The following is a 144,179-nucleotide window of genomic DNA, read 5'->3' as shown; positions in this document are numbered from 1 at the left end:
AAACACAAGTAGCCTTGGTTTTTTTGAGAGACTTAACTTACTTTGAAAATTGTTTAGACCTCTTATGGAAAGGGATGAGGAAAAAAGAGCAAGGAAATGGAAACATGGGCAAATTCAGCATAAAACTGGAATCTGAAAAGGAATAGAAAAAAGAGAAAAGGCAGTAGAAAGATGGACAGGAGAAGGTCACCTTTTACATTATAGATTTCTGCATTATTAATTTTATCACATGAATTACTTTTATCATTAGAAACAATACTAAAAAATTATCAACAATGTTCTTTTTTAAAGGGGGATTTTTTTACAAAGTAATAGAGAAGGATTGCCAGTGTAAGTTGAGTTTCTTTGGGACCTTCCCTTTTTTTTCCAACTATAATACCAATGCCCAACCAAACACTGTTGTTGACAGTGTTGGCAAAAGGAAGGTTTCTTGCAGGAATTTTACATTCCCACATTTGTTTCCCTGCACTACTCTTTCTCCCGGTCTTATGTTTCTAAGTTTCAGGTTGATTCCCTTTTCTACAGTGCCTGTTTCTCAGTGTGGGTAAGCCCCATCCAAGCAACCATAAAAGATAGGAAAAATGGATGAATGGATCTCAGTGACAAGAAAGTTTAATGAAAATCATCACAAATAATCTGACCTAACTTTCCTATGTACATGTATGAATACACCCAAGTGAATCTCATGATTGTGTGCTTCCACAAGGAATTAAACAAAAATAACTATGGGTAAATGGCAGAAAACTCAATTGAGGGAAAGGAATAGGGAGTCGGGGAGGGGAGGGAAAGGGGAAGTACTGGGGAATGAATTAGAACAAGATATATTCCATGCCTTTATAATGAGGTCAAAATGGATTCTACTGTCATGTATAACTAAAAAGAACCAATAAAAATAAATAAAAATGGGCTGAATCACACTAATTTTCCCAAGTGGTTTTGTAAGTTGATTCTGTAAAACCTTCGAAGAAGAACTTCTATCAATGCCTGAAAATGAAAGAGCAAACATGTTGATTTTATGGAGCTAATATAACTCTGATACAAAAAACACTAGAAAGACAGTACAAAAACAGCAAGAAAACTACTATATACTCCATTAATATAAGCCCAAAAGTCCTTAACAAAGTATTGTTAACAAGTGGAATTAAGCAATACATAAAAGAATCATATAGAATTATCATGTATGGTTTATTCTAGGGGCACACAACTAGTTCAACATTAAAAATTAAATGTAATTCACTACCTCAAGAGTCTGAAAGAGAAAAAACATTATCATATCAATTGACAGAGATAAGAAATTTGATAAAATCTAATACATATTCATAATGGAAAAAAAACTCTCATCAGTCTAGGAATACGGGAAGTACATCCATGACTTGATGAAGAGTATCAACTAAAGAGCTACAAATAATACCATATTAATGGTGAAAGAGTGAATTTTTTTTCCTCTAAAATCAGAAGCAAGGCAAGGAGTTTTGCATTCCCTACTCATTTCCAACTTATACAACTTATTGCTAAAAGCTCTATTCATTGCAAAAAAGTAAGAAAAGGAAATAAAAAGCATGCAGATCAGAAAGAAAGAAGTAAAACAGTCATTATTTGCAGATGACATGACTGTTTACATAAAAAATTCCAAGGAAATTACATTTTGCTCCTTCACCTTACACATGTTTGCTGAGAAGTGTGTTTCAGAAAAGAATATTCATGCCTATAATCCCAACAACTCAGGAGACTTAGGCAGGAGCATTCCAAGTTTGAGTCCAGCCTCAGCAACTTAGCAAGGCTCTAAGCAACTTGCAAGACCCTGACTGAAAATAAAAAATGAAAAGGTCTGGGGATGTGCCTTAGTGTCTAAGCACCCCATTTTTGATCCCTGATACCAAAATAAGAAGAAGGAGAAGGAAAAATAAAAGATTATGTGCTGACATAAAAAATTTTCTACTATATACTAGTGTATCTTTAGGTTACTTATGAAATGTTAAGAGACTTGATTATTTTAACTCTGGTACTGGGCTACAGCCTCAAAGGAGTTCATATTAAGTTAAAAGAATATTGAGGTAATACAGACAAATCATCTTGTCTCACCAAGTTGTACATCCAGGACCACAGAAAACCATGACATATTCTGCCCATGAGTGAACATCATAAAGGTTAAGAATACATGTGTTTGTGTGTGTGTGTGTGTGTGTGTGTGTGTGTGTGTGTGTGTGAGATACGGTCTGGGTTTGAGTCTCAGTCTTGCTACTTATAATAAGCTATTGCAACATACAAGCCCCTTCAGTCTCTATTCCCTCTTTGGTAAAAACTACATAACAGTGGTTCCTACACCACAGCCTTGTGGTAGGAATTAAATGATGCAAATAGAGCACTTAAAACAATCCCTGTCATATAGTAAAGGGTATTTACATTAGAGGGAATTTAAAATAAAATCTATACAAAATGAGAAACATTTATGTAATGGCAAAATAAACAACTAAAAACAGACAATTTTTTTGTATCTTTATGTTTTCAGCTCTTATGCCAAATGTCATGAAGATCCATGGTTCTGTGAGGTGATGGTAAGTGAGTACACAATCTTCTCTCTCTAAGTACATTCTTTTTTCTCATCTTCTGAACATTTCAGAAATTCACTGAGTTCAAGAACCTTTCATCTTAGAAAGACTGCATCTCAGGGAGTTAAGTTGTTCGAAGTTGTTTCCAAATTTAAAAGGTCATGCACGGCACTAATGTGATGAAGAATAGAAAAGAGGATTAGCTGCAACGTGAAATGAGATCTGACCAATAACCCACTGCGATGGATACATTTTTCTTTCATACAAGGGCCTCTCTTCCCTCTGCTAACAGCAGGGAGTTCATCAGTTTGAAGTCTTGGAAAAGGAGATTTCCCGCAGTCACAATTTCTCTAGTTTGTCATTTCCTTTATCACTAAGTCTAAATTCACAGTGATGGCTGATTTGGGCCAGAGATTTAAATGGAGTCTGGCCAGAGTAGTTCAATGTCTGTTGACCTGGTAACAGGGTGGCTTCATTATTATCTACCTCCAAAACCTGCATTATTACCTGAGTGTTCAGAATTGCTCATCAGACTTTTGACTTGTAGTTCAGTTCTGTGGGGAGAAGCTACCGCTAGTTTTCCTAGAACTCTTATTCATTTGAAATTTATTTGATGTTTCCAATTTTGTGCTGAAAAATGACTGTGATTTATTCCCGCCAACACATCAAAAGGATGAGAAATGCTGTAGCATTCATCAGAAGCAAACAACTACTGCTTTCCTACATGTGGTTATTTCCTTCATGGCCTCACCTTAAATCCTAACTGTTGATTTGGGCAGGTTGTGCTAGACATGGAGTTCTTCTTTCCCCAGGCCCTTAAGCAAGCACTTCATCCAAGGGTCCTCTTCCTATTATACTCTCCAATTACTCCCAGGGAACAGGGGTAGTTTCTCAGACGCCTCAGCCCTCAATAAAAACAGAATACCTCTCTTTGTCCCAAGGCTTTAGTTAATTATTTTAAAATGATCTACTCCGTGTACTACTATATTCTATGGTTAAATATCTCCCTGCCTATAACTGTGAGACCTGAACAGAACTTATGAGTTCCAAGCTTCTGCCCTTAAGCAGTGTTTTCCCAAAGGAGGATACTGCTACCTTCATGCTCCCCTGAACTGATCCACAGGCCTCAGAAAGACACTCATTGGAAGCTAGCCAGTGCCCAGGGAATGTGGGGAGCATACATTCACTGTCTGAGTTGAGGTCTTGTTCCTTTACCCTTCCAGTCTCAATATGAAGACAGGGACAGAGTAGTACGTTGGAAGGGAAAAAGAGGGACTTGCACTTCCTGAAGAAAGATCTGCCTAGAACCAGGAATCCACCAGGACTTCATCTTGCTAGTAGTATCCTGCTAGACAGGAGAGTCCAAACTACAACTGCAAATGCCTTGAGGGGGCATAATGATCTAGAGATCCTCTGGCAAAAACAAGGAAAATACTTTCATGTTTCTCTATTCACTGGAAGTCAATGTCATTTCTATGTGGTGTAATGAGTACCCTAATGGGGCTGAGAGAAGGGAAGGATGCAATTACATGATTTTTGTTCAATTGTACTTATAATTCACCCAATTTCTTCTGTTTTCTGCGCTCTTATCTAATCCCCTGTCCTATTTTACATGAGAGAAGCACTTTTTCTTTGAGTTCCTGTAGGGTGAGATCAAAACCCACATTACAAAATAGCCACTGCAAGAAAGGCAATCAATCCCAAACTTGAAACAAGACCCGGAAGAGGGGGTGGCACATGGAACAAAATCCAAGAATGTAAAATTGCAACAGGACAGCTTCCTCCTATGCTTATCAAGTTCTCCAGCATCTCACAAACAGGAGAGGCAGTATGCCAGTCACTTCTTGTGTATTTGGTTTCAAGAAGAATCCTCTCTACCTCTATCCTGTGACATTTTGAAGCTTAATGTATATGATGTGATCCAATTAAAAATTTGAAGAACTTAATTGAAAGTATAAAGAATAAATAGCAATTCATTAACTTCAGAGGATAAGATTGGGACTTCAGGAGATTTGATTTCTTTTAAGAGTATTTGAAATTATTTGTTAGAACAACAGAGAATTTACTGAATTTCTTTTATGCCAGTCCTTCATTGTTTGACATTTTAAAATCTGCAATAAAAGGATATTTCTCCCAAAAGGTGAAAATAGACCTAAAATTACAAAATGAAAGATACATCTTATCATTAAAATATAGGAGATTTTAATGCTTTTTATTTTATGTTGAATAATTATATTCAATTTTAACAAGATTTCCTTAGTAACTACTTGAAATAGTTTCTTTTAAAACATTTTGTTTAATTAAAAGCATAATGATTTTTGATGGCACACATTTTTATACAAAGCTATTTGAAATATTTTAAAAGACATTAAATTATACTAGCATATCAATAAAAATATGCTCAAATTCACCAAGTCAGAGATGCAAATTAAAACAATGGGTTCCACTTCTTGATTTCATAGGAAAAGTAAAAGGCAAAAAACGAATAAGGAAAGTATTTGAAACAAGTGAGAGAAAAGAGTAAATATCAAATAAGGGAAATAGTTAATATCTTTAGTATAACAAATAAACCTTACAGAAAGAAAATGAAAGTAACATCCTGTGGACAATGGGCAAGCAAATTACAGAAGTGGAAATCCACATAGCCAATAAAAGCAGGAAAAATGCTTAACTTCATTAACAATCAACAAAGTAATTCTTGTACCTACAGATTAACTAAGATGACAAAGAATATTATTCCATATTGATAAGAGTGGGAGAAACAAGTTCTCTTATTTTTCTGGTTAGAGTGTTAAAGCACACAACCCTTCTGGAGGTAATTTGACATTATGTATCAAAACTATGTTATATTATATGACAATATATCATATTATATTATATGACATAATAAAAAGGGAACTAAAAACTAACAATAATGTACACTGGTTTTTAATAGAAAAAATATCAGTATTACTAAATATGCACAGAAGAAACTTGAAAATTATATACCACACCGTTTATCTCTGTCTGTAAGATTATGGGACCCTTTTGCTTTATACTTATGTATTTAAAATATGCTTTGTATTAGCTGAAACAATTTCTAAACAGAAATAGTAAAGCTAATGCAATTGTGAAAAACAGGTAAATGTTAAAGTTTCTTTATTGTAATGGAATTTTAAATGATAAACAAACATGACCTAAAATACTACACAAATAGATTGGATTATTTCAACCAAATGTGTAATGTTGACAATATTTTGTACTTTTTAATTTATTTTTAATTGACAGATAGTAATTATGCATACCTACAGGGTGCAATGTGATGTTTTGGTAAATGTATACTGTATTAGTCAACTTTTCTTTGCTCTGTCAAAATACTTCAGAAAAACAACATAACGAGGAAAAGATTTATTTTGGCTCATAATTTCAGAGGTCTCAGTCCTTGGTTGGCCAGTTTTATTATTTTGGGCTTCAGAAAAGATGTAGAATATCATGGCAGAAGGACGTGGTGGAAGAAAATTGCTCAGCTCATGGCAGCAGGGAAGTAAAGAGAGGAAGGGGCCAGGGACAATAAATATCTCCAGTGACCCTTTTCCTCCAACTAGACCCTACCTGCTACAGTTTCCACCACCTCTCAATAATGCCATCAGCTGAGAACCCATCAATGAATGAAATAATTAATGAGGTGAGAGTTCTCCTATGTTCCAGTCACTTCTGCTAGGCTGTGGTGGTGCAAACCTGTAATCCAGTGGCTTGGAAGGCTGAGGCAGGAGGAGTGCAAGTTCAAAACCTGCCTCAGCAACTTGGCAAGGCCCTAAGCAGCTCAGCAAGACCCTGTTTGTAAACAAAATATAAAAAGGGACTGAGGATGAGTCTTCGGGGGACATTCCAGATCCAAACCATAACATATACGTTATAGAAAGACTCAATCAAGGTAACTATTCATCAGTTCACCAACTTTTCCTTTTGTTTGTTGACAATGTTAAAAATCTACACTTTGACAATTTTGAAATATACATTAACTGTGGTAACCATGCTGTGCAATGGATTATGAAAACTTATCCCTCAAGTCTAATTGAAAATGTGCCCTTTGATCAACATCTTCCCTTTCCTCATCACTTTCCCTGATCTCTAAGCCTCTGATAATCACCTTTTTATTCTGTTTCTTTTTTATTCTGTTTCTTCTTCTTTAGTGTCCATATTTAAGTGAGATCAAAGAGTATTTTGTCTTTCCCTGCCTGGTTTATTGCACTTATCATAATGTTCTCCCATTCCATTCAAGTTGCCTCAAATGATGGAATTTCCTTTTTGAAGGATGACTAGTATTCCATATTGTGTGTGTATGTGTGTATCACATTTTCTTTATTCATTTATTCATCAGTGGGCACCTAAGCTGATTCCGTATCTTAGCTATTGTGAATAGTATTGCAATAAGTGCAGATATCTCTTTGGCTTATCCATTTTATTTCCTTTGGATATACACCTAGGAGTGGGAGTGGTGGATCATATGGTAGGTCTTTTAATTTTTTGAGGAAACTCCATACTCTTCCAAAATGGCTATATTAATTTACATTCCCACCAACATGCAAGGGTTCTCTTTTCTCCACATCCTCATCCTCATCTGTCTTTTTTATAATAACCAATCTAACAAATGTGAAATTATATCTCATGTGGTTTCAATTTGCATTTCCTTGATGATGAGAAATGTTGATCATTTTTTCATTTATCTGTTAGCCATTTATATCTCTTCTTTTGAGAAATGTCTGTACATTTACTTGCCCATTTTTAAATCTATTTGTTTTCCTGCAATTGAGTTGTTACCCCTTATCAGATGTAAGTTTTGGAAATATTTTTCCCAATCTGTTGGTTGTCTCTTTACTCTCTTGATTATTTCTTTTCCTATGCAGAAACTTTTTAGCTTAATGCAATCTCATTTATCTACACAAGAATATTTTTGAAGTATATTATTGACAAGGTATTTTGTTTTTAAAAACCAAGCAAAATACTGTATTTTCAATATGATTTCAATTTGATGAAAACATATGTGGCCGTAGAATGAATTGAAATAGCAATTTATTACTTTGCATTTTGTTCACTATTTTTCTTCTCTTTCAACCCCCACTCCCAATTCCAAAAAGATAACCGGCCCATTGTACTCTTTACTCCTGGGGAAGTTGGTGCTATAGGACTGAAAATAGACTTAGTCTGCCAACAACCACCCTTCCTGGCTTTTGTTTTCTGAAAGCCTGAATTCCTAGGGAGGATTGTGCTTCAAGGGAAAGGGGTGAGGTGATTGAGAGGCAGAGGGAAAGTAACGATATAGAAAGGGTTTCCCAAGCCTGGGAAAAACTATAGAAATCTGCGGATCCTTTGTTAAGTGGAATTTACACTTGCAAGTAGTAACTAAGTTAGATAATAGGAACTCAGAAGGGAATATCTCTATGATAGAGTTAAAAGGGTTGAACCCCAAACATCCAAACTTCCAGTCTCAGCAGAGTCCTGGGACTAATCCTGGCACAAAATCAGTTCAGCTCCTAGCTTGCAAACAACCACAGAGACAACAGTATCTGATTTTCTAGGACATCTTGAATTCTGGTGAGGCCTTACTCAGGGAGAATATCACCTCAATTACAACAAAAAGTACTCAATTTATGATTATACTTTACATTTATATTTATATTTTATATTTATTCTATACATGCATATTTATATTAGTCCTATTTTCTGTATGATTTATAACAGGAAACCAGGCATATTAACTCAGAACATGGACCTAAAAGTGGCACAACCCTGAGTTTCACACGCAACTCCACAACTCACTATCTGTCTCAGATCTCATTTTCTAGAAGCAGATCTGAGATAAAGATTCATGTATGAGTGATGTATTAAGGAAATGTTCCCAGGAGAAACCAGTAATGGAGTGGGAAAAGCAGGACAGGAAAAGGAAAGAAGCTAATCAACATGAGATTTCAGACAAAGTGGAATCCTCAGCTTGATCTTGAAGGGAACTCATAAGTGTAAATTATGACTCAGATTTTGACTTGTCTTGAGCCAAGGAAATTGGACTTTTCTATTGCCAAACCTATGGTGCCATATTGGGAATATAAACTCCTAGGATTCCTAGCTTTCCGCACAGGTAAGTGAAGCAACCCCAATAGCCCAAGGGTAGAAGAGTGACAGGTGCCAGCATTTGGAAGCCAAGTGCGAAGAAATTGGGTGACGGATGCACAGAACCATCAGGGGACAAGGGGGTTATAAGATCGGGGTGTAGCAATGACAATGCCCTGTAAGCTACCTCAGTATTTACCCTGTGTATTGTTCTACCCAGAATTTTTCTTCACCCAATTATCTGCACAGCTCAATTCCGCTCTTCCTTTAAGTCTTTGAATAAGTGTTAACCTCTCAATGAAGTCTACTTACTCCTTCCTTTAAATTTGCAATCCTTTTCCTGAGCTTCCAATCCCTTTTAACATGTTCCATTTTTATTTCATAGTTCTTATTACCTTCTAACATATTCTGTAATACACTTATTCATTACATTTAGTATATAATAACTGCATTTCCCCACTAAAATGTAAACTCCATAAGGGCACAAATTTTTGTCTGTTTTGTTCTTTATGTATCCCAGTACCTATAACAGTGCTTAAAACATAGTAGGCACTCTGTATACATTTGTTGAAAGAATTAGTAGATGAATATTGATATTTTAAAGAAACAATTAACAATGTAAAGAAATCAAAGCACACAATGTATACCACAAGTCTACCACTGGATGACTATGGGTTGGTTGACATCTGTCAATATATGTTAACTCTCTATTTTCAATCACAGAATAATTATTTCATACAGAATAGTCAATGAGGGGGGATTTCATAAAATAAAGAAATGTTAAAGTCTTCTCTGTCTTTACTGATTACTTTTTTGGTTTTCTTGTACTCTCCATTACTAAAAAGTATATTACAAGTTCTATTACTATGGATTTATCTATTTTTATTTTACTTATATCAAGTTTTGCTCATACTCTTAAAAGTTATGTTATTAGGTGTGGAAAAATTTTAGATTGTTATTTAGCCCTAGTATACCAAATCTGTTGTCATTATGAATATCCTTTATCTTTAGTAACGAATTTTCCTTAAAGTCTACTTTGCTGACAGTGACACAAAGGTTTTCAGCTACCATGTGTTCGATACTTGAGTTGTGAATTTCATGAGAACACCCCTAGAGTCCTCACCATCCTAAAAACTCCCCATCTTTTCAGTGACTTTCCCGGGCCGGGGTTGCGGCTCAGTGGTAGAGTGCTTGCCTAGCATGTGTGAGGCACTGGGATTGATTCTCAGCACCACATATGAATAAATAAAATAAAGGTTCTTTGCCAATTAAAAAAAAGAAGAAGAAAAAACCTTTAAAAAAAAAAAAAGAAACTTTCCCTGGTGTAAAAGAATAAATACCCTAATAATTTTAGCATCACAGATTTATCAGGAGATATCTCCTTTAAGACTATTAAAGAGCTCACCATAAACAGAGAAATTCTAGACTTTGTCTTTTGCTCCTCAAACCTCATTAGCCCATGAAAATTTGGGATCAAGCTCACTAGTTTGGTAAATATTCTCAGGGTACAAAGAGTTTCTGTGCTTTTCTTGCCAATTGGGTTTTGCTTTTATTTAAATTTTGATTCGGCAATTTCTTAGAATCTTGTCAATTCTTTGATATTTTTAAGAAGCACTTTTCAAATATTTTATCCAGAATTTTTCATTGTTTTTGGCATAAGAGATAGTCTGAATGATAAGAAACAGAACTCCACCATTTATTGTCCTTTGACATAAGTTGACTTTACAGAATAGCAGAGAAACCACAAGTAGAATTGCAACAACGAATGCAGAAAGAAATGGAGGAACTTGTCTAAGCAATAATATCTTTTCCTGTCAGTTATAGTGCCTCCTCAATAATGATAATAAAATTTGATGAGGAATACATACAAATGTATGTTAAGTTTTCGCACTTGATGTCGAAGTCTTCAAAAAGCAAGGAGATGGTATACAGTATCTTAGAGATTAGGAAAGTGAATTTACTAGGGAAATGTAGTAGGATTGCCAGGCAAACTTCAGTGCAAACTTGTCAAAATTTAGAAGAGGAAACAACTAGCAGAACTGAGTGAGGTATAACTGGTCGAAAATTGAAGAATAAGGGGAAAGTGGAGTATAACCAACGTTCAAATTTTCCTTGATATGCAAGGATAGAGGTAAAAGAAAGGCAATGGAATTAAGAATGTGTACAAAATAGTGATTATGGAACTGAATCATAGATATAAGCTACATATGGAGGTACTATGATTTGACTATGTCCCTCAAAGTTCATGTGTTGGAAATTTAATCCCTATTACAACAATTTTGAGAGGTGGGACCTTATAGAAATGTTTAAGCCATGAGGGCTCCTTCTCATGAATTGATTAATGCTGATTATGAAAGGCATTTTAGTTAGCTTTTTTGCTGCTGTAACCAAAAGACATGACAAGAACAATTTTATAGGAGGAAAACTATATTTGGCACTCATGGTTTCAGAGGTCTCATTGCATGGCTCCATAGCTCTGGGCCCAAAATGTAGCAGAACATCATAGTGGAAAAGTGTGATAGAGGAAAGCAGCTCAGGACATGGCACCAGGAAGCAGAGAGAGAACACTATCAACAAGGACAAAATATACAATCCAAAGGCATGCCCCCAGGGACCCACCTCTCTAGCCACACCCTATCTACCTACAGTTGCCAACCAGTTAATCTCTAACAGGGATTAATGCACTGATTATGTTAAGGTTCTCATAACCCAATCATCATTTCACCTCTATACTCTCTTGCATTGTCTCACACATGAGCTTTAGGGGAACATCTCACATCTAAATCTTAACAAAAGATTTTAGGCTACAAGTTCAATCTGTGTGTGTGTGTGTGTGTGTGTGTGTGTGTGTGTGTTGCCTTTCATTAGGTTTTGACTCACCAGATTCAGCCCCTGAATCTTGGAATTCCCAGCCTCTACAACCATGATCTAAATAAACTTCTATTCATTATAATTTACTCAAAATGTGGTGTTCCATTATATCAGTTCAAATGGACTGGAAGGAAGGAAGAAAGAACAGGAGGGTCATGAACCATGAACCATGGTAGTAGGGTGAATGGATCAGAGAACCAGTGAAATTGAAGAATTGCTGGAGCAAGTACAGAGGAGAAAGTAACATAAAAGGTGATTCTTGAAATCTGCATTTCAGAGATAGTACAATTATTGGTGATGATAAGAGCTAGAGTATGACAAAGGGGAGTAGTTAGCTAATATAAGGTGAAGTTAAAACCATGGAGATGAGAAGTGTTTGGGAGATTCCTTACATGGTGCCAAAGTCACCAAGAGTGACAACAATATTAATAGAAAGGAGAAAAGTAGACTGTGGACCAGAAGCTAAAGTTTGCAGTGTATAAAGAAGTAAAAACTAGAAGGACTGCAGGTGTCTGCAACAAAGAGGAGTAGCAGTGGTTTGGTCTAATAGCTTAGGATTGAAAGAACTAGGATATGTGAAAGATGAGAAGAGAGATAGTCTGGAAATGGCAAGGAAAAGCACAAACATAGAAATGCCTCACTTCCATGCCCATTGATACCACGGGAGTATGAGAAAAACAGTGAGAGAAAAAAGTACCATAATTCATTCATTGTTTCATTTATTTAACAATGGACTGAGAAACTACTAGTGACAAGCAGTTTTCCAGACCATGGCGGGGCTAGTGAGACAAAGACACAGTGATAATTTGCTAGTTACTATGTCTAAAAGAATCTTAAATTGGTTCTCCTTTTGTGAAAAAGTAATTTGTCGTGGCCCACATGCTATCATGCCTGGTTAGTTTGTGCTTAGGACTGAAATGTTCCTGCCGAAGGATAAAAATTGGATTTGGCAACTTCACAATCATAAAAGAAAAAAGTCCGTTATGTTAATTAAGCACAGCTTAACCTGATTTTAAATTTTAACTATATATTTATAGTAATCAAAATAGTGTGATATTGGAAAAATCCATGCATGGTGGCATATGCCTGTAATCTAGCTACTCAAGAGGCTAAGGCAGGAGGATTGCAATTTTGAGGTCAGCCTCATCAACTTGGTGAGACCCTGTTTCAAAATAAAAAATTAAAAGAGCTGAAGATATAACTCAGTGGTAAAGCACCCCTGGGTTCAATCCCCAACACCAAAAAAAGGTGGGGAACTAAAGGTGGTATTGGGGTAAGTATGCACATAGAGCCTGATCAGTGGAAGAAAATCCAGAAGCAGACACAAACTTAAATGGCCAAGTGAATACTGAGAAAAAGATTAAAGTAAATCCTTTGGGGCAAGATACTCTTTTCCAAAAGTGGTATAAACTCCTACAATTCTTAGATAGAAAGAAGACAGAAAAATTTCTTTATTAGTTAGACAAAGCATAGTTAGACATGACATGAAAAGCATAATCTATTAAAAAATGATAGAAATTTATCTCATCAAAAGTTATACTTGATTCTCTGTGAGATAAACAGTAGTGTTATAAAAGGAAAGAAAATTCAGAGGCTGAAAGAAAATATTAAAAATTATATAACTGAGAGATAACATATATTCAGAATACATAAAGAATTCTCAAATGCTAAGATAATGAACAACCCAACACTGAATGAAAAAAAAGATCTGAATGAATGATTCACTAAATAAGATATACAAATAGCAGATTAAGTACATGAAAAGATACTCAACATCATTAGTCATTAGGAAAATGGAACGTGAGATCACACTTACCCCTATAGTGACTATAAATAAAAGACTACCAATACCAGGTGTTGGAGAGGATATGGAGTAACTTGAACATTCATGCATTGCTGTTGGGAATAAATATGGTGCAGTCACCATGGAAAAGAGTTTGACAGGTCTTCAACATATCAAACATGGAGTCACTTATGACTCAGCAATTCCACTCCAAGGGAAACAAAAATGTGTCTACACAAAAACCTATAGAAAAATTTTCATAGCAGCATTATTCACAATAGCAAAAAGTAGAAAAAACTCAAATGTTCATTAGGTGATGAATAGATAAATAAAATATAGTAAGTCCTTGCAATAGAATACCATTGGGCAATAACAAGAAGTGAAGTACTGATACACGACAAACGCAAATGAACTTTGTAAACACTATGTTAAGTGAAAGAAACCACATGCAACAGGCTACATATTTTAGGATTCATTTATATGAAATAAATAGAATAGGACAATCCATAGAGATGGAGGTAGAGTCCCTAAGACTGAAGGTTAGATGTATGGGGAAATGGGGAGTGACTGGTAATAGGAAATATCTTAATTGTGGTGGATTTTTTTCAAAGTTTGTCAACTGTACATTTAAGGAAAGTTAATTTTATTCTATGTAAATTATACCTCCAGAAAGCCAATTTTTTTAAAAGGTCCCAAGGTAACCAACATTGACAAACACCTCTCCATCCAACCTCTTAAGTCATGAATGTTGATGTCCCCCAAAATTCATGTGTTGGAACTCACACTCATTGTAATAGTAGTAAGAGGTGAGGCCTCTGGGAAGTGATTAAGTCCCCAGGGTTCCACCCACAGGAAGGGATAAGTGAGCTTCCTTGGCCCCTTCCACCATGTGATGACACAGCAACAAGCTGCCATCTAGGAAGCAGCCTCACCAGATGTCACATCTGCTGGAGCCTCCAAGCAAATTTCTGCTTCTCATGGATTATCCAGTCTACAGTGTTGTGTCAGAGGGGACTAAATGGACTAAGATACCATCCATCTACCTCCAAAATGCCTCTCCTGAGACCACTGCTCCTGGATGCCACTCTTGCCTCCCTTGCTCTGGACATGTCTCTCCTGGGTGACTGCAGCAGCCACCTCTGTTGCCAGTGGGTGGGAGTGGGAGCAGGAATGGCTCCAACTCACTGTACAGTCAGAGAGCTCTTGGTGAACTCTGAGTTCTTTCACATCTGACTGAAAACATCTCAATAGCTGGCTTCCCACTGCTCTGGCGATGGAGTCCAAACAACCTTCGTGTGGGAGGCAGGACCTTTCGCAGCCCTATTCCTGCTTACTTCTCCGCCTTTGCTGTTTGGGCCAGACTGAACCTTTCTAAGTCCTCTGAGTGTACCGTTCTCCCCCCACCACACACACACACACACACACACACACACACACACACACACCTCCTAGCTTTTGCACATTTTGGGCTTCTGCCTGGAGCATGCCCTTTCATCCTTTCATCCATCTGGACCCACTCAATCAAGACTGGCATGTTCAAGTGTGCATATTCTGCTATCATACCTGGACGGGCAGCCCTTTCACTGTGCCCTGCAGTGTACTCTTGAGTCCACTGTGTCTGGTTTTTACTCGTTTAGCTTTCAAGGGGAAACTATTTCCCCAAACCCCTGTGTGTGTGAGAGAGAAAGAGAGATTACCTCACTAAAGCTTCTACCTGCCAAAGTTATACCTCTCCTTTCAGTTCTAAAAAATTGACTATAGGTATATGACACATCCCATCAAACAGTAATAGAATGATTAAATTTTTTATTCTTAGAAGTAGATTTTAGGTCTTTGTCTTAGTACAAGCATTCCTTTAATTATCCAGTGCACATTCTTATTGATACCCAGGGACATGATATGATTTAATAAATTTGGCCTGCATTATATCTACATCATCAGTCTGAATGCCACTTTTTCCAGCCAATGTGACTTTATTCAAGACCCCATACTAGCTATTCTTTTGCAATTTTTACCTTTAAGTAGTTTTTTGCTTTACAATAGGCACTCAAGAAAGAGTGTCCCTCTCCTGTCTTTAATACCATGCTAAGTAGATGGAATTGGTTATGGATCTGGCTTTTTTATGCTGGGAATAGAACCCAGGGCCTTCTGCGTGCTATGTCATCAATCTACTATTGAGCTACACCCCCAGCATGTAGACATTAATCATCTGGACTCACAATTCTTCAAGATTTGTTGACTTTTAAAGAATTTATGTCTGAAGGAAAAAGGATTGCAAAATAATAGTGAGAATGTTCATGGAGCTTCTCAGATTCATCTATTTTCCTCCTTTTTTTTTTTTTTAGTTTGTAAAGAACAGTTTATTTGGCTAATGGTTCTGTGGGTGAGAAGACCCAGAGAACAGAAGTGTTTGTTCAGCATCTGGTGAGGACTTTGGCTGCTACATGGCATGGTGGAGGGTACCACATGGCAAGACAGACAAATGTGTTAGCTCATGTCCCCTTCCTCTACTCATCAAGCCACTAATTCTATCCCAGAGTTCCCCCTATGGCCTCATCTAATCTTTTTTTAAATTATTTTTTTATTTTTACAGACTGCATTTTGATTCATTGTACACAAATGGGCTACATCTTTTTGTTTCTATGGTTGTACACGATGTAGATTCACACCATTTGTGTAATCATATATATATATAGGGTAATGATGTCTGTCTCATTCCACCATTTTTCATACTCCCTCCCTCTCATTTCCCTCTATGTAATCTAAATTTCCTCCATTCTTCTCTCACCCCACACCCCACCACCCTCATTATATATCATCATCCACTTATCAGGGAAAACATTCAACCTTTGTTTTTTTGGGATTGGCTTATTTCACTTAGAATGATATTCTCCAATTCCATCCATTTATCTGCAAATGCCATAATATTATTCTTCTTTACAGCTGAATAATATTCCATTGTGTATATATACCACAGTGTCTTTATCCATTCATGTGTTGAATGACATCTAGGTTGGTTCCACAATCTGGCTATTGTGAAGTGACCTGCTATGAACATTGATGTGGCTGCGTATTTTTCTCTTTTTAAACATACATTTCTTTATTTTAAAAATATATATACACAGGAAAGAGCTTCTTACCTTTAAAGTTACAGTTCCTTTTCCACTTCCATGTTAGTCCCCTTTTAACTTATCTTTACTTCTTCTATTCATTTCCTTTTTTACTTATCTTTACTTCTGTCTCAATTCCTTTCTGAGTTTATATCCTCTCTTGTTTTAGATTGCACTAAATGAAATATTTTTTTCACAAGCTATTAAAACAACATCTCATATAACACAAAACTCTCTTTTTCTGATTAATGTGTTTTGTTTCTTTAGTGATTGCTTATTTTGAATCTTTAGTACCTATTTTCTGGATTTGTAGATGTGACATTGATTTTCATGTTGTCTTTTCCATATGAATAAATGCCTATCTCTTGTTTTCAAGTAAAGGTATAATGTATAAGCTCCTTTTTTCTGTCTCATCTGTTCAAGTGATTGTTTTCTGTTTTACAACGTATATGTTAGCACAATATTATATGCTTATTATTTATGAGGAGATAAATATCTGTACATTAGTATTCATGCTACTTTTTGACAATAAAGGCCCATAATAAAAAATTTTGGACACCACTGAGCTAGAGTATTAGCCAAAAGATTTGTATATTCTAAGATACAGCAATTTGAAGTATTCTCAGACACTACAGGCTACAAGATATTAGTTTCTCTGGATAGGAGGGTGCAATACCTTCGCTGAATATTCTAGTATACCTTTTGAAAATTCTGGAGTTGTCATAGTCCAAAGCATACCTTATCAAATATTGCATGATGAACTGCATACATAATTAATTCAGCAGTGCATGATTAGTATCACAACCCTACATTATTAATTAAATACATAATAAACCCTTTCATTAATATTGACTTTATAGGTCTAATATTAAAAATTTCAATTAAAGTTTGTCATTGCCTGAAGCAAATAATTATTCTAATTCACAAAATAAGACACTCAGCATATCAAAAAGTTCTTAATAATGAGTTAATTTTGAAAACCAAACTAATAGTACCTAGGTATACTCAAGCTAATGATTATCAGACATACTCAAACAGAAGTCTTAACCTATCTGCCTGCAGTTGTTCTCACATGGATAGGCTCCATGCCCTCCAAACAAATTTAGCCAATACTACTACCATTTGTAGATATTTAAATTTCAAAAGCACATTTCTCTAAATGTGAATTCTAATTTCTCTACATTCCAATTTGAATGGTATATTTCTAATCATGTTAGCATTCTACCATCACATCGAACCATATGTAATAAGCATTTATATAGGTCTAAATGATAATATCACACTTGTGAAAAGATAAGTCGTATTCAATTGGAATATGCCTGAATAGCATAGTTATATTCCATTGTGGGAGTAAAAATAATTCAAATCATCCAACTACTGCTTCTTGAATGATGAATATTTTGTTCCTAGAATGAAGCCAAATGGCAAAGGGAGTCTTTAGAGAACATTCCAGGGATGTAGAAAACAATGTCATAGACCAATTTGGTTTATTGTCCAAAGATGGTTTGTGATATGTGTAGTCAAATGTTGTCATGAGGAGGCTGGACTTGTAGCACATGCCCAGCCTATGTGTGGTCTTGTGTTAAATCCCAATGCACATGTGCACACACACACACACACACACACACACTCTCTCTCTCTCTCTCTCTCTCTCTCTCACACACACACACACACACACACACACACACAAACACACATTGTCATGCAAAAGTATGGATCTTTGTCTGCCAGAGCCTGCAAATGAGGATTTCTTGGACATGTACTTTAAGAGATACCATAATCTAGTCGTGAAGAGTGGATTTTGGAGACAGTTCAAACACACATTCATTAATTTCTAGCTGGACCCACGATGGCAAAGTTGCTTAATTCCTCATTCTCTCTTTTCTCACCTCTAAATTAGTATCTAACCCCAGTAAGATTTTGTAAAAATTGAAATTGATAACACTTAGAAAGCTTTCATCATATTCATTATTACTATCACTTTATTTTTATTATTCCTTCCCTAGGGCAAACTAGAGGCTGCAACCCTAGGGCTTTTAAGCCCAATCAAGAGGAAGGAAGAGTGCTTGAGAAGCATACTGTGTCCGTGATCAATAATCAATTTTTTGATTTCTAGATGAGGATGGTTAGTCTGATACTGACAGGGCAGTTCTGGGTGTTTATTCTAATGCTTAAGGTAAGGATTCCCTTTCTTAAGCTACCATCTGATCTACAGCAACATATAAAATGGGAATTCACACATTCCAGGAGATTTATTTGGAATCCCAAAATACTTGATGAGATTTTGATTCAGCCAGTGAACCCGTGCTAGACTCACCCTTTAAAATCAAACTAAAGTAGGTGAAAGATATTTTTTATGGATTTTTGGGTCCTTGGGGAGCCTTAGAACTAGATAACAGAAAGGCATTCCTCCACTTAGTAGTCAGGATTGTCATGGTTACCTAATGTTTCACATGACTCACTAATATACCCTGCTCTCCCATAAAGTAGTATTTGCATCTCAAAGAAACACTGTATTTAACAATTCCCTTGTAAAAACTCTTTTGTTTCAATGATGAAAAGAAATTAAGGTCTAGAAAAGTTGAAATTTGCAATAGCAAAGTTATATTTGCTGCAGGACTTTCATTAATAAAGGTTTTATTAGAGGTATAAGTACATACCTATAAAAGAGACTTCAGTGAACAAATTCAGGGTTTGATTACATGAAACACTTGTTCAGGAGTAATGACTTTTTTTTCCTTATCACAACCAGCTCTATCATTAGCACAAAGTTTCTTACACATTCTTATCAATTTTTATCACTTTTATCACCCACTGTTAGGATAAACAAAGCTTAAAGGCATTCCAACTATCTGGAGTGTCCTTGTTGTTTTTTTTGTTTTGTTTTGTTTTGTTTTTAATGCCGGTGGTAGTGGTTTCTGAATTTGATGGCATTATTACCAAACATATAATGCAAGTTAGGTTTGCTAATTGATCAATCATGTTACATCCAATTTGAATTATGAAAACATTGTGAGAGAAATTCTAACACCAAATAAAAATAGGCTATTAGCTAGGACATGGGAACCCTTGTTTTATAGGCTCTCACATTGTATCATATAATGTGCTATACTATTATTTCACAACATTAGAAAGTATAATTTTTAGGGCTGGGGATATAGCTCAGTTGGTAGAGTGCTTGCCTTGCAAGCACAGGTCCTGGGTTCAATCCCCAGCACCGCAAAAAAAAAAAAGAAAGAAAGTATAATTTTTAATTATAAATGAAACTGGAGGCAGGATGGGGACTTAATGGAATTACAGTACAATTTTTCAACATTTAATTATTTTAACTGTGCACATGCTTTTAAAATGAAAAAAGACTTATCTAGTAACCCATCATTTTTTGTAGGGTCTTGCTCAATTTACTTATCTTCTTCCTACCTCATCTGTGAAGTTAAGAAAGATAACCTGTGTTTAAAATGACAAGTATTTCTACCCAGTCAAAAACTTCCTCTGTTCTGGAAAAGGGTCAGTTAAGATGAAGAAATGGGGCTAGAGAACAAGGACACACCTGTGACTACTTCAACAAAGATATAGCAATCCCCAGACAGGAGACCCATGAGTTGTACCAGGGAGATTGAATCCTAAGTCCAGCAACTTTAGTTCTGGCAAAGATTGTTGTTCTGCTAGCCTACAGCAGAAGCATCAGAACAATTGAGCCTGAAATGCATTTTCAATCTGGGATAATAAGCATCTCAGCAATAACCCATATGGAAGGGCCCACCTTTCTGATATCCTGGCTCCTAAATTTTATTCAGTGAGTGAGGGAACCACAGAAAGAAATGAATTTGATTTTTCTCCCATATTAGCAATATAGGGGCTCAAAGTTTAATTTCCTCTCAAGACACCATATTTCCCAAGAGAGCAGGGGTACCACATGGATGTTGGATTATCACAGAATACATTTGTTAGTGTAGCAGGGTCCATCTCCGCTTGGTTTACCTTGGATTTTATAAGTGAGGAACACCTGCCCTTTCTTTAGCAACTTCTCCACTGGATTCCAAAAATTCAAAGTAGAGCTCTTAGCAGTCAGTTTTAAACATAACCCATTCAAAATGGATCAAAGTCACACATCATTTGTCTAAATTTTCTTCAAACTTTGTAATAGTCACTAATCTCATTATACACAGATCACACTTTCACTACATGCTAAATTGAGGGTACAGTCCACCTCTGAAATTCATACATTGGAGATTTTATTCTAGTTTATTAATAAGAAAACTAGCCTCTGAAAGGGAGTATTTCTGAGACAACTACTAGGAAATTAGTGAAGCAAAAACATTCTTCCATTTGCCTTTTGTTTATTGTGAAGTTGGCCATTTCCTGGTAAAAATGCACACATGAAGCACCTCCAAAGCTAGTAATGCTGAAATTAAGTCTTCCTGATAGGGCATGGAGGCATATGGAGAAGCACATTTTCATTGCAAGAGTAGAGTTTGCCTAGTTATATAATAGATATAGTATAATAGATATAGTACACATTTTTGATACCCAGTCCAGATTCCATTTACCAAGCCAGTGTGCATCAATAGTTGCTGTGAGTGTTGACTGCAACATTCATATTTGCACCCTTGTCAGCACTACTTTGTCTAAGATACCTGGGGAGTCAAAACCTCTCTCCCTTCACCCCACCCAAACTAGGCATCCTGGCTTGAAATCAGTGGCTATAAAATCCTGGTTCCCTTGTCTCAAAGTGAGTCAATTCCTTGGTGCCCCTCATGTTTTAGGGTTCCTCAGGCTGAGGTTAGACTTCAGCTAAACTATGTTTATGCATAGTTTCTTTCCTTATTCCAGGCTATTCCCCTCACTTCCATATATCTTTCATGTAAGAACACTTCCTCAACAAACCATTTTCACAAAAATCCCCATCTCAGGTTCTTCTTCTGGGAAACCCCACTTACAACACCAGTATACTAATGTACATTTCATCTCTGTGTTTGTGTTCTCCATTTTCCTTTCCTTAGTCAAACCAACTCTGTACTTCCTTTCCTCATAGAGTTTGTGGCAGGACTTCCCAGAATTTTTTTCCCCCAAGCCCCAAGTCCATTGTGAAAAACAGGATTTGGAGAGTGAGGGGTTTCCTTTACACTAAGAAAATATACTACCCCTCCCTACACACACACACACACACACATACACACACACACACACACATACACGAGGGGAAAGAAGAGAAATATCTGAAACCCCTGAGCAGATAGGATCTCTGACCTGCTTCCCAACAGTCCAAAGAGTAGGCACTCAATGCTGATGGCCATGTGATGCACCTGAGAGGCTGGATCTTAGCCTCTCCAATTTTTGTCCTCTCTATACCATTCATAGCACAGGAACTGCCTAACTGGTCCATCAAAAGGTTTATGGAAACTTGAGGGATGGGCATCACAGCTATAACTAATGTGAAAAGATATCTTTCCATATTTTGGTAATGTGTATCCCCAGAACCTTGGCACTACCCCCAAATCACTGTGACAGAATGTCCTGCCATCCTAGTAGGATGGAACTTACAGTCTACATAGAGTTATTTGTTTAGCAAACAGGTATCTAATATTTTTTTCACACCACAAGTCCTGAGAACTAGGTTTCATATATGCTACATAACAAGACATCAGAAATGGAAGGTTGGGGCTGGGGAGATAACTCAGTTGGTAGAGTGCTTGTTTTCCAAGCACAAGGCCCTGGGTTCAATCTCCAGCACTGCAAAAAAAAAAAGAAAAAGAAAAGAAAAGGAAGAAAAAGAAATGGAAGGTTATAATGATTATATTTTGTTATTATGAAATATTGTTAATAGAATGTTCATGAAGCATTTTCATTAACTAATAAGTGTGAAACCCTGCAATATCACCTGAAAAAATAATTCTAGGACAACATAAACAGTATGACCATAGTAAATTTAAACACACAAAACCATATTTTAACACAGAAAGACAAGAAACAGCAGTCATTACTGATAGCTTATTTTTATTTTTTCTCTTACAGCTTTCTGTATTTTCTAATCTTTTTGTGGGTAGGATTAATGTTTTTTCAATCAGTTGCTCTCTTGTTCGACTCTCCACCACAAGTTAATCAGTACATGTCGTACCAGGCACCAGCACCCACCACCAGTCCCACTACCACCAAACTCAGAGTCTGAGCATTAACTATGTTGCTGCACTGATGAGAAAATCTGAAAGAGCTGCCTTAGGCTAGTGAGTGTGCCTTGTGGGTGGGCAGGAGTTTGAAGTTGTAGTCAAGCTGGATCTAGGGAAGAAATGTTTGGGGGAGGGAAGGGAGGAAGGAAATGAGGCTTTGGGTTCCTCTTCCTACAGCCTCGCTAACCCAACCACTGGGGGACAGACTGGCAGGCACAGATCAAAGCTAGAACCAGACAGGAACAAACAGTAGTCAGTGGGTGGTTCAACTTCTCAATGTGGGTCTAAACCCTGACTTTTCCCTGTTCAGCATTCAGGTTGACAAGCCTGTGTCACTTCACAGTCTCCCATTGCTCAGTTCCCTGACACTGCTGGCTTCCCTCCTCCTTCTCAAGTCACCAATGCCAACCATTTCTGCTGCTAGCACTGTCCTGCCTTTTAGAAGACAAGAAATGAAAAAGAGTCTAGGTTTGGATATCCCATTAGAAAATCAGAAAAGCACCACCAAACTTGAAACTGTGCTTCCACCTTCACAGGGACCTAGAGATAAAGACAGGTTTCCTCTTCATCCTCTTCTTTTCATGGCCACAGTCTCACTGCCTCCAAGAAAATAGGGATCTGGTACCTGAACAAGAACTGCTGTCTGGACCATGACTTCAGCATCTCAGCTCCTGATGATATGAGGCCATGTCACTCGTGAATGTGGCCCCAGTTTTCCTCCCATTATTAGTAAAGTAGAGGACAACTTGCCTTCCCTGCCTTCCTTCCTTGTCTGCCTCCACTAACATGCTTTACCTCTTGTTCTTTTTAGTCTTTCTTCACTTGTACAAGAGTGTCCTCCTTCTCTGATTACTAGAAAAGACACCATCTCCCTGAGTTATAACCTTCCTTCTTCTCCTCGGGAATAGCCTCATCCTTCTCCTTGCTCTCTCCACCTCTTCTTTGAAATCACCAGTGTTCACCTCTGCAGTCCTGAAAATGAGGATGGGGGATGAGTGTCAAAAAAAAAAAAAAAAACCAGCAGAGAGTAAGAATGGATTCTGTTATTTGTTAGCATTTGTTTCTATATTTTTTAAACAAATGTGTATTCCTTTTATTATTAAAAAAGATAGAACTATTAACTTTTTTTAAAAAAGGCATGCACCATAAACAATAATTCTCAAGGCATAATGTGTTATGCATGTCACTCAAAGTAGTCTTAATAACTTCTATTTCTTGTTACCTGAAAACACCATGACTTACAAATCTGCTAATATGCTATAACCAACTACGCTTTATTTCTGGGATGCAAAGATAGTTCACTGTTAGGAAGTCATTCATTCAATTATTCATTTTTTCCACACATTTACTGAGCACCTACTATATTCCATGCACTGTTTTTGATGCTGTGGTTACAGCAGTGAATAAATTAGCCCTAAATCTCTAATCCCTAGCCCTTAATTCTGGTGAAAGAGACAAGAAATTAACAAAATATATAGCATATTGTTTGAGATAAGTACAAAAGAGAAAAAAAAGGCAAGGAAAAAGAGCATGAAATGAAGATAGGTTAAACTTTTAGGAATAACGACCAGGGAAAGACTCACTAGAAAGGTCACCTATGATGAAAACCTAAAGTCAGTGAGGGGTGTATGGTGATATCCAGAAGAACATCTCAGGCAGGGGGATAAGCAAACAAAAGGTTCTGTAAAAGGAGCATACCCAGGATGTTCCAGGAACATCAAGGAAGGCAGGATGACTAGAGAAAGAGAGAGAGCAATAGATGAGACAGAAATGTAACAATATTCAATAGAGTAGGACCCCATTAGTTGTAGTAAGTACTTTTGTATTTACTAAACAATACAGGGAAGAGGTGGGGAGTTTGACAGACATTGTCTCTGGACATGTTGAGAATAGACTACAGTGAGACAAGATTAATTGGGAGAGTGGTCTATCTCCATCTTTCATTACAACAGCAAACCGATAGAGAAAAGATACCTTACAATCAAAGCATCTGATAAAATTTCAGACATTCTTAACTTTTAAAAATACTATTACTAAAATAGGAATACAGCAATTTCATTTATGTAGTAAAAAAATCATATGTAATTTAATGATTCATTATTGGTTAAATTAAATTAGATTAAAAAATCTTTCCCCAATAAAGAATATATTGGAAGCTCTCTGACCTGGAAAATTCATCACTCCCTGTGAGCTACCAAGACCACATAACTTATGACTTGCCTTCACTCTCTGATACTACTTCCGTATACTACAGTTTTGTGATATCAGTAAACATAAGCGAAAATAACCTTGAAAAAAACAAAATATCAGAAATAGCAAAAGTTTCACTAAATTATGGAACAAAATATGCATTCTCATTGACTTCTAGAGCAAAGATCAAGAGGCTTGCAGGAAAGTCCTGGTCAAATGCAGAATAGGAAAAAGATGCATAAATATTGGAAAGAAGGAAATGAAAAATCATTTTTGGACAATTACACATAATATATACCTAAATGAATCAAAAGTATGACATAAAGTAATTGTAATTAGTAAGACAGATCCCAAAAACTTGCAAATACAAAATAAATATACAATAGAACATTTTCTCTTAAATAGAAAATTTCCTATCAGAAATTATAATTAAGAAAAGAAATAGTATTTCCACTTCAGAGACTGCATTAAATACCTAAGAAAAACCTAGCAAATAATATGAATTACTTAGCTACCTAAACTCATGAAATTTGATCTTACATAGTGAAACAAAATGAAGTTAACATACCTAGAGAGAAAGTCTCAATTTTAAGATGTTAATGTTCTTCAAATTAATCTGCTGATTTACTGCAATTACAATAAAGATTCCAATGCTTTTCTGTTTATTGTAGTTGCTTAATTTGGAACTTGATTAATAAGTGTAAATTCATCTGCTAATATGCGCATAAAAGAAAATTGGAAACTGTTAGTAGTGGCAAGGCGTGGAAAAGATAGAACAAGTTTCTTTCCAAGTATATTTTATTTCCTTAATTTTTGTGGTGCTGGGGATTGGACCAAGGGCCTTGACAATGCCTTATCAGTGTTCTACCACTGAGCTACATTCCTAGCCTGTTTTGAATATTATTACCAAAACAAAAAAACCAAGATGCCTAATCTGGACTATTATATGTAACACAGACCATTTAGGACATTGTCTTGGCTCTTAATATTTGGGGGAGGAGTCACTGACCCCTCGAGAAGCCCATGAGGTCAAGTACCTCTAATCCGACCCCCCAAAGTATACTTAATCACACATACAATCACAAAACAAACCTTGCTGGTGAATACAATTTCAGGTGATCCACAGAGTTGGCTAGGTGAGAATGCATATTCTAGGCTAATTAGTGTGGTCAGTGGGGATTGTTGCTTGGGTCTGGGCATACGTTTGGCTGAAAGGACCCCAAGGTGGATGTGGACTAGCAAGTAGTGACCTTCCAGCAAGGCTAGTCTCTTCCTGGTTGTCCTGGAGTTAAGGAAGACAGAGGTGAGAAGTCCTACAGGCTGCACCTCTCAGGCCATGCAGTGGTAGTAGCACGGAGTGTTAAAAGCAGTATTCATGAGGGCACTGTAAATAAAAACAGACAGTAGGCAGGCCTGGGAGTTAGCCCCAGCAATCAGGTGTTCAAGCAGCATGGAAATTCTCAGGTGCAGGGGCAGGTGGGAACAGCAATCTTTTCTATGCCCAACTAAGTTACCCCTAAAGGAATTCCTGAGGGATGGAGAGTAGGGGCCAAACACATTTACTCTGGTCACCACCTTGGCTACATATCCATGTCTATTTTTGGAATAAGTAACAGAGGAAGGTATCTGAATTCAGTGGATGAGAGGTTGTGAAATATGGGAGGGGGTAGTAGAATAGCCCTTCCACCCCTCTTGACAGGGCAAGGAGAATTTGACTACCATGCACCCTTCACACCCTTAATTTCCTTTTCTCCCCAGCTCTTCCTTTTGCCCTGAGTTGAATCACTAAACTGGAATATAATCCAAGGACAGGTGTAAAATACTGTCATAGTTATAACCATCAAGATTACAGAAGGTACACATAGCAGCCAGCAATGGTTTGTTAATATTAAATAAACGTGTTTCTCTAACCAAACAAGACAGGGTCATTTATTCATCCAACTTAAAAGTTATCCCAGAAGGAGGGAAAGTAGCATATTATTTGTCCAAAATAAATAAAACTGGACAACTGAACCCCTCTCCATGGATCAATTTACAGATCTTATGGAAATATGCTTATTTTGTTGAGAAAAACATCCATTTTTAGATGTTCAAATATTTTAGCATGTTCTAAAAACAATTTTCCATGTGGCCAATGTAATTCATTTTCTATGTGGTAAAAATCAACCAAAATTAATGATTCCTTCCAATGAAGTGGAAAATCTTGTTTTGTTTTATTTAACATATGCCGTCCCTTTTTTGTTGCTGTTTCCCACATTTATTTCTTGTTTTATTGTAATTTTTAGTATAAAAATAAAGTGTGGAAATAGTTTTAAAAATAAAACAAGAATATTCTGAAGTGCAGACCCCATTCCCATTTCTTTTCTCTTTTCTGATGCCCTGTTCTTTATCTACAGGGTAGCATGGAACTGCAAGGGAAATGGTGGGGACTAGGTAAAGGCTGGGGAATTGGCGATAGAGGGACAGTATCCATTGCCCAGAAAAAAATGAAAATATTCCCCAACAAAAAAGCCAAAAATAGAATATAAAGTCAATTGCAGCTCCTCCCCGGTAACCAGAGAATGGCAAATTCTTATATGGAGAAAGGGCTCCTTCTGGCCTCCGAAACTACAAAGGCAAAGAATGAGTGACAGGACCTGATGTGGTGGGGTGAGACGAGAGTGGGGATAAAGGAGGGGGCTCACACTCTTGGTGGGAGTGGAAAGCGGGGATCCAAGCTTACTGGAGATGCAGCCCTCACGTGACCAGGAGCTGACGTGGGCAAAGGTACTTAAAGCCCTGGCCGCCGACTCCCTGTCCTCCTCTGGGTACCAACTCTGTTACGCTGCGCACTGCCGGGCATTTAACCCAGGCAAGGAGGAGGAGGAGGAGGAGAAGAAGGAGAAGAAGGAGGAAGAGGAGGAGGAGAACGAGAACATTTCCCTGATCCCTGCAGGTGGGTGTGAGGGTGGGCATGTCCTAGGACCACTGAATAGGAGTAGCCTAGGGATGCGGGAATCCGAAGCCGAGGGTGCCTCAGCCTCACTGCTTCAGGCCTGCTTTTCAGAACAGATCCGTGGCGCCCAGATGCAGGCTCGTTTTGGTGGGTGGAGAGAAGAGAGGGTGGGAAAGAAAAAACTTTGATGGATTTTGCGATGAATCCGCTTGCTTCCTCCCCCAGCCAGTGCTTTGTTTTTGTTTTTTATTTTATTTTTTTGACACCCAGGCGCCGCACCCCACATCCTGCCCTGTTTTGAAAGGAGGAGGGAAGAGAAATAAACGTGGCAGCGCACAGAAGGCCAGAGGGGAGGTTGGGAACGGGTGACCGCAGGGGCATGAAATTTGGAAATAATCTGGACGGTTCACTCCCACCCTTATTTTGCAGACACTCCCCCACCATCACCCGCCTCCCTTCCCCTCCCCCAGCCAGCCCTCTGTCATTTGGGGGTACTGGGAAATGGGTGTGCCAGCCTCTGTAGGAGAGATGGCAGGTTTGGCGCTGTCTGAGCTTCACAGGAGGGGGGACCCTGAAAACCACCGTTCTAACTCCCAGACTGCTTTTCAGACACCTCTGGCTCACTCGGCTTTTCACCCTCATCTTTTCAGTCCTGGAAAAGGAATTCGGGTATGCAGGAGGGAGAAATGGCGGTTACCGGAGGACTGGTGTGGGGGGAGGGGGCGGGAGGTGGAGCCCAGAGCGGAGAAACCATGGAAAATCACGACCCTGAAAGCGAGAAGGCAGACGGTGGGGCTCCTGTTCTGCAGGATAATGCAGTCTAATGCTAGGCCTGGAGGTTAGGGAGTGAAAAAGGGTTGACCATAAGGAAGTGACACTAGATCGTCTGGCTGGAATCCCCCATGCTGCGACTCATCTAACATTCGTTGTACCCGCATCTCACCGCCCCCCTCCCCGCAGCCTCCCGCTTCGGTGCAGAAGAAGGGGTGTGGCGGTGTGTCCTGGAGAAATGGCGGCCTGGGGCGGGGCAAAGAGGAAGGAGGGGTTGAGTGCCTGGGGAGCCTGCGCAAGAGGGGGGATTGGGGGTGGGATGGGAAGAATAGAGGAAATGAGGGATTTGAGAGGTAGAATTGTTGGACGTTTTGGTGTGCGAATAATACTGAAAGGCAATTAATAGGAATCTTTTTCTGGGTGCTTATCCATCCACCAGGCTCTCAATTGATCCATCCACCAGATTCTCAGTCTCCAACGTCTGCAGTCTGTATTTCTGCCCTTTAATCTGTCGTTAGCATGAAGCTCTAACTGAACCGAAGGAAGAAGAAGCAACCCTGAATCTTCCCAGGTCAGTGTTGAGGGTGGCCACTCTGTGGGGACCCTGGTGTGGGTGTGGCAGAAATCAGAGCAGAGTAAGACCATAGCTCCTCCTGCTGCCTCTTCTCTCTCTTGAAAAGACATCCCTTGCTCAGGCCAGTCCTTTTTGGTGCAGGGGAAGGGGTGTGGCATTCACCTTCCTAGTTAATAGTTTGAGGAAAAAAGGCTAGGGAGGAAAAAGAGTAGCCCTGAGGGGGGAGGGGGAATTTTGATCCACAAGAATACAAATCATGAAGGGAACCAGGATATGTTCACCAAAGACTCAAAAACAACCTTTTTGTTATCTGTCTGCAGGTCCATTTGCTTCTTAGGCTCTCTGCAACTGCAGGTACAGTGGAAAAGGGCTAACTGTTCTCATCCTAGGAAGGTGGTATGTGCACCATCTAGGCACCTAATGGTTAGGGGTGGGGATATCAGAACCAAATCTGAGATTTCTCACTCTCCACCAGCCTTCATACTGCCTCTCATCTAGGGGCAAGGAAATCCTGTTGTCACTGAGAGGGCAAGCTAGAGTGAAGATAGGACCAGGTGTCTAACCAGCAAGCACAGATATTGGCACCTGTATTTGAGTGCTAGCACCACCCACAAGGCATTGTGCCCCTAAACTCTCTTGTAAGTAGACCTGGTTAGACAAAAAGTGAGCCAGAGCCCTAAACCTCATATCTAACATTTACCCCCAAGGTCCTTCTCAGCTCACAGCCTCAGCAAAACTTGCAAGCCTGAGCTGAAGACCTCACCTTGACGTGCACGCATCCCACTTGGGCAAGCCAATTCTACACCCTGGATCAGAGAATCATACCACCTGCACCATGAGCCGTGTTCGGGATGCTGGCTGCGTAGCTGCAGGGATAGTGATTGGGGCTGGTGCCTGGTACTGCGTCTACAAATACACCAGGGGAAGAGACCAGAAGAAGAAGAGACTGGCCAAGCCCAAGAACCGGGCTGCAGCTGGGACTGGAGCCAGGGCTAGAGCTGGGCTAAGGGCCGGATTCACTATCGACCTTGGGCCTGGATTCAGTCCCCCAGCCCCAGTCTATGCTGTGGCAGAGGACAAGGCCCAGGATGAAGCCTCTGCTCTTGATACTACAGGAGCTGAGGCAGTAATCCCAGCTGTATCTAGCCCTGAGGCTCAGAGTGGGGCAGGAAGTCAGATCCAGGAGGCAGATGGGGCTAGGATTGCGCCTACGACTGAATCAGTAGTCGTGGCTGCAGCAGCCTCTTCAGTGGCACCATCTCCCGTGGTGGCAGAGGCTTCCACAGCTGTAGAGGCTCCTGCAGTGGCAGAAGCTCCCAGTACAGCAGAGGCTTCAAGGGCCTCAGCACCTCCCAGGGCAGGAGTGACTCCTGGGGCAGCAGCACCTCCTGGGGCAGCAGCACCTCCCAGGGCAGCAGCACCTCCGGGGGCAGCAGCACCTCCGGGGGCAGCAGTACCTCATGGGGCAGTAGCAGCTCCAGGGGTGGCAGCACCTCCCAGGGCAGCAGCACCTCCTAGAGCAGCCGTGTCTCCTGGTGCAACAGCACCTCCCCGGGTAGCAGCACCTGCTGTGGTGGCAACAGCCTCAGAGGCTGTGGAGACTTCTGGAGTGGCAGTGCCAGCTGAGGCAGCCGAGGCTTCTGGAATGGCAGCACCTGCAGAGGTAGCTGAGGCTCCTGTGCCCACACTGCCTGCTGGGTCAGCAGCACCTACTGGGGCTGCAGAGGCTCCTGGAACTTCAGGGTCCCCTAGAACAGCAGTAGCTGCCAAGAAAGCAACCCCTGGGGCTCACACTGGAGCTATACCTAAGGCTGCCTCAGCCACTGGAGCTGTGCCCAAAGGTGGAGCCAAGGGTGGGACCCGGTCCCGGACTGGAGGCAAAGGCAAGAGCAAGAAAAGCAAGGTTGAAGTAGATGAATTGGGAATGGGATTCCGCCCTGGGGATGGGGCTGCAGCAGCTGCTGCCGCTTCTGCTAATGGAGGAGAGGCTTTCTTAGCAGAGGTCCCTGATTCTGAGGAAGGGGAATCTGGGTGGACCGACACAGAGTCAGATTCAGATTCTGAACCAGAAACCCAGCGCAGAGGGAGAGGGAAAAAACCTGTTCCCATGCAGAAGCGTCCCTTTCCTTATGAAATTGATGAGATTCTGGGTGTCCGAGATCTCAGGAAAGTACTTGCCTTGCTTCAGAAATCAGATGATCCTTTCATCCAACAGGTAGCTTTGCTCACCTTGAGCAACAATGCCAATTATTCATGTAACCAAGAGACAATTCGCAAATTGGGAGGCCTTCCAATTATTGCAAACATGATCAACAAAACTGATCCTCACATTAAGGAAAAAGCTTTAATGGCCATGAATAACCTGAGTGAAAATTATGAGAACCAGGGCCGTCTTCAGGTATACATGAACAAAGTAATGGATGATATCATGGCCTCTAACCTGAACTCAGCAGTGCAGGTAGTTGGACTAAAATTTCTAACAAACATGACTATTACCAATGACTACCAACACCTGCTTGTCAATTCCATTGCAAACTTTTTCCGCTTGTTATCTCAGGGAGGTGGGAAAATCAAGGTTGAGATTTTGAAAATACTTTCCAATTTTGCTGAAAATCCAGATATGCTAAAAAAACTTCTCAGTACCCAAGTGCCGTCATCATTTAGTTCCCTATATAATTCTTACGTGGAATCAGAAATTCTTATCAATGCCCTTACTCTGTTTGAGATTATCTATGACAATCTCAGAGCAGAAGTATTCAACTACAGAGAATTCAACAAAGGTTCCCTTTTTTACTTATGCACTACATCTGGAGTGTGCGTTAAGAAAATTCGAGCCTTAGCAAATCACCATGACCTCTTGGTAAAAGTGAAAGTTATAAAACTAGTGAACAAATTCTGATTGCTGTGTGCTCTCAAAAGACTTGAAATTTCTTGTTTTTGCAGTCTGGAAGCATTAAAAATTGAAAGTTACTGCTTTTCCACTTGCTTGTATAGTAAAGGGATCCTTTCAGCTGCCAGTTTTGAATAATGTATCATCCAGAGTGATGTTATCTGTGACAGTCCAGCTTTAAGCTGAACCATTTTATGAATACCAAATAGTCCTCTTGTACTGAAAACACATTTGTGATTTTAATCATGCTGCTTGGATGGAATATTTTTACTGGTTCCTCTATGTGACTTGACAGTGAAACTGTCCATCATGAATGGCCTACTCTGCTATTATTTGTTTTGACTTGAATTTATCCACCAAAGACTTCATTTGTGTATCATCAATAAAGTTGTATGTTTTAAATGGCAAGAAATTGTTTTCATGCTTTAATTTGAAATCTAGCTGAAGAGATAAGGGACATAAATACAAAAGGATTACTAATAGTACCTGGGTATGTGCTTAATATCAAATATATTCTCTCTGATTAAATGAAGCAGAACTTGCTGAGGAAAGCTTCCATGAGGAAGGATACATTTAAACTGGGCTAGAAGGGCAGTCCAGGAGGGGAAAATTGTTTGAAGAAAGGCATAAAGGTGGGAAATCCATTCCTGCAATAGGAAGTAAGCCAGTTTACCTGGAATGGAGGTGATGGGAAGAGGAACCATGAGAATTTAAGGTGAAGAAAATTTAAGGAAAATCTTGAACACTAAGCTGAGATATTGAAATATCCTGTCATATTCTGGGAGACACTGGTCATTGTTGACAAAAGAAGCAATCATGTGGCAGCAATGTGCAACATGAATTGGAGCTGGCATGGGGTTGAGGTAGACACTGGAAATAAGAATATTTGTTAGAAAGTTATGTTCCAAGCATAAGATGATGAAGGGTGAAATGGGATTATGACTAAAGGAAATGTTAAATATGTTAGTTATAAAAGAATTATAAAAATAAAAAAGGACCAAGATCTGCCATATGCCACCTAACTATGATCTGGTACTGGTCCTGACAACATAAGGCCCTCTTTCTTGGGCAACTGGGAAGACTACTTAATGACAAAAGTAGTTCCCATTTCGGATGAGAAAAAAGCAGTGTGGCAGAAAGAATGACACTTGGTGTAGACCAGTGGTTGATTTCCTAGGGTAGAGATCTAGGTCTGCCTTCCTTTGGAAAAGGGGTAGTGATAAGGTCTTTTAGGGAACCCCACCACCTCTCCTCAGTTCACCTAAGAACTAGTACATGTTCCTTCTTCCCACCCGCAGCCCACTGAAGAAATGAAAAAAGAAAATGATAAGGATCTCAAGAGATTTTTCCAAACCCAGCATGCTCTTCTCACACAACACATAAAATCATTTTTGTGCAAGCGTATGTATGGTAGGGTCAGAAACAGGGTTTCCTGGGATAGGGTCAGATTGGTATTATATATTGATACAACTTATCTGGAGAAAAATTTGGTAATATTCATAAAAAATGTAAAGATGTACCTGCTCTTCAGCAAAGCATTCCACTTTTTTTTTTTGTGCTGGGGACTGAACCCAGGGCCTTGTACTTGACAGGCAAGCACTGAGCTATATCCCCAACCCAAGCATTCCTCTTATAGAATTTATTTTCTTAAGGAAATAATCAAATAATTGTACACAGAGGAATATACAAAGCTCATTTCAGCACTGTGTCTAAGAGAGAAAAACTAGAAGCAACTTATATGCCTAACATTATGGAATTAGCCACATAGTACATGGTATGTTCATGCCAGAAAAAGTACAATGCAACTATTAACAACTATTGTACACCATGGTGACTGGTTAATAACAGCATATTATATGCTTGAATATTGCTCAGGAATCGATTCTAAGGGGCTGAGGAGATAGCTCAGTTGGTAGATTGCTTGTCTTGCAAGCACAAGGCCCTGGGTTCGATCCCCAGGACCACAAAAAAAAAAAAACAGGAATAGATTCTAACCACAAAATGATAACCATGTAAAGTAATGCATATAAATAGTCTGATTTAACCATTCCATAATGTATACATATATCAAAATATTGTGTTGTGCTCCCTAAAAATAAATTTTAAAAATTATTAAGTACTTCTGTATTGACAAGAAAACACATTCGCCATATATAAGGGCCTATGGTATCAGTCCAAAAGGCTCACAGAACTGTAACTGGGTGAAAATTCAGATGTTTATTAAGCACACCTCTGCATTTTTTACATACAATTCAGATTACCTTGTATATCAGTGGTTCTCAATGTGTAGCTCATGAACTACTGCAGGTCTCTAAAACCATAAGATCTAAACTACTTTCAAAACAATTAGATGTTCTCACAGGGTTTGCACTTGCACCACTGACAAAACAATGATGGGTAAAACTGTTGGTGCCTTAGCATGGATTGAGCCCGTGTCCCAAAACTCTACTAGAAGTGATTTTATTCTTTATCATCCCACACTCAATTTTTTTATTTGTTCTAATTTGTTATACAAGACAGCAGAATGCATTTTGACACATTGTACACAAATGGAGCACAACCTCTCTTTTCTCTGGCTGTACACAATGCAGAGTCACATCATTTGTGCAATCATACACATACATAGGGTAATAACGTCCATCTCATTCCACCATCCTTCCAATCTCCACACCCCCTCCCATCCCCTCACTCCACATTGTCCAATACAAAGTTCTCCGTTCTTCCCTAACCGCCCCCCATTATGGATCAGCATCCACATCTCAAAGAAAATATTTGCCCTTTGTTTTTTTGAAACTGGCTTATTTTGCTTAGCATAATATCCCCAACTCCATCCATTTACCTGAAAATGCCATAATTTCATTCTTCTTTAAGGCTGATTAATATTCCATTGCACACACTTAATTTTAAAGATCCAGTTTCGTTTTAAAATGTTTTTTAAAAATTCTTATTCATAATAAAATTATCATTACTGTGGTAATAAGATGAACCTAGATGAGGTTAAACTCAAAATTTTTTAAATTCTTAATAAGGAGAACCTAAAAATGTACTAGTCCTGGAACATTAACGTCTTCTTCTGGGTGGCATAGAGGTGGTATTTGAGCTTATATATTGAAAAAGGATGCATCAGCCTCTCTTGGCTTGATCCCAGATATTGAGATAATCCAGCCATCTTCCTTTGCCCTAAATAACAGTGGAAACTTACATCTCCTTTAGGTGAAGCCTATTCCTATACAGAGATGTGTAGATTGGTTTTATTAATGAGCAGAGAATCACATGGTAGATAAGTATTTCATTTCCTAAAGTTTGGGTTTCTGTGTCTTAAGTCACATCACATGTGATAAATCAACAACAGAGTCCAGCTGTGGCTCAAACTTAAAAGGATAGTTCTTTGAAATATTTAACTTGGTAAAATAATAACAACAGACACTAAGAATTTAGCATTAGCTGTATATATTTCTATTCCTGAAATGTGACTCTTGAAACATGTTTTAGACATTCTGTACTATAGTTTTTACCTTTTTACATTGTGTGTCCAGATCATGGGTGTTGTGGGACAGTTCTCACAACTGTGTTTACACTGAGTAGTCCTGCTCTCCCTGCTTTAATTTATTGTTCTGCATAAACAATTAGATCAAGAAGAAGTTAGAAATATAACCTCATAAATTCAAGGACTGAGAATACAGGGATATGATTTTAGTGGCAAAGCGCAAGGATGAAGTGATGCAAACTCCTGCTCTCAAGGTCCCAAGAGCTGCATTTGTTTCCACCTCCTATCATTCTAGGTTATTCAACTTTTCTCTAACTGTGAGATGTATCTCAATATCTTTCCATAAATTCCCTGTTTGCATTTAAGCAAAAGGCTACAAACTAAGAGTAAGACTAGAAATAGAAGAGTAAACAATAGATTCTCAAGAAAATGTGGAATATTTGGGATGAAGTGGTTAGAATGCAAATGAGATTTCCTTCCATAATCTGGGGTTGAAATCAATAACCTAGGTTGGTGTGGTGGCACACGCCTGTAATCCCAGCTACTCAGGAGGCTGAGGCATGAGAATTGAAAGTTTCACAAAAGCTTCTGCAACTTAGCAAGGCCCTATGCAACTTAGCAAGACCCTGTCTCAAATTAAGGGCTGGGGATGTGGCTCATGGATAAGCAGCCAGGGTCAATCCCTAGTACATAAATAAATAAATAAATAGTTTTCCCTCTGACAATATTTTCTAAGAAACAAGGCTGTTATTCCTTTAAAACAATTTCATGGAGAAGAGGCAGATATTTGCTTCTAAGGACACTGAACAACTTTCAGTGGAAAACATGAATTAGCTTGAATATGGAATTCAATGTAAAAGACAAAATAGAGCAATTAAGGAATCCTACTACATGAATCTCATTTCACTTAAAGCTGTCAGACAGACCTCTTGAAGAGTGATTTTAAAAATTAACACTGTCTATTGCTTCATTGTAATATTAGTTTAATTCACAACCTTATCATATTTCCTTAGTGAAATTAGGAACAATGATGACCACAATAGGTGATTCAGGAAATCCTGAGCCTCTTTGAGCTTTTTAAAAATAATATCCATTGTGCTTGATAAATAAAATAGCAAATTTTCTCACGAGTTTCATATTTTTAAAGATTAAAATATCTTAGGTTAGGGTGATATTGCAATATCAGAACAAAAAAGAGTAGAATTGCACATTTTGAATGTGTCTGACTTAAGAATATAAGTTTAAATCAGTCCAAATTGATCACAGTTGAAGGTCTCACCTATTTTCAATTTATTGATAACATATTGATTATCCCCAGACTTAAGTTAGACATGAAAGATAAAACTTCAAGAGTTATCACTAAAATAAAAATAGAGTGAATACATAATGTCTATAGAAATAAAGAAAAAATTCAATAAGAAAAAAATATTTTGTTTAATCCAAAAGATGAGAAATGAGAAAAGAGAAACCTCCTTGAAAAAGCAAGATAAATAGAAAACACAGAATTCAAATACATTAATAATCACAAGTGAATATGGGCTAAACTAACTAGCTAAAATATACCATCAATTTTATTTAAATCCAGCTAACATGCTAAAGATAAGTATGCAGAAACTTTGGAAGTAAAAGGATTGAAAAACTTACATCACACAAGCACTTCCAAAAACATTATTGAAGAATAGGTGAATGGTTAAACAACTGCATTACATCCACACCATGGAATACTATTAAGCAATGAAAAGGAATGAACTACTGATACAAACAACAGCTTGGACAGCTCTCAAGGGCCTTGTAATGAGTTGGGAAAAAATCTTGAAAATTCATATACTGTACAATTCCATTTTTATAATATTCTTAAAATGGAAAAATATGGAGATGGAGAATAGATTAATGATTACTAGGGGTTAGAAATGATGGAATGAGGAGTGTGTGTCTAGAAAGCTGTAGCACAAAGGAGATCATTGCAGTGATAGACTAGATATGTATCTTGATTGCAGTGGTGTGATAAAATGGCATAGAACTATACACACATTTTGGACTAATATCAGCTGCACATTTGGGACTAATGTCAATTTCCTAATTTTGAAATTATGGAAGTTATAGAAGAAGTAAACATTGGGAAAAACTGTGTAAAAGGTGCAGAAGACTTCTCTTTACTATCCTTGCAATTCCCTATAAATATATAAGTACTAAAAAAGAAAGTTTTTAAGATGATGATGAAAGTTACAATTCACCAAAATCTTGTAGAAGTGTGAGGATTTAATAAAATATCCTCAAAACTATAAAGAAAAAATCTTATGGTGCTATAAAAGAAAGGAATAAATCAGCAACCACATCAGACAATTCAACACTCTTCTCTAAAGTAAAAGACAAAGAGAACAAACTAGTCAAGATATCAATTAGTAAAAAATGCAATCAAAAAGCTGATTTAATGTACATATACAAAACCTTGCACCCAATAATAGTATTATATGCTTTTTCTCAACCATACAATGAACATTTATAATAATCATATCGTTGGCCCTTAAGCCAAAAAGTTAATGTTATTAACAAGTTTTAAAGAATCAATATCATTAAAATAACATTATTTGGTCAAAATAATGCAATTAGGACAGAAACAAATAACAAAGTAACATTTTAAAAATCCACGTTTGGAAATTTTTGAATAGGCTTTTTAATGATTCATGGGTTAAAAGGGAGAAGTAACAAATTTGAAATATTGAAAACTTAACAATTAAAATAACAAATATTGAAATATGTGGGATTCAGTAAAAAAACATATTTCAGGAGAAATTTAAAGCCTTAATTGTATATGTTATATGAAGTGTTCAGATTAGGCAACACTGACCCAGAAGTCATTGACATTACTTTTACTTATAGCACCTTGTCCAGATTGAGTCATAAGGTCCCAATCTAACTACAAGGGAGGCTGTGAAAGTGATTACAAAGATCATTTGTTGACTATTAGCTGTTCCTGCCATACCATAATAATTAAAATAATAGGGAAAGGATAAATAAATAGGCTTGGAGTCAGATTTACATAAATGTAGAAAATTAATACTATATAATTGGAACCAAAACTCAATGAAGAAATAATGGAGTGTTTAGCATATGATATTGGAAAGAGTATCTGAAGAAAAATAAAACTAGACCCCTCCCTAACACCAAGTATAAATTTGAACTCCAGAGAATTAAAGAACTTAATACGAAAACTAAAATTATGAAGTAAATAGAAAATACCATAGGAAAATATCTTTATAGCCTGGAATTACATAACAATTGCTTAAACAAAACCTCAGGAGTTGTAGAAGACTGGAATTATAACTCTGTGGTAGAGCACCTGCATAGCATGCACAAGGCCCTGGATGTGATCAATATCACCACAAAGAAAATTCAGATATAGATGCCATGAGTCAAAAGATTTGATTGCATAAAAATAAGAATTTCCATCCAATAAAGAATACCATGAACAAAGTTAACAGATGACAGAGAAAGGATATTTGCAATACCTTTAACAAAGGATTAAAAACTAACATGCAAAGTACTCTTGAAAATCCAAAAGAAAGGACAGAAATACACTGCCCCAAATTGATAAAATATATGAAAACTATATTTGAAGAAGAGAAAATCAAAATGCTTAGAAATACATGAAGAGGAGCCAAGTGTTATAGTGCAAGCCTGTAATCTCAGCAACTTGGGAAATTGAGGCAGAATGAGGATCACAAGTTCAAAGCCAGCCTCAGCAGCTTAGTGAGAGAGACCCTGTCTCAAAAAGTTAGAATGGCTGAAAGGGCTGGGGATGTAGCTTCGTAGTAGAGCACCCTGAGGTCCAATCCCAAGTCCCACGAATGCACAAATACACACACACACACACGCACACACGCACATACATGAAGAAATGTTCAAATTATTATTAATCAGATAATTGCTAGTAAAAATGTAATCCATTTATAAGTTATAAAGCTGGGTCAGATCACTAGTTACTGGTGGTTCAGAGTTAAAGGAATACAGCTGATGAGTTTAGACTAGATCTGCTATTCCAAAGAGCAATCTTGCAGTACTTAAATTAATTATACATATACCCTGTGGCCCATCAATCACATTTCTTATATATATGCATTCCAGAACACTTCACACATAGGCCCATAAGGAGATATGCATGAGGAAGTTCATTACAGTGTTTGCAGTAATAGGGAGTTGGAAACAGTCTAGATTCCATTTCCAGGAAAATTAAGAAGTAAATTAAGGTGGATGAACACTGTAGTATATTATTCAATAGTAGAAACTAGATGGCATGTACACAGAGTAACAGATGGATCTTTTAAAAAATACTACTCAGTAGGAAAATAACCAGAATGAGACACACAGCACTATATTACTACATAAATTCATGCACAGAAAATAAGGTAAGTTTTAAAATAACTCAAACAAAAAAGCATACAATAAATATATTAGAACTGTTGCCTCTGAGGAAGAGGATGGAAGTGAAGAATATATGTGAAAGGAAACAAAGTATTAAATGAATAAGTAGAGAAAAGAGGGAAAGTGTTTTGATTAGACCAATGAAGATAGTATAGTATGAAGGGGGAAATATGCTTAGTGTAATTCTCATCTCCTAAATTCCAAAAGCAAAGAAAGAAAGGAAGGAAGGAAGGAAATTCATTAATATTGTAACATAAAAATCTAAACTGTTATAACAAAAGACTCAAAAATAGTATGGCTATAAGAAAACTATTTCTCATTCACTGGAGTCTGAAGTTAATGTTCCAGGCCAGCAGGGAGGTTCATTTCACCTGTGGCTCCATCCTCTTTTAGGCACTCAAAGTTCTTTCCATGGATTGAAAAAGGGACAGAAGAGATCACAAATAGGGAAGTTAAATGAGTGAATCTCTAGAATACAGCATTTCTGGCACAGTCTACTGGCCATAATTCAGTCTCACGCATGCATCCAATCATAAGAGATATTGTGGACACTAATCTAGCTGGTTTCCCAGGAGAAAGCAAAGAACATGGATATTAGGGAGAAGTAACAGCCCGTGTCACAATGTACAAGAGCTTTGTGAAGGGAATTATAAAATGTTATGCAAAGATATCTTTCAGGATTTCAGTGCCCAGTATCCTGACTGGACAATAGTTTTCAAACTCATTTGCCTTTCTTGGGTGTCGCCTGATCACCCTCCATCCTCAATACCTTCCATTTCCCTGCAACCATGTAAATTCACCAAAATAAAAGGAAAGAGAAGCAGAAAGAGATGGGTGTTAGAGAACGGGCAAGATGTCAGCCATAGAAGCAGGGAATAAATATGAGATTTGTACATATTCTTCATATTTTAGGGTACTATTGTAGCCTTAAAAATAATCATCAACATGCAATCATATTTACAATTAGAAAAAAAGCAATGAAGCTATTTTCATTTCAAAAAATTGAGAAGGGATCAATTTTGGGGAAAACTCTATCATAAAAAATTTCCAACTTAAAGAGAGGTTTTACTTTATGCAAGTGCCTTAATCCAATAAATTTCACAGATACGTTGTTTTTCTACATAAGAAGTGTTTTGTAAGTGGGGTACTGTGGTGCAGGCGTGTTATCCTAGCAACTCAGAGCTGAAGCAGGAGGATCAGAAGTTTAAAGCAAGCCTCAGTAATTCTGTGAGGCCCTAAGCAAATTAGTGAGACTCTGTCTCAAAATTAAAAATAAAAAGGGCTGGGAAATGGCTCAATGATTGAGCGCTCCTGGGTTCAAATCCTCGTACCAAAAAAGAAAAGAAAAGAAATGTTTTTTATAAACATGCTCAGCTCAGGTATTTGCTGTTTTGAGACTGAATCCTTCTGAACAATGAGATTCAAGTCTGGGCAAAAGTAAGGACTTTCAGACCAAGGGAGTCAAGAGCAGAGGGAGGCAGAGATGATCAATCCTCCCCGTCCTGTCAAAGGGAGGGGAAGGTGTGCTGTTCCTCTACTCCCTCCTATGTTACAAATCTTCTCATTCACTACATTCAGGAATTTGTTGCTTACTCCAAAGATGTACATTAGTTCTTTCCTCTCTCTCTCCCAAATTCCCTCATAAGTTCTTAGCCCCAGGAGAGTGGGGAGTACTATTCCTGCCATGGAAACAAGAACAGGTCCCTGCATTAACTCTGGAGAATTGATGAGGATAGAGCTCCCTCAGATCTGCCTGCTATCTGCCTTTAATTTTTTTGCAGTGATTGAGTGGAAACTTCCTTGGACCCTGTCTGCTGCCTCCTACCAAGGCTAAGGTGTGCAGTCTGGAAGGCCTCCCACCAGAGGTCTAAATTCTAAATCTTCAAGGATCCCAGGAGGAACCTAGTCTTGCTGCAGGGTTGCTGCTGGCCAATGGCCTTTCTCCCTGGTCGCTCCTCAGTCAGGATTAGACCAGTGTCCAAGAAACTATCACCTACCTGCTCACCATACTGAATAACCTAGACCAGGTATTCTCAACTGCACAAGTCTATCACCCCCTGACAATTGTATAAATAATTGTGTATTGGGAGTGAGAGAAGGATGCATATGGGTTTTTCAGGAGAGAGAGAGAGTCTATAATTGCTGACAAGTTCTTAATGAAAAGTGTGACCCCAAAGTTATTAATAACCACTGGTCCAGAGTGTATATGTTTATTTTTTCTAAATAGCACAATCTTTATTTAATTTTAATAATGAGATTAATAGTCATTATAGAAATGTATTCATTAATTCATTTAATAAGTCTTTATTGAGCACCAATGCAACTCATACGGTAGTAGGAAAAACAGACTGCATGTTTGAATTCATGAAGTTCACCAATGACCGGATATGTACATTAATCAAAAAATCACACAAGTGTATAAACAATTATAATTCCACATGAGTACAAAGAAGTAATGGAACATAGGTATGTAGAAGTACATATTAGAAGATCAAGACACACTCTGAGGGGGAAGAGAGAGGACAGGGAAAACTTCCATAAGGAGATAAAATTTAAGCAGAAATAAGGAAAAGTACCATTAACTAGGCAAAAAGAGGATAATATAAATGCCTTGTAATCACACATTCTGTCTGGAAGCAATATAAAACTGCAATATCCCAGGTGATTTTTATGTGTGAGTGTGTATGTTTGTGTGTGTGTGTGTGTTTGTGTGTGATGCTGGAGATTGAACCCAGGGATTGTGCATGCTAAGCATGTGCTCTACCACTGAGCGACACCCTTGGCCCCTTTTCAGGTATCTAAGAGACATGACATGTCACCTACACAATCCAATTCAATAAACATATCTGAGGAACTGTCAATCAATAGCAGACTAAACTGACTTAGAAAGCTTCCCTCTTACCACTTAAAACTCACAGAAATGATAGAATATGTACCTTCTCTAGAAATAGCAATACAATCAAATTCATAATCATGAAATGGAAATCACCCAGAAATAAAGAAGATGCTAAACAACAATGAGCTGGAGATAAAGACATACAGGTTGATATTGTCTTTAAGGACATAATTTCACTTGGAGATAGGAGGCAATATTTCTAGGCTATGGAAAATGGGCAGCTAGTACTGAGCTCCTGTCTAAATTCAAATCCTACAGAAGTGTAATCAACATGGGAATAATAACAAGATAGTTTTTTCCCTTGCCAAAACTATATGGCAAGAAAGCTTCTTTTATGTTAAGTCAAAGGTAGATAGAGTTCTAGGGCTGGGGTTGTAGCTCAGTGGTAGAGTGCTTGCCTAGTACATGTGAGGCACTGGGTTCCATCCTCAGCACCACATGAAAATAAATAAATAAACAAAATGAAGATACTGTGTTCATCTACAACTAAAAATACTTTTTTTAAAAAAAGTTCTATGGGAGCAAATAGAACTCCCGCTTTGGCATGGAGTTGAAGTCACCAATCCTACATGTTAGAGAACCCAAAGGATACTAGCATAAAAATTAATCTGGAACTAGTGAAACATCTGGCCTTAGCAGAGGCAAACACAAACAAGGAGAAAATTAGGTCATTTAAATATAGTAAGAAATTACACAGAATGAAGTGCACAAAGATGAAAATGGTGCAAATATGAATGATAAATTGGAAGATATGGCAGAAAGAAAGTTTTAAAATACATCTGCAGGAATTCCATAAAGAAAGCCTATAGACAAGGAGGATGAGGCAACATTTGATGGGATTGTGTCAGAATTTCAACAACTGGAGCAAGGAAATAACATTTATATTGAACACAGTGAGTTTTGAGCAGGATAAAGAAAAATAAAACCGTAACTAGATAAATCTTTGTATATACCTGGCACAGCATTTTTATTTATTTAGGTCTTAGGAAATCTAAAATCTCTTCATAAACCTTTCCTGATGTAAGTAATGGGGAAAATGGAAAAGTAAGAGATATTCTGCAAGGGAAAAGAAAGAACAGAAGCTTTTATCTGAAACATAATATTCTATCATATACGCACACAAGTAAATGTGCATATATTTGCAACATCTAATGCAATATTAAATCTCTCTTTTAAGAGTCAATAGGAGGGCTGGGGTTGTGGCTCAGTGGTACGGTGCTTGCCTGGCATATGTGAGGCACTAGATTCAATTCTCAGCACTGATATACATAAATGAATAAAATAAAGATTCACCAACAACTAAAATCATATATATATATTTTAAAAGAGACAGTAAGAAACCATCTTCTAGAAGGTGCACTATTAGAGAAGAGGAAGAGGATCAGGGAAAGAGAGGAAAGTAGGGGAAGGGAGGATTATGGGTGTGTGAATATGATCAAAGTATCTTACATACATGAATGAATATACCACAATGAAACCTATGACTCTGTATAATTAAAATGCACTCATAGAAAAGAAACCATCTTTGAAAAAGGGAGGAAATGACATTCTCTTTTCAGGACTCCAGTCAGAAAGTACATGACAATGTTTAATGATTTTCTGTGTCACTCCATCCCTTAGTAAATCACTGTATATTCTCCTCATTCTTACTATTCAGAGTTTTCCCCTGGAAACATAAGCAGGATGAAATCATTGGGAAATGGAAACGGTATCAGTTGTTGATCAGGCCAGTCTCTACACAATTTTTTTGCTTGTACCCTGCTTTCTCCTGCTTTCTCGTACACAACAAATTCTGAGCTTAGTTCTTTTTTTAAATTTATTTTTATTGTAAACAAATGGGAACATCTTGTTTCTCTGTACATGAAGTAGAGGCATACCATTTGTGTAATCATACATTTACCTAGGATAATAGTTTTGATTCACTCTGTTATTTGTTTCCTTCCCCCCCACCCCTCCCACCCCTCTTTTCCCTCTATACAATCCCTCCTTCCTCCATTCTTGCCCCTCTCCTACTCCCCATTATGTGTTATCCACTTATCAGCGAGATCATCCATCCTTTGGTTTTTTGAGATTGGCTTATCTCACTTAGCATGATATTCTCCAATTTCATCCATTTGCCTGCAAATGCCATAATTTTATCATTCTTTATGGCTGAGTAATATTCCATTGTATATATATACCACATTTTCTTTATCCATTTATCTGTTGAAGGGCATCTAGATTGGTTCCATAGTTTAATTACTGTGAATTGAGCTGCTATAAACATTGATGTGGCTGTGTCACTGTAATATGCTGATTTTAAGTCCTTTGGGTATAAACTGAGGAGTAGGATAGCTGGGTCAAATAGTGGTTCCATTCAAGTTTTCTAAGGAATCTCCACACTGCTTTCCAGAGTGGTTGCACTAATTTGCAACCCCACCAGCAATGTATGAGTGTACCTTTTGCCCCACATTCTCACCAACACCTATTGATGCTTGTATTCTTGATAATCACCATTCTAATTGGGGTGAGATGGAATCTTAGGGTGGTTTTGATTTGCATTTCTCTTATTACTAGAGATGTTGAACATTTTTTCATATATCTGTTGATTGCTTGTAGATCTTCTTCTGTGAAGTGTCTGTTCATTTCCTTAGCCCATTTGTTGATTGGGTTATTTATATTCTTGGTGTAGAGTTTTTTGAGTTCTTTACATATTCTGGAAATTAGTACTCTATCTGAAGTATGAGTGGCAAAGATTTTCTCCCACTCTGTAGGCTCTCTCTTCACATTGATGATAGTTTCCTTTGCTGAGAGAAAGCTTTTTAGTTTGAATCTATCCCAGTTATTGATTCTTGCTTTTATTTCTTGTGCTATGGGAGTCCTGTTAAGGAAGTCTGATCCTAAGCTGACATGTTGAAGACTTGGACCTACTTTTTCTTCTATAAGATGAAGTGTTTTTGGTCGGATTCCAGGGTCCTTGATCCATTTTTTGTTGAGTTTTGGCAGGGGGAGAGATAGGGATTTAGTTTCATTCTGCTGCATATGGATTTCCAGTTTTCCCAGCACCATTTGTTGAAGAGGCTATCTTTTCTACATTGCATATTTTTGGCACCTTTGTCTAGTATGAGAAAATTGTATTTATTTGGGTTTGTGTCCATGTCCTCTATTCTCTACCATTGATCTACCTGTCTATTTTGGTACCAATACCATTCCGTTTGTTACTATTGCTTTGTAGTAGAGTTGAAGTTCTGGTATTGTGATACCCCCTGCTTCACTCTTCCTGCTAAGGATTGATTTAGCTATTCTTTGTTTCTTATTCTTCCAGATGAATTTCATGATTGCTTGCTCTATTTCTGTGAGGTACGTCACTGGGATTTTAATTGGAATTGCATTGAATCTGTATAGCACTTTAGGTAGTATGGTCATTTTGACAATGTTAATTCTGCCTATCCAAGAACATGGGAGATCTTTCCATCTTCTAAGGTTCTCTTTAATTTCTTTCTTTAGAGTTCTGTAGTTCTCATTGTAGAGGTCTTTCACCTCTTTTGTGAGATTGATTCCCAAGTACTTTATTTTTTTGAGGCTATTGTGAATGGGGTAGTTTTCCTAACTTCTCTTTCTGAAGATTCATCACTTATGTATAAAAATGCATTCGATTTATGAGCATTGATCTTATGTCCTGCTACTTTACTGAATTCATTTATGAGTTCTAAAAGTTTTCTGGTGGAATTTCCTGATTCCTCTAAGTATATAATCTTGTCATCAGCAAATAGGGATAGTTTGAGTTCTTCTTTTCCTATTTGTATTCCTTTAATTTCCTTGGTCTAATTGCTCTGGCTTGAGTTTCAAGGACAATGTTGAATAGAAGTGGTGAAAGAGGGCATCCCTGCCTTGTTCCAATTTTTCGGGGGAATGCTTTCAGTTTTTCACCATTTAGAATGATATTTGCCATGGGCTTAGCATAGATGGCTTTTACAATATTAAAGAATGTTCCCACTATCCCTATTTTTTCTAGTGTTGTGAGCATGAAGGGATGCTGTATTTTATCAAATGCTTTTTCTGCATTATCAAAATAATCATGTGATTCTTGACTTTAAGTCTATTGATATGGTGAATTACATTTATTGATTTCCAGATGTTGAACCAACCTTGCATCCCTGGAATAAAACCCACTTGATCGTGGTGCACTATCTTTTTAATTTATTTTTGTATGTGATTTGTTAAAATTTTGTTGAGAATTTTTGCATCAATGTTCATTAAGAATATTGGTCTGAAATTTTCTTTCCTTGATGTGTCTCTGTCTGGTTTAGGTATCAGGGTGATATTGGCCTCATAGAATGAGTTTGGGAGGGTTCCCTCCTCTTCTATTTCATGGAATAGTTTGAGGAGTATTGGAATGAGCTCTTCTTTAAAGGTTTTGTAGAACTCTGCTGAGAACCCATCTGGTCCTGGACTTTTCTTTGTTGGTAGGCTTGTGATGACTTCTTCTATTTCATTACTTGAAATTGATCTATTTAAATTGTGTCTGTCCTCCTGGTTCAGTTTAGGTAATTCATATGTCTCTAGAAACCTGTTGATATCTTCGAGATTTTCTATTTTGTTAGAGTATAGAATTTCAAAATAACTTCTAATTATGTTTTGTATTTCACTCGTGTCTGTTGTGATATTTCCTTGTTCATTGCGAATTTTAGTAATTTGAGTTTTCTCTCTCCTTCTCTTTGTTAGTGTGGCTAAGGGTTTATCAATTTTGTTTATTTTTTCAAAGAACCAACTATTTATTTTGTCAATTTTTTCAATTGTTTCTTTTGTTTCAATTTCATTGATTTCAGTTCTGATTTTAACTATTTCCTGCCTTCTACTACTTTTGGTGTTGCTCTGTTCTTCTTTTTCTAGGGCTTTGAACTGTAGTGTTAGGTCGTTTATTTGTTGATTTTTTTCTTCTTTCATTGAATGCGCTCCATGAAATAAATTTTCCTCTAAGTACTGCTTTCATAGTGTCCCAGTAATTTGGACATAATGTATTTTTGTTCTCGTTTACCTCTAAGAATATTTTTATTCCCCTCCTGATGTCTTCCATTATCCACTCGTCATACAATAGCGTATTATTTAATTTCCAGGTGTTGGAGTAGTTTCTGTTTTTTATTCTGTCATTGAGCTTTGTTCTTTTAAGTTATAAGTAAGATAATGTGCTTATGTGAAACACAGAGACTAGGGAGAGGTGGGGAAGTCAGATTAAGAGAACAGATAAATTATGGGTAACAGTTTAGATATACTTTCTGAAAATCTTTAATCTACCACTTAGTAGGGCTCTCTAGGTATGTCTAAAAAATAGTACATGAATCACAATGGTTGGTACAACTAAGAATAAACAAAAGCATGAAACTACTTTCAATGAAATCTCAGTTCTCTCTATTTTCCAGAAGACTTAGAGTTTTCCATTCTCCAAGTTTCTCTTACTTCTATATGTGACTATTCATTTGGTATCTGAGCATTTCAAAATTTATATTATTTATATTATCTCCAACTGAAATAGAACTTTTGGAAGATTGTTATTATCTTGAGCAACAAAAGTAATACTAACATAAAAAGAAACAATTCAAGCAAAACAATAATTTCTGGTATCAAAAAACATGATTTTCACACTTTAAATCACTGTCCAATTAAATGAAAGAGGGAATGTCACTGTTGAGAATTGAATAAGTAGTAAGAAGGATCATATGAAAATCTAAAGAATAAATGAAAATTATTGTAGAGACATATTTATAGCTGTTTGAGGAAGTAGCTCCAAGATGGCGGCTGGCATTGGGACAAGAGGTGGTGCATAATTAGTGTTAACATGGCGGGATCTCTTCTGACCTTTTGCCTGATTGGTTGATGTCTCCCCCGCTTGCGGTCAACACATGTTCCTCATTCTTAATTGGTACCATGGCGCGTGCTCCTATCGTGCTACTTAATCCTAAGCTGATTGGCTGCCTTAGTGGATATAAGACATTCTCTTCTCCTGAGAAGCGAGTCTCTCTGAAAAAGAAACAGCACCTCTGAGAAGAAGCACCTCTGAGCAAGCAAGCACCTCTGAGAAAAATAAAGAAGTTGGTCATTCCCAGTCCGCCTCCGATTCTTTCCCCTGGTCTCATTGCTGCAGGCAGCAACAAATTATGAAGGAAAAGATTTTAAAGTTGGAGGACTGCTCCAAATGACCCAACAAATAAATGAATTCCTAGAATGAGACAAAGCAATGGATGAAAGAGAAGTAATGGGTAAAGAAATAAAAATTTCCCCTAATCTAAATAAAGTCTTGTGGCTACTGAGTGAAAGGATACACCAAGTACCAGATAGGATTATGAAAAAAAGGTCAAAGTACTCTCATAAAACTAATAAATCCAATGATAGGGAATAGTACAAAAACATGCCTAGAAAGGAAAAATATACACAATGCTAAGATAAAAGTAGTAACACCCATAAAGTGTGCCCAGCCAAGTCATTCTTCACAAATCAAGGTGGATTAAGATACATTTGGAAATGCAAAGATTCAGAGAGCATATAATCCAATCTAAACTATCATGCAGCATTTATTGAGCACTTACTACTTGCCAGGTACTGCTCTAAGCACTCTATGAATCTTATTTAACTCCCCCATGTTACACATGAAGAAATTGAGATACACAGTGATTAATAACTTCCCCAAGAACATACAGCTTTTAAATAAATAACTTTTAACTCAATCACTAATTCCAACCCCAAAAATTTAACGGCTATATATTAAATGTTATTTGGATTTTGTATGAACATTTCTAAAGGTTTCCTGTTGCTCGAGTCACGAACAGTGAGAAAACAGGGTGCCTCTGTGGATTCTATAGTAGAGAAACACTGCTTGATTTTGAGTGTCAGCACTTATGGACTGAAATGTTCAGAAAAGCATAGTAGGTTTGCCAAATAAATGATATGAAAAATGTGTAAGAACACAAATTTGAATAAACTAAAAAATAGAAAGTAAAGAGGCTCACCAAAATAAAATTAATAGTAAACAAATAATAGAAAACATCAAATAAAATGGAAAGAATAAAGTTAACAGTATTAACTAAATGAAAAGGCACAGACCATTATACTACATTAAAAATAAAATTCAACTATATATTGTTTACAATAAACACTCCCACAATACAATGACAAAGAAAGGTTAAAAGAAGGCACTGGAAAACAAGATATCAGGCATATGTAAACATAAAGAAAACAGGATTGAAAATAGTCACATAAATCAAAGTGGAATCTAAATCTAAGTAGGAGAAAAGGACTCTAAAAACAATTAAATCATGGTATGAACCAGGCCGGGTGGCACATGCCTGTAGTCCCAGCTACTCCAGAGACTGAGGTAGAAGGATCACTTGAATCCAGGAGTTCAAGGCCAGCCTGGGCAACACGGTCAGACACTCAAAAAAAGTCATTGTATGTATAAATGACAAATGGCATAACTTAAGAAGAACTTATAACAGTTCTAATCCTCCATGTACCAAACTAAACATTAGTTTAGCATTACAACTAAACAATAAAGCAAAAACTCTTAAAATTATAAGGAGAACTTTAATATACTTCCATGAGAATTTGACCAATCCAGTAGATGAAAAAATAATCAAAGACAGAGGAACTAAATAATTAAAATTTATAACTCAAAAGATAGAAATTTGTTTTATATAAGGAGAGAAGTGCATTTTTTGGGAAACTTTAAAAAATTGATCATAACCTTCACAACATAAAAATACATTAATACATTCTAAAAAGAAGTGAAGGTATAGGCATACCCTTTTATCTTAACAAAAGAAAATTAGAAATAATAACAAAAGATGACCATGAAAGGTAACTGCCTGATGATACAACATGGTTCTCAAAAGTAACCCCTGGTCAAAGAGAAAATTTAAAATAAAACTTCAAGCTATATGGGAAACAAAGGAAAAGGAAAATACATCATATCAAAACCTATAAGACATGGCTAAAGCTGTACTCAACTAAAAATATGCAATCTTAAGGATCATTATTTTTCAAATATACCATAAATAAAGGAAATAAACACTCTTCTTGAAGAATTATAAAAGTAAAACGAACCCAGAGAGAGTAGAAATTAGTGACGTTTTAATTAAAAATAATGACTAAGAAAACAATTGCAGAAGTGATAAATAAAACAGGTAATTCTTTGAAAAGATCAGTAAAATTGATAGAAACTTTATAAGTATAACTAAATAAAACCAAGGGAAGAAAAAGGATATAAATTATCAATAATAAAGGGCAGAGCCATATAAATAGATGTGATTAAAATAATTATAATTTTTCATACAAATCTATGACATCAAATTTGAAAATCTAAAGGTAATGTATAATTTCCTAATAAACCAGAAATTACCAATATTAACCCAAGAAACAGAAAAATTGACTAGACCAATCATTATAAGTAAGATTGGAAATATGATAATAGATCTACCATTAATAAAGGAACCAAGAACACAAAATTTTAAATGTTAGTTCTGTCTAACCTTTAAAGAAGAAATAAGAATAACATTATTTAAACTCTGAAGGAAAAGAGGGGGGAAATTTGAACATTCACCAAAATGTCTTAATTCATAGTGTTCAAGGCTTCTAGATTTGCTAGTTCATTCCATACCTCAAAAAAGATCAGTTTCTTATCTGTGTTTCCAAGACACAATTGACAATATTCAAATAACCCTCCTGTTTGGAAGACTATATCAGCCAGCAGACATTTAGACTCTCAAATACACAAATTAGAGCATTCATTGTCACATGCCCCAGGACAATATGAAAATTGCTTTCAGTGATGTGTTGTCACATTTGCTTAAGCCACCCATTAAGCTACCTTTTATAAATTATGGTATTCTCATAGTCCAAGTGCATTTTATTTATCATTTTGGTGTTTTAATCACTTTGTAATCAATGCATAGCACAACAGATTATGAGGATTGCTACAAAGTGCTATTAATTCCATCTTTTATAAAACAGATTCTGTGAAACAGAACTTCACTAACAGTACTCAGTGCATTATATCTCAAAGATAACAAACAGAGCAATGTTTTCATTTACAAAGAAGAATAATATTTCATAAATAACCCATGGCTTATGGTGTATGAAAAGTCCTGCAGACAGTGAGGGCCCTCCCTCACTGACACATTCAGTGTTTGGGACCAGGAAAAAGAAATAACCGTTTATCTCTACTGGATGCTACATACAAAAGTATATAACAAAAGCATTACAAAGAAGTGCTCCTGTTTGCTTACACACACACAACACACACACACACACACACACACACTTTTTTAAAAGCTTGAAGAAAATATTTTAAAATACTTTTAAAATCTGAGGTGGGAAATGCTTGTCTAAACATTAAAAACCTAGGAACTATAAGGGAAAAGTCTGAGTGATAAGACTACCTAAAAATGTAGATAATATACACAGAAAGAAATTATGAACAAAGTTAAGTGAGTTAAGAAATACATGGATAGATATACATAATAAATTGTAAGTGGAAAAGTTGCAGAAAAGAACAATATATAAACTGTGAGTTCATGTTTTTTTTTTGAGTTCATGTTCTTTTAAGAATGCACATACAATAATTATTTGTGTTCATATACCCATAGAAAGCATCAGACTAGTAACAGTAGGTTACTAGTAAGATGTTTGAGAAGAAGCCAGTTTTTATATTTTACTCTATATATTTATCTTTTTAATTTTTAATAAGCAGGTATTACTTTAGAGTTTAAGAAAATACAATAAAGAAGATCACAATAGAAATCATTGTAAAATATAATCTCTGAGAGTGCTGGAAACTCCCAAAGCTGTCTCAGGGTAGAGTCAAATGCCTAATTTTATGTAAAATCCTGTCCCCCAATGTCCAGGAGTTATATCACCTTCTTTCCTCAATGCTAATTTTTCCCTATGTTGAAGTAAATACATCTGAAATGTCTATCAGCAGTTAAAAATAGCTGAAAAGCAATTCTGGGATCTTACTAATACTATATAATAACATAATAATACCCAACAAAACAAATATGATTACACAGGTTTGGCATATATTTATAAGCATTAACAAGTTATGACATTCATAATTAAAAGTTTTACCATTATATCAGAAGAAAAGCAACCAGAATTGCTTTGGATTTTCATAGCTGACATTGTGCAATTTAATGCTTCCATTTTTCACTATCCATCATACAGACTAACTTAAGAGGTGATGATTAATGATTATAAACCACAATTGATTATAAAAAATCATTTTCCAAGACATTTTGAATGGGTCAAAACTATATAAAATATTTTAAAATTCACTTCTTTGATTCAGTCTTTTGTATATTCCATCTTTTCTAATATCAAAAGACAATCCATTTGAATCATTTTAAATGATGGAAGAAAATTAAAATTTTTCTTTTATGGATTCATTTCATTAGGTCTGGGTTTTCATTATAGCTTATTGAAAGAAGGTCACAAAAAATGATCATGAACATAGTTAAAATTCCATTTTAACAAAGAGAAATGATACTTGGAAAAATTAAAAGGCAACAATTTTCTTTGGGTTTCAAAAAAATTATAGTAATATATTATTTATAATTTTTAAAAATACAGAAAATGGTGAGACACATAGGAGAGAAGGCATTGCAAATATTATGGTCTTTTGACCTAAGAGTATGTATCTCTCAGGAAACAAAGGGGGAAAGTTCCTCAACATTGGTCTGGGCAGATTTTTTAGAAAGGTCCCCAAAAGTACATGAAACAAAAGGAAAAACAGACAAAAGAAATTTTATCACACTAAAAGTTTTCTGCACAGCAAAGGAAACATGCAACAGACTAAAGACAAAAACTTATAGTAGGGGAGAAAATATTTGCAAACTATTCATCCAACAAGGGATTAATATGCAGACTATAAGAGGAACTCATAGAATTCAGCAGTAAAAAAATTAAATAATTGGATTCAACAAGCAGGCAAATAATCTAAATATACATTATTTCAAAAGACATAAAATGGCAAACAAGTATATGAAAAATACTCAATATCACTAATCAGCAGAGAAATGCAAATTAAAGCTATGAGATACTGCCTTATGCCTGTTATACCTATTGTCAAAAAGATGAAAGATAAAAAAGTGTTCATGAGGATGTGGAGAAAAGAGAATCCTTGTACACTGTGGTAATACAAGTTAGTACAAAATTTTGGAAGATCAAAAATAGAATCACTATATAATCCAGCAGTCACACTCCAGGGCAGATTACACATCTGAAAAAAATGCAATCAGTATTTCAAAAAGGTACATACACTCCCATATCTATTGCAACATTATTCAGAATAGTAAAGACATAGAAACAACATAAGTGCTCATCAACAGAAGAATGGATAGAGAAAATGTAGTGTGTGTACCCAGTGGAATACTATTCAGCCTTTAAAGAGAAGGAAATTCTGTCCATTGCAACAACATGAATGAATCTACAAAAATATTAAGCTCAGTGAAACAAGTCAGACACCAAAAACAATGACAGTATCTCACATATATAGTATAAAAATGTCAAATTTATAGAAGTAGAGTGTGGAATGGTGGTCTGAGAGGTAGGAAATGGACAGGGAAAGGGAGATATTAAGCAGAGTGCAAATGTTTGCTTAGAAAGAGTAGGTTCTACTATTCTATTGTACTGAATAGTAACTATCATTAATAATGTGTTGTATATTTTAATATTGCTAAAAGAGAAGATTCTAATTGTTCTCACCACAAAATGATCAGTATGTGAGTTGTATATGCAAATTAGCCTGTTTTAATCATTCCACAATGTATACCTGTATCATAATACCACATTGTATCCCATAAATATACATTTGTCGATTAAAAATAAAATTAATTTTAAAAAAAGAATAAATTGCATGGTTTAACAAAAATGAGTATATATCTCAAACTAATAGCCAAATTGATCATACCTATTAATATTCATAAAAGTACCACCCACTGATGCTCCACTTCTACTAAAGGAGCATCTAAGCAGACAAAAGATACAACTATGGCAGAGGAGAAGTACTGGATTTCAGCAACAGGTCAGTTCCAATAGCAGAGAAGGACACACCAGGATCTTTTACTTTGAAGGTACCAGCATCTACCTAAGGTGGATAAGTTCCCTGAGCACTAAATAAACAACCTGCTATGATAAATTTGGATTCTTTTTTTGGGGGGGAGGGGGTGCTGGGGATCGAACCCAGGGCCTTGTGCTTACAAGGCAAGCACTCTACCAACTGAGCTACTACCCAGCCCCCTAAATTTGGATTCTGATGTCAACTGATCTTAAGGAGAGAAAGTTCTGAGAAGCAAACACTAAGAATCCAATCAACTTGATAAATCTATTTTACATAAATCATCATCAAAAGGAAAACCCATTTCACTGATGGCATGTTATGTCCTCTGCAAGCTTACAAATGCTCAGGAATTGAGGTGGCTCTTGTGCCCAAACAAAGCCCCTCACGTAACAGCTCCTCTCACTTTTTAAGATGCTACGGTCAACAGGGTCAGAGAGTGATACTTAGCCCACTCTGAATGAGAAGTGGAATTACATTTGCATGAATCTGTCAGAAGAAAAGCATCTCTGCAATAGGTCTTCCTTCCCTCTCTTCCCCTCTACCTCCTATTCCTCTCCTCAAACACACACATTGTCCTGGCCCTTAACACAGGCCTGAGAGGACCCCAATGGAGAAGGTGAAGCAAGGAGGTACACTACTCTGAGAAGTCAATGTTCCTTATCCTGCTTATACCACAGCCCCAGGCAAAGCAGGCCAGGACCCCACAAAAGCCCAGAGACAGCTCTAGGTGAAAGCAAGGAGAATCACAGATTAAACACAGAAAACCTGCAGCCTGGGATGTGATGTAAACGTAATGTAAAAAGCCAGCAATGAAAATAGTCATAATCACTATTTTAAAAGTCATTCTCAAGGGAACCAAACAAAACCAAAGAGAGTCAGAAACATAAAATTTGCCCGAATCACATCAATTTGCCAAACCTACACTTGGAATCTCTTTTGAAACAAGACAGGTAAAACATGAACATTTAAAACAGTAAACCTGTTTCCTGAATCTTGAAATCTTATTTGGGTAACGATTTATAACTAACTGAAATCCATCATTGTAAAATTGCCTTTGGACACATTTGGACTGAAATAAACCCTAGAACTGCTAGATGAGAACGAACCCAAACAGCAGGAGATGCACTGACTTTCCAGTACTGTCTCTAAAGGGAGGGCCCTGCCTCCTCCCTGTCCCCATGAGCTGCCACAATCACAGCTGCAATCCCAGAACTCTGTCCTTCCCCAAATGATTGTGACAACCTTCTAAGTGAAACGTTAGGACATCTGTGTGTCCTGCCCTACATCTCTTTCACCCAGTGCTTTCCCAAACACAGCAGGTCACTTCGTCTAGATGACACCAGGTGTGGGACATCAAAACTACATGCAAACCACTTCGAGGGGCATCAACCTAAGACTAGCTCCTTCTCAGTCTCTGTTCTGTTCAACAAGGGTTCCAAAAGTCTTGGCATCCAGTCACGCCCAGGGCCACCTTAGGACCACAGAAATGGCAATTATTATCCTCTATTAAATGCCCACTGGCACATGGCATGGTTTCATGGAAATTAAGGGGTCATCCCCAGAGACACAGAAGCACAGAGAGACTACCAAGAGCTGTCTCCTAGAGAGAGGAAATGGGGACAAAGGCAAGAGACAGGGAGCACAGAAGAATGAAAAGGAACATGGAAGGAGGGAAAAGGAGTAGATGGACAAGCTCAGGCCTGTTCCTGTCACACTTGGTTTTCTGTTCTACTAATTAAACTCCTTTTGTAGCAAAGACTTGGTGTCTTAAGTTCAACAAGGGTTGATCTGCATATTTTTCAGATGTTCAAACTACATATTGGTTAGGAGACAAGTTTGCACTCATTGCCTCTACTTTCTCAATCATCTCCAAAGAATATTTATGATTGTTTTTTGGTAAGAAAAATTTTAAATCAGGACCTGGAATTTACCTGCAGTATGATCCAATTTTATGTAAGAATATATGTCTTTGGATAATAAAAGTATGTGAAAGGTTATACATAGTTTTAATTCTGTTTCTTTCTATAGTTGCCACAGTCCCTTACACAGTTCTTTTTGCAGCCGTCTGCTGATGATACCTTCTCTATGGCACATCCTAATATACTTAGGTTGCCAATTATCACCTATCTCTGATGGCTCTCAAATGCGAAATTGCAACCCAGTCTTCTTCTCTGAAAGCCAAATCAACACATTCGAATTAAAATATGCATCTTTATCTGAATGACATTCAGATAAACTCAATTTATCTTAGATGGTTTCTCTACCCCGCCACAATCTTTTCCTCCATATAATAATCAGAGCAAGAAGATGGCACACACCTATAATCTCAGTGTCTCAGAGGCTGAGGTAGGAGGATAACAAGTTCTAAGCTAGTCTTGGCAACTTAGGAAGGCCCTAAGCTAATTAGCAAGTCTCAGCCTCAAAACAAAAATGTTTTTTAAATTTAACTTTTTTAAAAAAAAAGGGCTGGGGATGTGGTTTGGTGGTTAAGTGCTCCTGGATTGAAAAACAAACAATAGGAATATGAAAAATGTTCATTCTCTTTTCCCTCATCCCGCCCTTAAAACTGGTATCAAATGTGCATGATTCGGAGGGGTCACCATATCCAACAACTTCAAGTCAATTAGTTCCTGGTCCTTTCATCTACTATGGATATTAGAGTACACATATGGAAACCTTGGGCTAAAACTGGGTTATAACCAAAGAATTTTACCCTTTCCTGGTGTCATATACAAAGCAGGCAAGTATTCCCAAGAAAACTAGGAAGGTATTATGGAGGCTGATGAAATCATGTCCAAGGAAACACTTTGAGTCCTTCAAAAAAAAGAGAAAACCTTGCTCCTTTGAGAAATTACTCTAAGAGTTGCCTTGCAGGAATGACAGAACTCTACACAGTAATCACTTAATAAATGTTAACCTTTATTGTTATTATTGTTTATTAAATGACACTGAAATATGGCAGAATGCCCCAGCAAAACAAAGGTCAACCAAAAAACTATTAGCCCTGCATTTTAGGTACTTAAGGGTACTCACTTTTCTTAACTACTATGTGCCAGAATAGTGTAGATACTTAGCATATATTACCTCGTTTAATCCTCATAATAAGCCTCATTTTCACCACTACGATTTTGGAGAGGAACGTCAACCAATCACATTTTTAACCTATATTATTTGCCCACTCAGTACACATTCAAAACAATGGCCTGCTTCATTACCAATACTTTCCTTTTTTCAAAAATCTCCTAAAAAATCAATATTCGTTTTATTTTAAAAAAGAATAGGTGAATAAAAAGTAAAAAAAGTAAAGATCATTCATTATCCTTCTACCCAAAGACAGCTATTGTTACTATTTGGAATTACATAATTCCAGAGATTTTAGTGTGTTTTTTAACATGATTTACTATCCCCCTCATCCCGGCAAAAAGGAATGAATACTGCTATCTAATTTACCTTTCTCACTTTACAATGCAAAATGAATATCTTTTTCTGGCAATATGGATTCCATCAGCATATTTATCATATCCTACTGTCTTGACCATTCCTTAATTTAGTCAACCAATCCACTGTGCTAGACATGTCATCTCCAAGTTTTACTACCTTAGACAGTATTGAGATGAACAGCCTTCTACATGCAAACTTTGGCCAATTATTCAATTACTTCCTTAGGACAAAGGGTTTACATATTTTAAGGCTTATGATATGAATTACCAAATGGCCACCACCAGGATTTGTAAGGGTCCATTTTGCCACACCTTCACTGACATAGCACAGAAGAGAGGGGGACATTTATATGGATTCCAATAATTTTTTACCCAAAAATATTTAGTGGCTCTCAGTGTCCAGTGAGATAATATTGAAACAGCTTTCCACAACTGGCTTCACCTAACTTTCCATATTTATTTACTCCTATTCCCCATGCTGTCCACTGTATGCAGGCTGCTCTCCTGACTGTCATAGGAAGAAGGTTCCTACCTCAATGCCTTTCTCACACCATTCTCTCCTGGATCCTGTATCATGGAATATCCTAACCATGCTACCACATTCAGGGCTCATTTACAAAGGACACCTCTTCCATGAAACTTTAGCTGACTGGCATATCCCACAGAATCCTTTGCCTCCTCTGTGCTCTGAGGGCACACATCCGACAATGAGTGTCTGCTCTGGATATCCTCAGTTATCTTTTGGTTTGTATGTTTCTTATCTCTCCAACTAGATTAGAAACCAAAGGACAAGAATGGTTCTTTCTTTCTTCTTTCTTTTTTTTTCTTTCCAGCATTAACACATAACTTTATTGACAATACACAAATGAAATCAATGCAAACGACAGAAGGGAGCTTACTTATGACGAATTGGTTCACTGTCACTTACGCAGAGGAAATAGTAAAAATACTTCAATCTAGGCAGCGAGATAAAAAGCAACAAACATGTTTTCAGAATAAGTAGTGATACTCATTTATCCAGCTTAAACCTGAAGACCAACTTGGTTAAATATCAGCGTTGATGATACAATATGATATTCATTATTCAAAATTGGCAGCTGAAAGGATTCCTTTACCATATAAACAAGGTGGAGAAAAGGAATAGTTTACAATGTGTGTTGCTTCTAAACTACTAAGTCAAGAAATTAGTCCTGGCTCTTTGGGAACATATGCTCAGTCAGTTTGGCCATGAATTTTCCAACTTTTACTTTCACCAAAAAATCATGGTGACTTTCTATTCCCAGAACCTTATCAGCACACACTTGAAATTCTTTTAAAAAGAAAAACAGTGAACCTTCACCGAATTGATTCTGAGTAGGTTCATTTTCTTCCCATTTAAAATTGTCATTTACATTCTCAAGAATGACCAAAAGTTTAAGAATAACCTCTTTGTTCTCTTTCTTACTAAAGAGAGAACCCAGTGAAGATGGTACTTGGGCCCTGAGCAATTCTCTAGTCATAGCTGGATTTTCAGCCAAATTCAAAAGGAGTTTCAAAACCTGAAGTTTAGTTTCTTCATTTCCTGCTGAAAATAAACGAAAAAAATCTGAAATGGAATTAGCAAGCATGTGCTGATACTCATTAGTAACAGTCATATTTGTAAGCAATCTTAGTCCAGCCAGCTGCACAGATGAGTTCAAGCGAGAAGTGATTGTGTCATCACACACTTGATTCATGTATATCTTAAGCCTGCGCTGATTTTCAGCATTCACACTCAAGTTATTTAGGACAATTAAAGCCTTTTCCTTAACGATGGGATCCCGAGTATTAAGAATCTTCGCAACAATTGGGAGACCACCCAGATCACGAATAATATCTCTGTTAAATGCATAAGCAGCATTGTTACCCAGAGCAATTAAAGCTGCTTCAAGAATATAAGGCTTTTCAGACATCTCAACCAAACAAAGAACTTTTTGTAGCTCTTGAGGGGACAAAACAGTATCATCTGAATTAGGGGAAGCCCGTTTCTGGACAGCCCGTCGTGCCCTGGTAGCCCTGGCCCTTGCCCTGGCTCTAGCTCTGGTCCCGGCCTCTGTCCCAATCCGGGCCCAAGGTGGGTACCACACTATACTCTTGCTCTCATTACTGTCATCATCGTCATCAGACCAGTCATTATACCTGGCCCCAGAACAGTCACCAGAATCATCCACATCCCCGGAGCCACCCTCTGCCATTTTCTCTTTGCTCTGTTTTCTTCCCCGGGTCAGTCTATAAATGCAATAGCAGGCGCCAGCCCCAATCACAAGGCCTGCAGTCACCCAGCCTACTTTCCTGGCGTAGCCCATGCAATCGTCCCTGACAACAGCAGGGACCAAGGAACAGAGTAGTCACTCAGGGTAGGGACAGAGGGTTGTGGGCCTGGGAGCAGGTCTGTGGAGTGTGATCTTCTTCAGTCACTTCAGTCACTTCAAGGCCACAGTATCTGATTCTGGAGGTGGACCTGGAGGTGGAGGAAAGAAACAGGGTTTCAATTTCTGTTCTCTTTTTGTTGTCCCATGCAGAAAGTTGCACAGAGGAACAGAAGAATAGTAATTGAATGCTGGGTAGGGAATATAGGTCATTGACAAAATCTCTACCCCCTCATTTCACCATCTTCCTACGCCCTGCCAGCCCACCGGAGCCCAAGCACAGATAAAGGCAATGAGTCCACAGATTCGGCTGGGGCCTCAGTCACCACAATCTCTGGTGTCTGCAGGGAGTAGCACCATTGAACTAACCTCCTTAAAACAGGCAGTTTGTTCCTTCTTCCCTTGGCTGGGGGGGTGTGCCACGCCCAATAATCTTTGCGATCTGTGGAGGCACCAGAGCCAGTAAGAAACGAAGGCTTGAAGGATTGTACATTTGTCACTTTCCTGAATCACCATCCAGATTATCAGATATTTTTTAACGTCAGGTGCTATCCAAAGCATGAAAATGCCTGCCCCCTCCCTAGCCTAAAACGCAGGGATGTAAGAAAAATAAAGTAGAATTGGGTGAGCCTGTCCAAACCGCGGCAGATTTCCAACCCCTCCCCCATTCCAGACAGCCCCCACGCCCACACCGACCTCTACCGATCCTGGGAAACTTCCTCCCTAGCTTCAAGCGGTGCCACCTGCTACAGCAGACCTGCAGGATGACAGATCGAAAACATGGGGACTAAGTGCTGTTGAGAGAGAAGGATTATGAACAAACTACCTGATAGGTTTCCTTGCTGTCATTTCCCCCTTTCCCCCCTCCCTCCCGCGTGCGCACTCACAGACACAGACACACACACACACACACACACACACACACTCCGCACGCCATTTCGCCACGGTCCGGGGAGTGTGAGAAACACATTCAGACTCAGACCTGAACCTAGATTACCTTCTCTGGTTTTCCCCCACCTTCACCCCCGCCCCTCCTAAGGTCCCCCAGATGGTCTTACCCTCAAATCGACCTTCACCGATCAGGGTTAATTTCCTTCCTCTTCTCTTGCCTGGCGTTGTGCCGCAACCTACGGAAAGACTGGCCACCCAGGAGAGGCTCGGACCCACTAGACACAGAGCGGTGGTCAGGAAGACACAGCTACAGGCAGAAAGACGGGAAACAGCTGCTACTGAGTGCTTGGTGGACGGACCAGTCCCCAGAGAACGAAACTCTCCTAATTCAGAGGCCTGGTTGTCAGAGGCTTCCCAACCCAGTTACCCCTCTCAGGATTCTGCTGACACATCTCGTTGCACCCCACCACCCCCGCCCCCCATGTCCAGCCTTTCCCCGCCAGCACTGTCCTGGTAGACTGGGGGGCAACACCCAGGCCACAGCTCCCTTTCCGAATTGCGGGCCTTGCCTCCCAGAAGATTCATAGCTCCCTATTTCTGGGCTCTTCCCCAAACACCCCTCTGCTCACCGTTTCGCAGCATCGAAATGGGCCACAGGCGGGACATATGTCTTGGAGAACGGGCGGCGAGTGGGAGAGACGACGGAGGCGCCTCTGGACCTGCGACGGTCTCCGCCCTACGCCCTCCACCACCCCCACTTTATGGAATCTCCCAGGCACTGACCTGCAGGGATCCGGGACAATTTCCTTCTCCTCCTCTTTCTTCCTTCTGACTCCGGCCCGCCCGCCCTCAGGGCAATGGGGAGCTGGTACTCAGACGGGAACAACGACCAGGACAAGAAGGACTTCTGCACACGTCAGCTCTTGGTCACGTGAGAGCTACGTCATCCACCAACTCGGGCCCCCAATTTCCCCTCCCACCAGCAGTGCGGCAGAAGAGGGCCCGCCCCCTCTATTCCCTCCCCCATACTAGGCCTTGTTACCCTTTCTTCTCGGCTAATCCCATCTCCTGTAGTTCTGTTTCCCTTCCTCAGATTATCAGAAAGGGACAGCATCTTCCCCTGGGGCTACTGACCACTTGTGCTTTTTTGAAAAATTGACTCTTCCTTCCCTAAACTCCTGGGACTGCAGCCTCTCCCTCCACCTCCCCTCCTCCCAGCTATTAATGTCTACCATTTCCTCTGAAATCTAGTCCTAGATCTGAAGTGAACAACCATCAAAAAAGGAAGCCTGGAGTGAGAGTGCAGCTTTTACTTTGTTAATGTTTTGTTATTTTTGTTCTGCCCTCACCCACCTCCAGCCCACCTTCTTTTATGAGGAAAAAAATACTACAAAGCTATTTTCATTTTAGGAAAAAATAAAAGATAAGAGGTGGGAGAGTGATGTCGGGTGATGGCCTCTAAAAGTCCCACCATTTCTCACTTGGTGGAGAGTGTTAACCACTTCATTCAAAGTAATCTTAATGTCTTTGGGGACTCAGCACGTAACACAAACCTGGATGAATCTGAATGATCTAATAAGTGTGTCTGAGAATATGTAAATCTTTGATTAGGCCAATCTTCTGAATAGAAGAACAACAGACTTTCACTTGCATAAATTAGCAAGAAGGAGGCACTGAGCTCTCAAAAGCCAGTGACAAAAGATTGAAGAGAAAACACATCTGTGTAGCCACTATCTGTAAGATAAGAAGGCATGTACACTGACAAAGTGAGTGATATACAAAGAACATTACAAAATATACTTGGGAACAAATAGAGAATATCTGTATACAAAATAGCTATTAAGGGAACTAAGACAAAGTTGGCTGAACTTGGCATCTAGCAATTAGTGTGAAACCATTTCACTGGTTTGATGAGCTTAATAATTCGCCTGGGATTTAAACTTTTAAAATAGGAAAAGGAATAAAATAATTACATTCCCTCATTGTTTAAGTAGGTCTGGTTTCAATTGCTTGCAACCCAACAATCTTAACTAATACACAGCACAAAAACAAATAACACGGTACAAAAAGTAACATACCTTTTCTGAACACCAAGATCCTTAGTGACATGTTTTCCTAATAGCTTGTGTATAAGGTCGTTATCTGAGTATAACTTTAAAATCCACAGACAATATGGAAGTCAATCAAGAGACTGAGGAGTTTGGGAACAACCAAACCTCCAGGAAAATTCATATGGATGTAAATTCTGGGAAGCAATATTGGGATGTAATTGAAATTTAGTAAACAGAAGCCAGACCAACAGTATGATCATGTGCACCAAAGGGGCTCATTGAAGCACAGGAATATGAAAAAGAGAGTCAGAGGAAAGTGTTAGTAGTTCCCACCCAAGCACTGTGTGGAGGAGAGGGAGTGTTGGCTAAGAAGAACAGAACATTCAGCTTTTCTTGGCAGAATCATACCCATAATGTGTAAGAGTACTTCAAGATTCCTCAGCAGAAAGCCACTTCTTAAGGTGAATGAATATCCTTGCTCTGATTGCAGGTTCACCAAGCAACCTTCTGGGGTTGTGGTCTCCCAAGTAGTAGCTTATCTACAGAGAGAGAATGGGCAGAAACCTCTAGTACCCCTGACAGTTTTATTTCTCAGGAAAAATTAGTTTCCCTTTTGGCCTACTTCACAGAAAAAGAATGCAGAGACCCATGGATTTGAGCATTCTGATCCAGATTTATATATGTTTCTATAAATGAGAGTCTTTCCTTGACAGAAGCATCTGCTCTCAGTGTACAGACAGAATCAGGGTTGGATCATACAGTGCTGAGGACAAGACCCTGAACTGTAAATGCAACCTTGTAGAACCCTGTCACAGAAGCCATGAGGCCTTGGCTCAAAGGACGACCCATGCATTACCACTTTATAACTGTACTTTTCTAAAGTTTAGTTAATATGGAAGTTACAACTAAGACATGCTATAGCAGACAGGCCCCCAGCATCTCAGTCATAGCTAGACAAAAGGTTAATATCCAGAATAGTGAAAGGACTTCTACATATCAACAACAATATCTGAAATAATTTACACTTCTCTCTGGAAAAGAAAGGAAATGCATTTTACATTTCACATTACCTACATTTCCCTAGCAAAAGGATGTGACCAATACAGAGCAAACAAACACTCTCTTCTAAAATATGAATCTTGAGCAGAGAGATAAAAACCTGAAAGATGGTGGTGGACTTATAGTATCCTGAAGATATCATCTAGAATTTCCTCCTTTCTTTTTTTAATTTTTATTTGTTCTTTTTAGTTATACATGACAGTATAATGTATTTTGACATATCATACATACATGGAGTATAACTTCCCATTTTTGCGGTTGTACATGATGTGGAGTTACACTGGTCATGTATTCATATATAAACGTAGGAAAGTTATGTCCAATTCATTTTAATTGTCTTTCCCATCCCTCCTCCCACATTTCCTCCTATCTATGCCCATCAGAGTTGACCCTAGTCTTCAGCCTTTCCTCCTTATGTTAACCAGGTTAGGTTCTATTACTTGCAATCAGACTACCTTCACTAAGAGACAATACAAAAAGGAATATAGTTTTTCAAGATAACAACATTCTAGAGGTTTTTTTTTTCCTTTCACCCTCTACAATTCCATTAATGTTATCATTCACTGATCCATTTTTTGTTGTTGCTTTCAGGTACTTTGTAAATCACATATCACATGTGACCACATACTGATATAAGCCAAAAGGTTTCTTTTGACAGTGACATCACAGAGCCTTTTGCAGGTTCAGGAACTTTTAACAGGCTTATCTGAGGGATTCACTTAAGCATTTTCCTATTTTGCTTTTAAGATGGAATATCAAGCACATGACATGTCCTTAAATACATGGTTGTTGTTGGTCTTATAATGAAGACCAAGTTAGTTTTTAAATGCTTGTTCCCAGGTTTCATAGTAGGAATTCTGGATTGAAATGACAAAGAAGTAAAAGAACTGAAAGGGTTATAATGTCTGTGGGGATTTAGAGAGGGAATGGATTCAAACCATGAAAGGTCGGAAAAACTAAGAGAATGGTGTTGTTGGTTAATACACTGGAATAATTAGAGGACGTACCAAAATGGGGACAGGTAGGAGTGAAGTTTGTCCTTGAAGCCAGGCTAAATGTTGCAAAAATGAGTCTGTACTATAGAACCACATGTAGGACACCAAGGCATCCATGTTTGTTAAACTTTACCTATGCCTTAACTCTTTCTAATGTATACATGTAAAACAAACAAAAGTCACTTATGTAGATACCTAGCAGCCAAAAAATGAATGATGGGAAGTTGAATCTGAGTGTTCTGCCTGTAAAGATTCAGAAATAGAATTCACATATCTAAGAGAACTAAAGTGTTGCAAAAGAACAATGTAAGGGAATTATGGTAAAACAAATGAGGTAGAGATTTAGAGAGATGCAGGTATGATACTAGTGAGTGAGTTTGGACTGAAAGGTTTGGAGAAGACGGGAAAGTTGCAACATGTTCCTAACTTCTAATATTTGCCAGCAAGGCATTATGAGCGCCCTGGCTCACCTCCCAAAAGGGCCTCCAGCACACCCGGCCCCCTCACAGGGAGGACCTCAGGCTGGGGTGTCATATTTCAACATTCTAAGAAAGAGGCTGCCTGGAGGGTCTATATTTAGAGTATGACTCCCCAGCAGAGACAGGTGGATATTTGGGTACTAACTTCTACATACTTTGTCCCTGAGTTCTGGGATTATTCTGAGGGTCTTGGGCAGGTGGTGCAGAGAAGATGTAACAAGGCAGGGAGTGCAAAGACCTCTTTCTTCTGGCCACTGTTTGGGATCTGATACTTTGTCCTTTAGTTTGTGAGGGGGAAAATGAGATGAACAGCAGGGGTGTCACAGCGATTCGCAGTCATCCACAGACCCTCAGCACCATTGCCAGTGGAAAGTGATGAACACTGGTGGTCAATGCTATGGTGACAGTATATGTGGACAGCAGATCCCAGAGGTATCTCACCAGTGTCACAGTGGAATGAAAATTCCACCTCTTAAGCCTCATTTTTATCAATAGGATAATGGAGTTCTATAATTTCTGATTGATTTATGGGTTGCATCATGAAACTTCATAATAGATTTTAAACAACATCCTTTAAAGAAAAGCAAGCTAACCTGTGAAGTTACTAATTTGTAAAGTTCATCAGAAGTTGTAAACTTCACCTGAAATTGAAGTCAGTATGAAAGCTGTCCTTTGAAGCCATGGTGAAAGCTATTCAGCAGCCTTCTACAAGATCTCAAGAGCCTGACATCTAATACTATGAGTTCAGCCAGGAGGAAGATATGGACAGTGGTTTACTCATCTAAAATGGTCACAATCAGAACACTGACCTTCTCATTCATTTGTTTGTCAATTTATAAATCATACTGAAAGCCCTGGAGACTGGTTTCATTTGTAAAGATGTGTTTTTACACTTTAATATGGTGTTTTAAAGCTGTAATTTAGAGGAAAATATTTTCAATGTGGAACAAATTAACTTTGCCAATTCAGTGAGGCCTTCTTATTAACTGGAAAATCTTGCTTATGTTACATACCTTTAAAAATAAGATTAGAACTGGTCTTTTTCCCAAATGGAAACAACTTTATTGTATTTTCTGATTACAAAATAGCATATCATGAGTCAATTATAAAAGGAGGAACAACAGAACATAAATGGATCAAAATATTAATAAAAATCTCACTACTACCTGAGCTTCTTTTACTGCTCCTCCTCAGCCAATTTTGATGCAGAGACTGAACACAGAAAGGGGTAGAAATTAAGGAAGGCGATGCAGGAGTTTCAGAGTCAAGGAAAAGATGAGACAATTCTCCAAGAAGTGTAAGGGCAGAGAAGACCCAGAAAAGATGCTGCCCCTTCCTGAACAGAAAGTCAAATTCAAACACCAAAGAGATAGGGTCACTTCTGGTTTCTGGAGTTTTTATAGAGGAAAAGACAGACAGGGCCCACTGTGATGGGGGGAGGTACGGGGCAGGCTGGCGCCTGCCGCACTGCTTGTGGGAGTGGAAATTGGGGGCCAGAGCTCGCCGGTGACGTGGCCGTCACGTGACTAAGAGCCGCCTAGAGCAGAAGTCCTGCTAGTCGCCTCCGTCTGGGTACCAACCCCCTATTACTCTGCAGGCGTGTGAAGGAAGAAGGAAACTAGCTCGGACCGTGCAGGTCGGTGCGAGGGTTGACGCTACTTGGAAGGAGATGGGGGTGGGAGAAGATCCAGAGCGCGGCGGGTCCAAGTTCGGGCCGACGGAGGCTGTGCCCCTTTCTCGCCTACTTTTTAAATGCCTTTCCCCACCCCCATCCCCACCCCACCCCGTGCTCATTTTACTCAAGAGAAGTGGCGGGCTTCGGGTGGGGGTGAGGGGAGTGAATGGCGGTTTCGGAGAATGCAAGGAAAGAAAGGTTCCACAATCCGGGCACCACGTCCCGGGTGCTGGTCGGTCCACCAAGCACTCCGTCCCCTCGGTCCCCTGTCTTTTTGCAGGTCTGTAGGTCGCAGCGCAAGTATTGGCGAGAGAAGGAGCAAACTGCTTTGGTGGGAACCATGCAGGGTGGTGTGAAGGTGGGGGATTAGCCCGGGACCATGGATGGGGGTGGCGGAGGAAGGGGGCTGGGATCTGTGCCGGCCGGGTCCGAGTCGCCCTCTCCTGGCCCCGTCTTTCTCCACACCCCCTCCCATTTCAGTGCAGGGAAAGGGGTGTGGCGGCCTTTGCTGGGGAAATGGCGGACGACGAGGGGGGCGGGGGAAGTTCGTGTTAGGAAAGTCAAGAGGGTGTGAGAAATATTTTAAACTTAAAGGCCCAACATTCAGAAAATCGAATATTGGGACCTGTGTGTTCAGTGCTGATCCATTCACTACACTTTCAGTCCTCTATTGCCACCTACCTGTCTTTCCATTTGTCCTTCTTCAGACTCTATTCATCTATCACTGTGGAGGGGACACTGACAAAAGAAGACAAGGGAAGAAGGAGGAATTCGTCTGACTTTAGTAAAGGTTGGTTGGAAAACTGCTTGTGAGATTTTGAGGGTGGAGATTCGTGTGGTGAAGGAAGAAACTACTTGAGAGTTAGATCTTCTTGCCACCCTCCTGGATGTCATAACCAGATCCCCAGTTCCTGCCCTTCTATTAGGATCCTAAAGCACAAACGGTGTATCCTCAGGGTGGACAGGGGAAAACTAAAAGAACAAGGAAATAGTTCCCTAATAATCCAACTATCTCAACAAGAACTCAAACTCCAATCTGCCTGTCTGGTAAGGTACAACCCCAGGCACAACCCAGAGATCTTATACTCTTTCTCACTCATAGATTCATCACAAGAGCTACAGGAGCCTAGGAGAGGCTGAAAATCACTATCTCTCACCCTGGCCCAAAGAGTTCTCTTCTATCAGGTGGACCAAGGCCCTCCCAATCCTGCTTCAAGGCTGGCACAGTCTTAAACATGGGCCGGGCCCGGGAAATGGGTTGGATGGCAGCAGGACTAATGATTGGGGCTGGTGCCTGCTACTGTGTTTACAAACTGACCATAGGAAGAGATGACAGTGACAAGTTGGAGGAGGAGGACGAAGATGAATGGGATGATGACCAGGAACTGGATGAAGAGGAGCCCGAGATTTGGTTTGATTTCACAACAATGGCTCGCCCTTGGAGTGAGGATGAGGATTGGACTGAACCTGGGGCCCCAGGTGGCACAGAGGACAGGCACTCAGGGGGTGGCAAGGCCAACAGAGCACACCCAATAAAACAACGGCCATTCCCATATGAACATAAAAATACCTGGAGTGCTCAAAGCTTTAAAAATGTCAGTTGTATTCTTGACCTCTCCAAGTGTCCTTCTATTCAGGGAAAAAAGTTGTTTGCTGAGCCCAAGGATGCTGGTTTTTCACTTAGCCACGATATCAGTAGTCATTTGTCCAGCCTTTCAATCTGTGGAAACAAGATCCCCACCCCCCACCCCACCGTGAGGGAGGAAGCTTTGTGTGCCCCAGATAACTCGAATGCCAGTACTGAAAATCAGGGCCAGATTAAGATGTACATCAATGAAGTGTGTCAGGAGACTGTGCCACGTTGCTGCAACTCATTTCTGCAGCAGGCCGGATTAAATTTGTTAATAAGCATGACAGTTATTAATAACATGCTTGCCAAGTCCGTTTCAGACTTGAAGTTCCCTTTGATATCTGAGGAAAGTAGCTGTGGTAAGGTTCAGGTTTTAGAACCGCTGATGGGTTTGTCTGAAAAGCCAGTCTTGGCGGGGGAGTTGCTGGGTGCCCAGATGCTGTTCTCATTCATGTCCCTCTTTGTCAGAAGTGCAAACAGAGAGGTTCTCCTGGAAACTCTCACCCCTTAAATGGCCTTCTGGGACAGCATGGGACTGAATCCACACAAACGAACCCTGTTAGGTTTGCAGATGTCAAAGAATCTGCAGTGGGTGCTACTGAGGATCCAGCCTTAGGCAGTCACCCTGTGGTTGGGTGCACGTTCAGAAGCTACATTGAGGACCACACTCTTATTGGCCAGGCAGGCCCCCCACCCCGCGCCCGCCGCAGAGCTTTGGGTAATTCGTTGGTTTTGCAGTCTGCAGGCATCGTGCATTGTAAATTACTCCCTTGCAGCCCTCTTCATGCAGTAAAGGGCTTGCTGTGGCGCCTGCCGCGGATAACGCACATCAAACGAGAGCACCACCAGAGCTCTCATTGCCTGTGACGGTCTCCCTGTCTGAGCGGGACCACTTTGCAGAGGCCAGGCCCATCTGGGAGCTCACGCTGAAAATGCATCTGCCGCTGCCTATGTCAAAGTATTTTCCTTTTCTCTTTCTTCGACACCAGCCAGTGGATGGTGAACCTGTTCATCCAAACAGTGCACTCCCCTTGTATCCATTGTACCGACTTAACTTCCCCCGCCCAAGTCTGCATCTGTGTGTATCATCAATAAACTTGTGTGCTTTGATTGGCAAAAAGAGAGAGACATGGTCCTTGTCCTTGAGCTTGCAGTCTTCACGAAGAGAAAGGCCAGGCCGACGTGCACAATAAATGCCAGCTGACTGGGGGTGGGGGCTGCTCCCTGACAGATGCACACTTGTCAGTGCTCACAGGAGACAGGGGCAGAAAGTGGCGGCTGTGCTCAGCATAAGCTCCAAGAAAGGAGATGGGGGCAGGGCTGACAGGTGGGGGACAGGGAGGTTGGGGGAATGTGGATGGAATGTTGAGAGAACTGGGAGAGAAAACACCCTCAAAGCAGGACACAGGGGTGCCGGGTGCAGAGGAATCCCTTGATAAAGGGGATTCCTTGACTGCCTGCCTAGGGAGGAAGGCCGGTGCCCTTGGTGTTTGTGCATTGCTTAGTGGTGGTGGTCGGTGGTGGCCATTGTGGGGGTGATGGGGGAGCTCCCTGTCACGCATCCATGCACATCCAATGCATAATTATCACAGTAAGGATTGCCACTTGCCCGGTGCCTGCTTTACCTCTAACTCTCCTGCACAGCTGCTGTGTCGCACCTGCTTCCAGCTCTCCTTTCTGTCTTGGGATCCCAAGCACTGCTTCCTGGCAGGGTGAGAGGGCTGTCTGCTGCTTCATTGGGGTGAAACTCTCTTCCTCCACAGCTCCCTTTGTACCTCAGGTGGGGCCCAGGAAGGGAACAGGGGAGCCCTCCATGAACTCCCTGTGGGGGTGGTAGGGCAGATGTGGAGGGTGCTTGGCACGACCAGCCTCGGCCTGTCCATCCATCTGCACACCCCTCCATACTGTCCCTCCAAGGTGCCCTCACCCCTGTGAGGCAAGGCAGTGCCCCTGTGGGCTTGTGGAACCATGGGTCCACAGGGCTGGCCAACTCATTCTGCCACGCCCTCCCCTCCCAGGGAGCTTTCATCCCTGTCTCCCCAACGTCATGTTCCCTGCAGGTTTGTGATGTATCAGGCAGTGGTCTCCTTCCTCCAAAGCCACGATTTCCCTTGGATGGTGCTGCTTCTGTGCCAGGTGCCCTCTCCCGGACAGTCTCCCCAGGATGCTGCTGCGGGTCACCATGCCCTGGCCAGCAGTGGTCTGTCTGCCCACAGGGTGCTCTGCCTTCTGCCTGCTCTCCTCCACATAGAACCATGTTTCCTTTTCATTTCTTCTTTTCCTTTCCCCTGGAGTCTGGGTTCCAAGTGGTTTAGCGCTTTCCTGCTTGTACCATGCGTCCCACACTCTATGCTGACCCGAGCACCTTCCAGGTCTCCCTACCAACTCTGGGAAGCCCTCCACCTGGGAACAGGGACGCTGCATCTTCCCAGCCCTGTGCCTTGGATGGCCAGCAAGAGACCTGTGGTCATTGCCATGCCATACCCCCCATGGAGGCTCACTCCCACCCCTGACCTGGGGCCTCCTAGGCTGACTCTGGGGCCCCGACTTGTTTCCCAATAGCAGCTGATGGGACCACCCGTTCCCCCAGGCAAACCACAGTTGGGCCAGGTCATCTGTTTGACAAGGAGGATTTCCCTGCCGACAGCACCTTCATCCTCTTTCCCTGTCCAGCCTGCCCTGCCAGCACTGTCTTCATGATGCCTCCTCGCTCCTAGCTTGTGGCCCAAATTAGCATGTGCCTCCCCATTCCCCTGCACGCTACCACATTCCAGGTGCTCATTTGTGTACAGTTGTCCCTCATCTTCCGGGCACTGGAGGCTTCAAGGCTGCAGCTGACTCCTAACTCAGGGAGGGGCTCAGAGGCTTCCTACTCATCTCCTCCGCAGCTCTCTCACTGGGAAGCCTGCAGGCATATCCAGGCGCCTCCACTGTGGGGCCTCAGCCCAAGGCAAAACCTTCCTTGTCCGTTTCCTGGCACTGCCCTCCCCAAAACACTCCCTGTGTCTGGAGGTGCAGCCCTCTGAACTGCCCTCGGACAGTTTATAGGGATGCCAGGTAGAAGCCCAGTTCCATGGGGGCTCTGTCTCCTCAGGGAGGCCTGCGGAGGGGAGTAGGGAGCCTGCCTGCCACCCAGGGCTTGATCAAGACACTGAGAGAGAGGCTTTCAACAGTGGCCAGAGCACCGGTGCCCCCACCCCATAGGTCACACACAATAAAAACAGCCCTGAGCCACCAATCGCAAAACTCACCAGTCTGCTTCAACTACAGGACCGTGTTTCTGGGCTTTCCCGTGGCAAACACTGGGCAGGCTCATCCATGCTGGGCTTGCCAGGTACTGTGGGGAGGTGCCCTGCCTGCCAGGAAGGTGCTTCCGCCCCAGCCTGAGCTGTCTCTTCTATAAATCTGCAACTGCCACCTCAGACTGCCTTCCAGCTCCAGAACGGGCCCTGGTTTTGCTTCTTATTCATCTCGTCGGTACCTTCACATCGAGTACCCGCAGGCACTGGCTTCCACACTGTCCCCTGTGCTGCCTCCTCTCCTGGGGATCCTGTGGTTTGAAGCCCCCCCACCCCACAGTCCTGAAAGTGCACGCGACGTTGCAGACATCCAGCTTCCCCTTAGCCGTCTGGTGCCAAGCCCTGCATTCTCACCAGGGCCCAACGTGTCCCTCTCAAAGCAGTTTCCTCCCCACTCTGCTCCCTTTTAAGTGGCACACGTGCACCAGCACAGCCCGACACACCAAGTCAACCCCTGTGCCTTAGCATTGCTCGGCTGCGCCAAGAGGTGGGCAGCTGTGGGCAGGATTTGCTCCTGCCTCCCTTCTAGAATTCACTAATAAGGTCTGAACCCCAGGAGGGCCCTGTCCCAGAGCCCAGCACAGCGCTGTAGAAGGTCGCCCCGCCCCTGCCTGTTACACGTGCTGCATGCATCTTCTCAGTCTGCCACTTCCCTCCTCACTTTGCTCATGGCTCCCTTTTCACCCAGGAGGTTCATTTACCTTGACTGCCTCTGTCTTTGTGGGGGGGCAGCTCAGTATGTCCCTCCTCACTCCTTGATTACTAAAAAGGTCTACTTTATAGTTCCCCAGTGCTTTCATACCTTCCCATTTCAAGTTTTGTCTCATGGGTCTGTCTGCTGGCAATTTCCTTTTGGGCAAGATCTGTGATAGTGATGTGATTCGCCTTCTTTCCCTGATGGAAAACCACTGGTTGAGCACTCCATTCTCCTGCCACTGTGTGGCACAGTGTGGCACCCTCATGCACCCAGCCCAGCAACTCCTCTGTGCCTTCCTGGCACTGAAGTCTCTCCTGAGGCACATCCCTTTCTCCCAGGAACCCCTGATGCACTTGGGGAGCCTCAGCTTGCTGGGTGGCCTGGGGCAGGTGGTGTGTGTGTGTGTGTTGGTGGGGTGAGGCCCGTGGGTGCTTGTGAGTGGCCCTCAGCCCCCGGTACCCTTTCAAAGTAACTTTCTGGCCCACGAGAAACTTGGGAACCTGAGACTTTAGCACTATCTGTATCTGGGCAATAATGTCTTTTTGTTTTCTCAAATCACCATGTCTGTACAAGACCAAACCAAGTTCCTGAAGAGTGTTTTATGTCCAAATATAAATATTATGTATGCTGTAATAGCATTCATTAGCATATATGATTTTACATTTTCTTATATGTTGTAGAAAATTCTAGCATCGTGAATTTTGTTTTTCTTTCTCCTGGCAAGTATATTGAGTGAGTGAGGGAAAAGATCAATAGGACACTATTTTTGTCCTGTTTTACTTTTGAGTATTATATTATGTATGCATTTCCCATTCAAAAATAAATTTACTAAGAAACAGTTTTTCTGCCGTGTAGAAAATTATTGATATGGAATTGCCACTCCGCTGTCAGGCTCTTTTTTGTGAACTCTCTTATTAATTTTATTATTTTACCTTTTTTTCTATCTGATTTCTCTAGTAGACAAACAGTTTACAAATTATGACATTTTTATCTCCCGCTATTCAATAGTTCATAGTTCATTTCTTTTACTTATCTCACTGCACTGACAAGGCCCTCCAGAACAGCAGTACTGATGATACAGTGCATATTTCTCATGTTTCTGATTTTAATAGTCTCTTTCAGTGTAAGGTTGATGTCTGCTGGAGGTTTCTGAATAAATAATATGTCATATATTTATATAATCAAATTTATAAAGCAGTAAAAATGAGTTAACTAGTCCTGTATGCATCAGTCTAGATTATTTTCAGAAACCTAATACTGGGTGAAGTATCAGTTTGCAGAAAGATACTGTAAAAATGCTATTTATTTAATTAAAATATCTGAGATGGTACTATATATTATTTAGTATATCTAAATTGCTTCTGGAAAGGGTTAGAGGAAATTGTGAATGCAACAAAATATATAGTTTAATTTTATTTATTAAGAAAAAGATTATGATAAAGCACAGCAAATTTAACATTTGTTGCTAATTGTAGTTGATAGTTACATAAATCTTTGCTATTTTCTTGCTTTCTTTTTTAACTAAAAGAAAGGTAGGTGTATGGTGTGCCTGATATAATCAATACAATGTACTTTAATCTAAATATATCCCCAAATATCTTATAATAGTAAGAATTGAAAAGGAGACCCCAAGAGTTTCCCTGCATAGAGGGGTCACATACCAATCAGATTGACATCAGACTTACTATTCATAGTACTTGATTCTAAATATCCACATATTTTAAATGTCTTTACACCTAGAGAATATGTTCCCTTCTAGTATTCTATGCCTGAATACACTATCCAGCTTGTATGTTTTGCCCATAAAGATGTTATTTAAGCACATGCTTAGTATTCACAAAGCCTCAGGTTCAATCCCCAGCACCATAAAAATAAAAGAGGTATTTAGGACTGGAAGTACTAAGAAATTTTACTTCTTATAGAACTTCTTTTCAGAAGTATTTGAGCATGTACTTCAGAAAAATGAGGTAATAAGTCTAAAGTAAATATGGAGTCTAGGAAATAGTGTTCCCAACTTGAGAAAGCAGTTAAGATTACATTTTTCTTTTTTAAAAATGTTATTGGTTCTTTTTAGTTATACATGACAGTAGAATTCATGTTGATATAATTGCATATAATTGTATATAATATCTTATTCTAGTTAGGACCCCATTCTTATAGATGTGCATGATGGTGGGATTCACTATGTTGTATTCCTGTAAGTACACAGAAAAAATATTTCAGATTTATTCCACTGTCTTTCCTTTTCTTATCTCCCTGCATTTCCTTCATCCACCTTTGTCTAATCTACTGAATATATATTCTCCTCCTCTCCCCACTTATTGTGGGTTAGCTTCCACATATCAGTGAAAACATTCAACTTTTGATGTTTTAAAAATGTGTCAGTCAAATACCAGGTTCTGATTAACTAGACCAAATTGGAGCAAGATGACAGAAGATTTAGGGGAGTGTATGAACTCATGAATAACAGGTGACTTGGTAAAATGAATTGAGACATTAGAAAATTATTGAGAGATTAGAAAACTGGAGGCAAATTAAGGAAGAAAAACAATTAGATGAATATCTAAGAAAATATTACAGTAATGGTTTCCAAGGAATCATGCCTTCTGGTATCTACAGCATTGTGTGGTCCCCTCCCACATGAACTTGGGTCTGGCCATGTAATTTGCTTTAAGTAGTTTAAATGTTAGCAAACATGTCTAAGAAGAGATTCAAATAGCATGGCTTATACTCTTCCTGCTCTGAAACCACCATGTGTGGAGCTGCCAGGACAATTATGGAGGATGGGACCATGAAGAACAGAGACAAACTTTTCCAATTGAGAACCCTTAGAAAAAGTTGCCAGGTAAAATATAGTTCTCCCAGTTAAATCTGAATTTCAGCTGAACATCAGATTTTTTAGTGTATGTCCCAAATATACTTTAAAATACTAATTGTGCAACTGGAATTCAAATTTAACTGAGTACCCTATATTTTTATGTGTTACTTGTTATAGTTTGGATCTTAAGTGTCCCCAAAGGCTCACGTGATAAAGGCTTGGTCCCCAGCTGATGATACTATAGGAAGCTGTTGGAAACTTAGCGGGTAGGGTCTAGTGAAGGAAATGAGGACAAGTGGGATCATTCTCTTGAAGGAGATGTCAGACCCTGGTCCCTTTCTTCTCTCCTCTCCCCTCCCCAACCCTTCCCTCCTTTCCCGTCCCCTCCTCTCCCCCCTCCTCCTCCTCTTCCTCCTCCTGCTTCTTCTTCTCTCTGTCTCTGTCTCTCTCTCTCTCGCTCCCTCTCTCTCTCTTTCTCTCCTCCTACCACCATGAGGTGATCAGCTTTGCTCTACCACCAAAAGCAATATGAAACCATGAGCCAAAATGTACCTTTCCTCCTTTAAGTTGTTTTCCTCAGGTGTTTTGTCACAGCAACAAAATGCTAAATATGGCACATCATAATAGATATGATGCCATATCATACTAGATATGGCAACCCTAGCTATAGGAAAACCAGCCCTCAGATGAACTGCCAGCTGACTCTACTCATATAAATGACCTCAGGCAAGACCAGCCAAAGAACCAACTAGGTAAATTAATACAAGTCATTGATACACATGATAAAAAAAATTAAAATGGCTCTTTAATGCCACTGAGATTTGGAATGTTTTTATGAAATAATAGACCACAGATATACAGAACAAAAATGTGTCTTTGCTTAAAAAGTACAGGTAGTTAAGGTATAGAATGAGTTCAGCATTTGATGTAATGGAAGGGAAAAGAATCTATTGAATCCTGAATCTGAAAATAGTCTCCCTTTAGTGACACAAGGGGCTTGACCTTGGATTCTAGAACATTTCTAAGCAACTATAGTGGGATGGATTAAATTAGAAGCTAATCCCAAGCGTCCCTAGGATCTGACTGTAAATATGAGGTGGGACTGATTTTGAGCTCGCTCCCAAGTTACTAAGAGGGATGCAGGTAAATATTCCTAGTAAAAGATGCATTCATAACCTGACATCGTTGGTTTATACCTTGCCAGAAGAAAGTAGATAGATACACCATGAAGTGATCTAAGGAATATAAAGGCAATCCTCCCACACCCCAAGAAAGGCCTGAGTTGAACTTGTGAAAACTCCTTAGGGATTGAGAAACTAATCAGGTGTTATTACTGTAAAAGAGATACCTACATGAGGTTTTAAAATAAAAGGGAATTTTCCCTTCTAATAGAAAGAATGAATTGATTCAATATAATCATGTGCATGCAGCTAAATGTCAGTTTTCTTTTACCTTCTGATCTATAGCAACCAAGTCTTCTATGAAAGCCTTCTATTTTCAACTGCAGACATTGATAATCATGAACTGAATTTAGATGATTGTGACTATATAAATGCCACTCATTGCTGAACCATGAAGTATCTTAGTACTTGAACCCCTCTTCTATAGTTTTAGAAACAATTTACAGATCACCTGTATGGATGAGATTTCAAATAAGCATAAGACTTAATAAAAATGTACACTTGTCAAAATGTGGAATATAGAAGAATATTTAAAAAGGGTATAAGAAAGAATAGCAGGGCCTTTACCTTCATTTTAAAAAGTGCAAACTGAATAAATACTAGTGGAAGTTTATTAATTACAACAGTTTTATATACATATGCATATATATAATTTAAATTTAAATGTAGGACTGGGGTTGTAGCTCAGTGGTAGACTGCTTGCCTAGCACCTGTGAAGAACTAGGTTCAATCCTCAGTACTACACAAATAATAAATAAATAAATAAAATAAAGCTACTGAGTTCATCTGCAACAAAAAATTTAAAAAGTTAAATGTAGTTACCTTATTTAATTGATTTTTAATTTTCACTTCCTTCCAAAGAAAGAAAAAATAATAAAAGTTATCTCTGTCTTGCTCACTACTGAATTCCAAATCTTTTGAATACTTCCCAGTCCACAAAGGTGTTCAAGAAATATTTGTGTACTGTATGATTAAACTAAAATAATAATAACACTATAAATACTGAGAATAGAAGAAGGGGAGGGAGAAAGATAATATAAATGAGCTAAAGTGTCCTATTTTCCTATTAGGAGGTCATTACAGATATAAGTATATTTGTGTACTTTTGAAGATAACCACAAGAAGAGGGTTTCTCAACCTTGGAATCATTAACATTTGGGCCAAGGACTATCCTGTGCCTTGTAGGATCCCTAGATTTATCCACAAGAAGGCCAGTAGCACCCTTATCCCTGTGTGTGACAACCAAAAATATATCTAGGCACTGAAAACTGTCCTCTTGGTTGGCAAAATCACTTGTAGTTGAGAACCACTGCACCTGCAAAGTTAAGAAAAGTTTGCAATGTAAAGAGTGGTACCAAGTCTAGGGAAAAGTAGGAAGGGAAACTGTTTTCATCATAAACTCTACAAGAAATGTTTTGTTGTCATATGTGTATTGTTCTGATAATATTTATGAAAAATTAATGAGGTGTGAAAGGCTAGCAATGTAGGATGAAGAAGAAGGAAGAACCAGTAATGATTGGAGTTCTAGCATGTGTACAGCAGTAGATGGTAGTCGTGTTCACTGAAACAGGACATAGCAGAAGGAACAGTTTTGGTATAGGACCAGGAAATGATGACACTATTTCAAATATGTTGAACTGAAATATCTGTGGGATATGCAGTCAGTAGGCATCAAATAATTTGATCTTGAACTCAAGACTTGAACTTTATAAACTTGTGAGTCATTAAGATAGAGGTGATAGTTGAAGTTATGGTAATGAATGAGATTCTTGGAAAGAGAAGAGAACAGGAACCCAAGGAACAGCAAGATACTGAGTATGTCACATTCCAGTCTTTTTCATTCATCTGCTGTAAATACTAATTAACATATTTCTAAAAACAAATTTTATCTTTGCAAAAAATAATACACATTTATTAAAGTTATTTAAAAAACACATAGAGAAGTACAAACTGTTGTCCAGAACCATAATTGTAACTTGAATGATCAAATTGAATAGATGCTGAGCACTAACTATGTGCCAGACAGATGGAGATTCAATAGTAAACAAAATGGGCACTATTCCTGTGTCCATAGAGCTTATCATCTATTAGGGAATACAGTCAAAGGAAACAGAAAATACAAGTATGGTGAGTGCCATGAAAATTAATACTAGAAAGTCACTTCAACTAAAGATGCAATGGGGTGTGATTTAAGCATCATTGATGTCATTCACTTCTCTCTTAGTAGGCATGAATTCAGTTTAACAAACAAGAAGAAACTATTGTGAGTACCTTTGCTTTCTGTACTATGAGGTATGACAAGTTCAGGAAAGCTGGCAGTGAAAATGGAGTTGTTTGCCTTTCTGGGAGTGACTAGGGGTTTTGTCCAAACCAAGGCTCTTAGTATATTGGGCTCTGACTCCTTCACAGAGAGTATCTCTGTGGGTTTGTAAATTGGTTTTATGCTTGATGGTTTGTTCAGTTAATTTCCCAGAAGCTCTAGCTGCACTCTTTTGTCAGCTACTAGAAAACAGTAAATGCCAGAAAAGAAAGAAGCTGTCTGTGGTTTTTTTTTCTTTTCTTTTCTTTTTTCTTTTTTGACACTTGCTATTGAACCTAGGGGCACTTAACCACCGAGCCACATCCTCAGCCCTTTTCTACATTTTATTTAGAGACAGGATCTTACTGAGTTGCTTAAGTTCTCATTAATTTGCTGAGACTGGCTTTAAACTTGGGGTCCTCCTGCCTCAGCCCCCAGAGCTGCTGAGATTACAGGCATGTGCCACTGCACCCAGCTTCTGTTTGTGCATTTCTTAAAGATAAGAAACAAATACACTGTTGACTACAGAAACCTTGATGAACCCTGATGAACCCTATTATGTTATAAGAAGCAGAAAGACATTGAGCTGAAGAATAAATCAGAGATAGGTTATATTTGCAAGAAATAGTCTGTCTCCTTCAGAGCTCTGGAAATAATTTTATGCTGAGTAGCAGGGGAGAGGATAGACTATACTTTCAACAGTCCTGCCACTACCTCTTGAAAGTTCTTTTTTTTTTTTTTTTGTGGTGCTGGGGATCGAACCCAGGACCTTGTGCTTGCAAGGCAAGCACTCTACCAACTGAGCTATCTCTATCTCCCCAGTCCTTGAAAGTTCTTGGTATCATTAAGACAACTTTTGACCATTGTCCTAGATGAAAATTCTGCAAATAACTGGTTCAGGAAAACCTGATATCCCTTTTAGGCAGGAAATAAAAATGTACCTGGCATGAGATAAACACATGTAATACATGAAAAAAGGAGAAAAGGGATATAAAAAATGGACAGCAGATGAAGAAACTCATCTGAAAAATGTTATCATAAAGTAGATGAAAAATGTCATCAAATACTTCAAATGAGCTTGAAAGTTTTAATGAAGCAACTAAGCAAGACCTCACCAAAGAGATGGCAAGATAAGAATAAGATGAAATGTGGGATGTCAGGCCCCAGGGAAAATGTGGGAAAAGAAATTTAACAATCACAAAGATGAAGGCAAAAATGGCAAGATCACAGGAAAGAAAGGATATACAGGAAAAGTATAGCAATTATGTCAAATCTATGTAAGTTCAGGACTAAAACCAAAACAAATATAGTGATTAAGGTTACAGAACAAATGTAAGGGTGATAACTCCAGATGGAGTAGAAATTATATAACTAACAACAATTGGAAGAGGAAAGAAAATGAAGGTGGGAGGTAATGTCCATATGTTGATTTTCTTATTCTTAATAATTGGGGTCAAAAGATACCATGTAAAGCAGACAAATATGGCAATAGAGATATAAGTATATTTAATATTAAAAAGTAAACAAGAAGAAACATAATTTAACCAACTAAATTTGGGTAGCTAAAAAGAGAAAGAAAAGGGAAAATGACATATGTATAAAGTTAATTATTGAAGCATTATTTATAATAGCAAGAAAAACTATTTAAGTTCCTAAATATCCACAATAAATAGTGCACTCAATAAATAATTAGGGCACAGTCATGCAATAAAATACGATCAGCTATAAAAGGAAGATGTTTTTGTAGTGACATCTGAGGATTGACAAAGTTATTCACATACTGCCGTGTGTGTGTGTGTGTGTGTGTGTGTGTGTGTGTGTGTGTATACAGTATGTGTATAAGTTTATTCACACGAGATCTCTGGAATGATGCACAAGAAACTGATAAAATGCCTCTGATGGGAGAGAATTGAGAAGTTGGTGAAAAAGAGGGAGATTAAAGGAAGATTTTCTTTCTTTTTTAAAAATTTTATTGAGACAGGGTCTCCCTCAGTGGCCTAGGCTGGTTGCAAACTTTAGATCCTCCTTCCTTAGCCTCCCAAGTACCTTGGATTACAGGCATGCACCACCTCACCTGGATGGGAGATTTTATCAACGTAAATTCTTATCTTTTAAATTTTGAGCTACTAGGACATGTTACCTATATTTTTTAAAGTAAACTAACTTTGAACTTAAAATGGAATGTAAAGAATCAGATAACCAGTCATCACCCAGCCTTATATTTAATATTACGTGAGATGTCCAACACATGTGTGTTTCCCCACTCCACATACATCATTCTTTGCTCTATCCCTATGAAGACCAAAGCATACAAAGCAGTGTCCTGGTTGCCAAACTGACCCTCTGTATTCCTGCACATTCTCGTTGTTCACCATTAAAATTAAGTAATTAGAACAAAAAACTCACACAAAGGGAAGCAATGTACTGCTTGTATATTGCTCAGGAAAATTGGAATTCTCAAAGCTAATTTTTAAGATTTGCAGCCATCAATTTGGAGTTTTACTAATTTCCAAAACCTCCCATTACATATCAGGAACCAGGCCGGGAAGACTCTGAAAAAAGATTTACTACAAGCCACCGGTAGTGAGAACTCAGAAACTAAAGGAAGTGTCCATCAAAGAGGAGATTTATGGAGAGGACAAGAAGGAAAAATATCAACTTCATGTTTCCTGCCTCAAATCAGTTCCCAGACTGAAATCCCAGATGGGACGGGTTATTAGATATGACCAAATAACTTCAGGGAAATGTATGAACACTGAGGACAGTTTTTGCATCCTTCAGCACAAACTATAAAAGTACAAGGTCAAACCTGGGACAACTCAAGCTGACAGAGAAGACTGGTGATTACATCTCCTGTCATTTCCCTTACCTCAATTCCCTCTTCCAGTTGAGAAAGTCGCCAATATTATCTACTATTCAACTTAAAGGTCTAGAAAATGAAATATAAAGAACTCGATATAAATGCATACCTTAACAACTGATCTTTGTAAAGTTCAAATATTTATTCACACAGGGCTTATGTGACATGGTTACTAGGAGTGCATATTTGTGGTAATAACTTGAGCCATCAAACTGTCTTCCCTTCATTCAAAATCATCCCATATCCAGATGTACAAGAACAAAGAACAATAGAACACTGATGGCTAGACTAATGGAGGCCATGCCAGGGATTGAAAAAAAGTATGATTGAACAAACAAGAAAAACTAGTTTGGACTTCTCCACTGCCAGAGAAGTAGGAGAGGAAGAAAATATTTGAGTAAAATGAAAGAAGGTACAGGGTTTTTTAAAAGAGTTTTGGAAAAAAATATATTTCTAGAAAACTTGGTCTGAATGTTTTGTCTTTTTCTACTTCCCTCCCCTTTCAGAGAAAAAATGATGAGGCATTAGAACATTCATATTTTTAATTGATAATTCCATCGAGGTACCTGGGGCTGAGGGCCGTTCACAAGCACCCACGGGCCTCACCCCACCAACACACACACACACACCACCTGCCCCAGGCCACCCAGCAAGCTGAGGCTCCCCAAGTGCATCAGGGGTTCCTGGGAGAAAGGGATGTGCCTCAGGAGAGACTTCAGTGCCAGGAAGGCACAGAGGAGTTGCTGGGCTGGGTGCATGAGGGTGCCACACTGTGCCACACAGTGGCAGGAGAATGGAGTGCTCAACCAGTGGTTTTCCATCAGGGAAAGAAGGCGAATCACATCACTATCACAGATCTTGCCCAAAAGGAAATTGCCAGCAGACAGACCCATGAGACAAAACTTGAAATGGGAAGGTATGAAAGCACTGGGGAACTATAAAGTAGACCTTTTTAGTAATCAAGGAGTGAGGAGGGACATACTGAGCTGCCCCCCCACAAAGACAGAGGCAGTCAAGGTAAATGAACCTCCTGGGTGAAAAGGGAGCCATGAGCAAAGTGAGGAGGGAAGTGGCAGACTGAGAAGATGCATGCAGCACGTGTAACAGGCAGGGGCGGGGCGACCTTCTACAGCGCTGTGCTGGGCTCTGGGACAGGGCCCTCCTGGGGTTCAGACCTTATTAGTGAATTCTAGAAGGGAGGCAGGAGCAAATCCTGCCCACAGCTGCCCACCTCTTGGCGCAGCCGAGCAATGCTAAGGCACAGGGGTTGACTTGGTGTGTCGGGCTGTGCTGGTGCACGTGTGCCACTTAAAAGGGAGCAGAGTGGGGAGGAAACTGCTTTGAGAGGGACACGTTGGGCCCTGGTGAGAATGCAGGGCTTGGCACCAGACGGCTAAGGGGAAGCTGGATGTCTGCAACGTCGCGTGCACTTTCAGGACTGTGGGGTGGGGGGCTTCAAACCACAGGATCCCCAGGAGAGGAGGCAGCACAGGGGACAGTGTGGAAGCCAGTGCCTGCGGGTACTCGATGTGAAGGTACCGACGAGATGAATAAGAAGCAAAACCAGGGCCCGTTCTGGAGCTGGAAGGCAGTCTGAGGTGGCAGTTGCAGATTTATAGAAGAGACAGCTCAGGCTGGGGCGGAAGCACCTTCCTGGCAGGCAGGGCACCTCCCCACAGTACCTGGCAAGCCCAGCATGGATGAGCCTGCCCAGTGTTTGCCACGGGAAAGCCCAGAAACACGGTCCTGTAGTTGAAGCAGACTGGTGAGTTTTGCGATTGGTGGCTCAGGGCTGTTTTTATTGTGTGTGACCTATGGGGTGGGGGCACCGGTGCTCTGGCCACTGTTGAAAGCCTCTCTCTCAGTGTCTTGATCAAGCCCTGGGTGGCAGGCAGGCTCCCTACTCCCCTCCGCAGGCCTCCCTGAGGAGACAGAGCCCCCATGGAACTGGGCTTCTACCTGGCATCCCTATAAACTGTCCGAGGGCAGTTCAGAGGGCTGCACCTCCAGACACAGGGAGTGTTTTGGGGAGGGCAGTGCCAGGAAACGGACAAGGAAGGTTTTGCCTTGGGCTGAGGCCCCACAGTGGAGGCGCCTGGATATGCCTGCAGGCTTCCCAGTGAGAGAGCTGCGGAGGAGATGAGTAGGAAGCCTCTGAGCCCCTCCCTGAGTTAGGAGTCAGCTGCAGCCTTGAAGCCTCCAGTGCCCGGAAGATGAGGGACAACTGTACACAAATGAGCACCTGGAATGTGGTAGCGTGCAGGGGAATGGGGAGGCACATGCTAATTTGGGCCACAAGCTAGGAGCGAGGAGGCATCATGAAGACAGTGCTGGCAGGGCAGGCTGGACAGGGAAAGAGGATGAAGGTGCTGTCGGCAGGGAAATCCTCCTTGTCAAACAGATGACCTGGCCCAACTGTGGTTTGCCTGGGGGAACGGGTGGTCCCATCAGCTGCTATTGGGAAACAAGTCGGGGCCCCAGAGTCAGCCTAGGAGGCCCCAGGTCAGGGGTGGGAGTGAGCCTCCATGGGGGGTATGGCATGGCAATGACCACAGGTCTCTTGCTGGCCATCCAAGGCACAGGGCTGGGAAGATGCAGCGTCCCTGTTCCCAGGTGGAGGGCTTCCCAGAGTTGGTAGGGAGACCTGGAAGGTGCTCGGGTCAGCATAGAGTGTGGGACGCATGGTACAAGCAGGAAAGCGCTAAACCACTTGGAACCCAGACTCCAGGGGAAAGGAAAAGAAGAAATGAAAAGGAAACATGGTTCTATGTGGAGGAGAGCAGGCAGAAGGCAGAGCACCCTGTGGGCAGACAGACCACTGCTGGCCAGGGCATGGTGACCCGCAGCAGCATCCTGGGGAGACTGTCCGGGAGAGGGCACCTGGCACAGAAGCAGCACCATCCAAGGGAAATCGTGGCTTTGGAGGAAGGAGACCACTGCCTGATACATCACAAACCTGCAGGGAACATGACGTTGGGGAGACAGGGATGAAAGCTCCCTGGGAGGGGAGGGCGTGGCAGAATGAGTTGGCCAGCCCTGTGGACCCATGGTTCCACAAGCCCACAGGGGCACTGCCTTGCCTCACAGGGGTGAGGGCACCTTGGAGGGACAGTATGGAGGGGTGTGCAGATGGATGGACAGGCCGAGGCTGGTCGTGCCAAGCACCCTCCACATCTGCCCTACCACCCCCACAGGGAGTTCATGGAGGGCTCCCCTGTTCCCTTCCTGGGCCCCACCTGAGGTACAAAGGGAGCTGTGGAGGAAGAGAGTTTCACCCCAATGAAGCAGCAGACAGCCCTCTCACCCTGCCAGGAAGCAGTGCTTGGGATCCCAAGACAGAAAGGAGAGCTGGAAGCAGGTGCGACACAGCAGCTGTGCAGGAGAGTTAGAGGTAAAGCAGGCACCGGGCAAGTGGCAATCCTTACTGTGATAATTATGCATTGGATGTGCATGGATGCGTGACAGGGAGCTCCCCCATCACCCCCACAATGGCCACCACCGACCACCACCACTAAGCAATGCACAAACACCAAGGGCACCGGCCTTCCTCCCTAGGCAGGCAGTCAAGGAATCCCCTTTATCAAGGGATTCCTCTGCACCCGGCACCCCTGTGTCCTGCTTTGAGGGTGTTTTCTCTCCCAGTTCTCTCAACATTCCATCCACATTCCCCCAACCTCCCTGTCCCCCACCTGTCAGCCCTGCCCCCATCTCCTTTCTTGGAGCTTATGCTGAGCACAGCCGCCACTTTCTGCCCCTGTCTCCTGTGAGCACTGACAAGTGTGCATCTGTCAGGGAGCAGCCCCCACCCCCAGTCAGCTGGCATTTATTGTGCACGTCGGCCTGGCCTTTCTCTTCGTGAAGACTGCAAGCTCAAGGACAAGGACCATGTCTCTCTCTTTTTGCCAATCAAAGCACACAAGTTTATTGATGATACACACAGATGCAGACTTGGGCGGGGGAAGTTAAGTCGGTACAATGGATACAAGGGGAGTGCACTGTTTGGATGAACAGGTTCACCATCCACTGGCTGGTGTCGAAGAAAGAGAAAAGGAAAATACTTTGACATAGGCAGCGGCAGATGCATTTTCAGCGTGAGCTCCCAGATGGGCCTGGCCTCTGCAAAGTGGTCCCGCTCAGACAGGGAGACCGTCACAGGCAATGAGAGCTCTGGTGGTGCTCTCGTTTGATGTGCGTTATCCGCGGCAGGCGCCACAGCAAGCCCTTTACTGCATGAAGAGGGCTGCAAGGGAGTAATTTACAATGCACGATGCCTGCAGACTGCAAAACCAACGAATTACCCAAAGCTCTGCGGCGGGCGCGGGGTGGGGGGCCTGCCTGGCCAATAAGAGTGTGGTCCTCAATGTAGCTTCTGAACGTGCACCCAACCACAGGGTGACTGCCTAAGGCTGGATCCTCAGTAGCACCCACTGCAGATTCTTTGACATCTGCAAACCTAACAGGGTTCGTTTGTGTGGATTCAGTCCCATGCTGTCCCAGAAGGCCATTTAAGGGGTGAGAGTTTCCAGGAGAACCTCTCTGTTTGCACTTCTGACAAAGAGGGACATGAATGAGAACAGCATCTGGGCACCCAGCAACTCCCCCGCCAAGACTGGCTTTTCAGACAAACCCATCAGCGGTTCTAAAACCTGAACCTTACCACAGCTACTTTCCTCAGATATCAAAGGGAACTTCAAGTCTGAAACGGACTTGGCAAGCATGTTATTAATAACTGTCATGCTTATTAACAAATTTAATCCGGCCTGCTGCAGAAATGAGTTGCAGCAACGTGGCACAGTCTCCTGACACACTTCATTGATGTACATCTTAATCTGGCCCTGATTTTCAGTACTGGCATTCGAGTTATCTGGGGCACACAAAGCTTCCTCCCTCACGGTGGGGTGGGGGGTGGGGATCTTGTTTCCACAGATTGAAAGGCTGGACAAATGACTACTGATATCGTGGCTAAGTGAAAAACCAGCATCCTTGGGCTCAGCAAACAACTTTTTTCCCTGAATAGAAGGACACTTGGAGAGGTCAAGAATACAACTGACATTTTTGTTGTCTTTGGCATCACCCCTTCCCAAATTATTATTTTTATTTTAAAACTATGTAATTCTTATTTCTTTGGAAAGTATACTCTTTTTGAAGACTTGGATCCTTTTTGCCCATCATTCTCATTTACTTCATCCCCAGGACTTGGGTTTCCTTGCACCCTTAGCTACTGACCAAAGCCTGTACCTGTCCTCACCCCTGTCTGAAGTGACCCACTCTCTGGTCTTTTCTGACCAGATTCCATCTTCTTCTTAGTGGGGAAGCCCTGAATCAACTTCTAGAACCTATCTTTACACCTGTGTTTTGTAATTCATCAATCTGTGGACATAATACATTTATGACAAGGCACAAATGGGTCTTATTCTTGAAAAAGTTATCTAGTAGTGATGTTCTAGGAATCATATTTTTTTCTCCCTTTCCCAGTCACAAGCTTTTTAATGCCATCCCATATGTCTTTAGGGGCTTGTAATATATGTGGAACTTTGATATGAATGTTCTCAGAAAGACATGTCAACACACATACATGGGAATCTGCATCTTTCTTGAGTTAGAATCTTAATTTTCAAACTTTCCTCCTCTGACATTTACCTCCTTCTGTTTCATTTCCACAGTACCTCCTGAGGTACAGTACATGCCTTTTTCCAGCATTGAAAAAGGGGAGTAGAATAAAGCCTGGGAGAAGGAGAAGCTGAGTTACCTCTGCACCCTGTATTCTGACTCTAACACTTCACACTCACTCCTTAGCTCTACGTATATCACATTATATGGAGTAATTTCCTCCCTCCCCTTCCTATATTTTTGTGTATAGGTAGATAGACAAGAGAAAATGGAGATTTTAGATGCCCTGGTACATAAGATTCAGGTGCAAGCTGGAATCTAGCTCTTAGAAGTCTGCCATTTAGGTCTCAAGCACACCATCTACCTTGTCCTCCTGCTACTTTATAATCCTGACCCTCCACAAATACCCATTTGTTTGCTCTACCCTACTCTATCCCCATTTGTGCTTTATAGATATTGACACTGTTAATCCCAAAAGAATGTGATTAAAGGTTTTCTGAAAATAGTAGAAGAGTAAGTTTTTTTTTAGCACTTGCCCCTACCATCCCCTGTGACTGGTTCAAGCCTGACACATCCTTAAAGGAACACAAGCTTCTTTAGTTTGTACCAAATAGCCTGTCATTGACTTCCTTTTCCTTTTCGTTGGGTTATGCTGCCCTCTACAGACAAACCAGCCTCTTTCAGTAGATAGATGCGGTCCTTTTACTGAGTCAAGACTGGACGTTTCCCACCTCTCACTAATAGATCCCCAATACCAGCTCTCCTCCTGGTCCTATGTATCCTTTAGAGAACTGAAATGAGTCAGTAGACTGGAAAGCGCTGTAGAAGACGCTGATTCTATCATGATCTTGACCCTAAGTCTTTCCAGGCAATCTTCATTCTTACACCAACTTGCACTTCGTAACCAGAGCAGATTCTTCTTCATGCACCTATTAACACATCTTTCTAAAATTAACAGGGATCTGATAGCAACATCAAAAACATTTCACCTCTGGAGAGTTCTTGGTCACCTGAGAAACATGTCACCAGCATCACCAATGAGCCATGGTCCCCAAGTTCCCCTCCTACCAACAGTGGTGCAAAAATGTACCTGCCCCTTTCTCTTGCCCACATCCCACCAGAAATGTCACTTACTTTGTTCTTTGCCAATCCTAGATGCCAAAAGAAAGGGCATTTACTTTGGGTTAGATTTTACCTTTGTCTGATTTCCAGGGAGAAAACATATCTTCTCTTGGAGTAACTATTTCTATTTCCTTGTCTTCTCTTAGAATACAGGACAGCAGCATGTCTCCTTACTTCCCCTACCCTCAGCCACTAATATGCATCATTCTGCTTAGACCCATAATAAAGCAGATTTCATGAAATAAAGCATAGTGATATAGAGATATTTTAAATATTTATTTCTTGCCTCTTTATTTTCTTGGAAATATGGGCTTTTTAAAAAGGTTTGTTTATGCTTTTATGTGCATAGGGAGTTTTCTGGAGTGATGTTTGCTAAAATGCCACCACTGATTATTTCATAGAGTAGGATTAAGGCAAAACACATTGTAGTTACAATATCAAATGTTAAGGTCAATGGGACATAGAGATGAACAAAGCTGTATCTTGGATAAGACCCCCATAAAGTAGCACTTACCTTGCCAAAATCACTACATTCCAGGCGCCAAACACTAATTTTGTTTTCAGAGTAAAAACATACATAATTTATGACCTTACACCTAACAGAAATACATGCACATGTTCACCAAAAGACATGTATAAGAATATTCATAGCAGCACTGTTCATAAAAGCCCTAAACTGGGAGCAACCCAAATATCCATCAGCAGTAGAATAGAAAAATAGAATACAGTATGTTCACAAGTGATATTTATATTCATAAGTGGCAGTGAATACTATATGGAGCAGTAGAGCAATAGGGGTTAATCTCAGACAATGTTAGCAAAAAGGGGCACAAAACAATATATATGATGTGATTCTACTTATGTAAAGTTTGAAAGACCCACAAAACTAATCATGTTGTTAGAAGTCCAAATACTGATTCATTTTCAACAAGGGCATCATGAATGTGCAATGGGGAAAGGACAGTCTCTTCAACAGAAGGTGTTGGAAAAACTGGATATCCAAGGCAAAACAATGAAATTGGACATTTATCTTATACCAGAAGCAAAAATAATCTCAAAACATATTAAAGATTTTAATATAAAAGGAAAACTCTAGCTGGACATGGTGGCACACTCCTGTAATCCCAGTCACTTGGGAGGCCAAGGCAAAAGGATCACAAGTCCAAGGCCAGCCTCGCAGCTTAGTTAAGCAGCTTAGTTAAGCAACTTCATTAAGCAATTTAGCAAAACCTTGTCTCAAAATTAAAAAAAATAAAAAGGGCCCAGGATGTAGTTCAGGGGTTAAGTGCTCCTGGGTTCAATCTCAGTACCAAAAAAATAAGTTCTTTGAAAAAAAAAAGAAAAGAAAACTCTAAAATTTCTAGAAGGAAAAATACAAGAAAAGCTTCGTGACATTGGGCTTGGCAATAATATCTTGGATATGAGACCAAAAGCATAAGGAACAAAAGAAAAATTAGAAAAGTGAGACAACATTATACTAAACAGTTTCTGCACAACAAAATCATAAATGAACTAGACCAAACAGGCAGATATACAATGCTCCACCCAACAACAATAGAATACATATTCTTTTCCATTGTGGAATATTCTTCAAAATAGGCCATATGTTAGGATAAAACAAGTGTAAGAAATCACAAATATTGAGATCATACAAAGTATCTTCTTTGACTACAATGGAAAGGAATGAAACTAAAAAATCAATAACAGAAGGGAGTATTCACAAATCTGTGAAAAGTAAACAACATTCTCTCTCTCTCTCTCTCTCTCTCTCTCTTTGGTACTGGGGATTGAACTCAGGGGCACTCGTGATCAACTGAGTCATATCCCCAGCCCTATTTTGTATTTTATTTAGAGACAGGGTCTCACTGAGTTGCTTAGCACCTCGCTTTTGCAGAGGCTGGCTTTGAGCTCACGATCCTCCTGCCTCAGCCTCCTGAGCCACTGGGATTACAGGTGTGTACCGCTGTGCCCAGCAAACAACATACTCTTAAATAACTAATGGGTTAAAAAACATTAAAGTGAAATTTAACAAGTATTTTAAGATGAATAAAACTAAAAACATAATACACCAGAATGTGAGCAATGACAAAAGCATAGATTGAAATGAAATGTATAGCAGTAAGGGCCTATATTAAGGAAAATAAAATAAATTAATAATTTAATTTTGCATATTAAGGAATTAGAAAGAGAAAAGAAACTAAACCCAAAACTAGCAGAAAGAAGAAATTTACAAAATGACAGTGGAGATCAATGAAAGAAAGAATAGTAAAACAATAGACCAAATCAATGAAACTAGAAGTTGGTTCTTTTAGAAAAATAAAATGACAAAACTTTTGATAAGACTGACAAAGAGAGAAAAGACACAAATATTAACAACCAAAAATAAAGCTGAGGATATTATTGTAAATATTACATAAACAAAAAAGAAGTATAAGAGAATATTTGCAGCAATTATATACCAACAACTTAGAAACCTGGGTGAAATAGAAAAATACCTAGAAACACAAAAATCACCAATAAGAACTTGGTAGTGACTCAAGATATAGAAAAAAGTCTCCTTTATGTAGATAATAGACCACAACAAGTAAAGCTGTTGAATCAGTGATTATATATTTTTAAAAACCACCCTAACAGATGTCACCAAGATGATAGAATAGGATTTTCCAACTTTCATACTCCCACCACCACCTCCATCCACAGAAACATTCACTTGAACTATCCACATGTGAAAATAACTTCATAGGATCTAAGGAAATCAGGTGAAGGATTAAAGCACCTGGGTGTAGTACAGAAATAAGAAAAGACTACTTGAAGAGAGTACGCACATCACCCATTCTCCAACCCTAGGACACACAGCATGGAAAGAGACATCCTCTGCTTGGGGGAAGGAAAGAGAAGTAAGCACTAGACATTGCCTTGGACCCCACACTGGACCCACTCCAGTAAAACTCAGTGCCAGGCAAGCCATCATAGTTCTGATCTCTAAGCCTGCCTGGAAACTCAGTCTCTGGGCCCGCTCCACCATCAGGCCAGCCCCAGCAGCTCCGGGCTCCAGACTGGCTCTAGTACCTAGCCTCTACAAACCCTACTCATCAAGCTAGCCTCTCTGACTCCAGACTCTGAAGCAGTCCAGAGTCAGGTCAAGCCACACAGGCCCAGACTTCAAGCCTACACCAGTACCGGGTTGGCACAACCGGCCACAGGCACAAGTTGGGCATTTAGTTTCCAGGTTTGCCCAGTACCAGGCCAGTTCCTGTAGCCTCAACCAATTGAACCCTGGTGCCAAGGCTTGACCTGGAAGTCTGAGACTACAAGACCACCCCTGAAGTTCCAGGCTCTAGGTCAGCCCTCATGGACCCAGGACTCAGGACTAGCCCTGTAGAATCTGACTCCAGTCCCATCCCAGGACCAGATCAGCCCCTGTGAACACAAACTTCAGGTTGCTTTGCACAGATACAGGCTGTGTTGGAGCCCTTTATCTGGACAGACTAATAATGAGTAACAAGATTTAAATAAGTAGTAAGAAGTCTCCGAACTGATGGTTTCACTGCTGAATTCTTCTAAATATTTAAAGAACTAGTATCAATCCATCTCAAACTCTTTCAAAAAATTGAAAAACATAGGATACTTCCAAATTCATTTTAGAAGACCAGCATTATACTCATCCACAGCCAAACTATAAGAACAGAAAATTACAGGCAATATCCCTATTGAACATAGCTGCAAAAATCCTAAACAAAATACTAGCAAGCTGAATTCAATAGCATACTAAAAAGATCATTCAAATGATCAAGTGAGATTTTTTCCCAAGTATTAAAAGATGGTTCAGCATATACAAATCAATCAAACTAATACACAACATTAACAAATGAAGAAGTCAGGTGTGGTGATGCATGCCTATAATCTCAGCTACTTGGGAGGCTGAAGCAGGGAGATCTCAAGTTGAGGCCAACCTGGGAAACTTAGTGAGACCCAGTCTCAAAAAATAAAAAGGGATGGGAATATAACTCAGTGGCAGAGTGCCCCTGGGTCCAACCTCCAGCATGGAAAAAAAATGAAGGACAGAAACCACCTGATCATTTCAGTAGATACAGAAAAAAATTGACATTAGTCAATTCCCTTTCACTATAAAAACTTTCAACAAATTATATATAGAATGAATGTAACTGAACACAATATATGTCAAATGCACAGCTAATGTCAGAGCCAATGGTGAAAAGTTGAAATTCTTTCCTCTTAGATCAGGCACAAGACAGGTATATCCATTCACACTACTTCTATTCAACATAGTACTAGAAGTTCCAGCCAGAGCAATTAGGCACAAGAAAGCAATAACATGAAACCAATTTGAAAGGAAGAAGTTAATTGTCCCTGTTGCCAGAAGACATGATCTTATCTATAGAAAAAAGACACCACCAAAAATTGTTATAAGTAATCAACTAAATAACAAAAATCAGTAGCATTTCTATACATGAGCAATGAACTATCTAAAAAAAAGGAATCAAGAAAATAATTTCATTTACGAGAGACACACAAAAAATTGTACTTAGCAACACATTTAACCAAGGAGATAAAACCTTTTAGACTAAAAACTAAAAACATTGATGAAAGAAATTGAAGAAGACACAAATAAATGGAAAAAAATCACATACTTATGGACTAGAGGAATTAATAGTTAATAATGCCCAGACTACTCATAGCAATCTACAGATTCAATGCAATCTTTATCAAAACTCCAATGTCATTTTTCAACAGAAAAAGAAAAAAGTCCTAAAATTCATAAGAAGAAATGAAGACCCTCAACAGCCAAAGCAATCTTAAGCAAAAATATCAAAGGTAGAGGCATCATTGCACAGTTACAGTTATCAAAACAGCATAGCATTGGAATAAAAACAAACACATGGACCAAAGGAATAAAACAAACACTAGAAATAAATTCATGCATTTATGATCAGTTGGTTTTTGACAAAGGTACCAAGAATGCAGAATGGAGAATAGATACACATTAATAATATGTGCTGGGGAAACTGCCTATCCATATAAAGAATAAAATTAGACCTTCATCTCACACTATATACAAAAATCAACTCAAGACAGGTGTGTTGGTGCACACCTATAATCCTAGCTACTCAGGTGGCTGAGGTAGGAGAATTGAAAGTTCAAGGCCAACCTAGGAAGCTTGGTGAGACCCTGTTTTAAAGTTTAAAATAAATACATAAAAGGGGCAAGGGCTGGAGCTCAGTGGTAAAGTGCCCCTGGGTTCAATCCCCAGCATTACAGAAAAGATAAACTCAAACTGGATTAAAGACTTAAAGTGAAACCTGGAACTATAAAACAATAGGAAGAAAACATACGGAAAAACTCCATAACATTGCTCTGGGCAATGACTTTTAAAATATGACCTAAAACTTCAGGTAAAAAAGAAAAAATACATCAAACTAAAAATCTTCTGCACAACAAAGGAAACACTAGATCGAAAAAACAAACTATATAGTGTGAGAAAATATTTGTCAAACATACATGTGATAAGGGGTTAAATGTCCAAAATATGTAAGGAACTCAAACAATTCAGTAACAAGAAAACAACCCAATTTTTAAAAAATGTACCAAAGACCTGAATGGACATTCATCAGAAGACATACAAATGATCAGTGGTATATGAAAAATTCTCAACATCACTAAGCATCAGAGAAATAAAAATAAAAACTATGATGAAATATTCCCACTAGCACACATTTGTAAGAATGGTTATTATCAAAAAGATGAAATGTCGGTAAGGATATAGAGAAAAGGGAATACTTGTACATTGTTATTGGAAATGTAAATTAGTACAACCATTTTGAAAAACAATATGGAGCTTTCTCAAAAAATTAAAAATGATGCTACCACATGATCTAGCAATCACTTTGCTGGGAATATATCCAAATTAAATGAAATCACTATGTTAAAAGGACATCTGTACTTCCATGTTTACTGAAACACTAGTCACCACAGCCAAGATCAATCTAAGTGTCCATCAACAGATGAGTGGATAAAGAAGTATATGCACAATGGAATACTATTTGGCCCTTAAAAAGAAGGAAATCTTGTTTGCAGCAACATGGATGAACCTGGACAAATTACATTAAGTTAAATGAGCCAAGCACAGAACGACAAGGACTACATGATCTCACTCATATGTGGAATATAAAAAAATGGTCTCACAGAAATTGAAAGTAGAATGGTGTTTATTAGTCTCTGGGAGAGTAGGGGGAGGCTAGGATGAGGAAAGTTTGGTCAGTGTATACAAATGCAATGAGACAGGAATAAGAAGTCCTAGTGTGCTGTTTACACAGTAGGGTTACTGTAGGTAGCAAGTGAATACTGAATACTTCAAAAGAAGAAAGGATTCTGAATTATCCTGATTGCATAATATGTACATGTATCAAAACATCACATGGTATCCCATTAACAAGTGCAAATTTTGTGAGGGTTTTTCTATCAGTAAAAATGATTTTATTATAAACAAGTAGAGTTTTTTAAATCAGCTATCTTCCAATATATCAGCAGCAAACAATATGAAAATGAAATGTTAAAATCCACACCATTTAGCATAACACTGACAAAACTATGAAATCTGACATCTGAAAACTACAAAGCATATTGAGAGAAATTAAAGAAGTCCTAAATAAATGAACGAGCAAACCATGTTAATGGAATAGAAAATTCAGTATTGTAAATATGGTAATTAACGTACAGATCGGGTGCAATTAGTGTGTGTGTGTGTGTGTGTGTGTGTGTGTGTGTGTATTATTTGTCAAGCTTATTTTCAAAATCTATATGGAAATGCAAAAAGTCAAGAATAAGACAACCTTAGAAGAGAACAACAAAGGTGATTTCTACCAGCAAATAAGTTGTATTACAAAGCTATACTAATTGTGAAATTGTGACAGGATACAAAGACATTGGTGCAAAGATAAACAAATAGACCAATGTACAGAATAAGAAGTTCGGAAATAGATCTATTTATATATAGTATCATAAAATCACAAAGGTGACACTGAAGAATGGTGGGGGAAGAATGGTTTTCTCAAGAAATGGTGTTGGGTCAATTAGATAGCCATATGGTGGGGTAAGGAATCTTGACTCCTACTTTATACCATACACAAAAATGAATTCCAGGTGAAATATAAATGTGAAAGACAAAGCAATAAAGTTTCCAGGATATAGTATATACAATCTTTATGACATTTTAGTATGGAAAATTTTCTTTTAAAAGAATAAAATAAAATGAAAGAAAATATTGATAAATTTATCTTTGCCAAAAGAGTCCATTATGTGAGTGAAACATTAAGCCATATAACTATAATATCAAAACTTGATGATGAAAAAATCTTGATTCCAAAACTGCTCATGTCTTCAAGATTTAATAACATGTTGTTTAGCACATCAATGTCTGTTTTGTCCTTGGTTGCAAGGCACAAATGACAATATAAACTTGGAGAACAGGATTAGTCAGCATATTTTTTAAATGCTCAAATGCACTGATTAGCATATTCATTGTCTTGTTTCTTTGACAAAAGATATTGTGAATACTTCAATTGCTGACTCCAAATTTTGGGTCCAGACTACCATTTACAAACTGTAGACTTTTCATAGCACAAAATACATCGTATGCTAACTCATGGTGTCTTGGAATTCTTCATAATGGATTCATGACACTATATGAGAATCACAACCTTTCCTAACTCAATTTATGTGCTATCCCAGATCCATTTGACCCCATCTCCAATCCTAGGATCAGGTCAACTGCCTTACTTCCTGGTCAGAAAGAATACAACAATGATTCATACTGCTTTTTTATTTGGAGAACCCAGGCCTCTGTCACTGCCACTGCCACTGTGGTTCCAGCTGCAACTTAACGAATCACCTAACATAGTATTATCTAACATGAAGAGACTATTGCAGCTGTAAACTATCCAGATTACGTCCATGGAAGAAAAAGAGAGTTAATATCCTGTGGAGTACCAACTGACTTTTCTTGAGCATTGACAGAGGGAAATATGGCTTAGTGGTAGAGTGCTTGCCTATCTTGTACAAGGACCTGGGTTTGATTGTCTGCACCACAAAAAGAAATAAAAGAGAAAAAGAATGAGAGAAAACTGAGAGAAAAAAATGTTTTTCAATTCCTTCCACGTCGACTGTTTTTAGATGCAGTAATTTTTATGTCCTCACGAAGAAATCACTTAAGATAATCAGGTGTGCTTATATTTTTGTTAAAAAATTATATCCAGATGGATAACTCAACCTGTTGTTTGCTTTCCATATTCCCCTGCCTATTTCCCTTTACCTTTCACTTTCGATGATTGTCTTGTATAGCCCAAAAGAGTGACACCGAGTAAACTTCCAGCCAGCCTGTTTTCTAGTTCTGAACTAGGAAACCACCCAAATTATTAATTTTAGTTTTAATAAAATGAGCTCTGTAATACAGGACTTCAACAATATTAAATCAGTGAACCATATTTCAAAACTAGCAAACATAAATATTATGTTTATATTCATGAAGAATAAAAAACAAAGAATAGTAGAATGCATTCTTTACAAATTATGAAATCTGGAAAAATGTGTTGAGAACAGATGTCTACGTTGTAATATTCATTATTGTACAAAACAAAAATTTTTAAAGTAAAAACATTAAAATGTATTTATAAAAAGATTGAAGAGTATGTGAGTCTATTTTTATAACCTAGACATTCCTCAGTATGACCAAACACCTAGAAGTCGTAAAGAGATGATAAATAAGGTTTGATCACCTGCACTAATCACATATAAGGAAAAAAAAACATAAAGAAAACTAAATGAATTTTAGAAGTACCATCAGGTACTTCTATTTTGATGGCACCAGAATCTACCTAAGGGATAAGTTTCCTGAGCACCAAATAAAAAACCTGCTGTGATAATTTGGATTCTGATGTCAACTGATCTTAGGGAGAGAAAGTTCTGAGAAGCAAACACTAAGAATCCAATCAACTTGATAAATCTATTTTACATAAATCATCATCAAAAGGAAAACCCATTTCACCTGATAGCATGTTATGTCCTCTGCAAGCTTACAAATGCTCAGGAATTGAGGTGGCTCTGTGCCCAAAGTCCCTCACGTAACAGCTCCTCTCACTTTTTAAGATGCTATGGTCAACAGGGTCAGAGAGTGATACTTAGCCCACTCTGAATGAGAAGTGGAATTACATTTGCATGAATCTGTCAGAAGAAAAGCATCTCTGCAATAGGTCTTCCTTCCCTCTCTTCCCCTCTACCTCCTATTCCTCTCCTCAAACACACACATTGTCCTGGCCCTTAACACAGGCCTGAGAGGACCCCAATGGAGAAGGTGAAGCAAGGAGGTACACTATTCTGAGAAGTCAATGTTCCTTATCCTGCTTATACCACAGCCCCAGGCAAAGCAGGTCAGGACCCCACAAAAGCCCAGAGACAGCTCTAGGTGAAAGCAAGGAGAATCACAGATTAAACACAGAAAACCTGCAGCCTGGGATGTGATGTAAACGTAATGTAAAAAGCCAGCAATGAAAATAGTCATAATCACTATTTTAAAAGTCATTCTCAAGGGAACCAAACAAAACCAAAGAGAGTCAGGAACATAAAATTTGCCTGAATCACATCAATTTGCCAAACCTACACTTGGAATCTCTTTTGAAACAAGACAGGTAAAACATGAACATTTAAAACAGTAAACCTGTTTCCTGAATCTTGAAATCTTATTTGGGTAACGATTTATAACTAACTGAAATCCATCTTTGTAAAATTGCCTTTGGACACATTTGGACTGAAATAGACCCTAGAACTGCTAGATGAGAACGAACCCAAACAGCAGGAGATGCACTGACTTTCCAGTACTGTCTCTAAAGGGAGGGCCCTGCCTCCTCCCTGTCCCCATGAGCTGCCACAATCACAGCTGCAATCCCAGAACTCTGTCCTTCCCCAAATGATTGTGACAACCTTCTAAGTGAAACGTTAGGACATCTGTGTGTCCTGCCCTACATCTCTTTCACCCAGTGCTTTCCCAAACACAGCAGGTCACTTCGTCTAGATGACACCAGGTGTGGGACATCAAAACTACATGCAAACCACTTCGAGGGGCATCAACCTAAGACTAGCTCCTTCTCAGTCTCTGTTCTGTTCAACAAGGGTTCCAAAAGTCTTGGCATCCAGTCACGCCCAGGGCCACCTTAGGACCACAGAAATGGCAATTATTATCCTCTATTAAATGCCCACTGGCACATGGCATGGTTTCATGGAAATTAAGGGGTCATCCCCAGAGACACAGAAGCACAGAGAGACTACCAAGAGCTGTCTCCTAGAGAGAGGAAGTGGGGACAAAGGCAAGAGACAGGGAGCACAGAAGAATGAAAAGGAACATGGAAGGAGGGAAAAGGAGCAGATGGACAAGCTCAGGCCTGTGCCTGTCACACTTGGTTTTCTGTTCCACTAATTAAACTCCTTTCCACCCCAGGTATAAAAGTCATTTGACATCTCAAGATAAGGTGACAGAACATGGAATTATTATTATTGGGTTCATACCCCAATTACTCATAATACTTGACACATAGGAGCAACAAGATAAATAGCAATTTCTCTGTTCTTCATCTACTAGCAATTCATGAACTTTGCTTTTTCCTCTATACCTTTGCTCACGCAGGCGCGCGCATGTGTGTGTGTGTGTGTGTGTGTGTGTGTGTGTGCACAAAATTATGAACTCAACATAGAAAACTCATCTCCATTCCCACCAAAGGGTGATTATGCAGAGCATTAGACAGATATCTGTCTTCATACTAAGTTGTTTTAGAGCAATCCAATGCTCAAGTTTGGAAGGTAACTATCCCTGCTTCTTATTAATCAAGTGATCTCATGAATTTTACTTACCTTATTATTATTATGACTCTATGATATTTTCCAGTCAAGGGATGAATCTGGAGACTATCATGCTAAGTAAAACAAGCCAACCTCAGAAAATCAAAGGTCAAATGTTCTCTCAAATGTGTGGAAGCTAACCCACAATAAATGGGGAGGGGGTGAATAGAAGTTCAGTAGATTAGACAAAGAGGAATGGAGGGAAGGGAAGGGCATGGGAATAGGAAAGACAGTAGAATGAATCTAAGATAATTTTCCTATGTACACATGTGAAAATACCTAAGTGAATCCCACCAATGTTCCCACTCACAAGAATGAGGTCCTAATTAGAATAAGATACATCCCATGTCTGTATAATTTTATCAAAATGGATTCTACTGTCATGTGTAACTAAGAAGAACCAATAAAAATAAATAAAATAAAATAAAAATTTTACCTACCTCCTCCAAATCTCATTTCCTCTACAATTAAAACATTTACTTGACAGGATTGCTAAAGGTATTAAGTGGAGGAAATAAATGATGTAAAGTGCCAAAGAGCACAAATATAGGTACTGCCCACCCCTTTTATTCTATAATGTACATACTATGATAAAAATGTATTGATTATCAAATTTGAGTACTGTAATAATATTCCAAAAAGGGGAAATTTTCTTCAAGGGGCCCTAGCATGATCTGAAATTTTCTTTATTATAAGGTTACTTAAATATTTACATACCTAAAACTAGACATAAATGCCTTTGTTTATAGCTCTCATACAAAGTATAAAGAACCTTACAAATTAAAAATAAACCAAATTGCAAAACCAAAGAAATATGAATTTAACATTAATTCCATGACACTAATAATATTGCTTTGGTGGCCCTAAATCATAATCTGCAACAAGAGTATGATACTGATGACAGCAATTTTCTTGATTTAGTCATTCCTTCAGTAGGAAGAATCTGACCACCTAGTCTCAACCCTCTGCCAGTTTCCTGGCTGGAACAGCTGCCAAACCACTGTAACTATAAAGTGATGTATTACAGAGCAAGTGCATCCTTTTTGTATTAACTACATTCTTTTTTCTCATTATCTAGAAACAGAATTTCATTGATCTTCAACGTCTTTGACTATTAAATGAATCATTTTACATACTACCAAGAGAGGAAAAATACTACTTCCAATTGAACTACGACATAATGCTAAAGTGTCATCAACTGTATAATGCCTCATGTCCTCACAAATATTAAACTGGGCCAGGCATGGTGGTGCACACCTGTAGTCTTGGCTACTGGGGAGGCTGAGGTGGGAGGAGCATTTCAGGCCAGAAGTTCAGGGCCAGCCTCAGCAACATAGCAAGGCCATGTACGTAGGGGAAAAAGGGGATTGTCAAATTGTGAGAGAAAATGCCCATCTTATAATCAATGAATACAGAAATTCCCCTTAGCACCATGACTGTAAACCCAAAATTTGGCTCTTAAATCGTTAGGCAACTCTTAAAGATGCAGAATATATTTACAATGTGTTTCTTTAAAATACCAGAGAAATGAAGAGAGAACATTTAGAATACATTAATGGGATTGTTGAGAAACCCAAAAACATGTATATGTATTCCCAGAATTCTATAAACCCTACTTTAAGAAAAATTGACTTAGACTTCATATCACAATCACAATAATGCCACCTAGAAATCAGGAATGTTGTAAAATTTAACAATATTCCATCAAGAAAGCATTTTCAGTTCTTAGAATGGAAAGATACCCTATTCCTCAGAGAAATAAGTTTTGAAATCTCTTTACTAAATACCATTCATGTATGGTAGAATGACACTCTAGGAAAAAATGGTAAACCAAACACTCTCAGTGCTGTCTTTTAGGTAACTGAGGGTGCCCACTTCTAGTAACTAACTGCTATTTTCCAACACTAGTTAGCATGTTTCATATATTCCATTATTTAATTGTATATCATCTGATGTTTTATTATCTACGGCTTCCCTATATATTTACATACATACATACATATAAATATATGTCATATTAAAGCCTTTCTCCTTTCGGTTAAAATACTTGCCACACAGTGTGTGCTGCAAATATATCCATGTAAACCCCTCCTATTTTCCCACTCTATCATCCCCTTTATTTCCTACCTCACTCATACCCAGGACTATTCCTTCCTATGGATTACATGAAACACTCAATATATATTATATATGAGAAAATATAGTAGAGAAAGATTAAAACACTAAATTCATAAATTAGCATTTTAATCACAGATAACTATTCTCATTTCTGTACACACTATTAGAAGTTTTAATGCACGTAAATGTTTTGTACTTCTCAAAAATGGGATGTATTATTGAAACAGTAATGCAGAGAGCTTTCCCTCTTCAGATTGCATGCTGAATTTTATGTAAATACATGTAGATGTCTATTAACATTTTCAACAACTACAGAATACTTCGATGTGTAGATACACCTTAGTTTGTTTAACCAATTGTCTATGTGGAGACACTTGGGTCAATTCACCTTTTCACCCTTCAACAAAACAGTGAAAGATGCACAGCTTCGTCCAAGCCAATTGATGGACTGGTTCCTGAGGACAACTTTTCACAAGTGGAATCATTCAGTTGAAGGGCACGTGCATCTTGAACATGTATCTCAATGGACCTAGCACCTTGTGTGCTCCCAGAAGCACAATGTGAGAGCTTTCCTCAGCCAACACTCTGGGGTTGGAGAGAAGTGGGTCCTCTCCTCTGGGGATCCCAGCAACACTCTGCATCATTCCATAAAGTCCCCACCCCAACCAGCTAATAAATCTGGTGCAAGCACTAAAAAGTATTCTTTCTTTGACTGCATTTTCTTATTATTATTTCAAGGCAGCGACTCTTTTATTCACTTACATATATGCTAGAGTTGGCCAAGAAAGAGGACATGTCCCTTCCCATCAAATGTCCCTAGAACCATAAAAGAAAATTGGCCTTAGAAATCTGTTACCCAGCACCTAGTGGCTCAAAGGGTCTCTTCCTTCCATCCTGTCCTTACCATCCCACAGACACCACTGAAATGTCTTGTCTTTACCAGCTCATGCCTGGACTAGGGTGGTAACTTCCTAACTGGCTTTCCAATCTCCGGTCACCATTCTTGGCCCCACCCCAACTGGCACCCATCCCGCACACAAATCACCTTGTGATTTTCCTGTCATCCTGTCATTCCTCTGGTCACGGAAGGCTTTGTTGTCTCCCAGGGTCAGATGGGTACTACTTGGACACCCAGTGTAGCAACCAGGGGTGTTCCATGGACAGGACTCACCCCAGCTGCCAGACCCTCCCCTCACTCGCCTCCCCACACATTGCACTCCAGGCAGGTCAGCCTGCTCCTTGCCTTTCTCCCACCACTCTTCCCTCCTTGAGTGCCCTTCTGGCCTTCCTATCTTATCCTTCAAGCCCAGCTTACTTATAGTGTCCTAGTGTCCCTGTCCTCTGTAAAACCTTCCCTGAGCACTGCTGGATTCGGCAGCTTCTGCTGCCTCTAAGCATTGATGGGATGCATCTGACCGTGACTAGATGGTCCTGGTTTTGTTAATGTATTTTTGTTTCCATATACCTTGTCTCTCCAAACAGATCATACACTCAAGGAAAATGACAATGTCTTTTTTTCTGCTGCTTAAAACACACAACTTTATTGATAAAACACAAATCATATATATTAACAAATGTAAACCAATGCAAAAGTGTTACTTATCATGATGTATACTCACTGTCAGTTAAAAGTACAGAGTAAAAATAATATATGTAGCAAGATCAAATTGATAAGTGCTTTCTTTGTACAAGCTCTAATATTCATTTGGCATCCTTAGAATGGTCCATTCTAAACCCAGCATCAATCGCTGTTGATAATCTGCTGCATTCATTATTCCAAAATAGCAGCTGAAAGCATCTTTGCAATATAAGCACAGTGAAAAACAAAGAATTTATAAAACACATTGTTCCCAATGGCAAACTTAAAAATTGCCACAATATTTTTGGTGACAGACTCCAAATTAGAGTTTGGTTAATACTTTTAGAACTTTTACTTTCACCACCAGATCATTGTGATTTGCTAATGCTCTGATTTTCTTCACACATACTCCAGATTCTTTGAACAAGAAAAAGAGTGAACTTCTGCTGAATTCTTTTCTAGATGATGCAAGCCCCTCACTTTTTATGTTGTCATTTATATTCTCAAAAAGGGTAAGGATATTAAGAAGAATCTCTCTATCCCATTCTTTATTAAAGAGGGAAATCAATTCTGATGGTACTTTACAACTGACCAGCTCTCTTGTCATGGCTGGATTTTCAGTAAAGTTTATAATTAGTTTCATAATCTGTATCTTGGTGAAATGATTTCCCAGGAATAACAAAGCAAAAAAATCTGGAAAAGAATAGGAGAGCAAATGTTGGTAATGATTAGTCACAGTCATGTTGGTTAAGAGTCTTAGTCCAGCCATTTGCACAGCTGAATCCAGGCGACAGACCATAGTGTCATCACACACTTGACTGATGTATGTCTTAATTTTGCCCTGATTTTCTGCATTCACACTCAAATTATTAAGGGCATTGTAAGTCTTTTCCCTAATAATGGGGTCTTTTGTTTTTATCAGTTTTGCAATAATTGGGACACCACCTAATTCACGTATGGCATTTTGGTTAAATGAATATGCCGCATTATTACCCAGAGTGACCAAGGCTACTTCTTGAATAAAAGGATCATTGGTTCTCTCCAAGATATTAAGGACCTTTTGAAGGTCAGGAGCACTCAGAATATCATCAATTTTATAGGGAAAGTTGAACTTGCCCCTGCGGACAGGCCATGTTGTAGCTGGAACCCTGGTGCTCTTACTTCGTGTCTTTCCCTTGGATTTTCCACTTGATCTGCTCCCAGTCCTAGCCCTGGTGGGGTGGCAGCCTCCACCTCTCCCTCCTGGGCAGGGCAAACTTGGTGCGAGGGTCCTGTTTCCAGAGATGGTGCCAACCCTAATCCCTTTGCCTGCCTTTGCACTTGCCTGTTCCTTCAGGATGTTAAAAAGGGCCTTGGCCTTAGCCTCTAGGCCACCTCCACTCTGGGATCCCAAGTGGGCCTCCTTCTTTACACTTGGAACACTCTGAGGACGCAAGCTTACCTCAGCACTGGTCTCTACGTCACCCTGAGTTTGGGTTCCAGCTCCCACTCCGATGTTAGTCTTAGATCCTTTTTCAGTCTCCACCCCAATTTCTGATATGTCACTAGATTCATCATCATCATCATCCCAGATTTTCTCATTCTCATCTTTTCCCCAGGTCAGTCTGTATACACAGTAGCAGGCACCAGCCCCAATGACCACGCCAGCTGCCACACAGCCAGCTTCCCTAGTACGGCCCATGGTACAGCTGGGGCGAATTCCTTAGCCCAGGCACAGACCAGGCTTGCTCTGGCCCAGAAAAATTCTTACAACTAGAAGGTAGAGTCTTCAGCTGCTGAGGGCAGTCTCTGCTACAACTGCAGATACAGGGGGACCTAGGAATAAAGGAAAGAGTTCAGGCCATGAGATCCTCCTCCTTTTGTGCCTTTGCATGCAGACAAACTGAACCACTTACCTGCAAACATATAAACTTATGGGAATATTGGCCAGGACTTAGGGCCTAGTATCTAGATCACTGATTGTTTTCCTCTATTGGGAAGTTCATTTTGGAAAATGTCCCCATATACTGACTTTCCCACCTCATGTTCTACCACCTGACCCAGGAATGTTAAATTCAAAGTCTTTGATGAGTTCCCTATGACCTCTGCCCTACCAGATATCTTGGGGCAGTGGTGTCCTCACATACACAAGCAGAAGTTGGTAGTTTCTTTCTTCTTTTTGTAGCCTCCAAGTGCACTAAGTCCTGTAGATCTGCAGATAAGGGAACAGGGAGGGAGGTGCTGAGAGTTCAGGAGACAGATGAATCTCACCTAGGACAGTACATAATGTCCCTGTTCTGAATCACTGACCCTTGTCTCTCTTTCCGCAATGTTTCCCAGCTTTGAGGACAGCTCCTGTCCTCAAAGAGTTGGAGCTTTGAAATTATCTTCCTCCTCCTCCTCCTCAGATGATCCTCACCTCCAACTCTCCACCCCATCCCCCCTTCTGTCAATCGCTTCCTCTGAAGGTGACACCACACCCACTTCCTTATAAAGATAAGGATGGTGGAGGAGAGTAGCAACTAGAAGCCATATAGGCATAAAATGCATTAAGATCTTGCACTCCACCCCTGCTTTCACAATCCCCACCATCTCAAAGGTATCAGAACAGCCTCCCCACGCGCCGCCCAATTATACCAATTTCCCCTGCTCAGGAACAAATTCCTTTCTTCATCTCCGTTTCCACCTCCACCAAACTTAGGAACTGACAAACTTTAAGACTGAGGGCTTGGTGGACAGATTAATGTCAGGGACACTGTACCCCAAACAGTGAATTGGAGTAAAGTTGTCTCCACCCCACCTCCATGCCAGGTCTCTCTTGACACCCGCCCCCTACCAATCACCTTCTTGCCTGTGCGTTACCTGCAGAGCACTTTATTTTCAAGCTCCCCGGTGTAGAGAGAAGGAAAAGTGAGGGATAAAGAAGGAGGCCCATCAGACTCCTACAGTTTGCAATCACCATCATCCTCCACCCCATATGTCCCCAGTACCATCGCCCTCACTGACCTACTTGGATCTGGACAAAATTCTCTCCTTCCTGCTGCTAGGGTTGGACAGGCCTTCAGGGGCAAGATCCACAGACACAGGCGACACAGCGGTGGACAGAAGAACACGTCGGAGAATACCAATACCAGCTTTTCCAAATTTGGGGTTCTGAATGTCAGATGGATTTCACCTTTTTGTATCTCACCCACCCTCACTTCGCTGGGTCTCCGCTGACACCAGCCCTCCCGCGCTATCCGGTGTCCCCCCACCTTCAGCCCCAGCGGTCGCCATTTTCCCAGCAAAAAAACCACACCCCTTTGGAACCGCAGGAAAGGAGGGAGGGAGGCGGGATGTGGGAGTACGGAAAATTCTGGGAGTGAAAGACGACCAAAAGAGCTCTTCGGTCCCCCTCCCCAACCAAACCCACCCCGAGTGATAACCATTTTCCGTGCAGGCACTGATACATTCCTTTTCCCTGACCACCCCCCGCCCCAATAAAACAGCTGGGAAACTGCTGGAGAGTTAATGGTCTCAAGTTATGGAAAGGTCCTCAGTCATCCCCACCCTTCAGGGGACTGTGGGGAAATCCCAGCTTTACACTGACCTGCAGGAATTCGTGATAGGTTATTCTTCGCTCCAAATCATACAGTGTCCTCCTGGGGAAAAAAAGAGAGAGAGCGCGAGATAACGACAATCATACAGTCACACGGCCCCAATATTCTGGCTTGGTAGAATGGACAAGCACACAAGACACCAATCCTAATACCTGCCCTTCCTGATTCAAGGCCCTGGGATGCCAAAGATTCCCCCTCATATTCTGGGGTCTTCCCCGGAATCTGACACTCCAAAGTCCACCATTTTTATTCTAGGAAAGGCCAGGGATAGTGCGAGGGTGTGGAGAAAACACGCCAAGTCTCTTCGGTCTCCGCCCTCCGCTGCTTGAAAGGCAGGGATTCCCAGGAAGCGCCCATTCACGCACGGACCTGCTGGGATTCAGGCAGTTACCTCCTCCTCCTCCTCCTCCTTCTCCTCCTCCTCCTCCTTCCCTCTACCGCAGGCCCGCCCGCTCTCTGGGCAATAATAGGGAGAGCGCAGACCAAACGAAGACCAGTATTAGAAGGACGTCTGCACACGTCGGCTCTAGCTCACGTGAGGGCCACGTCATCCGTGAGATCAGGACCCCAATTACCACTCCCACCAGCAGTGCGGCAGAAGCCGGCCCTCCCCCTACCTTCCCTACCACATCAGGTCCTGCCACTCATTTTCCTCTTTACCAGTTCCAGAGACCAGAATTAGCTTCTCCTCATGGTTGCAATTTGCCTTTCTCTGATTAACACGGAGAGGCTGCATCTGCTCCTATGTCCATTAGCCTTTTATTCCTCATTGAGGAATTATTTTGTTATCTTCTTTATTTCTAGTCCAACTGCTTTTTCCCACCCCTTCAGCTATGAAGGTCCAATATTTTCGCTTGCAACCCTATGCCAAAGTGTAGGGGGGCAGAATCTCAGAAAAGGATGGCAAATAATGGGAGGGCTTTACGCTCTTAAATCTTTCTGTTCATTTTTTACAATCATTAGTGCATCACTTTTCCATTGAGAAAATAAATAGTGGCCATTTTCATTTGAGTGGAAAATTTAAGTGGGAGGAAAAATATGCCTTTATTAATTCATTATTTGTAAATAATGAAATTTTATTTGTTACTCAAGAAAAATATTTGTACTACTTATGGCCAAATACTAGCTTTCAAGACATACTAACTTGTTTTAAAATTGAAAACTGAAAATTTCTACATGATCTATAAATTAGTCCATGAAGTGATCATCATTTGTCTAATCTTGGTCATTTTACACAGATGACTCATTTACTTTTTCTCCTTTTGACTCAACTTGCAATTTGGTAAAATAAAAGCAACAAAATCCTATCTTGCTTGCTTTAAGAAAAAAACATACATTTAAGTTCCCAAAGTCTTGACTGACTGTTGTGTGAACTTCTTGTGATTTGATGGCTGCTATGAACACCTGCTCCTGGATCAGATTCCAATCTACTAAGGCTGAGGCAGCTGAGGGTGAAGGATGCAGAGATGATCCCATCCTCCCTACCCTGTCAAGAAGTAGGGAACTAGCTACCCTTTCAACCCTCACACATTCCAGAACCTCTTATTAGGTGTATTTAGGTACCTGTTTTTTACTCAATCCAAAAATACATGTGGATATATGACTAAGATGATAAATGCCACACTTACTCAGGTAACTACCTGAGTATAGACCTTTGGCTCCTTCATTTCCTCCCCCACAGTCCCACAGAGGTAACTCAATAATTCATAGAAGAGAAATCTGTTCCCTACCACCTTTTGCCCTTATTTTCAGTGCTTCTAACACTGCTGTCATCTCCTGATCTGAGAAGTGCAGCCTATTAGACTTCTCTCTGGCCTCCTTAACCGCAGGTTACCCAGGAGGAACCTAAGCTTTTTGCAGGTTCACTGGCTGCCAGTTCATATCCATCTTGGTACATCTTCAGTCAAAAGTATGCACAGGCCCAAGGAACAGTCCACACTAGCCACACTGACCAGACTTAACTTAGAGTAGGTGTTCTTACCTCATCAACTCTGTGAACCATCAGAAATTGTATTAAAGTTGTGTGTATACACATGTTCATTTCATTAGGGAGAGGAATCATAGCTTTCATCAGATTCTCACAGACATATATGACTCAGGCATATATGATGTTAAAAAACTTAAAACTACTCTTAGAAAAATAAAGATATATCCCCTCAGTAGAAAAATCAATAAATATCTATCTTATCTATCCATCCTCCCTCATGATATACACTTATTTCTTTTAAACATGCCTAGTAATAAAATGTATACAGGAAAAAGTAAATGCCCATTCCACTAACAACCACTTTTAAAAAATTTCCACCTTACATCCTGCAAGTATAAAGAACATATGTATGAAGATGTGTCAAGTTACAAGGTTGAACAATATATAAAATAAAACAGTAAACATTTAGTGCAGTATTGCAATAAATCTGTATTTGAAGAATTGATATCTTTAAAAATGGAGTTTTTTCTACAAGGGAGTAATATCTGGAATATATAAGGATCTCAAACAACTCAGCAGCAAACAATAATCTAATTTAAATGGGTAAAGGATTTGAATACATTCCCAAAGAACATGTAAAAATTGCCAGCAGATATATGAAAAGTCCTCAACACCACTAATTATCAAGGAAATGCAAATCAAAACCATGACATATCACCTCACTCCAATAAGAATGGCTGTTATCAAAAAGACAAAATATAGAAAGTGTTGGTGAGGACGTGAAGAAATTGGAACCCTTGTACAGTACACTGCTGGTGAGAATGTAAAATGGTGTAGACGTTATGGAAATTGTATAAAGATACCTCCAAAAATCAAACTTCCAGGTTTATATCTAGAAGTATTGAAATCAAGGTTTCAAAGAGATGCCTGCACTCCCATGTCCACTGCTGCATTATTCACAATAGTCCAGTTTTGCAAACAACCTGAATGTCCATCAACAGATGAATGAAGAAAGAAAGCTTGGAATATATGCCATAGAATGTTATTCCACCTTAAAAAATAAGGGGCTGGGGATATAGCTCAGTTGGTAGAGTGCTTGCCTCATATGCACAAGGCCCTGGGTTCAAATCCCCAGCACCACAAAAAAAAATAAGGAAATCCTGCTATATGTGATAATATGGATGAACTTGGAAGACATTATGCTAAGTGAAATAAGCCAGTCACAGAAGAATAAATACTGTGTGATTCCACTTATATGAGGTATCTAAAATAATCAAACCCATAAAACTGTAGAATAGTGTAGTTGCCAGGGGCTGAGTAGAGGGAAGAATGATGAGTTGTTGTTCAATGTGTATAAAGTTTCTGTTATGTAAGGTGAGTAAGTTTTAGAGATCGACTAAACAAAACTGAAAATTACATGATGATCATGACTATGGTTTATAGAGGAAAAATGATGGGAAACTCTAATCAGAAGACTTATACTCAAAGGAAAATTGTTGCCCCTACTTCAAAATCAGCCAAATGAATGTATATTTATATATTCTGAATTAAAATAAAATGTCTAACATGTATTTCATTATTTACTCCCATGTTTCAATTTATTTTTCAATAAGCTAAACTGCTAGTTCAAATTTCAGTGGATAATAGGGTTTTCTGCTATATTGTCCACAATTTTATTTGCATATTTCAATGCTATGCTGTTTGAGGAATGAAGTTTCCTTTTATATTCTTGTTAGAGCATATTATTTATAAATACAAAATAACCTTATTTGTATCTTTTATTGCACTTTACTTTAAAGTCTTTTATATCAATATTAACACTCCTGATTTTTAAAATTTGCATGTGGTTGGTTTATTTTTTTTATCTTTTTATTTTCAGCCGTGCTATGTCTGGTTTTAATGCATGCATTGCAAAGATCATATTGCTTGGTTCTTTTGTGTGTGTGTGTGTGTGTGTGTGTGTGTGTGTGTGTACTGGGGATTGGACTCAGGGTTGCTTTACTACTCAGTGGCATCCCCAGCTCCCTTACTCGTGTTTTATTTTGAGACAGGGTTTTTCTAAGTTGCTTAGGGCCTTGCTAAACTGCTAGGCTGACCTGGAATTTGTGATCCTCCTGCCTTATCCCCCTGAGTCACTGGGATTACAAGTATGCATCACCACTTCTGACCATTTGGTTCTTTTAAGCCCATCTGAAAAGTTTTTGTTTATTAATAGAGGAATTTAAGCATCACATTAATTGTGATTGCTTCCTTTTAGTCTTATTCCAGCCATCATTTTGTTTTCTATTAGTCAAAATTTCTTATTGCATCTTTTTGTTTTTTCCTGGCATATTTTTTCCTTTAGTCTCTTGTAAATTCTACATTGAATGCGATTGATTATACTAGTAGCTGCAATTAAAAATCTTATCAAACATGTATAAACATATCTTCTACCACTGTTACAATTTAACCTGTATCTATAACTGTTCTCAATTTCAAGTAAGATATGACTTTTAATATGCCTTTAATCCTACCCTAACTCTACTTCCAAATGTGTTTTTGTCATCTTAAATTTCAGTTCTGTTACTTTATTTTGATAGCATGTCAGTATAATTTTAGGAAATCTTTCTTAAAAATTATATTAAGATTCACAAATTATTGCTACTATATGTGATTGGTTGTGTACAGAATTCTAGGTTCATGTTCTTTTATCTTCAGAACTTTAGAGATATTCCTCCATTATTCTATTCTTTATTGTAACATAAATTTTCAGACAAGAAACCCAATAGTCTTCTCATTTTCTTCTCTTTAAAAGTTACCTTTTTCCTCTCTCTGGAAGCTTATATGGTTTTATGCTTTTCATATAAGTAATAAATTTCACTAGGATGTGTCTGTTCTTTCCTATTCATGCCTTATATTTTTTCCCAATCAGCATTTGGTGTGTCATTTAGATCTAGAGGACCAAGACCATGAGGAGAATTTTTTCTAGTATTTAATTGTTTAATTTTTCACAATCCTTGAGTAGCTATTGAATTGCCTGCATTGAAGCCCTGTTTCACATAACTTTTCTAATTTATTTCTCATTTGAATTAGGAAGAATTCCGTGATTAATTCTCCCAATAATCAAATCTATCTTCAGCCATATACATTAGGTTCTTAAACCTTCTCGTGAAGTTTTATTTTTAATTTTACCCATCATATTTTTAATTGACAAGAACTCATTTTGGCTCTCCATTTTCTCTTTTTCAGAACGGTCTGTTCTTGTTCTATGTATGTAGTATCTATTCAAGTTTCTCTGGGAACACAAGTTAGAAGTTTCTTAAAGTTCTCTTATATTTTCTGTAAACTTTGAATAATATAGGATCTACCTTTTATGCAACTAGGTTTACTGTATGTCTGGGGTTTTTTGTTTTTTGTTCATATTTAAAATTGAGGCTTTATGTTAGTTAGTACTGGTGGTAAATGTTGTCTTCCACAACAGATATTGGTGCACAATAATTATCATAATACTGAGATTCATTGTGCCATGTTTGTATATGCACAGAACATAATTTGATCGGTCTCATTATTCAGTACTTTCCCTTTCTTTCCTCTCTCCCTCCCCTGAAACACTTGCTCTACTCAACTTTTACAACAGTTAGGAAATTCAATCTCCTTCTTTAAGTCACATCCTCAAATGTGATAGATTATTTCAGGACTCTATATACAGTTTTACCTCTGGCTGAGGTGAATAGGTGGGAATGTAGTCATGAGTGGAATAAGGCCTTTAATCTGAGAGAACTCCCTGTCTCCACAAACCCCAATCTGCCAGGTATCCACTTACAAAAGGAATTATAAGGCATTTGTACATCTTCTTTGAACCTTTTTATACCCCTTACTCTGTTGAAATACAATTTTTCTTCATTTTTCCTCTTTCAAGCATGAAAATACATCATTTTCTCTACAATCCAGTCCCCGCACAAAAATAAATGAAGAATGGAGATACGGTAAGAGTAGGATGTTTACTTTCTTAATATTTTTCTGAACCATTCCAATTATTTTTCTTGTCACTATTTCTTTTGGCAGATGAGTGCATATATGCATGTGCTATATTATGCAGAATTCCTATGAAACTTTTAATTTTATTTATGTTTATCAAAATGATACATTCATATGATTAAACAATAAAATTTGTACAAAGATGCTAAAAGTCTCTCCCTAAAAACCCCTCCCAACCCCTAGTTCTGCTCCTCCAGCTCAACTATTTATAACTCCATTTAACCATATTTCTTCATCTCTAAAAAGCAAGTGTGTAAAGTTATGCATCATGAATTTTTACTTTGTTATAAAACATCAAAAATAAATATGATTTATTTTATAAAGGAAAAACTAAAATATTTTAATCAGATTTGAGAAAGTTCACTAAAAATATAGTTTACTGAGCATTTGGCGAATAATTTTATGTGTCAACTTGGCTAGGCTGTGGTTCCTCATTGTTTGAACAAACACCAGTTTATATGTTGTTATGATAGTGTTTTTATATATGTGAAAAACATTATCAATCAACTGACTTTAAGAAGATCATTCTGCATAATGTGGATGAACCTCATCCAATCAGTTGAAAGTCTTAAGAACAAAAACAAATTTTCCAGAGAAGAAGGAATTCTGCATTAAAAGTTTAACAGTTCTGAGTATTAGACAAAGGGGAATGAAGGGAAGGGAGAGGAGACAGGGATAGGAAAGACAGTGGAATGAATCTGACATAACTTTTCTATGTACATATATGAATGCACCACAGTGAATCACACCATCATGTATATCCACAAGACTGGAACTCTAATTAGAATAAGATATACTCCATGTTTGTGTGATTTTATCAAAATGGATTCTACTGCCATGAATAACTAAAAGGAATCAATTTTTTAAAAATGTAACATAGAATTTCTACCTGAGTTCCCATCCTGCTGTGGTCTACCCTATGGATTTTGGAGTGAAGACTGCAATATCAATTCTTACCTGAATTTCTAGCCTGACAGCCTGCCCTGTAAACTTCGGACTTGTCAGCTCCATAATTGCATAAGCTAATTCCTCAAAAGAAATGTGTGTGTGTGTATGTGTGTGTGTGTCCTGTTGGTTCTGTTTCTCTGAAGAACCCTGCTAAATACAGATTTTGGTACCAAGAGCAGTACTATGGGAACATAACCTTAATTATCAATTTCAGGGTATTGGAATTATTTTTCCAATAAGATTAGATTTAAAGACTCTAATGACTATTTCCAGTTTTAAATAGAGCACTGATAACCTATGAAATGACAAGTCACTAGAAATATACAAAATATCATCACTGACTACTCCTAATCACATACTTGGGAAAGTCAAGATTTTGGTGATCTTCGATACCTTAGAACATTTTTGTCAAACTACTAGGTAAAATGAGATTGGTTGATTACTCCTGATTGTGCCAAATGAAATAGAGGAAGAAAGAAATGAGTTCAGGGTTTCATATTCAAACCCTGCATAAATGACCTGAAAGTCTGTCTGCCCTAAAGTAATCCTTTATCCTTTAACACTTTATCCTTCAGCCTCAGAACTGAGATTTCTGAAACCCAAACCCATAATCTTATCCTGTGAGCAGCCTAATTGAATTTCTAACTGACAGAGTATCTAATATTAAAATGTAGCCACTCATGTGGAAGTAACAGAATTTCAAAAGTTTTAATGAGGACATGGGGGTAGATCTTGATAAAGCTAGGGACCTTAAAACCCTAATTCAACTGAGTCTTCTTTGTCAGTAAAAGCAGCTCTTCCATCCCCATCTAAGATTAACCCTGATCTGCTTGAGGAAACTATAGTGGTCTCCAAAAAGTAGTCACCTTGTAAGACATTGTTGATTGTCCTCAAGATCCACCCTTACCACCTCTCTTTGCTTTTGAACTTATAACTAGTCTAAAGTCACAGCAGACACCAAAAGGAGAGGTGGAAAATGTGTCCCATAAGGAGATATACTAAACTCCAAAAGAACTTTATGATTTTCTAAATTTATGTAGACAAATGCATAAAATACACGTGGGGATTGATATTCATGATACCGGATAATGGTGGAAAGAACATTGAATCTGATCCAGTCAAATTTATCAGTATGGAACAACTCTGCATAGATTCTGGATTTAATTTTTCAATTTAGGGGGTTAGAAAGCACTCTAATGGTTTGATTGGATGAAATATGGATTAAAAAAAAGTTAGCCCATACTAAATTGTTGAAATGCCAGAACTTCCTTCATATACAGTATCAAAAGGTATCATAGGGCTTGGGGAAATTGGAATATTAGGGTGACTTTATCATATTAGACCTGCTTCCCCACACTGGAAGGGTCTAGAGGGCACATTTTTCACTTGAGCCATAAGAAATACATTTGTAAGGACAGACCCAGAATCATTGAAGTGCTCTGGGATTAGTTTTCTCTGAAAGGTAGGAATTACACTGAGAACTGATACCACTGAACTAGGATCCTTAAATGAAAAAGGATAATTGGATCCTGGAGTGGACAGAGTCAAATGACAGCACTCAATCACCAAAGACAAAGGAGGACAGATTACCATAACAGGAAAGTCAAAGAAGTAAACAGAATAGTCTGATTTGCAAACCTATGGCAATACCTAGTTGATCATTGTATCCCTGGAAGTAAAAGAAGTGAACAGGTTACTAAATTTTTTACTTAATTTGTATAAACTGTTGAGTTTTAGGTCAAGTGGACAGAAGTCTAACTGAAATCATAAATCTAATACAGTCCTGGCCCCTCAATCAATTCTCATACTTGAGCCACTTTACAATCCAGAACCGTTTGCATGAAGGGGAACCCAGGTACCTCTGAGGAAGGACTCTGTAAATTGCCAAAATTTTTTGCTGATAGTCCTTCTCTCAGCCTTCCCCAAGAGGCTGTATGAACTGTGACCAAGATAAATATGCATTGGGGAAAAGGAAATAAACAGACCTTGCAGGAACTACTGGCTCTGAATTGACATTAATTCTGGGGAAACCCAAAGCATCACTATGGTTCACCAGTCAGAGTACGGTCTTATCAAGGTAAGGAGATCAATGGAATTTTAATTTAGGTCATTTCACAGTGGGTCCAGTAGGCCCCTAAACCCATCCTATGGTTCTTTCCCTATAATTCTTAAGAATGGGTCATTGGAATAGACACCTAGCAGCAAGCAGGATCCCCATATTGGTTCACTTATTTGTGGAGCAAGGGTTGTTATGATAGGAAAGGCCAAATACAACTAAACTTCCTCTATTTAAGAAAACAGGTTTCTTATATCACATTCTTGTAGGGGTTTCAGTGCCACCATCAATGACTTGATGGAGGGGTGATTATCCCACCACATCCCCAATCAACTTGCTTGTTTGGCCTGTGCATAAAACAGATCTTGGAAAATAACAGTGGATTATCATAAACTTAACCAAGTGATAATTCCAATTGAAGCTTCTGCTTCAGATGTATTCTCATCGCTTGAGCAAAATAACACATTCCCTAAACACTGGTATGCAGCTATTGACCCAATAAATGATGCTTTTCTCAATAATTACTTGTGAAGACACCAAAAGAAGTTTATTTTCAATTTGCAAGATCAGTAAAACAGTAATTATCCTAAGTCAAGTGGCTATCAACTCTCCACCTGTATGTTATAATTTAGTCCACAGTGACCTTGATATCATTTCCCTTCCACAAGTTACCACACTTGATGACAAGTTACATTGATGACAGTATGCTGATTGAACAAAGTGAGGAAGAAATACAACTACTCTAGACTTATTAGCCATATATTGCATGTAGGCAGGGGCACCAAAAAATCAGGAGCTTTTCATCTTGGCACAATTTCTAGTAGTCCAGTTGTGTGGAACATGTTGAGATAGCTCTTCCAAAATGAAAGGTAAGTTATTTCACCTGACTTCTTGTACCACCAAAAAAGAGACAGTGTCCAGATGTTTTAGAGGCAACATATTTCTTGTTCAGATGTGTTAATCTGTCACATTTACCAAGTAACCAAGAAAAAGTTGCTAGTTTTAAGGGGGGACCCAGAACAAGAGAAAGTTCTGCAACAAGTCCAGACTGCCTTGCAAACTGGTCTGCTAGTTGGACTGTGTGATCCAAAAGATTCAATAGTGCTGGAAGTGTCACTAGCAATGGCAGATAGAGATGCTTTTTAAAGCTATTGACAGGCCCCCATAGGTGAATCAGAGTACAGAAACTTAAGATGGTGGACCAAAGCCATGCAATCTTTCAAGGATAACTAGTTACCTTTAAAGAAACAGTTCTTGGCTTGTTACTGGGTCCTAGTAAAAACTGAACACCTAACAATGGACTACCAAATTACCAGCCCATTATGAATTAGATGTCACCATTTCCTCTCATCGAAGAACTCACTTCACAGCAAGTGAAATGCAATAGGCCCATTCTCATGAAATTCACTGGGCTTACACCATGTTCCTCATTATTCTGAAGCAGCTGACTTGATTGAATGGTGGATGGCCTTGTGAAGACTCAGCTACAGACCCAACTAAGTGACATTTCCTTATAGGCAATTCCACATGGGGGTAATATTCTCCAGGAAGCTGCGTATGCGCTAAATCAACATCCAGTATATGGTGCTATTTTTCCCATAACCATGATTCACAAGTCCAGTAATCAAGGGGTAGAAATGGGAATGACATCACTATCATCCCTAGTGATCTACTAGTAAAGTTTTGCTTCTTGTCTCCATGATCTTATGCTCCTCTTGCCTAGAGGTCTTAGTTTAAAAGGGAGCAATGTTTCCAAAAGTAAACTTAATGATGACTGCATTGAACTGAAAGTTAAGACTACTAGCAATCAATTTGGACTCCTCATGCCTCTGAATCAACAGCCAATGAGGGGACTTGCTGTACTTACTAGCTGGTGTTAGAGATCCTGATTAAATAACAGGATTAATGGAAAACTACAACCCAATATGAAATTACAGACAATTCAATTCAAGTAGGACTAGTAAAGACCAGACCCTTCAAGATTGAAGGTTTAGATTGCCCAAGCTAGCATTACTAGCTGAGGTACTTGTGAAGAACAAAGGGAATATGAAATTTATAGTGAAAGAAAGTGGTTACAAAACCCAGCAATAACCACATAACCAATCATAGAAATCAATAATGTGATCATTATGTGTATTTATTCCTTATTTTTTATGATTATGTTTGTGTGTATAGCAAATATCTTTGATTTGTTCCCTCCCTTATTCCTTTATCACATAACATAAGATGCATTAGCTTTACATCACAGTATTTAAGTTACTAGATACTTTTGAAAGTGTGAACACTACCTAAGGACTTTGTATCCTCTTTTCCTGTGGAAAGGATTAGTGCATTTTTAAAATAATTTCAGCTTTTTTTTGTGGTGCTGGGGATTGAACCCAGGGCCTTGTGCCTGCGAGGCAAGCACTCTACCAACTGAGCTACATACCCAGCCCATAATTTCAGCTTTTTAAAAAACTTTATTTTATTTAGTTTTGTATGTGGTGCTGAGGAGCATGTATGAGGTGCCTCATGCATCCTAGGAAAGCACTCCACCACTGAGCCACAATTCCAGCCCAAGAGTAGTACATTTCAGTTGTACATATAATATTTGTATCATGTTGGAAGAAAGTATTACCTTACTATTTCTTTATTTGGAGATGTGTACAAGCCAAATTGACAAGGGGTAGAGTATGATGGTTAATTTTATGTGTTGACTTGAGTAGGTTATGATGCCCAGTTGTTTGGTCAACTCTAGTTTAGATATTGCCATGAAGGTAATTTGTAGAAGTAATTAACATTTATAATCTGTTTAAATAGATTACCCTCCATTATGGGGGTGGGCTTCATCCAATCAGTTGAAGTTCCTAATAGCAAAACATGAATCTTCCTAGAGAAGAAGAAATTGTGTCTCAAGACAGAAATCCTATTTGAATTTCTAAGTATGCTACATGCCCCACCAATTCCAGTCAAGATTGTAACTATTACCTGACTTTCCAGCCTGCCCTAAAAATTTCAGACTTGCCAGCCAATTCTTTAAAATCTCTCTAACATATATATACATAAGTGTGTGTGTGTGTATGTGTGTGTGTGCATGCATGCATGTGTGCATGTGTGTGTATATATAAATATATCAGGTTCATATTAAATCCCATTAAAGTAACAGTAAAATAAGATATATAAAAATAAATGATATTCCATGTGCTATATTAACAATTTTTTGAAAGATAGGTGGATAGTAAGGAATGACCTAGAAAAACAGGAAAAAAAAACTAAAATCTACCTGCCACTGATGATGAGGAGGAGGAGCTAGGGATATGTCATTCACTCCACAGAACTCTATAAAGGCTCAAGAGGTGCTAGTTACCTCTGAAGTTTTTTCTTCAGACTAAGGACAGAAGGATTGGTTGAAATTTTTAATAAGGTGTAATTAGATCACCCATGACTCCCTCTAGCCCCTAGTTCCCTTCTCCCAGATGGTTTACTCCCTGGAGAAATTAAACCAGAACTCTGAACTCATGAGTATGGCTGATGGTGGGTATAATAAATTGTATTGAAAACAGAATTAAGTGAAAGTTTCATATTGGAAGAAGAAACATTCTCCCAATGCAAGCTTTCAAATTAAGTGCTTATATGGAAATATTGCCAGAATGTATTGTTAAGTAAAACAAGCAAACAAACAACATAAAAAATAAGGTGCAAGACAGCAAATGAGTGAATGTATGTGTATGTATATTATCTTTTATCTTCCATGTAAAGGGGTAAAATAAGAATGTTTATGTTTCTATTTGCTTACATATGCAAGAAGAAATCCTAGAAAGATAAACTAATAACAGTGATCATCTGGAGAAAAGGAGCACTGAGCAGAAGAAGGACAACAGTGGAAGGAGGTTTTTTGCTGCATTTTTATTATTAATTTAAGCCATGCACGTGCTATCTATTAAAAATAAACATATTTAAAAAGAGCCAGAGTGAGATACGAATTCTCAAGAGTAATACTGAAAGCTAAAAGGAGAACATTAGAGAATTTCCAGTTCAAAGTTCCAACTTTAGCCATGCTATCAATCAAGTGTTGGGTAACATTTTCAGATTTGAAAAATCTCAAAAATTTGCTTTGCATATGCACTTTCTCAGGAAGCTACTGGAAGATGTGCTCTGTCAAGAGGACATAAACCAAGAAAGAGGGAGATAAGAGATCCAGGAAACAGTGAATCCAACATAATAGTGAGCAAGAAGAATCATCAAAGTTGTTGTGAAATGGATCCTAAAATAAACGTCTTTTGCCTAAAGTGCAGTCTACTTTGGAGCATGTCAGAAGATTCCCAAGAGAAACTTTGTCAAAAAAATAAAAATTTATAGAATATCTAATTTCTTTGAATGTAATAGGAGAATGTTTACATGATTTGACGGATACTTGGGAGATATGTTGATGATAAAAAGAAAGTGGGGGAGGGAGAGATTAAATCTAGAGAAAACAAAAAGTTGTGCAGGACAGGAAAAGTAATCAATGTACTATGAATCAGCCATCAATAGTATGTACATAGACAAAATAATACTGTCAATATAACCCCAGTAATAATACAACAATTGGGAGGGCAGGGAGTAAAAAATCTGGAAATGATGAGAATTGGTAGGGATGGGTATAAAATAAAGATCTAAACTCCAATATCCATAGGAGAAAATCAATTATTAAAGCTCCAAAATCAAGAAATAGCAATATAAGCATGTTATTTCGACATAGATATTACAAAAATAATCAGTTGAATCATCTGATTGCTCTGAGAGTGAGAAATACATATAAAGATATTGTTGTTTTCATAGCAATTTGTTATTAACTGAATTGTTTTTCCATATTTTATTGGTTCTTTATATTTGTAAATAATGGTGGGATTTGTTGTTATGTATTCATACATGCACATAATATATTAACTGAATTGTGTTCCCCAAAATTCATATGTTGAAACCTTAATCCCAAATATGACTGTATTCAGAGATAGGGCCTTTAGGGAGGTAACCGACATTAAATTAGGCCACAATGGTGTCCTTTAAAGAAGAAGAGACACCTAAAACTCTATCTGCCTGTGCACACAGAAGAGGTGATGTGAGAACACAACAAAGTGGCTATCTAAAAGCTGAGAGAAGAGGTCACACCAGAAATCAACCCTGAGGGGACCTTGATCTTGGACTTCTAGCCTCCAGAACTATGAGAAAATAAATTTCTGTTATTTGATCAACCTAATCTGTGGCATTTTGTTATGGAAGTTCAAGCAAACTAATGCATCAGCTTTGTATAATCATTTGACTTTTAAAATTATATTCACATATAGCTTTGGTTAAAAAGTAAATTTTTTTAAAAATTGGGGGAAATGGTCTCCACCAAGATTTCTATGTCCAATAATTATTAAACAAGTGTGAGGGTAGAAGAAAGGCATTTTCAGACATGTGAAATCTCAAAGTATTTATGTCTTATATACCTTTTCTCAGAAACAAAGATGTACTCCATCAAAATGAGGTCATAAATCTCAAGACACAAGAAGGCATAGGATTCAGCAAAAGCAAGACCCAACATGAAAGCAACTAAGAAAAATTAAGTATAATGACAAGGGAATATCCCCAGGATAATACCTATACATTAGGCCTAGAGTTCAGTCTTTCATAATGGAGCAGAAGTACAGAAAGAACAGAAACTGATAGGTTACTATTGCGTTTGACCATTTTGAGAGGAGTTACATTTCCACTAAAATACTGAGGGTTGAATTATTTATAGGTACATTAAAAACTAAGCAAACTAAAAATAAGGCAGTAATTAACTCCAAGAAAAATTTATTCTAGGAATAACAACAAAATATATGCCAATTACTAATGTACCTAGTTGTACTCTGAATACTTAATATTTTAATATTCACAGCAATTCTAAGAGATAAGCATTGCTGTTATTCCCAGTTTAAATATGGAAAAAGTGATGCAGAGAACAATGAAGAGATTTGTTCAAGATCACACAGCTTATCAAGTGGCAAAACCATGATTTGAAGCCAGGCTGTCCAGTGATATTTTATGCTCTGAAGTGCCTCTCCTTCTAACATTTCAACTGTGGAAATATTTACATAGACATAATAAAAACACTAAATATTGATTTAACATGATATAGTGATATTGCAGCAATATGTTGGGCAGAATGTAGAAGTGAGGCTGCGTATAGGGTAGAAGGTATAAGACAACTGAATCTTTCCACTGTACAAGGCCATGGCATCTATAAATTTTTAAAATTCAAGAAAAAAAGACTATTTGTAAATATGGAGGTAATACCAAAAGAGATATTTAAGAAATTTGAAAATAATTATCTTTAGATAGGAGAAATCTGAAGATGGAGAAGGATGAAAGAATGTTCTGCTGAATTCATGTTATTGTTGTCACTGTTATAATCCTTACAGTACTCTATAATTATGAAAATTACATTTTAAAAACTGTTCTGAAACTGTTCATAGACTAGGATCCCAATTTTTGTATAAAGAATGTATAGAAGGTTGAAGATCATTATGGACTGAATTATGTGTCCCTCTTCCCCAAAACTCATGTGTTGAAGCTCTAACCCCCAGTGTGGCTGCATTTGGCGATGGAGTCTCTAAGGAAGTATATTGAATGCTGGGGGTGGGGATCCCTGACATGATTAATGTCTTTATTAAAAAAAAGGACACAAAATAACTCATTCTTTCTCCCTCTTTCTCCCACCCCACCACTCCCTGACAATGCATCAAGGAAAGATCATCTGAGGATAGAGTGGTAAAGCAACCATGAAGAGAGCCTTCACTAGAAACTGCTAGACTAGATGCCCTCGATTTTGGAATTCCCAGCCTCCAGAAAATAAATTTCTATTGTTTAAGTCACTCCATATTATGTCATAGCACCCTGAGAAGATTAATACAAGAACATTATGCTAAGTGTAATAAAATAGTCACAAATCAGATACTGTATTCTTCCACTTATATGAGGTAACTTGAGCAGAATTCATAGAAACAACATAGAATGGGAGTTTCCAGAGGATGGGAAGAGGGGAATGGAATTTGTTTAATGAGTAAAAATTTTAGTTTGGGAAGATGGAAAGAGTTCTGGAGATGGATGGTGGTAATGATTGCACAACAATGTGAATGTGCTTAATGTTACTGAACTATACACCAAAAATGGTGAAGATTTTAATGTTGTGTATTTTACATAATTTTTTAAAGTTCAGAGATATGCATTAACATATTTATGGGAAGCTGTACACTCAGTTTTAATTCCTCTGCCAAAATTCCACCTATATCAAGTTGGTGTTCTGTCCTGTTTTTCAATCTGTACTCCTCACTGAGGATATCTGTATTACTCCCCAGCTTCAGTTACCATCCATATGTTTCTTCAGCCTAGACCTTTCTTCTGAGATCTAGACCTATACCTTTCAATTGAACACTGATCATCTCTAATTAGGAATCCCACAGGCACCTCAAACTTAAAGAATTCAAATCAGAATTCATTTGTTCCCCTTCTGAAATGTGTTCTCTTGCGTTTGAAAAATATAAAGGGAAGAAAAATGTTACTTTGCTTCCCCCTTGCCCTCCACTCCTAATTATATGCTTTCCCCTTAAAGGTCAATTAGTTCCTCTGATTTCCATAAACGAACTTTTTGTCCAAGAAGATTGCATTGCAATGCTGAATGTTTCCTCATTGGCACATGGCCCAGCAAGACCAGTATACACAAAATCTTAAACCAACCCCTGAGGCCCGAGTCTGCTACTATGACAGTACTAGAATAAGGGAGGGGAAGGGGCTTGGGGGTAGGAAGGATAGTAGAGTGAAACAGACATTATTACCTCATGTACATATATGACTGCATGACAGACATGATCCTACAATATGTATAATCAGAAAAATAAGAAATTATACTCCATGTATGTATGATTTATCAAAATGCATAAGTGCAATCTACAGTCATGTATAACTAATTAGAACAAAAAAAATTAAATTCAAAAAGCAGAAAAAAGAATCAGACCAGAATATGACCCAGAATTGATTATAAAAACCCCTTAACTTTCCAAAATATCTAGGAATGTTGTCTATTGATATCCTAGCCTTTTAAACTTTAGAACTAGATATGAGAGACTATCATGATCTGGAGGATCTTGCATATCACACATACTTGTGCACATGTATACACACACACACACACACATACAGTAAAGAGAAAATGGGTGCTTGTATCACATGTAATCTGGTACTCATTGTTGGCACATTTCAACTTGTAACCCTAAATATCTGCACTTTGCCTAGGAAAAAGCTTCTGCACATCTGTCTCTCTGTGTTCTCTAAACAAAAGGCATTGGTCCAGAAACCTCACTACATTGTGATTTTCCCACAGAGATGTGATGAAAACTGCACATCTTTTATCATCTTTAACCAACTTAGATACTTCTAATACCATAGGGTCTGTCTTTTTTTATGGGCCAGTGTCGAGACTGCTTGAAACTGCATCCTGGATCATACAGCCTTCTTCTGCTCTCCGCCCCACTCAAAGCTGGCAGTTTTTGTGTCATCCAGTAAATGGGCTGAAATAGTAACTCCAGGAGTGAAATGTGCAGCTTCAAGAACCTAAAGAGGCCTATCAGGTATTGAACTTCCTTCTTCATGAAGAAGGAAGGTGAAAAATGCCCTAAACTTGTCCTTTACTTTGGAGAGGATCTCCCAGCATTCCCCAGACCAGTAAACCCCTAAAATTACCCTTAATGTGACCAGCCCGTGGATCTTTGTAAGGTTTATCTCTTGCCCTCTGTGGTGCATGTGCCTTAGCGAAGCATTCAAAGTGATAACCCTTCGGAAGTTTATTTAGATCGCCCAGACCTCTTCATACTATATTACGACAGAGATGTGACAGTAGAGTCTTGAGGAAAAACGGCAAATGCATAATGTTGTCTATAGGAATGTGAGCTTTTTCTAATATTCTGTTCTTATAAAGAGAGGAAAACAAACATTTTTCACAGCAATAATTGAATACTAGGTACCTAAGACTATGTTAATCTGTTCTAACAAAGATACTATATCTGGCATGGCCATTGGAATTGCCTTACCATTTGAGTTTGAAATAGTCCACTCTCACCCACCAGGTTCTGTTCATATTTTGCATGTTCCAAACTGGTGAATTAAATGAAAATATAACTGAAACTACATCTCTACATTCTCTATGTTTTTAAAAGTGGCACTAATTTCTGCCATCCTCCCTCCTCAGGATGCTATATGTTTTCACTTACTATCTTGGCCAGGACAGGGGAATGCAGTTTCAGAAGCATTCACTTGGCTTTCTCATCTACAAATAGCCCTGATTCCATGGCCAAGAAACTATAATTGTGTTTACACCAAGTAACAACTACGTCTATTCTAATTATACATCCAGTAATAAAGAAAATAACCATGGGGTGAATCTGTGGACCCAGTGGATCCACTGTAAACCAGAGTAGGCTAGTATCCCATTTACTACCTGTCTCCCACATCCCCCATTGGAACTTTGGTGCTATGATGGCATTTTAGGTTTCTGGGTATCAACATCAACTCAGAACAACTATCTGTCCTCAAAATGTTTGGGTATTCCTTTTTCCTTGGCACAGTTTCCTGAGTCAATGGAAGGATGGAGGAATCATTACTATGCATGATATAATAGAAGGATCATTCTTCCTGGGTACCCAGCCTCTCCTTCAAACAGTGTGCTCTGAGTCAAAAATTGACTTAGGATCAGAAGTTAACCAAGGGATTTTTGACTTGTTTTCGAAGTAACTTCTCTCAGACTGCCAACCATCTTTGATTTATTTATGGTACAGATTGTTAACTGTCTAATTTCACCAAGGCATCATATTAAAATGACTGTTCATGTCCTATTAACCATCTCTTAACCATTTATCCACCTTCAGCACTATGTTCTACTAATCATCTCTGTAGGTCTCTGCAGATTAGGCCTCCCCATCTGCCACTCTGACCCTGTAGTACATGGTGTTTGCACCCACCTGACTTCTGATAGTTAAGTGCAGTCATCCTGCCTCTATTGTTTCAGTCATCACCATATCTGGCATTACTCCTTCTTGCCATGACATCATCTTCTACTCTGAGATCTGGCCTGCAGAGGCAGTGTCACCACCAAAATTCTTAGTGATGGTGGTGCCTCGCTCACTGGTACATTCCTTACAGTTTGGTAAACAGTGTGTCCTCTGGAATATAGACCTCTGGAAGATTTTTTAGCCTTACATAATATATTTATTCAATCATTCTCACTTCTCCAAGTATTTAATCCTTTACTATCTGCTCTAGTCACTCTGGCATTTATACCTCACTTAAAGTAAGCTATTGTTTTTCCATACTTTGAAGAGCAATCCTAGTAGTGAGTTCAAATCATCACCTGGGTTTTTTGCCAGGGTGTTAAATCTCATATCCTAGGAAAGCACTCTCAAATTGATTTATTCTCCTATATTCAATTTTATATTCCAGCCCCCCTTATCAAGCTCCTCAAAATTCAGTCTCCTGCTTACTCCCTCAACACCCGCTAATACTTGCTGGCTAGGTTAGGTCCTGCAGCTCCTTGTTGATATAGTCCTTCTCCTTCCTTATTAACCCAGTGTATCCTCATCTAGGTTACGCTATGGCTTGCCGCTAAGTTATAGGTCCAATGCTGGGATGGACCTATAAACTCCCTTGGCAAATTCCAAGGGAGTTCCATGTTATCTTACAGGGGAAATAACTCTGAATCCTTAAACAAGATAGAGTGGTAATGCTCAATAGGGAAGAATGGAACACTTCTTAATATCCAATGGGTTCAGGAGAATCTGGGGACATAAGATTTTTAGGAACATCCATCAGGTGGTCCCCATCCCATGTGTTAGGGTCACATTCCTTCCTAATCAGGGCCTTGACCTTGGCATAGAAGCCTTGTCTTGGTTGGGATTTTAACTTTCTTTTAAGCTTGCTTTCAATAAGTCTTATGCCTGGTCCTCAGATTTCTCTATATCTGGAAAAAGGGAAAGTGCCTTTTTATGCTATCCATGAAACCCTCTGGTTTTCAAATGTAACTTTTAATTACTGATTAATTTTATTCACATTTTCATTATTTTTTCCTAGGGGGTCAATAAAGTTTAACAATAACCATCCAATTTTCTCCCCTTCTTTATATTTAGTATTTCCCTCATATTTCTCAAAGGTCTGATACCCAGCACCAACTAATGCATTCCCTCCCACCTGTGTGCCACCCCAGTACCCTACCTGGGAAGGTTCTAACAATTTCTTCTTCTACCTCTTTTCCAGGACCTATCTACTCCACCTACCACCAATGATGAGATCCTCATTGCCAGCTGTCCAGCAGGCAATCCATTTCCAAAACTGCATCACAGTGTTTGCTTCCTTGAACAACTTCTTGACCAACTCTTTCAGGTTGGCTTCCTGGGCAGCAGACTCAGAGACAGAGTTCAGCATGAAGAATTTTTATTAGGGAATATTCTTGGGATCAATACCTGTGGAAGGGAAAAGAAGGAAGCAGGAAAAGTTAAGCTGTTCCAATTTGAGACAAGAAGGTTATGACCCTCAGTCATAGGATAGGAAGTGCCCGCAGGAAGCGAGTGTGACCTTGGGGGAGGAGACTGTCTTCAGCTGAGGCAATTCCTGAAGAGGGTTAGCAGCTGAGGGCTGTCTACCAGCAGCACTCTTAGCAACTGAAATAATGAGTTCTTTCTTTCTGAAGGAGGATCAGGGAAGCAGATGGCAGAATCCACTACAATATGTTATTTCTTTTCAATAGAAAGTTGGGAGCCATCAAATGCTAGGATTGAGAATAGTTTGATTCTTAAAATAGCTTAAAATATTTAAATATTTACAACTTTACTTAAAATATTTATTTGGAATGTTAAGGTATATGGTTCAAACATTTAGACATAAATATGCCAGCCCTCGACTCATACTTTTGCTCTAGGCCCCTCATATACTATTGACAGACCTGCCTATCCCAAATTTATCCTTTTCCTTTTAGGTAAATTATGAAAGAAATTCCTATTTATTATATAGTTATCATAAAATCTAGATCAGTAAAATGAACAAACAAACATAAAATCACCCATCAGTCTAACACTCATAGAGAACTATTAATATTCTCAGAGTAGCACCAGTAAATACATATAGATCATTTAAATACATGCATTTTTCGTAAAAGGTATCATATGTGCTTTTACAGACTGCTTTTTGTACTTAAAATTATACGCTGAATTTTTATGTAAATACATGTAGATGTCTATTAACATTTTCAACAACTACAGAATACTTCAATGTGTAGATACACCTTAGTTTGTTTCACCAACTGTCTATGTGGAGACACTTGGGTCAATTCACCTTTTCACCCTTCAACAAAACAGTTTGAAAGATGCACAGCTTCGTCCAAGCCAATTGATGGACTGGTTCCTGAGGACAACTTTTCACAAGTGGAATCATTCAGTTGAAGGGCACGTGCATCTTGAACATGTATCTCAATGGACCTAGCACCTTGTGTGCTCCCAGAAGCACAGTGTGAGAGCTTTCCTCAGCCAACACTCTGGGGTTGGAGAGAAGTGGGTCCTCTCCTCTGGGGATCCCAGCAACACTCTGCATCATTCCATAAAGTCCCCACCCCAACCAGCTAATAAATCTGATGCAAGCACTAAAAAGTATTCTTTCTTTGACTGCATTTTCTTATTATTATTTCAAGGCAGCGACTCTTTCATTCACTTACATATATGCTAGAGTTGGCCAAGAAAGAGGACATGTCCCTTCCCATCAAATGTCCCTAGAACCATAAAAGAAAATTGGCCTTAGAAATCTGTTACCCAGCACCTAGTGGCTCAAAGGGTCTCTTCCTTCCATCCTGTCCTTACCATCCCACAGACACCACTGAAATGTCTTGTCTTTACCAGCTCATGCCTGGACTAGGGTGGTAACTTCCTAACTGGCTTTCCAATCTCCGGTCACCATTCTTGGCCCCACCCCAACTGGCACCCATCCCGCACACAAATCACCTTGTGATTTTCCTGTCATCCTGTCATTCCTCTGGTCACGGAAGGCTTTGTTGTCTCCCAGGGTCAGATGGGTACTACTTGGACACCCAGTGTAGCAACCAGGGGTGTTCCATGGACAGGACTCACCCCAGCTGCCAGACCCTCCCCTCACTCGCCTCCCCACACATTGCACTCCAGGCAGGTCAGCCTGCTCCTTGCCTTTCTCCCACCACTCTTCCCTCCTTGAGTGCCCTTCTGGCCTTCCTATCTTATCCTTCAAGCCCAGCTTACTTATAGTATCCTAGTGTCCCTGTCCTCTGTAAAACCTTCCCTGAGCACTGCTGGATTCGGCAGCTTCTGCTGCCTCTAAGCATTAATGGGATGCATCTGACCGTGACTAGATGGTCCTGGTTTTGTTAATGTATTTTTGTTTCCATATACCTTGTCTCTCCAAACAGATCATACACTCAAGGAAAATGACAATGTCTTTTTTTCTGCTGCTTAAAACACACAACTTTATTGATGACATAAAAATAAAGTCTCAAATGTATAAACATAAGTCCACACAAAGGACCAAAGATTACCTTACTTATGGAGAATCAGCTCAGTTTCTGCTCAAGAAGCATACTAAAAATATCTCAATCCAGACAAGATAAAAATCAACACATGTATTTTCAGTACAAGTTTAAATTCATTTGGTGCTCATAAAATGGTCCATCTACAGACCATCATAGGTAACATCAGTTTTGAAGTTATAACACAATTTACAATGTGTATCACTTCCAGACTGCAAAACCAAAATATTACTTGAATGTGTGTAGGAACATATATCCAATTAGAGTTTGTTTATTAATACCTCAACTCTTTCTTTTACCTCTGGGTCATTACATTCTGCTGCTAAAGCTCGAAGTTTTTTGGCACAGGCTTTAGGTCGTTGGAATAGGAAATAAAGAGAATTTTTACTGAATTTGTCCTGGGTAAATGCTTTTGATCTTCTTTTAAAATGGTAATTTATATTTTCAAATAGTGAAAGAGCATTAAGAATATTCTCTTTTGTCTCTTTCTTGCTAAAAATATTAATCAGTGATGTTGGTGCATTGGCAATGAGCAAGTCTTTTGTCATAGATGGATTTTTAGAGAAATTCACAAGCATTCCCAAAACATGATCTTTAGTTTCTCCACTTCCTACAGTTAACAAACGAAGAAATTCTGAAATATAATTTGTAACCATATGCTGATATTCACTAGTAATAGTCAGGTGTCTTATCAATCTTAGTCCAGCCAACTGCACATTTGAGTTCAAGGGATAGGTGACAGTATCTTCGCAAACTTGGTTTAAGTATGTTTTCACCTTTCTATGATTTTCAGCAGCCACTGAGATGTTATTCAGTGCATTTAAAGCCTTCTGCCTAACACTGGGGTAGGGATTACTCAGCAAGCTTTCAATAACTGAGATTCCCCCAACATTACGAACAATTTCATGGGAATAAGGATAATCAACACTGTTATATAGAGCATTGTTGGCTATTTCATGAACAGAAGGATCTTCAGTCATCTCAATCATGCAAATGAGTTTTTCAAGATCTCGTGGATCCATATTAGCTTCACGTTTACAGCGGCAGGACCAGGGCCGAATTTTCTCCCCAGACCTGACCTGCTTTCTGAACTCATCTTCAACTGGAAAGCTGCCCTCACTTTGTTGAGTAAACTTAGTTTCTGACCAGATCATGGCTCCATCCCATGGCCCCATTCCAGCCCCTGGGACCATGGATGGATATGTACCTCTTGACTCAGCCGACTTTTTGGCTTTACCATTAGATGTAGATTTGTCTTCATTTCTGTTTTCATTACCAGTACAGAACCAAGTCCTTATATCAAATCCATCAGCAGCCTCAAATTTATCCTCACCACTGGCCTTATCCCCAGTCCCAGACTCAAAATTAACATCTTTTCCACTCTTGGATCTAAACTCACTACTGTTCTCACTCTCAGCCCAAAACAGGGACCTTAAACTGATCTCCTCAATATCAGGGCTGGATGTTCTACTTAGCTCATCATCATCTACATCCCTAGACCAACTCCAAGATCCTATGCCAGCTTCTTCTTCAGTCCCAAACCTAGACCCTTTGGTAGCTGCATCTCCATCCCAGGGCCAAAACCCCAACCTGGATTTAGCTCCAGCCTCAGCCCCAGCCTCAGCCCCAGCCTCAGCTCCAGCCTCAGCTCCAGCCTCAGCTCCAGACTCAGCCCAAGCCTCAGCCCCAGCCTCAACCCTGGCCACAACCCTGCCCTCAGGCCAGGCCTCAGCCCCAGTCTCAGCCCAGGTCTCAGCCCCAGCTTCAATCCTGGCCTCAATCCTGGCCTCAGGCCAGGCCTCAGCCCCAGTCTCAGCCCAGGTCTCAGCCCCAGCTTCAACCCTGGCCTCAATCCTGGCCTCAGGCCAGGCCTCAGCCCCAGTCTCAGCCCAGGTCTCAGCCCCAGCTTCAACCCTGGTCTCAATCCTGGCCTCAGGCCAGGCCTCAGCACCAGTCTCAGCTCGAGTCTCAGCCCCGGCCTCAGCCCCAACCTCAGCCCCAACCTCAGCCCAGGTCTCAGCCCCAGCCTCAGCCCAGGTCTCAGCCCGGGCCTCAGCCCCGATCTCAGCCCCAACCTGAGCCCCAGCCCCAGCCCCAGCCCTGGTCTCAGCCCCAGCTTCAACCCTGGCCTCAATCCTGGCCTCAGGCCAGGCCTCAGTCCCAGTCTCAGCTCCAGTCTCAGCCCTGACCTCAGCCCCAGCCTCAGCCCCAACCTCAGCCCAGGTCTCAGCCCCGGCCTCAGCCCCAGCCTCAGCCCCAACCTCAGCCCAGGTCTCAGCCCCGGCCTCAGCCCTGACCTCAGCCCTGACCTCAGCCCCAACCTCAGCCCCAACCTCAGCCCCGGCCCCAGCCCCAGCCCCAGCCCCAGGTTCAGCCCTGGTCTCAACCCCAGGCTCAACCCTGGCCTCATCCCCAGTCTCAGCCCTGGTCTCAGCCCTAGACTCAACCCCAGCCTCAGCCCCAGCCTTAGCCCCAGCCTCAATTCCAGCCTCAGCCCCGGCCTCAGCCCTGGCCCCAATTCCAGCCTCAGCCCTGGTCTCAGTCCTGGTTTCAGCCCCAGTCTCAGCACTGGCCTCAACCCTGGCCTCAACCCTGGCCTCAGCTCCAGCTTCAACCTTGGCTTCAGCCCCAGCCTCTGCTCTGGCCTCAGCCACAGCCTCAGCTCCAGCTTCAGCCCTGGTTTCAGCCCCAGTCTCTGCTCTGATCTCAGTTACAGCTTCAGTCCCTGTCTCAGCCCCAGCATCAGTTCTGGCCTCAGCACCAGCCTCAGCCCCCACACAGGAACCCACATAAGCTGCCTCCTCTGATCTGATCCATGACCCAATACTGGCCTTGTTCTCATCTCCCAACTCAGAATTAATGATGATGTCTTCCCCAGTTCTTGATGTGGATTCAATACTGGACTCATGCTTACAATCAGACCTGGCCACAATAACAGCCTCTTCCCCTGTCCAACACCAAGAACCTATAAAGGCCTCACTCCCAGGCCCAAACCAGAATCCTTCATTGGCCTCCACCTCAGCACTGACCAAGAATCTTCCACTAGCCTGGTCCTCAGACTTAGTCCAGGACCCTCCACTGGCTTGGTCCTCAGAGCCCAGCCTAGATCCTCCACTAGCCTCATTCCCAGGCCTAGACACAGTCCAGGATTCTGTACTGGTCTGATCCGCAGCACCAGCCCAAGAAGCTCCTCCACTGGCCTGATCCTCAAATCCAGGTTTAGAGCAACCACCAGTCTGATCCCCAGGCCCAATCCAGGACACCCCACTGACCTGACTCCCAGTGGCAGCCCAGGATCCACCACTGGACTGGTCTGTGGGTCCTGATATAGATGCTCCAATGACATGACCACCAGCTCCAACCCAGGAACCTGCTCCACCAGCCTGATCATGAAGCCCTGGCCTGGATCCTCCACCAGTCTGATCTCCAGTACCAGCCCAGAATCCTCCTCCAATGGCCTGATTCTCAAATCCAGGTTTGGAACAATTACCAGCCTGATCCCCAGCCACAGCCCAGGACATTCCACTGACCTGACTCCCAGTGCCAGCCCAGGACACACCATTAGATTGGTTCATGGACCCTGGCCTGGACGCTCCAACATCCTGACCACCAGCTACAACCCAAGACCCTGTTACATTGGTCTGACTCCCAGTGTAAGCACAGAACCATCCACTGGTCTGGTCCCCAGTACCAGCCCAGGAATTTCCATTGGACTGACCTCCAGATCCAAGGCTAGATCCTCCACCAGGCTGGTCCCCAGCATTAGCCCAGCATCCTGCTCCACTGGTCTGGTCCTCAAATACAGGCTTGGCCCCACCACCAGCCATGTCCCTAACCCCAGCCTGGGACTCTCCATTGGCCTGGTTCACAGCCCCAACCAAGAACCCTCCACTGATTTGATTCCCCGAATCTGCCCAGGATCTTCCACTGGACTGATCCTCAGGCCCTGACTTAGACCCTCCACCAGCCTGGGCAATAGGCCCAGCCCAAGACCCTTCATCACTGGTCTGATTCTCAAAACTAGGCTTGGATCCACCACCAGACTGACCACTAGTCCCAGTCCAGGACCCTGCAATGGCCAGGTTCCTAGTGCCAGCCCAAGATCCACCACTGGACTGGTCTGCAGGCCCTGGTGTAGATCCTCCACCAGTCTGGTCCCCAGCTCCAGCCCAGGATGCACCACTAGAGTGGTTTAGAGGCCCAAGCCTGGGCCCTCCACTGGCTTGATCTGCAGCATCAGCCCAAGACCTTCCACTGGACTGGTCCTCAGGTCCCAACCTGGACTCTCCACCAGCCTGGCCAACAGTCCCAGTCCAGGACCCTTTTTCACTGGCCTGATCTTCAAATCTAGGCTTGGACTCACCACTGGACTGATCACCAGTCCCAGCCCAGGATCCTCCAGTGGCCTGGTCCATGGCTCCAGTCCAGTAACCGATACTAACTATATTTCCAGCTCCAGCCCAAGACACTGCACTAGCCTGATTCTCAGCCACAGTCCAGGACCCTCCAGTAGCCTGGTCCACAACCCAGGAAACACCACTTGCCTGGCCCCCAGGCCAAGACCCCTCACTGACCTGACTAACAACCCAGGGCCCTCCAATAGCCTGATTCCCAGAGACAACCCAAGACCCGCCACTGGCCTGGTTCTCAGCCCCAGTCCAGGATCCTCCAAAGGCCTTGTTCTGAGCCTCTACCCAGGAACCCCCACTCGACTTGTCCCCAGTCCAGGGCCCCTCACTAGCCTGACCCCCAGCCCAGAGCCCTCCACTGGCCTGATCCCCAGCTCCTACCCAGGATGCAAGAGCAACCTCATTCTCAGCCCTAGCCCCAGCCCCAGCACCAGCCCAGGACTTAATGCTGGTCTCATCACAAGCTACAGCCCAGGAACTAACAATACCAGCCTTATCACTAGTTCCACTCCAGGACCCAATACTGGCTTCATTCTCATTATCAGCCCAGGACACACTATTTTCCCAGTCTCCATCCATGGCCTGAAACCTAAACTTGATCCACCGCTCAGCAGCAATCCAATCCTCTACACCAATCCCATTCCAGTAGTAGTCATGAATATTAGGCTGAGACTTTCTGCAAGCCTGAGAGTCTGTCCCACCTTCACTCTCAGAAGTGGGCACAGCCTCAGACTCAGGCTTTGCAGAGACTTCATCTTTTGCTACGCCTTCTGCCTCAGAATTGGACATAGCTTTGTCCCTTGCACCAAGCAAGGCCTCATCTTGGGAATTGGCCACAGTTTGGGGCTGAGCAGAGCCCCTTATACTTGTCCTGGTCCCTGCTTTAGGCAGAGTATTGGAATTGCCCCTGACTTTATTCCTGGCACCAAGCAAGGCCTCATTTTGAGAAACGGCCACAGCCTGGGGCTGGGAAGACCCTGTTGTACCTGCCCCGGTTGCTGTCTTAGGTACAGCACTAGGATGGCCCCTGACCTTATTCCTGGCACCAAGCAAGGTCTCACCCTGGGAATTGGACACAGCCTGGGACTGGGCAGAACCTGTTTTATCCGTCCCAGCCTCTGCCTTAGGAACAGCATTGGGATTGCCCCTGACCTTATTCCTGGCACCAAGCAGGGTCTCACCCTGGGAATTGGCCACAGCCTGGGACTGGGCAGAGTCTCTTGTATTTGCCCCAGTCTCTGTCTTAGGCACAACATTGGAATTGCCCCTGATCTTATTCTTGGCACCAGGCAAGGCCTCACTCTGGGAACTGGCCACAGCCTTTGGATGGGCAGAGCCCATTGTACCTGCTCCAGCCTCTGGCTTAGACATGGCACTGGGATTGCCCTTGACCTTAGTCCTAGTACCAGTCAAGCATTCACCCTGTGAATTGGCCACAGCCTGGGGACAGGCAGAGCCCACCCCAGCCTCTGACTTAGGCACAGCATTGGAATTACACTTAACCTTATTCTTGGCACCAGACAAGGCCTCATTCTGGGAATTGGCTACAGTCTGGGGCTGGGCAGGGCACACCGTATCTGGCCCGACCCCTACCTTAGGCACAGCATTGCGATTGCCTCTGACCTTATTCCTGTTACTAGGCAAGGTCTCACCCTGGGAATTGGCCACAACCTGGGACTGAGCAGAGCCTGTTGTACCTGCCCCAGCCTCCACCTTAGGCACAGCATTGGTATTGCCTTTGACCTTATTCCTGACACCAGGCAAGGCCTCATTCTGGGAAGTGGTCACAGCCTGGGACTTGGAAGAGCCCATTGAACCTTCCATAGTCCCTGCCTTAGGCACAGTGTTGGAATTGCCTCTGACCCTATTCTTGGCACCAGGTAGGGCCTCACCCTGGAAATTTGCCACAGCTTGGGGCTGACCACAGGTCCTCTGGTCTGCCTTAGACCCTGCTCTAGAAATGGCATTAGAATCACCCCTGGCATCAACCCTGGGATCAGTCAAGGCCTCAGTTTGGGTCTTGGTGCCAGCCTGAGGCTGTACACAGGTTTTCGTGTCTGTCCCAACTCCTGCCTTACACTTGGCTTTGGCTTTGCCCCTTGCCTTACCTCTAGTGATAGGTAAGGTTTCACCCTGGCTCTGGGCCATAGCCTCAGCTCCTTCCCTAGACATGGTATTGGCATTGCCCTTAGCCTTGATTCTTCCATCAGGCAAGATATCACCCTGGACATTGGCCACAGGCTGAATCTGGGTACAAGACAACATGTCCATTCCAGCCCCTGCCTTAGTCATGACATTGGGATTGCTTCTGGTCTTATCCCTGGTATCAGTCAAGGCCTCAACCTGTGAATAGGTTCTCATGTTTGTTCTGGCCACTGCTTTAGCCATGGCATTGGGATTGGCCCTACTCTTAACCTTGGCATCAGGTATGGCCTCAACCTGAGCACTGGATACTGCTTGTGCTTGAGCCGCGGCCCTCATATCAGCTCCAGTCATTGCCTTAGATATGACACTAGTATTTACCCTGCCATCAACCCTGGCACCAGATGTTGCTTCAGCCTGTTTTCTGGCCATAGACTGAGATTGTATTACACAAGTTCTCATATCTGCTCCTACCTCTGTTATACACATGGCATTGGCATTACTCCTGTCAACAACCCTTGCCCCAGGCATGGCCTCAGCCTGGGTCTGGGGAGCAATTTGGGGCTGGAAAGAAGCTCTTGTGTCTATCCCAGAGCTTGCCTTACACATGATTTTGAGATTCCCCTTGTCCTTATCCCCAGCACCAGGCATGTCATCATCTTGGACCTTGACCACAGCCTGAGACTGTGTGCAGGACATCACGTCCACTCCAGCCTCTGCCCTGGACATGCCATTGAGATTTTCCTTAGTATCAACTGTGGCATCAGGCCTTATCTCAGACTGAGTTTTAGCCACACTCACAGTCTCTTCCAAGGTTCTTGTCTTGGTTTCGGTCACAATTCCAGTCTTGTTCATGGTCCCAATCTTGACCACTTCCTTGGTCACTGCCAAGACCTCACTCTGTGTCACCATTACTTTGTTAATCTCTGTCTCTTTTTCAGCCAATGTACGAGCTTCAGCTTTGGTCTGGGTCATTGTTTCCTTCTTGGCCTCTGCCTTGGCAACCACTGGCCAAGCTTTAGCCTTGGTCTGCGTTACTGCCTCTTTCTTCACTATTGCCCCAGTCTCAGCATCAGTTTGGGTCACTGCCTCTTTCATGGGCACTTCCCTAGCATTGGCATTGGCCTCAGTCAGTGTCACTACCTCTGTCATGATCAGTGTTCCAACCACTGATTTGGCCTCAAATTCAGTCTCTGTCTCTGCCTCAGCCATTGCCTTGGACTGAGAATTGGCTTTGGGTCTGGATATAGCAGTGACCTTGGTCTCTATTTCAACCCCAGGCCCACCTCCTGATCCAGTTTCTGCTCCAGTCATGGCCTTGGGTCTAGTCTCAATCTCTGCCCCAGCCAAGGCTTCACTCGTGGCCAAGGTCTGGTTCTGTACCCCAACCACAGTCTCCATCTTGACTTTGGACCCATTTCTGGCAAGTCTCCTCTCATTCTGAGCTCTTCCCTTGGTTAATCTGTAAATGTAGTAGCAGGTGCCAGCCCAGATCACCAGTCCTGCAGTTGCCCAGCCCACTTCCTGAATGCGGCCCATGTAATCACCCCTGTTGAAGGCACGAACAAGGTATGGGGGGCTCACTCGGGCTGAGAAAAGAACGTGATAGTTCTGGAAGTAGGCCTGTGGGAGTGCTGGTCTTCAGCCACTACAGCTGCCACTGGTGGTGGACCTAGAAGTGAAGGAAGGAAATAAACTAAAATTTCTCTTCCAATTCTATTGTGTCATATAGCTGGATACACAGAGGAACAGGAAAAGACAGAAATTATGTGCTTGGTGGGAGAAGAAGATAATTAACAAACTTTCCATCCTTATTTCACCCTCTCCCCATTTTCCCCAATGCCCAACAATTTTCCTGAGATACTTCCATATACCAGGAAAGATGGTGGGAAGGTTGATGATGAATGGGAGAAACTGAGAAGCTTCTAGCCTTTAACTTTTACTAGACCTACTCTGGTCACCATTCCCACAGGTCCCCACTTTCATACCAACCTGTACTGATCCAAAGAATTCCCCTCCTTTTTCCTTCTCTTGCTTGGTGATACACCCTAAAGTAGATACAAAAATTCATTAGATCTTTGGACCTAAAGACAGACAGACACAGGGAGTGACATACAGGAGTAGAGAGGTTTTTTTTGGGGGTGGGGCTTGTTTGTTTTGTTTTGGGTTTTTTTTTTTGGTACTAGGGGTTGAACCCAGGGGCACTTAACCACCAACCCACATCCCTAGCCCTTTTATATATATATATATATATATATATATATAGATAGATAGATAGATAGATAGATATAGATAGATATAGATATAGATAGATATAGATATAGATATAGATATTTTTTTGAGACTGGGTCTTACTAAATTGCTGAGGCTAACTTTGAACTTGCAATCCTCCTGCCTCATCCTTCTGAGCTGCTGGGATTACAGGCATGTTCCACCATACCCAGCAAGAGTTTGTTCTTAATGGGACAGATATATCAACTCCCTCAGTTCACTTCGCTTCCCTAGAGGTTGTCACACTCTTTTCCCTATATCAGAATTAAGGTGAGGGTTTGAGGTTAATGGCAGAGGTGGTGTAAAGATGACTGAGAAAGGGAGAGGTTGAGAATCCTCCAGACTGGACCCTGGCCTTTATTGGATGCACACTGGTCTCCACTAACCCATCCTAGAAGTTGACCCAGCCAGTCCTTACCCTCTTACCAGTCTATACTGATTGGAGACAATTTTCTTCTTGTTTCTTTGTTTCCAGTTATCTCAAGCCCTGTAGCAGACATGCAGATATATCTATAGATAAGTGAACACATAGGAGACAATGAAGACTGAGTGCTTGGTAGAAAAAGTCATTTTAATTCCTGACCACAATGCTTGCCTTTCCCAGGCCCAGGTCTAGTTTACTAAGGTGTCTCATCTTGTGTTCCCTTACTCAAGTCTTCTCTTCTCAGTCACACCATACTCCACCCTCACCCCAATATTCTTACTGTTTCCTGCACTAAAATCAATAGGGCATATGCTATCACTGTGGAAAGCTGGCAGAGTGTAGAAGAGTCAGAAGGGCCCTCCAGTGAGACTCTCTCAAGTCTCAGAATCCTGCTTAGCCCACCCCCTCTTGCCATCCCCATGCACTGCCCACATTCACACCAACCTCCATAGTTATGGTCCAGTCTCTCCTTTCTCTTGTTTCCAGTGGTAAATAGCCCTACTACAAGCCTATGGGAAGATCTAGGAAGAGAAAGAAAAAAGGGGGATGAATGTTGAGTGTTTGTGACATCCTAGCATCTAATACATGGGTTGTTATGCCTGCCTTTCTGAGAGAGAGCCATTTCCCACTGGGCAGAACCTAGGGCTTTTCCAGCACTAAAATTCACAGGGTATAAAAGGGAGACAGGTAAATAAAAAGGGGAAAGATAGAGGCAAATTACTTTAAAACCACCTGTAACGTCCTAGAGATACCCCCAAAAGTCCACCATTTACTTCACCAAGATGGTCAGGTAGACAGAGGTATCTGTAAAACTGCATTATGGTAGAAGAGATGGAGGCCTCCAGGGTCCCATGACTATAGAACCATTGCCTACTGCCATCGACTCCTAAAACCCATTTTGAGGAGTCTCCAGCAGCAGATGCAGGTTTTGGGGAGGGCTTTTGCTTCTACAAAATCATTATCCTTCCCCCTAAGGGTTATCTCAAAAAATAGTAATATTCTTTGATATAAAAATGCATATTCTTCCCAATATTAACTGAAGTATAAATAAAATTATCTATAGAAAAGTTTGCTGTCTTTATTGGTCTTCAATATACAACGTAAGTTGAAAGTCCCAAGCTTGGTAAAGAAACAGTTCGGGGAAAGTTGCTTGGCTAGCCCCAACCCACATCCCAATGTGATAGCAATGCCTAAATGCTTGTCATAGAATTCATATAGAACTTCACAGACAGTGCCCATGCTCACACTAACCTCCATAGATCCTGTGCAGTTTTCTCCTCTCCTTCCCTCGCCTCACCACAAACAGTGCCACACCGAACTATTGTCAGAAAGAGAAGCAATGAGTGCTTAGACCAGCACCCACGCCACAGATCCCAATACTTGCCTTTTCGGATTCAGAAACTCGGTTATCAAACGTCCCTCCCCTCGTTCAGAGACACCACCCCTATCAACCCAGTCGTCCAGTCACTAAGGCCCACCATTTTCTTTACAAACGCCACCGTGGCGCGTCCCTTCCTCTGAAATGATCAGGAAGCCAGCGGACATGTGCGGTCAGTGATTAGAGTTAGAGAGGATGGACATCTCAATCTGCATTTCCCTCCTGAGACACTCTCCCCACAAGCCTCCCTGTCAGAGCCCATGGTTCCTCTGCACGGATTTAAATGGGGGTAAGGGCACTCGGGAGAATCAGAGGCAGAAGCTCCTTGAACTTGAGCCTGCACAGACACCTCCTCAACCGGTCCATGTACCGCCGCCGGTTTCGCAAGCTGCTGCTGGCCTGGCGGCGGCGCGCGGCCCAAAAACCCTTACCTGCTCCGCTTTCCCCGGGCCCGATGCTAGCCCGCCGTGCGCAGGGCAGCGGGGAGCTGGTAGCCAGACGCGAGTGACGACTGCACCCTAGGCTGCGTCGCTCTGCAGCTCTGGGTCACGTGAGGGCCGCGCGTCATCGCTCCATCTCCTCCCGACAGCCCCCCACCCGTCGGCAGACAGTCAACAGGACCCCCTTCCTCAAGCACAGACAGCCCCCTCCTCTGGTCTCTGCGCGGTGCCTCTGCGCGCACAACCCTGTCACTCATCTCTGTCCTCTCCAATCTAAGAGCCCACAAGTGGCATCACCGCCTTGCGGTTGGAGTTTACCGGTCTCTTTTTGCCAGGGTGGGTCTTTACCCCCCACCCACTTCCAGGCCTTGGTTGTAGCCTTTCCTGCATCTTTAAGGAATCCTTTCTTTTCCTGGTGGGCTAAAAGATCAATGCTTCCCACCCACCTCCTATACATCCCGCCCTCGCTTAGTATCTACAGCGCCAGCACCAAATTGGCTGAGGAAGGAGGTGCCTAAAAGGAAAGCAGATTGAAAGTAGAGCCTTAACTTTCTTTTATATATTCCTTTTTTTTTTTCTTTTGCTATCACATTTTTTGTAATGGGAAAATGCAGTAAAGTCATTTTCATTCGACATAAAAAATATTCAGGTTGTAAAAATAACACAAGACACATTCATTTGTTTATACTATGTTGTGAGACTTTAAAATTTTTTTCTAGTTTCGACAAACTTTCACAGCTTTTAAAACAGACTAGTAATTATTGACATTTTAAGTAAAATTTTTCCTAATCAAAATCAGCACAGTTTTCAATGTGATCTATACATTAATCTTTGGAAAGACATTTGATTTCTAATTTGACAGTTTTACAAAAATGATTTAAAACATTTTGAAGTTCAAACTGAACATATGGTTTCCTGTCAGGTGTCTGAGAACTTTTTCAGAAATGACCCCTGAATGATTTAATGAAGACTTAATTCCTGAAGAACCCAGTGTCTCACAAACTAGTGACATCACAGATTGTCTTTCCATTAAAGGACCTTTATTTGGATTTTACATAAGCATGTAATCAAATCAGTCTTACCACACCCATAAAAGGACCAACTGCTATCACAGATAGAAAGGAGGCTCAACAGGTGGAATTTTCATTCCACTGTGACACTGGTGAGATGTCTCTGGGATGTACTGTCCACATACTGTCACCATAGCATTGACCACCAGTGTTCATCACTTTCCACTGGGAATGGTGGTGAGGGTCTGTGGATGACTGCGAATCGCTGTGACACCCCTGCTGTTCATCTCATTTTCCCCCTCACAAACTAAAGGACAAAGTATCAGATCTCAAACAGTGGCCAGAAGAAAGAGGTCTTTGCACTCCCTGCCTTGTTACATCTTCTCTGCACCACCTGCCCAAGACCCTCAGAATAATCCCAGAACTCAGGGACAAAGTATGTAGAAGTTAGTACCCAAATATCCACCTGTCTCTGCTGGGGAGTCATACTCTAAATATAGACCCTCCAGGCAGCCTCTTTCTTAGAATGTTGAAATATGACACCCCAGCCTGAGGCCCTCCCTGTGAGGGGGCCGGGTGTGCTGGAGGCCCTTTTGGGAGGTGAGCCAGGGAGCCCAAGATGCTATAAGACCTTACTAATGACTTTCCAGAACTCAAATTGACTTTCTGCACTAAAGGAAAATATTGATAAATTGATCACATAAAATTTTAAAACCTTGGTAGTGTTCAAAAAGAAACCATAAGCATTGGATGTCAAAGGGCTAATTTTTAATTTAGAAACTCCCAGCCGGTGCAATGGCTCACACCTAGGGGCTCACACCTAGGGGCTCAGCAGGCTGAAGCAGGAGGATTGCAAACTCAAAGCCAGCCTCAGAAACTTATTGAAGCCCTAAACAACCTAGTGAGACTGAAAAATAATAAAGGTTAGGGATGTAGCTCAGTGGTTAAGTGCTCCTGGGTTCAATACATGGTACAAGAAAAAAAAAAAAAACTCTCACAAATCATTAATAAAATGATGACCCAATAGAAAAAAATGTGCTAAAAATATGAACAGATTTGTTCACAGAGAATAGTACAAATGACCGACAAGCATATGAAAAGATGCTCAGCTTCAAAGAAATGCAAATCAAAACAACTATGTCTTACAATGTTTCAGCTATGAGTTTGTTAAAATTTAGAAATTGAATAATTTTGTTGACTCTGGAGAAATGCTCACTCATGCACTCTGTTAGAGGCAGATGTTCTGATTCAACATTATATATTATATAGGGCAATTTGGCAAAATCTATTAAATGATAAACAAAATGTCCTAATTCTTGGACCCAGTAATTCTTTTGTCCTGGTGCATTATATTATATTATACATAACAGTGGGATTCATTATACCATATTTGTACATGTACATAACATAATTTCGTCAATTCCCCTCTACCTTCCCTTTCCCTCCCCTCCTGATCCCCTAGCTTTACTCTACTGATCTCCCTTCTTATGATGATGTTGATGATGATCATGATAATTTTAATTAGTGCTTTATAATTTTATGTCACTGTGGTATATTCACACATGCACATAGCATAATTTGGTATATTTCATTCCCCAGTACATACCCATGCCCTCCCTCCCTGCCTCGGGACCCGCTAACTCTACTCTATTGGTCTCCCTTCTAGTTACCTCCTAGATAGATCCCCTCCCCCTCCCCCTCCCCCCTCTCTCTCTCTCTCTCTCTCTCTCTCTCTCTCTCTCTCTCTCTCTCTCTCTCAATCCCTATCTCTATCTCTATCTCTATTGCTTCTCCCACTTCCACACAAGAGAGAAAACATTTGACCCCTGACTTTTTGAATCTGGCTTATTTCACTTAGCAACGTGTTCTCCAGTTCTAGTCATTTGCCAGCAAATGAAATTATCATTCTTCTTTATGGCTGAGTAAAACTACATTTTTTTATTCACTCATCTGTTGAAAGGCAAATAGTCTGGTTCCCGAACTCGGCTGTTGTGAATTGTGCTGCTATAAATATTGGTATGCATGTTTCACCATAGTGTGCTGATTTTAGTTATTTTGGATAAATACCAAGGATAGGATAGGTGGGGT

General features: G+C 40.1%; 6 protein-coding genes across 24 annotated transcripts; 2 read left to right on the top strand and 4 right to left on the bottom strand.

Moving 5' to 3' along the window:
* The first annotated feature begins 27,542 nt into the window (after window positions 1-27,542).
* Window positions 27,543-32,329, top strand: Armcx2 (armadillo repeat containing X-linked 2). Of its 6 annotated transcripts, none has more exons than XM_047535946.1 (6): window positions 27,550-27,692; window positions 27,963-28,046; window positions 28,343-28,361; window positions 28,903-29,034; window positions 29,358-29,391; window positions 29,745-32,329. In XM_047535946.1, the coding sequence occupies exon 6, from the start codon at window positions 29,873-29,875 to the stop codon at window positions 31,934-31,936; it is 2,064 nt and encodes a 687-aa protein (XP_047391902.1). In that variant the 5' UTR covers window positions 27,550-27,692; window positions 27,963-28,046; window positions 28,343-28,361; window positions 28,903-29,034; window positions 29,358-29,391; window positions 29,745-29,872; the 3' UTR covers window positions 31,937-32,329. The 6 variants fall into 6 exon arrangements, with proteins under 6 accessions (XP_047391900.1, XP_047391902.1, XP_047391901.1 ...); XM_047535945.1 differs by having other exon boundaries at window positions 28,302-28,361; XM_047535947.1 differs by having other exon boundaries at window positions 27,963-28,057; window positions 28,302-28,361.
* A 25,389-nt stretch (window positions 32,330-57,718) lies between these two features.
* On the bottom strand, window positions 57,719-62,458 carry Armcx3 (armadillo repeat containing X-linked 3). 3 transcript variants are annotated; one of them, XM_047536265.1, is made up of 5 exons: window positions 62,322-62,458; window positions 61,706-61,845; window positions 61,344-61,441; window positions 61,017-61,089; window positions 57,719-60,739 (listed from the first exon to the last, which is right to left on the bottom strand). In XM_047536265.1, the coding sequence occupies exon 5, from the start codon at window positions 60,582-60,584 to the stop codon at window positions 59,445-59,447; it is 1,140 nt and encodes a 379-aa protein (XP_047392221.1). In that variant the 5' UTR covers window positions 60,585-60,739; window positions 61,017-61,089; window positions 61,344-61,441; window positions 61,706-61,845; window positions 62,322-62,458; the 3' UTR covers window positions 57,719-59,444. The 3 variants fall into 3 exon arrangements, with proteins under 3 accessions (XP_047392221.1, XP_047392219.1, XP_047392220.1); XM_047536263.1 differs by having other exon boundaries at window positions 61,344-61,404; XM_047536264.1 differs by lacking the exon at window positions 62,322-62,458 and adding an exon at window positions 62,168-62,310 and having other exon boundaries at window positions 61,344-61,404.
* A 5,175-nt stretch (window positions 62,459-67,633) lies between these two features.
* Window positions 67,634-70,542, top strand: LOC124972041 (protein ARMCX6-like). Of its 2 annotated transcripts, XM_047536156.1 has the most exons (4): window positions 67,686-67,758; window positions 68,078-68,155; window positions 68,505-68,587; window positions 68,900-70,542. In XM_047536156.1, exon 4 carries the CDS (start codon window positions 69,033-69,035, stop codon window positions 69,936-69,938), a length of 906 nt encoding a protein of 301 aa, XP_047392112.1. In that variant the 5' UTR covers window positions 67,686-67,758; window positions 68,078-68,155; window positions 68,505-68,587; window positions 68,900-69,032; the 3' UTR covers window positions 69,939-70,542. The 2 variants fall into 2 exon arrangements, with proteins under 2 accessions (XP_047392110.1, XP_047392112.1); XM_047536154.1 differs by lacking the exon at window positions 68,078-68,155 and having other exon boundaries at window positions 67,634-67,758.
* Window positions 70,543-86,482: 15,940 nt separating this feature from the next.
* On the bottom strand, window positions 86,483-103,365 carry LOC124971570 (protein ARMCX6-like). The gene is made up of 2 exons (XM_047535274.1): window positions 103,277-103,365; window positions 86,483-87,657 (listed from the first exon to the last, which is right to left on the bottom strand). Exons 1-2 carry the CDS (start codon window positions 103,363-103,365, stop codon window positions 87,087-87,089), a joined length of 660 nt encoding a protein of 219 aa, XP_047391230.1. The 3' UTR covers window positions 86,483-87,086.
* Window positions 103,366-103,853: 488 nt separating this feature from the next.
* On the bottom strand, window positions 103,854-137,506 carry Armcx1 (armadillo repeat containing X-linked 1). Of its 11 annotated transcripts, none has more exons than XM_047536176.1 (6): window positions 137,370-137,506; window positions 127,751-127,936; window positions 107,484-107,535; window positions 106,901-107,047; window positions 106,009-106,106; window positions 103,854-105,730 (listed from the first exon to the last, which is right to left on the bottom strand). In XM_047536176.1, the coding sequence occupies exon 6, from the start codon at window positions 105,594-105,596 to the stop codon at window positions 104,238-104,240; it is 1,359 nt and encodes a 452-aa protein (XP_047392132.1). In that variant the 5' UTR covers window positions 105,597-105,730; window positions 106,009-106,106; window positions 106,901-107,047; window positions 107,484-107,535; window positions 127,751-127,936; window positions 137,370-137,506; the 3' UTR covers window positions 103,854-104,237. The 11 variants fall into 11 exon arrangements, with proteins under 11 accessions (XP_047392132.1, XP_047392136.1, XP_047392130.1 ...); XM_047536180.1 differs by having other exon boundaries at window positions 106,901-107,028; XM_047536174.1 differs by lacking the exons at window positions 127,751-127,936; window positions 137,370-137,506 and adding an exon at window positions 107,885-107,960.
* On the bottom strand, window positions 129,937-141,207 carry Armcx4 (armadillo repeat containing X-linked 4). The gene is made up of 8 exons (XM_047536185.1): window positions 141,073-141,207; window positions 140,515-140,581; window positions 139,708-139,784; window positions 139,266-139,349; window positions 138,561-138,616; window positions 132,777-138,240; window positions 132,465-132,482; window positions 129,937-131,708 (listed from the first exon to the last, which is right to left on the bottom strand). Exons 6-8 carry the CDS (start codon window positions 138,105-138,107, stop codon window positions 130,278-130,280), a joined length of 6,780 nt encoding a protein of 2,259 aa, XP_047392141.1. The 5' UTR covers window positions 138,108-138,240; window positions 138,561-138,616; window positions 139,266-139,349; window positions 139,708-139,784; window positions 140,515-140,581; window positions 141,073-141,207; the 3' UTR covers window positions 129,937-130,277.
* Between the last annotated feature and the right edge of the window lie 2,972 nt (window positions 141,208-144,179).

The sequence above is a fragment of the Sciurus carolinensis genome, chromosome X (assembly GCF_902686445.1).
Source record: "Sciurus carolinensis chromosome X, mSciCar1.2, whole genome shotgun sequence".
Taxonomy (NCBI): Eukaryota; Metazoa; Chordata; class Mammalia; order Rodentia; family Sciuridae; genus Sciurus; species Sciurus carolinensis.
This window is presented reverse-complemented; position numbering and strand designations above follow the sequence as displayed.

Excerpts from the sequence above, each read along its gene's own strand:
- Armcx2 (XM_047535944.1), top strand. The coding sequence starts at position 29,873 with ATGAGCCGTGTTCGGGATGCTGGCTGCGTAGCTGCAGGGATAGTGATT.
- Armcx4 (XM_047536185.1), bottom strand. The coding sequence starts at position 138,107 with ATGGGCCGCATTCAGGAAGTGGGCTGGGCAACTGCAGGACTGGTGATC.
- Armcx3 (XM_047536265.1), bottom strand. The coding sequence starts at position 60,584 with ATGGGCTACGCCAGGAAAGTAGGCTGGGTGACTGCAGGCCTTGTGATT.
- LOC124971570 (XM_047535274.1), bottom strand. The coding sequence starts at position 103,365 with ATGGGTGCCAGTTGGGGTGGGGCCAAGAATGGTGACCGGAGATTGGAA. Across the intron at positions 87,658-103,276 it reads CCTAGTCCAGGCATGAGCTG|GGGTGATGCCAAAGACAACA; the intron begins GTAAAGACAAGA and ends TAATTTGGGAAG.
- LOC124972041 (XM_047536154.1), top strand. The coding sequence starts at position 69,033 with ATGGGCCGGGCCCGGGAAATGGGTTGGATGGCAGCAGGACTAATGATT.
- Armcx1 (XM_047536176.1), bottom strand. The coding sequence starts at position 105,596 with ATGGGCCGTACTAGGGAAGCTGGCTGTGTGGCAGCTGGCGTGGTCATT.